A 121,896-nucleotide genomic window follows, 5' to 3' on the forward strand; every position below is an offset into this window, starting at 1 on the left:
TGCCAAAACGTTTGCTTTATGAGGACAGAGAGGCTGGTAAGAGAGCATTTTAATGTGGATAAATTCTTTAAATATGACTTTGTACAATATGATTCAAAAACATAATGCATTTAATGTTGAGTGGTAAATACTCATAAAGTTTATTTCATTTGTTTCAGCGATACAAAATGTCTGCATTAAGGTACTTGGAAACATTGGTTCTGATCCTCTTATTTACACATATCCTTGCAGAGGCAAATTCAATAAGGTAATCAGTCCTTTTTCTTAATTCATAACTTTGAAACTGAAAATGATCTATTTCAGCATACTAACCCAAACACATTCATGTATAGGCAGAAATCACAACTATACTGGAGTAGTTTTGTTTCTGTTTCAGCAGAAAGCGATCCATCAGCGAGGTACAGTTTATGCACAATGTCCAGGAACACAAGCAAGTTGGAGAAAGACAGGACTGGCTTCAAGAAAAGCTGAAGAAAATTATAATTCCTAGCCCTAAACCACAATATGCAAGACCAGGAAATCCTAAAAGTCTTCCACCAGAAAATGTTTTCAGGCCAAACACATGAAAGAGCTTAAGCCTTTTGGTATGTGTTTGAATATTTCACCAACCAAAAGCTTCATGTTTCAAAGCTTCATCTAATTTGTTTGTTTGTTTGTTTATTTATTTAACAAATTTTATTTTTATGCAAACCTCTATTTTTGTATTTTAAATGTACAAACTTTTTAAGCATTTTTAATTAATTTATTTGATTTACTTCACCTACATTTACCAACAATATGAATACAACTATTGAAGTATTTTGTCTGGCCTTATAGGCAAAGGGAGGGGACTGTTTAATATTTCCTTATGCACTCACTCATGACGCACTTCAAAACTAATTTTTGTGTATCTTGTAATATTAAAGGACCAATAGCTTGTTTTGTATATTCTGATTTTTTTATGTTATTCCACATAAAAGGAAATGACTGTAAAGTAACATTTTAAAACATTAGAAAATTTTAATTAGAAATACGTATGCTATAACAGACCTATATCAATTTTTGCTGTTATTGACTTTTTCTCACGTTTTGAATTGGATTAATGTATTTTCTTTTGGATTTTATGACTGAAATTGATTTATATATATTTTTTATAAAAGTGGTGTAGAAATAATTGATATAACTACTGCTACACACAGCTACATCCATTAAAATGTGTTATGCTTATAAAGACAGAATAAGCCCGTACTTAACTTTTGAATTTTCTTATAATTTCACTCTTGCTGATTTGGTGCATCTCTATTACTTTGAAATTTCATCAACACTTTTTTAAAATTAATTATGTGTAATTTGTTTGTCATTTGAATCAGATTTTATGACATATTATACTTACAAACAGGGAAATGGGCTGTATGACCTATATAAAGTGAAGCCTGTTGAACTTTGTTCTCCTGACTTTTTACTGGATATCTGGTTGAGCTTCTAATTACTGTGATTGTGTTGTTTACGATATGCTTTGTGTAAGTTTCAAATCGAAAACATAGGGCACAGAATGGAAGAAAAGGGTGCAAAAAAATCTTCAAAGCTTGTGGTTTGCTTAGCAGGAGCTCAGGATTAGAGTACAATAACTGGTATACAATAATAAGAACAAGAGGAAAATAATATAATTAAACAATGTTATTAGTGATCTGACCTACAGTAAAATAGTTGCAACTCAGATAATCTAGTGGGAATTTGCTCCATAGCAGAGATGAGAAAAGGAATAACAAAGAAAAAAGTGAATAACTCTTTCCAGCCATAATGCAAACACTATTTTAGTAAGCAATTGTCTTTTGACTTATTGTTCTAGTGGATTTATCTATTTATTGTTGTGTGTAAAAAAGCACCAAGGAAAGATAATTTATCTTGTGTATGCAAAACATTTTTAAAAACTTGTTACTAACTTGCAACAGTAAAATACCAGCATATTTCAAGAATTAAAACTCACTTTGTGGGCTAAGCTTTATTGCAAATTATACAACATTTTACAATTGCTATTTTTAATCTATACCAGATATTAAGATTTAGAATAAAGCTAAAAATAATTGCAATTGTTGCCTTTTTTTTCTAACATGAAAAACATATCCAACATATCGCGAGATCTGGTAGTTGTTCTTCGTTTTATTTCCTTTTAAGGAGACAATTGAAATTCTTGCAATACTTAAAGAAAACAGTAGCTCAGCTCATTCTAAACTAATTTTAATGGTCAACTGAGGCGTTTAAATTTATATAGTGAACAAATAAAACCAAACCGCACACCAGCTAAGATTCTTGCTTCGTCTACGTCAGCACGTCAAGGCGTCAACCGTTGTCACGTTGTACGTCACCTGAGTGAGTGTTTTGAAAGGGATGGTTTGCTATGAAGCTACTGGGATTATAGCGGAAACCGAAGCAAGATAGGTGTGTATTTCATTAATTGTGTCTTTTCTTTTGATAATATTAACTCACGTATGTGAGTCATTTTGGTGTAAATGTGGTTTCCGTACTATTATCGAAGAAAAACTGATTATAACTTATTATTGAACGGCTAACAAAGCAAGCTAATGTTAGCAAGCTAAGTATGCTAAGTATTTAGCCCAATCGTGGGCTGACTCAGCCTACAGAAGTGTTTCCTACGTTTTATTCTCAGTGGTTCAATTTGTATGTCGTTTAAGCACGCAAGGCCATTAGGTTTGTCTTGCATAAAACATGTAGTCGTTTAAAATTAATTTCGTAAGGTAGTTTAGGGTTTTCCAGAGGCTGACACTGACAGGGGGAGTGAACTGACTTGTTGATTTTTACCCTTTACGGCTGACCAGATAATGAACGGTGAAAGATCCAGACCAGACTCCCCCCTGTTCGGGTGATGGCAGCACGTCTGCAGTCATATGACAGTAACTCTAGTGACACGGAAAACTGGGAACGCGTAACACCGAACCGACCTCGCAAACTCTGCAAGCATTCGAGGTGAGCACAATTTGAAAATCTGCGACATCTTCTAAAACTGTAAAATAAAGAAAGGAAAAAAACGTCTAAGCTATGGATATCAGAGTTCATTCTGAAATTTTACTTTGTCACGCATCTCTCAAATACTTTTAGAAAAAAAAAAGGTTTATATAGAGAATACATTTATTCTCTTTACCTTCTTAATTCCAACTCATCAATAACAATTCTGTTGCATTTAATGTGAAAATAAATGCTTTAGAGTATTCATGTTTAAATAGGAGTATCCATTCTCAGTATTTTAGAGATTGCATAATGTTTACTGAAGTTATTCCTCCATGCAACTTTAGGGAACAAGGATGTTCAGTATTTTAAGTCTTTTACCTAATGTGATTTTGATTATGGAGGCACAGAAAATTATAAACAATGCAACACTTGTTCTCAATGCAGAGATGTATTTTTTTTAACGTTCAAAAGAGATTTAGGAATTCTAACTTCACAAACTAAAATGGTACATAAATTAATTTATTTCTTAAGGGATGAAAATATTAAATCATTGAAAGTAATAAGTTGTCTGTTTTCTTTAGTTGTAGCATTTTTCTTAATTGTTTTTTCATTGCATTGTGCTTAAATGTCATCTTGATTCAATTTTGTAATACATTTTTTAACTCTAGACACATTTCGCTACAAGATAATAAGATATATTGCCCTATTTTGTTTTTGTATTTATTTTGTTTATTTCTCAGACCTGTAGTCTAACCTGGTGACAGTCAGTTTGTTTGAATAACTAAAACTATTATTCAGATGCACTCATGCCACTGTTTTTGTTGGTTTTCGCTAATAATCATTTTGAGTATCTTACATTTAGTTTAAGTTGATTACTTACCTGTGACCAAACAGCTTGATCATGAGTCAGATAAGGAAGTAGATGTGAGGGTAAAAGTACAGGGTGGCCTTTTTAGTTTTTCTTTTTTTGTTTTTGTCCCTTTGTAATTTGAACATTTTAGAATGTGGTCAGTCCAGTTGTACGAATGATTACGGGTGCTCTGCTTAATGCCTCTTATAAAATCCTATTGGTGCAAACATACAATGCAAGTATTAAAAGAGTGATTTACAACCTCTTAAAAGTAGATGTGTTTAAACTCTGATCATTTTCTGCTTTGAGTGACTTTCTGATTGTGTTAGTGTGGAGCTGCCCATTTTGCCCTTTTGCCATGTCAGCTTTTATGTTTTGTCTTGTATCTGACGTTTTTAGCCACTAAATAGAGCCATTTACCATAGGAAGTTTCATATCAACCATTCATCAAGGTGTGCCCACCAGGGAACATTTTGTACATGATGCGATTGACAACCAAGAATTTTAAGTACATTTCTATAATGTGCTTGACGGTAGAAAAATATGTATTTATTTTTTTGTTGTTGTTGCTATGGATAAAAATCTGGCTTAATTTTGAGTAAATGTATCCAGACCAAAATAAATGGAAATTGATGTAATGGGGAAAATATATATATATATTATATACTATTTCATTATATGGGATCTTTAAAAAGTGTCATGACTATCTTGATAATTCATGAAAATACTTAATAAAAAAATAAATAAACTGATACTCAAAGAGTAAGTACATAGAGTCGGAGACGGTGTATTCACTGGGCAAAATGGGACAAAATAGTAATTCGTGGAGCCAAAATAGCAAGCGGTGTATTAAACTAGAGCATTCGCATTGTTACAACTTCAATGGAAATGTTTTGGCCTTGAGGAAAAGAAGGAATGAAAATTACATGTGGTTTTCTCTTGAAAAGCAGCAGTCAGGCCAGAGCTTCTCGAGTGGAGGCAGAACAGAGGAACATGAGCTTGCATGGTGCCAGTGGGGGTTGCGACCGCTCACGTGACCGCCGTCGTTCCAGCGATCGCTCTAGGGACTCCTCACATGAGAGGGAAGGGCAACTAACCCCTTGCATTCGAAACGTCACCTCACCCACCCGCCAACACAACAGTGGTGAGTAGAGAGCCTGCGTATAAGTCATGTAATGGTTCTCCAGCTCCTGTCAGTCAGTATTGAGAGCAGCTAACTGAAACCCAAAGCTCACTTGTGGTTTACACATCATAAATCCAACAAATAATGCTTTTTTTATTACTAAGTAATGCATTTTAACCTGAATGCTTACAGTTTAACTTATGCTCCAAATTAAAATTTAATTGAGAAACTGTTGTTCCTTTTGTGTGAAGATCGAGAGCGAGATGGTCCTTCATCAAGGCCCAGTAGCCCCAGGCCTCAGAGAATCTCACCCAGTGGTTCCAGCAGCAGCGGAGTTGTGAGCAGTCGCAACAGTAGCTTGTCCAGTTCTGACGGCACCTTCAAAAGTTTGGGCGTCGGAGAAATGGTTTTCGTCTATGACAATCCTAAGGAGGGTGGCGCAAATGCCCCCATTGGAAACCGAAACACGAGAACCTCAGAGAGAGTCACTCTGATAGTCGACAACACACGCTTTGTAATAGACCCTTCCATCTTCACTGCACAACCCAACACCATGTTGGGCAGGTACAGCACAATAATACTCACTGTCTGGTGTAGTTTTTAACTAAATTAAACATCAGATGTTCTTCCAGCTGGATTGAGAATATAAACCTGAGCTTCTTTGTTGCAGGATGTTTGGCTCTGGAAGGGAACATAACTTTACAAGGCCCAACGAGAAGGGGGAGTACGAGGTGGCCGAGGGCATCAGCTCAACAGTTTTCCGAGCAATTTTGGTCAGTTTCCTTCTAATGTTGTCTCTATTTATTTAAGAGCTTGTAGACTGAAATGTGTACATAATACAGCTCGTGTGTGCTTTTAATTACTCCTAAGCTAAAACAAATCTCCTTTAAAGTGAACTCATTTTCATTAGAAAGAGAGTAATAACAGGACAGTGTGGTCAAACAGTTTGTGACGATAAAGATGAAAAGACTGGATTATTCTGCTCAGAGCTCCAGCTATCACATCCAATTACTTTACAAAATGTTGTCTCATACTTTATTAATTATTAACTTTGAAATTTTCTTGTGTGTATCTGAATGTTGTCTACAAATAACCTACCTGGTAAAAATGTAATTAACAACATACAGTAAGAGTTTTAACTTGTGAATCTCTGAGGTGTAAAATACACAACCAAAGACAAAGTGTTTCCAGGTTACTTATGTCACCTTAATTAAAGCTTTTGGTTTACGTGTGTATATTTTATGAGTTAATGGCTCCACTGTGTTTGATACGACTGTCTTCTTTGTGATTTTTATCTAATTAACAGGATTACTACAAATCTGGGATAATCCGTTGTCCAGATGGAATCTCCATCCCTGAGTTGCGGGAGGCGTGTGACTATCTATGCATCTCCTTCGACTATAGCACCATCAAATGCAGAGACCTTAGTGAGTTCCCCAATGTTGAGGTTTTTACAGTCGCACATTAAGGCATGCAGCTTCATCATGTTCATAGCACTTTGTCAAAAGAGGGAAGAAAAACACATTTCATCGGTCAGAGGGTGCTGTTCCAGATTTCTGTGGATTGATTTAATTTAGACTCAGACAAACTCAAGAAAAAAACGCTCAGAAAATTTATCGTGACTTTTGTTTTTTGATGCAGTAGCTAGAAGAAGGCGGCTAAATCCTTGGTGCCTTCAGTGTCTGAAAGCTCCTTTTGTTCAGCACTGCTAAACATTGTAGATTAGGACTGTTGACAGCTGCTGCAGAAATGCTGCCAATTGTTTTGACATGTTTTGGACAGGCTTAGTTCTACTATAGTCTATTTAAACACAGTTCACCAGTACAGATTCAACTTTCAGGACAACGGTTGCTCTTATACACTAAAAATAAATTTTGGTCAAAGTGTTTTTAAGTATGCATATTTGGAAAAAAAATGAGCAAAAAAAAAGTATTTTGAGATTTCTAATACTCTAATGTGAAAGCAGGAAATTAAATCATTTTTGGAAGTTTCCATAACACTCTTTTCTCTGTTCAAGTCATTTTAAAAGTAATTTAGGTTTGAAAAAACACATTTGAAGCACATGCATAATTCCACACTTGGACAAATTTGCTGTTATTTTCCATCAATGATGATGTCTATTGGTAGTGTAAGTAAATGTTGTTTTTTTTTGTCACTTTTTTCCTAAACCTTTTCTAAAACAGGGCGGCCAAATGGCCTATTTGAATGATCTGTGCATGTTTACTGCTTCAGTGACCTTACTGAAGCAGTAAACATTTAATTTTGAACTCGTCCCTTTTTCCAGGTGCCCTGATGCATGAGCTGTCCAATGACGGTGCTCGACATCAGTTTGAGTTTTACCTCGAGGAAATGGTTCTGCCCTTAATGGTGGCCAGTGCTCAGAGTGGAGAGAGAGAATGTCACATTGTAGTTCTGACAGATGATGATGTGGTGGACTGGGATGAAGAGTATCCACCACAAATGGGCGAGGAGTATTCGCAGAGTAAGTGCCTGCCTGCTTCTGCAGAAAACAGACACTGATGAGGTTTTACAATTTGTGTACACAGCAGAAATGTGTGGTAAATTTAATTTAATAACATTTTATTTATTCTCATTGCAGTTATTTACAGCACAAAACTGTACAGATTTTTCAAGTATATCGAGAACCGAGATGTTGCCAAATCAGTTTTAAAGGAGAGGGGACTGAAGAAAATAAGGCTGGGTATTGAAGGTATGCTGAACTTTCCAGGAAAAATGTGTTCTGTGTTTTTCCAAGTATAGTGAGACTTTTATGAAATGTTTGCTGACTGTTGTGGAAGAATTTGACTTCATGATTTAAAAAGTGCACTGAATGTTTGACTTGGAGGCTTTTTTTTCTTTTACTGGAAAAATTAGGATTCAGATTTTGGTTGCTTAGTTGTTTTAATGAGTCAAGGTTTAATTGTTATCTTTTATTTTATGGGATTGAATTAGTGTGTTTCACTGATGTCGTACTAATTCACTTAGAGAAGTAATAGTTAGTTTCAGGGTTTAGATAAAAGGTTAGCAGGGATAAACTAAGGTTAAACATTTCTTGTGTTTTCAGACTTTATTCCCTATTCTGTTGTCTTTTCTCATTCTTTCATTCATTCTTTCCTTCCTTATACACTTTCTTTCATACTTTCATCCTTATGTCTTCAACTCTGCATTATTCCCCCCTCTGGTATGTTTTTTTTCCTGATAGACTCCCTTTCTCTCCTTCCTTTCTTTCCTTTTCTTTTTCAGAAATATCTGGAAAAGGAATTTGAAATATGGAATTTTACATAAAAAGTGAAAGAGTTTTAACGTGAAATAAGAACTGCATATATTCTATGTCAACAGGTTACCCCACTTATAAGGAGAAAGTGAAGAAGCGCCCAGGGGGTCGCCCCGAGGTGATCTACAACTATGTGCAGAGGCCCTTCATCCGCATGTCCTGGGAAAAGGAAGAGGGCAAAAGCCGACATGTGGACTTTCAGTGTGTAAAGTCCAAGTCCATCACCAACCTGGCTGCAGCAGCTGCAGATATCCCCCAGGACCAGCTGGTTGTGATGCACCCTGGCCCACAGGTGGATGAACTGGACATCCTACCCAATCACCCACCCAGTGGGAATCACTACAGCAACAACTACAGCAACGAGCCTGATCCTGATGCACCTTCACCTGCTGTCTGAGGGCTCTGCTCCTCTCTCAATGCCTCTGCCCCTCTCTTACTCCTCTAGTCCTTTTCCCAGCATGCTGCAGCATGGAGCTCCTGGGGCACCATAACCATATTGCCTTGACACCTCCTTTGCAGCCTTAGAGCCTCAAAGAACCAGGAAGACTGTAGAAAAAGAAACACGAGGAAACGGAGACTGGTACATGAAAGAGTTCACTGTTGTTTTCATTTATTTTTTACTTGACCAAAGGAATTTATTTTTGTTTGGAAACAAATCTGTAAAAACACTTAGTATTAATATTATTATTATTATTATTATTTACATTGTTCTTGTACATTAATTTGATGGGTTTGGCAGAACACTTGTGGTGTCATTGTGTCTTCTTGATTTTGTTTCACAATTTTTGGAGTGTTCTCCTCAATGTGCTTTGAAGGGAGGACTTGTGAAATCAATCCAACTGGTCATGGGGGATAAAAAAAAAATCAGACATAACCATTTAGTGTCATGATCTCCAGCTGAACTCCTCACAGATGTCTTCAAAATCCTAGCCATGGGAAATGTAGTCATTGGCTGGATTTGATGTGATGTTATGCTCCTGCAGCTAAGATATTCAGCAGAGCACAGGCTGTCGTGGTCAGTTTGTTTGTGCTGAGCTTGAATTTGTTGTTTAAAACTGACATGAAAATAAAGGTGAAATATAAACATTCATTATGTATGAGCCATAATTACACACTTTTGCACACTTAAGTGTTTCATCAGTCCTTCAAAAAGTATAAAAATGTTGACTTTTTGAAGTTGCATTTTTCATTTCTCCATCTCCCTCATAAACTAAAATTAGAAATAAAAGCATTTCCTGTGAAAATGCAGCATGAATACTCTAAACTGAATATTTTTAGTGAACATTGCAGAAGCATTTGAAGTCAACTTTCAGAAGATTTGCAGAAAAATAATAAATTGGCAATAAAGAAAAAGCCTGCAAATAGAAAAACAAGAGGAGTGAAAGCTTTCAGTCAAAGGAAAGATCCCACCCAAAGAGTATTAGAAATTTGTGAAGAACACTTTAGAAAGCTAAACTCTTCAGGTCACAACAGTTGATAAGCTTCAATGAGCTAAATGCTAATTCCCCCATATCTGCACCTGTATGGACTCTCCAGAGATATGGGGAACATCAGGCCACCCTACCTTCAATTAAGCTTTGTTTATAAAAGAAAATGTGTACAAAAGTTAGGGTTACCACCTTTCAGAAAGTAAAATAAGGGACATCCACCACCACAGTCTGTGTCTAAGTAGAACTTCTTTAATGTACGAATATTTATGTATTTACAATTTGTTCTTGAGATAGCCAGTTAGATTATTTTTACTGATATCGGTGTCAGCTGGTGGTGATATTGGAACGGTGGGCTAATTTATTCAGATAGGTCAAAAATAACATAAAAGCTAATGAAACCTTTTGCAAATAGGCTTTCAGTAACTATTTTAATACACTGCGCTTCAAAAGGAGGGTTGTAATGAAGGTTTTAAAGAGGTTTGGAAGGAGTGTTGGAATTAGGGTTTGAAGGAGCATTAGAAGGAGAATTGTATTTAGGGTTTGAAGAAGGATTTAAATTACAGCTGGAAGGAGTCCTGGATTAGGATTGGGAGTGAGTTTTAATTATTATTATCATTATTAAAGTACAAAACACTCCATATAAAAGCAAGATGTTGGAACAAAAAACTCATGAGATATTTCATGAGTCGCTATAACTTATTCTCACCACATGTGGGCAGTAGAGAATAACTTGTTTATAATAAAAGTCCACATAATAGTTTCATTTTATCACAGGTTTAAATGTGTAGTGTTTGTTTCATGATACAGTGAGTTCTGTGGGTTTTAGGGGTCTATTTAAGGATTTTATTCTCAATAGTGTAGACAGAATGTCAATATAAATGGTGTAACATTCAAACAGTCTGCCTTCCCCAGGAGTCAGCAGCTTTTCAATCCTAATAGCAATTTTTTTTTTCTCCAGTTTCTGGTTAAAAACTATCTGGAGCCACAAAAACCTGAAAAAGTACACGACTCCTTGAAAAAAATAACAGCATGTACAGTTGTTGTGGATAAATTAGGAACCACATTTTTTTACGTGTTAGGTTTTGAAGCAAACAAAAACAAAAAATTCACACAAAAAGGAATGCATTCATTTTTCTTAATAGGACTATATTCGGGGAAAACAAGGGGCATGAAATATGTACAACTTAATTATTTTTAAGCACTTTTTTCTTTTATTTTGGAACATGTCTTGGTTCTACATCATTTTCAGCCAAACCTCTGTGAGAGCCACAGGTTGCAGACTTTTGGTTTAACCTCTTAAGCTGAAGCGAATCCACTCAGACTTCAGCCCACAAGAAGCTTAGCAGCAGTCAGAGCTGGAAATAATAAACCTCTATGGGAATTTGTACCCAACACATTTATATACTCTACATTCACTTTTTCACAACTTCTGTTTCAGATTAAAATGTTTCTCTTATTCTTATGTTACAAAATTTTTCACACATTACAGTAACATAGTTCGATTTTTGTGTAATTTGACACGGCGACCTGTGAACCAAACTAAAAGAAAATGGCATTTAGAAGCCCATTTTAATTGTTGAATGCAAGTTTGCTATTTAGAGTTAATGACACTGTTATAGTTTTCAGCTTATAATTACAGAAGCACACATGAGTCAGGTGGTTTGAACCCATTTCCTCTCATATACCACACAAACCTCTTCAGGGAGTTTGTGTGGTATATGTCACAGTCTCACACGGCCAGATTACATTAAGTTAATTTAGCAAATACTGCATTTATTTATTTTATTTATTTATTTTTGCTGCAGCCACTTGTTAATTTAAACAATTAATGTTCAAGCCAAACTTTTTATCTATTAGTGTGGTGAACATTTTTAGTCAGGAGTAACAGCTTAAGCTTTAAAATGGATACAAAGAATTTTCCGAACATCAAATGCAGCCTCTCAGTCTGTCAACAGCTGGCTGAGGACAGACGCTGGTGTCTTCTAATTTAATATAATTCAGCCAAAGAAATGCGAACATGGAACTTAAGACTTTGCTCGTCTCTAACCATCTGCTTTTTTGCAGGATTAGATGTCGATACGGCACATCACAACGTGTGGAATTTAATTTTAGACACTGTGGGTGGTTTTAAAATGCCGTGAAACAAACAATGGGAGTCTCATCTGTGATTTAATCTGCTGTGTCCATGTTTTTTTTTCCATTTCTCAATCTATCATTTTCATCTCTGCCCAAAGAACATGATAATTACAAACCATAAAAGTTTCACACCATTAACTTTGAAACATCATCCATCCGTCCATTGTCCATATACCGGGGAGGTGCCTGTTTCCAGCAGTCATTGGGCGAGAGACGGGCTACACCCTGGACATGTCGCCAGTCCATCGCAGAACCATACAGGACAAACAGCCATGTGTGTACACTTGTGCCAAATGGCAATTCAGAGTAACCAATTAGCCTAATTTACTTGTTTTTGGACTGTGGGAAGAAGCTGTGGCCCCCATAGAGAATAAATGCTTGTTTGAGAAAAATATGCAAAGTCCAGGCAAAAAGATTTGAACTCAGGACTTTCTTGTTGCAATGCTGCAGTGCTAACCACTGTCTCAGCATGCAGCCCATTGAGCAATGCAATATTGTAAATTAAAATATCTAGATTTATTTTCTTTATGGCTAAAACAATCCCATCTGCTAATGCATCCTTTCACACTGTATTGCTGAAAAGTTCATTTCTATCTGAGATTTTCTCAGATATTGAAAGATTTGGATAAAACTGGTAGATGCTGTTGTAAGTTATTTTAGGTTATCGTTTTTGTCTTTTAATGATTAGCATCAAAAGGGATATTATGTATCTTATGTACTTTTTTGTGACTCTTAACCTCTGCGACACGCAATTTGTAATCCTGAGAAGAAGCGGAAAGAGCAAAAGCAAAAAAGCTGTACAATGTGAAACCAGAGAGGGAAATGACACAAAGGGTCAAGAGTCACGCAAACGTAATTTAAGAAGGAAAGTACTAATAGCTTGATTGTAACACAGCAGTCATAAAAAAATCCAAATCATAAATAAGGCTGCAGACGACTTTGGCTCAGGTTTTACGATCTTTGAAGCAAACTGGTACGCTTTTTTTCTCCAGTGGGTTTTGCATTGCACTCTGCATTAACTAATAAAGACTGACTCACTTGGGGGTGATGGGGGCATCAACAAACAAAAGAACTTCTTTAAAATTCTTGTACATTCTTGACTTTGCATGTTTGTGTTTTGCAGTTTCTTCCAGTGATGACCAAACTTAAAGTCACAATGGAAACTATGAAGCTGCTGAACCACAGAGAAGGAAAATATTATTTATCTGATCAGATTCTAGTCATAACAAACCAGAGAACTGAATGTTTTTGTCTTCATAGTGGCTCATAGCCTATTGAATTTTCTTCTCCTGTTTTGGATTTCACACATCTCCCCTATTCCTGCAGAATACTTCATCTGCTCTGTCATCATGCTCTCTACTGGTGTTTAAGATCATGGTTTCCCCAGAGTCTCACTGGAAGAACCAGAGGCAGACCCAGATCATGTTTGAGAGACCATAACTCCAATCTGACCTGAGAATGCCCACACTACAATTAAACTGTATGGACTTATTCCTTCATCACTGCAGCAAAGTACATGCTGTTTATAGTCTTGCTGGCAGTACATGAATCATTTAAAAAGGAACATTTATCCTGTTTTGTGTTCTGCTGATTGTAAGCAACTACAATTACATGTAAGTGGTTATCATACGCACCAAATGAATTGCAATCAATCCCATCTCCCAGGAATGAGTTTTTCTGACTTCCTGCGGCAAGCTGTGCTGCAAATGCTGGTTCGTGGCTCAGCAGTCGACTGCTGCTTGACTCCAAAGCCTTCCTTTAAAAATTGCATAACATCTTATGAAAACAGCTCTCAATCCAATTGACTCTGAACATATACTTTTTTTATTTATTCAATTTAAGACAGTTACCACATAATTCCTTTCTTACTATGTCACCCAAATTTCACTTAATCTCTCATCCCCACCAAATTTCTTGGCTTTCCATCTACATACTAATGAAGATTTAGACATTCTTTAATCAGGCCATCTAAACGTCCAGCTTGTCTTACTCTGGACTTACTATTTTAATTGGACAAAAGATTCTATTCAGAATATGTAAATTGCTTCTTTTTTTTTTTCAAAACTGGTTTTGCCAAACCTTCAAATTACAGAAACTCTTCCTTGGCATAAACTATTTTTTTATATATCTTGTCATAGCTTAAGTGAATTTCTGAAGAATTAAGAAAAAGCAAACGCCAAAAGAAAACATTCAAAGCATATAATTCCTTCCTTATTAAAGTTTAGTCTTTCAAGTACCAGATTCCTTGTAGTATCTGGTTTCCCACACTGCCTGGTCCCAGATGACTGGTTTCCACAACAACACTCCTTAATAAGGCCCCACCTTCAATAGGTCAGACTTCCACTTAAGTGTGATGAGTGCTCTCCTGCTCTCCATGGCGATAATTTCTCACTTGACTACGTGTCTGTCTTCTAATAGGAATCGGTATCTCAACATTTTTGAGCGTTTGGCTAGGCATAACAAAAACGACTCCAAATGAAAAAATAATATTTTTTTACTAAGTTTCAGATTTTCTCAGGCAATCCTTACTACATTTGACTTGCACACTTTGTTCAGATAAAAACTTGGGCATATTACAAGGAATTACATTAGGAAAATTTGGATATATATTCTGTTTTTTCCATCCTTACAAGGTTTAGTTTATTTTTTCTAAAATCTAGAAGTAGCCTTATCTTTGATTAGCAACATGCTTGCATTTTCCAACTAGTTGGCTCTTTGAGTGCAGCTCTGGGGATTTCTCCTTCTTTAACAGACTTCCAGTGTCATAATGGGAATATAGGAGTATGGAGGGGAGAAGTTAGTTTTATAAAAATGACTATTGGGTTGTGTAGAGTACATATAAGCAGCCATAATGTCAACAGCAGTTCCTCTTGTAAATATTCTTTCTCGCTGTAGAATGATGGACTAAAGGTGACTTGGAATTGGTCTTTTAACCCTGCCCAGCTTGATGAACGGGTTTGATTTTGAACCTAATTTTCATTTAAACATTTACCAATTTAAATGCCGCACTCTTAAAAGTACCTATCTGGATGCTGGTTCACCGTTCCTCTGAATCACATACTATCACGGAACAATCTACTGGTGGGTGTCAAAATCTTTTGCTACCTTTTGATTTCAGTGTTTTGAAATGGATTTGGGAAACCATCTCTTAAGAGAACCAACCAGCAGATGGACTCAAAATAAATAAAATATATTTTACCCTGCAGCGATCAAAGTGAATACGTTGACAAATTGTTTGACCCAAAAAGTTCTGCAACAGAATCTGTGTCTGTTAAACATGACACCAAACGTTTCAATTTGATAACAAGAAAGAAGGAGAATGCCAACGAGGGTTGCAGTGTTTGTTCTGCTGAAAGGATATGGGGATTTTTGCCTACAGCTGCCTCCATTTACTTTTTATAGAGAGGAAGACAGTCAATGAACATGAGATACACCCAGACCTCTCCAAGTTTTTTTGTTTTTTTTCTGTAACCGATATTCAAGTCACACCCATGAACTCATGTGCAATCGACAATTAAAGAGTGTGGAAAAGGTAAAACAAGACTATATGCCTGATAGTCGGAAGTAACCTCCATTGTGTTTGCAGAGGATGGAAAAGCAAAGACTAGCAAAATATTTTCCTACCCTTTTGACTCTGCGCTACCTGTAAATTAAGAAGTTATTGGAAAGTAACGAGGACGCTGCTGGCCGAGTTGCTTCAACAGGAGGCGACAGGCATTGAGTGGCTCGGAAAGAGACTGTACAGTACCCCACAGGCGAGGTCACCACACAGCCTTACAGGATTAACACACCTGCCACCTGCACAATGGGGTCTAATGAGAGCACACTGGTGGCCTCGGTCTGCTAGCAGCAGGGCGACTGCTCTCCAAATGGCTTTCACCTCAGCGCCGGTATTGAGGTCCTGACTCTCAAGTCGAAACCTTCATTAGTGGCTTCATGCCGGATCTCTTGGTGAGTCTGAACAAAGGCCGACAGGAACACAAAGTGACACATTCCAGGGATTAGGGAACACTGACAACTTGGTGCCATTAAGAGATGGTCACTTCTTTTCCTGAATGCTAGGAATTTGCTTTGAAAGCAGAAAAAAATAAGATATTTCAGCTTAATCAATTTGACAAGGTGATTTCATTTTCTGCTTAATATTTCTGATGAAGTTTGAAACAGTGTTCAAGTGAATTTTACAATAGGTGAGTTTCAGTAAATGTGACATTTGAAGACGATGTGGAAGTCCAATATCAAACAGTAGAAATATGTTTTTAAATTATACGTATTTTCTGGAAGTATTGATTAGATTTCATCAACTTTTTTTTTATCATTTTACATGTATTTAATTGATTTTGGTTTCATTAATTTAACTTAAGAATAAAAGTCCCACCTTGAGATGCTACTTCATTTCCACAAAATGTTTTCTTCCCTATGATACCATCGATTTTGTGAAATCCACAAGTCCCTCCTGTAAAACATGTTGCTGCAGCCCCTGTTCATCACACTATGAATTATTTTTTTCAGACTAACAAACTTCCTCCATTTTTCTACAAATGTAACCAAATGATTAAACTTTATTTTGACCAGACCATGTGACATGTCTACAAAAACTAAGACATTTGTCTGGAAATTAAACCCCAGGAGGAACCAGACTTGTGGGAGTTCTCAATTCTTTTGGATGATTTTTCTCATGACTTTTCTCAATTGAACAGGATGTTTGAGGTATTATTCACAGGTGGACCTTCCATCCAGTTAGACATTGTGAATTGACCTCAGAAGCGTACTAAGTCATGGCAATGTTTTCTGGTATTGCCCAAATTGTGTCATAAAAAACAGCAATGTTATCAACTACAGATTTGAAAGAAAATGACGGTTTATCAGAAAGAGCTGAAAAAAAACCCCATTAAACTTTAGTGGCTTTGCAGATGTTTGCTTAACCTTCAGCCTAAATGTCCTGGTTTTGTAGCTCTAAGGTATTAAAACAAAACTTTAGAATCAAAATGTGCACAAAATATTGACATATTGGGCTGTTAGTCCTCCAGATCTAATTCCCCAAAATACATACACTTTTTGTGCTGTACCAAATGCATCATCTGTATGACTGGGTGATGATATAAAAAACAAATCTTATCACTATTTAGAAACAACTAAATATGTCCTCCCAGCTTTTTGCCTATGTTGTCTGGCAAAGGGTTTAAAAAAGAACATTTCAGATTCCTGTTGTTTTTTCTATTTCAACTTCAGACCTTTAGGGAAACTCCACATTATCAAAAATTTCCCCATGGATTTGGCCCCTGAAAAAAAGGCAAGTGATATGCAATTGTTTTCTCTCAGAACACGGCATGCACTGTCACATCCCTGCTTGTGAGATAACAGGTTTCTTCTATCAGGTCAGATCAATTTAAGTCCCTCAGTGCAACATAGTGGGAAGTGAAAAGAGAGTTGAGCACAGAGGAGACGTCTGTTTGTCAAGCGACAAGAAAGCCGTCCCTCCCATTACATGTAATATGGCACCGGCCCCTTTTTGGCACTGATGTTGTCCTAAATTCGAAGAACAAAGACTCTTAAGACAAGCTGTGTGTATGTACTGTAAGTGCAAGTTTGTCCACCTTTATATCTCTATTGTGAGGGTTTTAAATTGCACTAAAATGATGGAAAATCAGGGTTTTGTTTCTCTTTAATTTCTGGAAGCAGAATATTTCTGCGATGTCTTGAATATGATTAAATCTATAAGCAAAAGTAATAAGTAACTGTTTATTTTCTCCAGTCACTGAAAACTCATCCAGGACGATACGACCTGATGAGAGACCGTACCTATTTTAAAGACAATATCACAGCTGCACATATTTGCTGTGACTTTATTAAGACGTTGCCTTTTGCTTTTAGAAACTTGAAGCCTGCTGCTGCATAACCCAACCTAACAATAGATAGTTTTAGCTAAAACATTATTCAAGAATGAAGACTAAGGTTGCTCTCAGTTATGGTTGTTAACATGTGATATGTTCAAGACTAAAACTTAAAGCTGATTTGGTCCAATCATGATGAAGGGTAGACTACAGAAAACGTATAGATTGCGATGGATGATCTCTAAAAGCGTTTCGACGTACTAAACTTCATTGCAGAGAAAGGATAGTCTGTTTATATAATCATTTCAGAAAGATGTTTCAATCAGACAATAAAGAACAAACTCCTGCCTCAATATTTAAAACAAGAGCAGATGGGGTTCTGACTTTGTTTAAATTTCTATATATCAAAAGAAGAGTGTTTTTCTTGATTAAATTAAAGGAATGGTGGATAACGCCATGAAAAAGCTGTGCAAAAACTTCTCTTTGTAAGTCCTCGCTCTGATTGTTAATCTTTGTAAAGACTTAGAGATTTCAGTAAACAACCCAAAGCCGTCCATCCTGAAGGAGATGTTCTATCTTAAGGACTGAACAGAAATCTCAGTGGCTGGATGTGCCAAGCTTTTAAGACATCACCAAAGAGACTTCCTGTTCCAGATGTTACAAAACGTTTTGAGGCAAACATCGATATGAATGACGTCCTTCATCAATTCTCATAAAAATAAAAAAAATCTTCCAAATAAAGATAACTGACCGACTCCCATCATTGCCCGTCGTGACATGTACTCACTCAGCTTAGTTTCATTTTACACACTTAACCAGTGAAAATCCCATTATATGTTGAGTGGTTTTCTTTAAGAAATCACCTTGTTATATAATTGTTGACTTCTTGTTGCCATAATCAAACTATCAAATAAACATCACTGGAACGGATATTTCGTTCCACTAGTTCTAAATTTAACAGCTTCTTCATTTGTTTTTCCTCCGTGAATCAGTCACTGTATCTGCTGAGAAAACACTATGATCATCTTTAATTCCCCCTGCGGCTCAGTGTGTTTCAATACGCCTATTAACTACCATAAGTATACAACTCCAGGGATGGAGGAAGTATTGTATACTTTGGTGTTTTTTTGTCTCATTGTGTATTCGGTCACAAAGAGGCACATGGGTGGGTTCATCAAGAGCAGAAACTTAATACATGTCTCTTGCTCTTTATTCTCTGAACATATGAGGATATTTATATGTTTAATGCTATAAGTTACACTTGGCAGGGGGAATTTGATCTTGGTGAAATATCCTCAAACGGTTTGTCATGAGATTCATCAACAAATATGAGCAGTGTGGATTTATTTTTATTTAGCATGTTAAATTACAAAAATAAACATTTGAAGGTTTAATTAGTGATTTCCTTATACATCAGAGGATAAATGATCATATCTAACCCATTTTCCACACACTAACATCATTTCATAGCAAAGTAAGATGGGTAGACTTTTGCTTGTTTGTTGACCGAGAACATTTTAACAAGCAATTCTATGCATTTTCTGTCATTTTAATTAAAATGACAACCATTATAATTTAGCTGAACTTCACAAGGCACATGAAAACACTCCACTTTGATATCCAGTGAGCAAAAAGTATCCATGAGTCAAAGTAAATTACAAAACATGCAGAATGTATGTTTTTATTACATTCCAACAGTCTGCTTTAACTTCAATGTCTCAGTCCTCAGTTCTGCCTATTACTGTAGACAGTAGCAGTGGTCTGCCTTCAGTCATTTTTGATTTGATCATTTGACGTTATAATTTAAAAATGCTAATAAAAAGCTCAGAAACTTTGATTCTTGTTGCTTTATTTGTTATGACAGCTGTGTCAAAAAAAAACAAAAAAACATTGTCACCAAAACGGTTTGAAACAGAAAAATCTCCTTATTTAGACACAGTATATGTACAGTCATAAGCTTCCCTCCAATTATTGGAGGAATGCTCCAATAATTATTGGAGCATTCCTCCAAATTGTAACCCTAACAACGTCATCACTATCTTTACTTTGAATTCACATATTAGTCTTCATGCTAATGAAGAAATTGCAGTTTATCTTCTAAAGTCCCCATAAAGACACCAGTCCTCAGATGATTGATACCCTTCTATGTCCCACAGGAAGCAAACAAAACTTACTGTCTTACTACTGTTCCCTCTTGAACGCAATGATCTTTAACTGGAAGTCCAGATGGCCTCTTTTTGAACAGGTGATGTCTTTATTTTGGTTTCTAAAATAAAGCAAAAAACCTTAGCTTCTTTGAATGTTAATTGGTAAAATGTGACGTTTTTCTGTTCCTGTACCAATATTTTAGTTGGATGTGTTCGGCTTTGATGGAGCTGTAAGTTCAGAAGTTGCAGCACATCTGAAAGTTAAATGTCTGTGCTTCATTGTTATCTGTCCGGATGTGGAACTGACCTTCTGCTAGAGCTCTGCAGTTCTGTTTTGACTTTAGATGATATTATGGCTTCAGGATTCACATGCAAAAGAAATTTCAGTGTGAGAGGTCATGAAAAAAACAAAACAAAAACAAAAAACTAAGTCATTGTTTGACATCTGCAAACAAATCCAAAACACTGCTGTCATATTTGTCTGTGTTAGCATGCTGTTCCTGAATTGTGTATCCTGGCAGACCTTTTGAAAATATGTTTTAGCTGCACATTCATCGTGTCATATTTAATTAAATTCCTTCGCCCAAACTAACTCATGTTGGAAAGGAAATAAACTCCAATATTTTCGAGCTTTAAAACAATTTTTATTATCAAAACAATTTCTTTTTCAGTTCCAACCACAACTAAATCTGAACAAGCCAGTTTAATAATCCAGTGGATCTATGATAACTGTTGTGAATCCACATATACTCTATATCTCAGTTATATAAAAATAGACTACAGTGATGTTTTTACCTGAGACTGTGAACACAACGTCTCTTTTCTTGTAAAATCTCAAACCAGTGATTCCCACACTGGGAGGCCGTCTGAGTCCTGACTGTGCAAAGAGCTTAAGCCTGTGTCCGAGTCGTCGTCGTTCTCATTTTCTGTTTTAGACAGACCTCTCGCTTGCTCCACCCACTCACTTTCCCCTTCCAAAGTGTCAGTCATGGTCTCCTTGTCATCTGTCCCGTGGCGCGTCTTTTCATCGCCGTCCTCCTCCTCCATGTCCATACTGTTCACTTTGTCCAGCAAATCCCTCATTTCCTTCTCCCTGGCAGCGCCAATCTGCTGGGACAGCTCTAAATCGCCCCTAATAGCCTCTAAATCCGCGTTGAGTCGCAGGCCGATGTATAAACTTGCATCTAGCTGCGTTTTGATCCTCTCTTCCTCCATAAATTGCGCGCTTTGCGGCGCTGAGTCTGCCTGGGAGGAGGAGAGAGATGAGGACCGTTTGATGCGCAACTCCTCCTTCCTGCGCTGCATCCAGCGGAGGTTCAGCTCCTCCTGAATGTGAGTTGTGATCGTATCCATCAGGGCCTCCTGTTCAGAAAGCTCCTCTTGTAGCTTCAGCACCTCCTCGCACTGCCGAGCATACTCTTTAAGTTTGGCAAAAGTCTCTTTTGAGTAAAATCCCTTTCCTTCCTGCGCTGGGACATAAACTGCGCCCACCAGATACGTGTTCTGCACGTAATTGACCCCGTGCGTTTTAATTCTCTCCAGATGCACCTTTGCCTCACACCTTTCGATCTCTGAGTCCAGTTCTGTGATCCTCTGAACCTGCTGGCGGATTGTGTGGTCCTGAGACACAACAAGATGAACCAAAGTCTCCATCTTCTCTGCGCTGGATGCGTCTCTGTGCGCCGCGCGCGTCCTCTTCCTGTTGATCTTCTCCAGCTTTCTGAAAGCTTTCCTAACAATCCGACGCTGTTTCTCCGGCGAGATGCAGGCCATGTTAGACCTCGGAGACCCTTTGGTGACGCAAGGGCTCTGCTTGCTCGGCACCACGCGCGCCTCTGCGCTCCGGGCCCTGCGGTTCTCCAAAGAGGCGTCTGTTTTCACCAGCAGAAACTTGACGTTTTTCCGCTCGTCTCCCCACGCGAGCCACAGCTTTAAAAGTTTGGTTTTGTTCGGTAAAATTCTCTCGAAGCCCCTCCATTTCTCCACGACGCAGTAAGACTCCGCCGTGGAAAGGCCGGTTTGCGCGCACTGCTCCTCCAGGAGCACTTTCACGACATCAGCGCAGGTGTTGCGCTTCGACAAGCCGAGGACCAGCTTCTCCTCTCGGCAGACCCACACAGATATCTTTCTCTCCTCTGGAGCTGAGGGAGACCCCATAGTCGAATATGCTAATCTCTTTTCTGAAAGAAAAAGGAAGGAAGGAAAAGCGTTACTGACATCGGTCAAAGAAAAATGCGCATCAGGGTCCGTTCGTGGAGCGCCTCCAGACGGATCGGAGAAGTTTGAAGTTTGGAGTTGGAGGATGGGAGCCTCATGTGTTCTGTGTGTGTTCCTTTGGTCCACTAAGGGGAAAACTTTTGTGCATGTTTAAGAGTGCTGGCTACTTCGGCTGAGATCACGTGACCGCTTGTCAGCCAAACGGCTTCATATTGAGCTTAACTGTGTTATTTGCCGCTGATTTAAAAGGAGGAGCCAAAACAGGTCATAGGATAAATCTTCATTTCCATTTTAAACACATTTAAGAGTTTTATTTTGCTACTTCAAGCTCAGAGTAGTTTCATTACATGGATCTTTTCTCGTTGGAAACTCTAACAACTAACCTTTATTTTTGCGCAATACACCCTGAACACACGATTCTATGCAATTTCTTGGTATTATGAGCCAATTGTTCCACTGACTGCAAAGCAACCCAAAACTTAAACCCTCTTGTTTGGAATCTGTGTTTTAACAAACAACAACAAAAAAGCCTTTTTCAGTCCACAGAACATTTCCCCCAAAATGGCCAAAAAACATCCAGGTGGGATATGAGAATTCTTAGAGATTCAGAGAAGTGACCTTCTGCGCTTCTCTTTGACAATAAGAGTTTTTACTACATTGTAACACACGTAAGAATGTATTTCTGGAGTTATTATGAATCCTTCCAGTGGGTCCTTATTATTCCCCTTTCTTTATAGTGTTCTGTCTTAAATGATCTCTGATCTTTCCGACTTTTCTTTTAGTTTGCATATTGTGCAGAAATTATAGAGAACATCTGGCCTGTAGTGTTTTGGGAAGTGAAAGCTGTAATGTGTATATTGTGAATTTAGAGATATTTCTGTGACTTCTTAATTTTCTCTTGCAGTCATGTGTTGTGTGCAACTTTTCAATATGGACCGAGTCAAGTTATGTAGGAGGATCCAGACAGGTATAGTAAGAAATGTAAGTCATAGTGTGACCTCAACCAAAATACAAGCCACAGAAGTTATCTGAGCTGTAGATGAATGAAGACTTAAAAAAAAGGTCAATCTATGGAAACCAAGTTATGTTTACATGTTGCACTTATGTGCAAGTTAATCCAAAAGTTTTATTCTTAACACATTGATAACACATGACAAAAGTTTGTCCATGCTTTGCTTATTTAATAAAATGTAATATTTCAGATCTTAGTTGTCTGATAATCCAAAATTATAGAAAAAGCTACAAAGCCAAATATTGACATCCTCTCTGTTAATTGTTTTCAAAGATTTGGCTTTACAATGTTAATTAATGTAGAACGAGCTAAAAGCAAAACAAGCGCTCAGTGTTATTCTTGTTCACAAAAAAATAGATATTTTGAAGTTGATCGCTAAAGTGTGATGAATATCTACAGGAAACATTATTTAAGAGAACCAATGTAAAACAAAATTTCCTCTTTATATGTGGCGGTCATCTTGAAGTAAGCTCTGTTCATGAACTATCCTGTCTCATATTTCACACAAGGATAAGGAGGATTCATACTTATGATTCTTTCCAGCAGTGGGTATAAAAAAATGCATTTTTTTTTTATTCTGAAGGAACTCGTTTGAGAATATTCCAACTATTATTGTTCACTTCTATCAGGTCTTGGACTTACCATGACTACTTTAACTACATTCATTATTTTAGTGCACATTGTTCGCTTTCAAACCCATTGCATCTCCCTCTGGTGGCGATTTCTCTTACCTTGGTGATAAACGTTTCACATCTCCCGGGGGAGATAAAGCAACACCGCCCTCTGCTGTTGATATGAGGATAGTTCAGTTAAAATGTAAAATTTCCAAGACAATTTCATCCTTTGAGTTAAAATTTCAAAGCAATAATTCGTTCTTTTGAGTCAGTATTCATGTATAAATATGAATGTCTACTATGAATTTTATACAATTACAGTGCTCACACTTTAAACACAGAACCTACAAAAAGCCACATAATGACATGCTGGATAAACGGATGGTATGGATTGGTGGAAGGACAGATTGACAGAAGGATAAATACAATCTGTGTGCGTCAATCCTTTATTTAAAAAGTAGCATTAAAACAATGGTTAACACGTGTTTTAGAAATGTTGTTTCAATACATTTATAATAAAAGAGAAAAAGCATAAGTTTTTTATACACACTTTTCTTTTTCAATAAATATCCACGACTGGAAAATACATAAATAACATCCCAGACTTTCTAAGATTGTGTAGGACTGATGAGGAGGTGATCCATAGTAGTGGTTCATGATTCAAACATGACATTTCATCTTGATAGACAAACTAAAAAGTTATATTTATTTCAGTAATTTAATGCAAAAATGTGATTTAATATACACTAATAATTACAATCTAATTGTAGATTGTATAATTGTAATTATACAATCTATAATTACACATAGAGTGGTATATTTCAAGCTTTTATTTCTGTTCATTTTGGTGATGATGATGATGGCTTACGGCTGAGAAAAATCCAGAATTCTGTTTCACAGAAAACTACTAAATTAAATTATATTAATAAAAAGCTGCTGACTCAATACTTTGGGTTAATTTTGCATTAGGGCTCTAATCAGTGCAACATGTTGGGAGGCAATCGGCCAATGAAGCCCAGGTTCACTCAACACCATCAAGCTCCTTTACATTGGTGGGGCTGGTGTCTCATCTTCATCCCGACAATCTCCATAATTCTCCTTCAGGTTTGAGTCAGACATGTTTGCTGGTTAACTGAGCACAGTGACCCTACAATCATCAAACCAGATTCAGGTAATGATGGCAGTTATTGGAAAACTAACAGCATCTCCAGAAAGTTTAGGAGAAGAAGAAAGAACAAGGTACTCTCAGATCTCTTGTTGAACAATTGTGCTGCTTTGGGACTTGATGGATCACAGTGGACCAACACCAACAAAGTTGTATCTCCCCCAAACTATTGCTTTGACTTTACTTTTTTTTTTAGAGGAAACCTTTGTGGCTCACACCATATGACTCACAACAAAATATGTCAGCCATCTTCTTCATGGTTGTGTAGACATCACAAAGACACCTACATGTTAAAAAACCTGATATTTCTGAAGCAAACAACAAAAAAACCCATTTTTGTCTGATGTATTATTCATTTTTATTAAAGGATGTGTGTGTGTGTACGTGTGTGAGGAGGAATAACTGCAAGATGTGATCATTAAAAAAAAAAATCCAGTTAAAAATACCATTCTGTGTGTAATGAATCTATCTATTCACCTTTTACAAAAAACAGTTACAAAAAACCCCAAAACATTTTGCTAGTATTCAAATGTACCAGTATTACGATGTGCCTGCATCCAAGTGAAAAAGCAGAAGCCATTGTTTCTTTTAGATTTATTAAACTTTGATGTTGCATACATAGAAAGTATCTAGAAAGCTACAAAATATTTAGTGTTGTCAAGAAGGCATCATAATGTCACGGAGCAAAGACAAGACCATGAGAAGAACACGGGAAACGGCACAGCTTCTTTTCTCTCCATTGCTCCGACACTTTACGCTCATGAGTAGGAAAACATATCACACATCTGTACCAAGAAAAGGCTAAGATATACTTTTATACAAAACACCTTTATACAAAAGAACAACAAAGATCTGCACACATAAACCAAAGTGAGTGAACGTGAGCCATTTCAAAAGTCACTTTAAAGCCATCATCGTCAGGGATGATCACACAACAGAAAGGTACCAGTACCCCGTCTGAAAATCAAAATTACAAATAAGAGCTAAACTGCTGATATGTTTGTAGCATGATTGAACGCAGCTCTTTATGCGCGTCTGTCTATTTTCCCTTAAAAACAGTCCAGCAGACGTTAGTCCCATCAGAGCCATCAGTCCTGCGGTTTTAGTGTTTATATGTCAGCAGTGCAGCAGTGACATTACCATCAGAATGAGCCTCAGCATACAGACGATGTCATCACAGGACAAAGCATACAGGCACAAGAAGAAAAGAACACTTCACTACATAGTGTGATCAATAAATGTGAAAAGATACACAGGGTAAACGTACAAACAGAGGCTGTTACAGCTCCATGCTGTCCACAAAATACTGAACTAAATAACTGCATCCTCCAGAGATATTGTCTGTAATTATTTAATAATTCTTGTATTAAAGTTCTTAAAACTGAATAAAATCTCTGTAAGAAACTGTAAAATGTTTAAGTAATAAGACTCTTATAGTCTAAGTATTAGCTTTGATGATCCACTCACACTGCTGCAGCAGCAGCTGTAAAAAAAAAAAAAAGTTTGGACACAAATCCCAGTTTAACTAGAAAACAGTCCTGTATGTGATTTTAGATTTCATGCTGTTAAATAAACTTTTATCTAAGAGCCACACAATTGTGTCTGCATCACAAGGAAAACCCAACTGTGTTCACCCCCCCGCCCCCCAAAAATATTCCCCGTGTCGCAAAGAGCGGTCACTGTAACAAGACAACCGCAGTTTTTCTAACAATCTGCTTGCAAACACTTGAACCTGCAAGTGTGCACTAAGCATACCGCTTCTGTGTTTTTGCGTTCTGCTTGTAGTCGGCGGGGTCTAAAAATGAAAGTCTAAAGCGAGGAAATCAATTTTCTTCTAACATTAAAAAAAAAAAAAAACCCGATTAATATCCTAATTAAGAATTGTTTATCCATGATCTATATTTTCCTGCTGTCAATCAGTCCTCAGTCCTTTAAAAAAGGCAATGTGGTGATTGGTGTCACTTGTGTCCTGTATTTGGTTTAGCAACATTGATTTTTTTTTTTTATGTTTAATCTTTTTGAAGCTGGAAATTTGAAACCAAAGGCACTTCCTCGCTACCAAACAGAACACTACAAGAGATTCTCCCGATTCTTTTTGGTCTTTTGCAACAGGAAAGGCAGCTGTTATGTGTTTGTATTACACTCATACAAAATCATTAGAAACTCTTCTCCTGGCTTACAAATCTATCTGAACTTAAGTTGTACTGCGTCTTAAAAACAAGGATTTCTAGGAGTGCACTGATTTGATGAAGTGTAATTTAAGACATTGTAGCACTAGCATATTGTTGTTTTTGCCCGTTTCACTCACAAAACCAACGTTAGACCTAAGCAGAAGTAATGCGTACATTCTAAGGCACTGTACACTTACACTTTGGCTGATTGTACAGAATAAACACTGCAAACAAAACAAGTCTAGTGTATGACAGTTCACAGTTTTTATGGCATCTTTTGGAGTCCACAAACAGCTTTATTAAGGTTTAAGGCTTAAGATGGGAGCAGGCAACAGAAACGTGTGAACTCAACGGGAATGTCTTGCACCCCGATTCCAGGGTGTGCCAACTCAGTGATCTGTAGTGTCAGGATACTTTAACCTGTGTTTTTTTTTTTTTTTTTTAAGTTGCAGCATCACTAAGGCGAGTCATGTTATGTGTACTTTAACTTGTCTAGAACATCGAGAGTTATCCTGTCAGTTGTCACACAGGAAATGTTTGTTTTCAAAAGTATGGTTCTTAGTGGGCAAATGGATCATACAGTGCCTGGGAAAGTATTTATAACCCGTAAACTTTCTCTCATTTTCTTACATTTCATCAAAATGTATTCAGCTCCTTCTATTACGATTCATTTGAATGAAAACAGTGAAATTAATTTCCTTCAGAATACACCTCATTTAATTTAATTTGAGTAAAAGAGAGCACAGTTTAACAGTAAACCTGCAAAGACGTGGCTGTCCACCTGAACAGTCAGGCATTTAAAGGAAAGCATTGCTCAGATAAGCTGAAATTCACAGCAAAGGTAAAATAATCAGAAAATCTGCAAATTTTCCTTTTATGGAAAAATGTCAAGAAGAACAGCAATGCTGAAAGCCTCTTGTAAGAAGTCTTGTCTAAAGGTCACAACAAGGTTTTAGGGGACATGGCATCCATGTGCAAGAAGGGACTCTGATACGACGAGACCAGAATTAAACCTTTTTGGCTAAATAGCAAAATGACAAGCCACATCCTGCTGTCATCATGCTGGTGGCAGCATCATGATGTGGAGATGATTTCTTCAGCAGGAAAAGGGAAGCTGGTTAAAGCTGATGGGAGGATGGATGGGGCTAAACGGGGGACAACAAGTGAACAAAACCTGCTGAAGGCAGGATGTCCAGCAGGATAACAGCACTAAACCTACAGCCAGAGTTACAATTGTATAAAGCAAACAAATGTCCAAATAAATGACACACTTTTCAGACTGTAAAACCAAGTATTCTTTTCCTTAAACTACACAGCCATGCACTAACTTATGTTGTTGAAGTCTGTAGTTCTATTTGTAACAAAGTGTAAAAAAGTTCAAGAGAGATAAATACTTTTGTAAGACACTGTACGCACGCTAGATATATTTTTGCAATTTCACAGTGTATTTTCTTGTTGGTGTTTGAGATCTGGAGTGCTTTAACAAGAATATATACACATCTTTTTACAACCATATGTTTTCAGCCACTGTGTTGATATATTTGGAGTGTTAGTTGTGTTTCTTTGGGAAGTCTATTTTGCTGTGAAAACATGTTTTTCTACATTATGTACTCTTGACAAATTATGAAGCACAGATTTACAAAACATCCTCAATATGAACTGTACAGACCATCGTAGGCTGCAAGTTCTGTTTCCCCCTTAGTCTACATAACAGAGCAGAAAAAGACAACACATATATTTCCATTTAACAAATAAATCTTCTCGATTATTTTTGGAACAACCAACTAAACGTATTTAAAAATGAAAATTCCCATAAAACTCCCATTAAAACATAAAACAACTGTACCATATTTCACAGCTGCGGTCAACAACAAATACAACAAACTTATGACAAACCGACTTCACCTCTTCCCTCAAACAAAGAGCATTGAAAGGCTGACTTCCATGCAGAGGCACTGCCACTTGTTTTGAGGTTGATACGTCTATGAAGAAAGAAATGTATAAAACGGAGAGAGTTTTCACTCCTTTACCAGTCTGTAGATATGATGCTGGGCGCCGTGCTCGCTGTTTGATACTTCAAACACGCAAGCCATACATAGCAACGTCTCCTGGGTGTCCCTATTTGACACCACCTGCAACAGAAAACGTACAGCCTTCTCTAGTGGAGCAGCACTAAGGACTTTTCTTCAAAAGAAACAGACAAATCATCATGAGAACCAAGAGCTGAGATATTTGTGAGTGTGGTTGTTCTGTGGGAGCTTCTGCTCCCTTCCCAAATCCAAAAGCATGCATGTCGCATCACACTTTCTGAATATTATCTAAAGGGCAGAACAGAAACTACATTTAAATTATTCTTTATCAGGCTAAGAAAATTGTTGTATTATCCAATTTCTTCTAAAACATTTCAGATATTCAATTGGAAGTTTTGCTTTGCAGTTTTAAAATTGTTTGAATCGGGGATTTTCTGATTCTATTACAGGTACCATGTCCAGATCAAGTCATTTTTTTATATTGAAATTAAAGTCCTCATTCCCAAGAAAGCTATTTGGTCACCTTTTGTGCAGCCAGTTTTTAAAAGTCACATTTTGTGGTTAACAATTAAACTCTGCACATTATTAGGTCAATCTAAGAAACAGTTTTCCCCATGAGGAACACTTTATTGGCTGTTGCATCTTCTTGTTTTTAATCAAACCTCTTTTGAAAGCTGTGTATGAAGGTGAATGTTTTGTATGTTTTTTTAATTAATCAGAACTTCACTAAAATATGCTCCTAAGTGCATTGTGCTGAACATATTTAAAATGAGGCTGTAATTGAATCAAGTCTCTTGAACCTGAGTTTGAAGCTCAACAATCAACAAGTTTTGACTTTGAATTATATTCAAAGACAAAAAGCCTTTGGGTTAATAATAGGAGTTAATAATGACAGTGAAAATTTCTTCTTAAAATTGACAGGACAGCAAGATTTATGTTTGCATTTATCCACCATCCATTTTCTTACACCCTTGACCCTTAGTGGGGTCGGGAGGGTTGCTGGTGCCCATCTCCAGCTAACATTCTGGCCGAGATGTTTGCATTTATGTGCAGACCTTTTTGAGGAAATGGTCTATAACCATTAATCTGATTAGCCAATGAACAGTCTGTTTAAGTTAGAATATAGTTTTCATTAAATTGCACATACTATTTATTTTATTTCTCACTCTGGGGTTACATATTTTGCTATTTGAAATCTAATTACACCCTGCTTAAAATTGTGCAACATTGAATAATAATAATAACGGTGCAAAATCTGAATGCATGCAGTTTCTTGCCCGATTGCAAGAGTTTGATCAGAAAATCTCCAACAAGGATGGAACAATTCAGCCTGTTAGGTTCTGATAACTCAGACTGAGCCATATCTCTACTGATATGGAGTTTTACTTCAAGACCTCTGTAAATTTGATATGTCTATCTCACTGTGGCAGAGGGAACACCTGCATATAAACGCAAAATAAGAAAATTCATTGAGCTCTCAGAAACTGAGTGCTTGTGTAAACAAATTTAAGAGGGTAAAAGAGTTAAAAAATAATCCAATAGAGTTAAAAACATAATGTACACAATTGAAGAGAGCACCAGGGAGGGGTTAAAAAAATTGTTAATTCATAACTTAAAGACCCAAGAAGAATACTTGTTTCCTGTTGAGAAGTCCTACAGCAGAATTTTCTTTTACATGGAAAAAAATACTGCGTTTTGCCCTTAGATGGCACTGTGCTGTTTCACTACGTTATCAGCACACCATAAAAATGAGTTAGCATGTATTATCAACTCATTGATGAGATTATTGGAATGAGCAGTAAAATATCCGCTTAAAGACTCCCTCTCTTTTATCTGCTTACCAGTATCTCATAACTTGCTGCTTTTTTGCCAATTTAATTTTTAATTCTTTTTAATATATTTTGTATTTTATACAGCTTCCTTTATCGTTTTGTTTTACACTGCATCAAATAGTTTCAATATAAACCTGTTAGTTGTTTTAGGCTGTCACTTTGGCCAAGGTTCACAAGAAGAACCATAAACCAGGACTCTCGTCCTCATGGCTAATGAGACAAAAAAAAAATGGATTTGGTTTATGGGTCAACACTAAGTTTTTTTGTAGGTCATTTGATCAATTTGCTAAAATCTGTATTTGTCACTGATTCTTAGGGACCAAAGTGCTCTCATGAAAATACGTTGGGGTGGAACGATGCCATGTTTTCTTGGCAAAAGTAATATCTTTAAAATTAACTTAAAACTAAAAAGTTACTGAGCCTGAGGAGCGACAGGAAGTTTTTGAATAACAAAGTCAATTCAATTTGTTGAAGCTAGAAGCTGTTAAACACTTTCAGAGTCAGTAATCTTTGGCCATGGTGGCAACCTGGCGTTTAGAAAAAAGTAAAATATATCCTCTCTTGCATTTATTGTCTAGGTGGGAGGCAGGTTAATTATTATTTTACCACTGCTTCTAATACCCCATGGGGTCCTGCTTTTAGCGAAAATCATAAAATGCTTCATAAAAAGAGACCCTGGTTATTGTTTTGCATACGCACACACACAAATATCGATCTGCGCCTGTCTTTTAATTATTTTTTTTTTTGCCTTAATTATTTCTTTGTGGTTAATGACACTTAAGACCCCTGATAGCAGGAGTTCCTGCCCTCTCTTATCCTCCCTTTCCCTTTCAGATAATGAGACTCCTGGGACGGAGTTTCATCCTCCGTGGAATGAGAGGAATGTCAGAGCGCCAAAATTGACAGCTGGAACCACCGACAGCACATCCTGACAGAGAAAAGAGGAAGAATGAGTCCGGCGGAGGGTCAGGGAGGTGCTTACCAATAAGATGGTGAAGTTTTCCAGGACACTGTTCATCATGTATTTCTCTGGGAGATGTTTTAGCTTGTGGATGAAGTTGATCATGTATTCACACATCGGAGACCTGCTTATCCGGTAAACAAAGCGTCCATTCTCAAACCGCGCATATTCAGTCTGTGGAAAGAAAAAGAGTATTCAAATCTGGAACATATAGTAACTAAATATAATGAAAAACAAAAAAAATCCACTGCAACAATAATTCAATTTGAGCCATTTTTGATCTAAGTGACAGAAAAAGAAAAAAAAGTTCATACCTCTACTTTCTCAACAACCTGCTTTCCAAAGGAGCAAACCTTTGTCGAACATGTTATGGTCATGTTCTCTGAACTTTCATACTGGCTGGTCACCCCATAAAATGATCCAGTATCATCTTGAATGTTACAGTTTAGATCGGCCTGGAGGAAAAAAAAGACAAAATGATCACCTTTTTTAAGGTTCAAACAGGTGAATAGGTCTTGTCTTTACAGCCAACAAATGACCAGTGGAAAACCTAAACTTGCCCATATGTAGTTAGAACAACAAGATTTGTTTCAATGTGAGACTAAAATATTAACTTTTACACATTTTTAACAGGAGCGTCAATAAATGTGGAGGGTTGTGTATTTGTTACATGTCTGCAGGGGTTTGTTTTTCTATCAGCGTCTCTCACATTGTATGTAACATTGTGTACATTAAATATTATTTACATATTCTTTGGCTATGACATAAAACATCACTATGTTAATTTATGGAAAAACTGGCAAAAATGCTATCTATAAACATATGCACATAGCAGATATTGATCGCAGATCTCTTGGGATAATATGCATTGAATTAAAGTTTTCAGCATGTAAGTGCATCCGACCCGAGGAAGGCATCACCTAACAAGAACTAAATGAAGTTGCATTAGGGGACTGATTTCTGAGGACGAATGGGACGGCTCCTGGAGGGCAGCCTTTCTGTGCCCCAAATATCCTGTTCATTATGGGCACAAAAAGAGGAGACATTCTCCCAACAACATTCTCCTCCTTCATTAAGCAAAGCAGCTACACGTTCATTATTTCGCAGATTCTGTCGTTCATTTGAAATTCAGATTTGCCGGTCACTTCAAAAGGAATTCGAGGGGACTTAGTCCAAGTGCATACGGGGTCTACTTTGTTGGCCGCCGCTTGTTAGCATTTTGCATCAGGGAGGAAATACATACAATGTTTAAACAGCCATTAGGAGTGCAACCAGGTCACTCCATTGTTAGGAGATATTACGCTGAATTAGCGAGAGCTTTGATCAAAAGGCTCTCCTGCTATGCAAGTCCAAATATAGCACAGTGCATTCTGCAAACATTAAGGGAGCAATCTTCTCTGTGCAGCCTGATTACTCCAAATCACCAAATACAAACTTGAACAAAGTGATACAGAGCAGGATCTTATGTTTTATTTTTTTACATTAGCAATAATTTCATGTATGATTCTAAATTGCAATTAATAACTTTAAAAATGTGGATTGTATTTTCACACTTACCCAAAATTTGATGAGGAAAAAGGAGTTCTGAGGACCTTTTCCATACAGCTCCTTCAGTCCTCCTTTCTTTTCAGGAAATTTATCGTAAATCTGACGAATGTCCACCGACTCAAGCAAAGCGTCACTGTAGGAATAATTTGTCTGTCCAATGTGTACGAACAGGTGCTTGTTGTACTAAAAGAGCAAAGGAGTCGTATTTTATTCATAAAAAATGTGCAATTGAAGGCATTAAAAATATATTATTATATTAGTTAAATGTATCAGATCAGCCAAAGACAACCTAAATAAATACAAAATAAAGTTACCAAATGGGGAAAAAAAGCTTCAAAACCAGCCTTGCCCTTAAGTGAAAAGTAATTTCTCTACAAACCTAGTAAATGTTTGAGGCATTCTTGGCAACATTAGGTGATGTTGAGCATTCACAATAACTTGCAACCAAATTTTTAAATGGCTGTGGAGAAATTGTGGTCCCTCTTTGCTGAATGTTTTTCAGCATAAACATTATTTAATATTATTTCACGCTTTGTCCCCCAAGTTTAAAACTTCTTATCTGTCTAGAGGACACTGTGTCCTTAAGGACCCACTGACAAACGTTTTGAGGGTGATAGTGAAAGGGTTAGATCAATGTCTACGACATGCAGCTTTCATGAGAAATGAAACGTTTTAGATCCTTCAGCTTTATGCAAAATAAATGACTATAAGCAAACATGAGAACATGAGACACAAGCCAGGTAACGATTGGTGAATCCAAGTTCTACATAAATTTGATCTGGCTTTAAAGAAGATGCTTTAACAAAGCGGACTGATCTAAAATCATTATGTGCTGCTGCAAAGCAGACTTTACCCCGCTCAGCCTGTTCTGGCCTCCGCACAGCTGAATGCTTGTCTGGGAAAATATTTTCTCTTCATTCACAGAGAGAAGCTAGTTGCTGCCTGACACAAGGTGGTAATGAAAACTAGAAGTCAAGTCTTTAGGTACACAACTCTCCTCACCGAGTCTTGGTCTCTCTGTTGCTCTAAGAAGGCGGAGAACTCCACTAGTCGGAGTTTGGATGTGCCAATGGAGCGGCCCTGCCACGCTGGAGCTGTGGGAGCTGGAGCAGTGGCAGATTCATAACCTGAAAAATACAGAAGGATGGCCAGAGTTTCATCTCCTCTCTGGAGTGTTTCACAGTAAACACTAAACACATTCATGATTACAGAATCGCTGTCCTCTTTCAGTGAAAAGGCAAATTAATTTATGAGTTACAGCTTACAAGTGTAAGTTTGAAAACAAATGGTTCTTTGTGTTATCTCATGTCTGTACCAAAGGAAGGCTTGGAGTAAGTGTCCTAAACACTCTGATTAATCTAAAACAGGAAGCTATACATTCATCTAAATTAGAAGGTTTTATTTGTGCAAATATAAAGTAATGAAATTATGCTACTGTGACCAAATAAGTATGGATTTTTTGGGGGCTTTTCACACATATTTACAGAGGAGTAAAATATGTGTGAAGGACACTTCACTCCTGAAGTCACAGACATATTTATTAAACTTCAGTGTGGATAAAAAAGACGGACCACTTTATTCAGTTGAGTGAAGCTGAAACCTGCAGTGTACAGATGGTTTCGTTGCTTGCACAAGATATTAAAACATTTCTGTATTAAAAGCAATAAGCAGTTTATATTTCATTTAAACATAAAAAAATGATTCAGGAAGTAGCTGTGCCCATCAGAACTAAATAGTCTTATGGACTGAAAATACAACATTAAAAAAAACTTAACACAACATAATTTACTAAATTAGGTTCGAGTAAATTTAAGTTAATCTTTATTCTATATGTTCACAGTTTAAAAATGACAGATATGACCATTATTTATAAAGTTGATTCTTACTTGAAATGGCTGTTGTGACCGCTGGCTGGATTGGATATGGTTGCTGGGTAAAAGGCTTAATACTGAAAAAGGAAAGCACAGGTTTCAGTGAAAAGAGCTCTATGGAGGCATGAAACGTATAACAACAGATTAAATGTTTTTGACACTTATTGATGAGACTTACTCTTGTGAGGATCCTGGCTGCCCAGCTGATATCATACCCTGCCATAACTGGAGAATGAAGAAACATAAATCATCAAAGTAAGCCCAACTGTGGGCATCTGATACATGCAACATCAAAAAGGCTCCTAATCTTTACTGATTACAGCTATCTTGACTAGCACTCCTTCTCATCATGTGTTTATCAGATTGGAACAGTGGTGTATAATGTGATTTGGCCAGAGTGTTGATGGAGCTGGCCCCGCTCCTGCCCTGGGTGAAGTGGGACAGGATGGATCAATAACAGGGTGCCGGTGAAGTTCTTACCCCTGCTCCTGGAAAGGCGGGCCGAGGGATGCCTGGCAGGCCAAGCTTGTTGTGAATCGCCGTGGCGGAGACGATCTGAGCCGAGGACATGGAGGCCATGCTCTGGAGGGCTTTGTCCTTCACGGCTTGGTCCTTTAAGGGCAGTCACAAAAGGCTTAGCACTCGCACAGGAGAGAGTTGGGGAGCTTTGGGGCACATGTTGGTGAGGTAGCAAGAAACAGAGTCTAAACTGCACATTGAAAGCACCAGCGACCTTGTTCACAGCAGTACACAGAAAGCACATTGAAAGAAGCATCATGAGCATTGCCATGCTAAGGAAAGACTTGAGTTTTTTTTTTTTTTAAAGGTATGCGCTAAACAATAGCTTAGAAATTCCAAGATATGACAGCAGGGAGTGGTATGCAGTGGAATTAAACTTTACTTGATGACTAATCTTCAATGAAAATATTTTTAAAATGCTCATTCAGAAGCACTCATCTCAAGGTTGCATTTGTCTGCATGTCAAAACTCATCACATAAAAACATCTGAAAGAATTTCTGAAGTAAACTTGAAGGTCGTCAACTCCACTTCAGTAAGATTAACAAAGACCGGGGCGCTGGGCAGCTCAGGTGTTAGAGCACAGCACCTTGTGCCGAGGCTACAGTCCTCAACATGGTCAGGACTTTTTTGCTGCATGTCTTCCCCTTCTCTCTTCATCCTATTTCTTGTCAATTTATCATTAAAATATATATATTTTTAAAAATGCACGGTAAATAAACAGCACAATTCTTTTCTTACACTGACCTACCAAACTGTAAATGTGCAGCGCCGCCGTTGTGTTTGACTGTGGAACTGCATCATTTAAACAAACAGCGCCGCCCTTCAGTTTGGCCAAAGAATTGCACCTTTAAATTTCCGCTGCTCTGCTGTTGAACGGACAGAAGAAAAAAAAACATTTATTTGGATTCTTGGACATAAATTAGACTTATTTTTAGTTTTTCTGGTTATCCTGAGTTTTTGATGTGACATTTTGTTTGTTGTTTTTAAAAGAATAATAATTATAATTGAGGTTCGTTTATATTAATTTCTGGATAAATTGTTGCCACTTCTTTCTTAGATTTTTTTTAAATATTGTTTATTTCCTTTTAACTCTTCTTTCAGTTTCTTTTTAAAGTCTGTTTGGCTGTGAACACAACGGTTTGACCTCAGTCACAAGAAATAAGTCTAGATTTTGCTAGAAAGAAATCTATAGGAAAAAAGAGATTATTAAACAGTAATCACGTTTGGAAGTAATTAAGGTAGGTTAAATGCTTAATTAATGTAAACATTATACCAAGTTAATATTCCATTAAACTGTACAATATTTGTAGATATGAATGCTGCAGCACCATGTGCATGTTGGAACAGTGGAAAGCCCATGCAGATGTATTGGTGGCAGAAGCTTCATGTAGGCATGCTGGCAGTGGATGTCAGTGTAGTGGAGTGATGACACAAAGAGGCACCAATAAACACAAAAAACAGTGCAGAAACTATTGTGTCACTATGACTGCAGCACAAATGCAAAATTAGCAGCAACACACAAAGCAGCATTTAAATAAAGCAGAAACTGCAACCCAGAAATGAAAATAAATACTCACCATGCTCGTAACCTAAATGCAAAGAGCAAGGGTTCATTGTAAGCTTATCAAAAATAATGCAGATAATTAAAATTTCAGATACACATAAAAAAATAACATTTTACTTAAAATGTAATTAATAATTCAATGAAATGTGAAACCTTAACTACAGAACAAGTGTGCAAGTATGCACGCAAGTGTCAGGAACACTCAGGAACAAAAGGGTAATGAAATTTGTATTTACAAATTAGCCTTAGCCTTTGTGGTTAAAGTCTTGCTCTATAATTTCCTGATCAGTAGTCATCACTCAAGACAAAACAGAGCAGTAACATAATGACTGTAATTTTACTGAAATGCAACAGAAAAGAGCAGTGGCAGCAGGTTTTGATGCTGCCTAAATGAAGGGTACACTTGGATTTCTCTTTGCTGCTGAACACTAATTTGCTTTAAATGAAAAAAGACAGGGATTCATACAAAAGCTGTCTGTTTTTCTTCATACAGCCGCCTGTGCCCCTGAAAGGGCAGTCACTGATGTGGCTAGCGGCTCCTTCTCCACACTCACACACGCACGCACACGCACACACACCCACACCCACACCCACACACACGCATGCACACCCCCCACACACACACACACACACGCATTCACACACAGAGATTAATGAGGGGTCATTAATTCGTGCTGAATACAAGGAGAGGAGCAAAGTGTGAAAGTCAAAATGTATAGTCCCAGGAAAAAGGTGGAAATGGCACACGGGTAAAGTGCCCTTTGATATAAAAAATACTTTAAATACCCGTTGGTATTATTCAAGATTACTTATTTCACAATGTGCTTCTCCCACTTTATTCTGCCTTTCTGAAAAGCCTTTCTTCGTGACTTTAACAGATTTCACCATTTCTGAAATAACTGAAGCGAACACTCTGAAATGACGACATCTGAACTGAGAGGAAGGAAAGCGGCTGACAGCCATGGCATTGTGAGAACCTGGAGTTATCAACAGATTGGGGACAAAAAGGACAAGAACAAATAAAAAGGGCATTTCAGAAAGAGGCAGCTTCACAGCCATTTTCTGTTCTAAATGTGCGCCAATGAAACTCCTGGCAGCCAAGAAAAGTTGGGTTACTCTTTTGAAGGAAGAGGAGGGATAAGGTCTTCTTCATTTTATTACTAAACACATACACTTCCTCCCGTTCTGAGCCCCAGGTTTTTTTAATGACGTCCTCTTGGGAAGAAATGCACACAGGCAGTTTTCTGCACAGAGTCAGCGCTCAGCCACTCACCAACAGCCAATGCCAGCATGCTTCACAACATGTTCACTAAACACAGATATTAAAAATTAGAGCCCTGGACTGTTCCACAATTATATTAAAACCCAAACCAATTAAGAAACTTGAACATATCCTTATCTTTTTTAACCATTAGCAATTTCACTTAAGTGAAAAAAAAACTGTCTCACTCCAAGAGACATTGGTGATCAGTAGGACGCATTTAATTTTTTAATATGAAGCTCAAATTTATTCAGGGTTTTGCTTTTTCATAAAGCACCAATAAATAAATAAATCATTCTGTGGTGCTTTGTGTCAAATTTTGTAGTTTTAAACTGAGAAGTGGGAGTTTATTTTTATTTTTTTACTTCAGTCGGCTCGATGTTGATTCTTGCTTTCAGTTAAATAAGCTTAATAATTTAATATGTCGATATACCTAAATCATCAAAAGAAAACTCTTAAGTTTAACATTACCACAAAAAATATATATATATATATATATATATATATATATATATATATATATATATATATATATATATATATATATATTCTTGGGAACTTTTTGCATTGCATTAAATATTATATTTGAAAATACTTGATAATTAATGCTGCAGAAAATATTTTAGGAGAAAATTTGGTAGTCAGTAAGAAACTACAACTAATCTATTTTACTGCCAAAATAGTAAATGTAGACATTAATTAAACCATGTTGTTGAGATGGAAATATGTGTATTTTCTTTCCTTTAGCTAGATTGTTTATCAGGCTTCACTATTAGCAAGAACCCAGAAAAGAATGAAAGTAATACTGTTTATTCAAGTATTTGTTTACTTATCACAGGTCATATTGTTATCTTAAAATTCACTTAGCACATATGTCTTTTCCAACTGGTGTGCAGCCAAAATCAGTAATTAAATGGTAGTCATTTGAAGTTGATTTAACCTTGTAAATTCTCAGTGTTATTTGCTTTGGTAGCTAACCTCCTTAAATTTAGCTTAAATGGAGTGATGGGTTTCACTCTTCTAAAAACAAATCTCGACTGCCTGTAGTTTCCAAAAACAAAGCGACTGTAATAGCTGCCCTTTTTTAATAAAAAAAATATTTGGAACCCCCAAATATTCATTCATTTGGATAATATATATACAAATAATAATAATAATTTCATTATTGCTTGATAGATTTTAAATTGATGTGCAGTTGCTGTTGAAGCAATGGCCCATAAAGAGAAACAAACTGAAAAAAACCCACAGGGTGGACAGTGAAAGCATGACCAGGTGAGAAGATGAGCAAGAAACGGAAGGGACGTTAGAAAAGGCTGAACAGGTAACAGTCAGCAGAGGGTCAGGGATTACAGGGAACCAGAGGACCATGCATTCACTCCGTCACCACAGGAACAAGAAGTTTAAGATGCACAGCAACCAACAAGCCCAAAAGCAGAAAAGCGCATACCTTTAGCTTGGAATGAAACTCACGAGATTTTCTTCTGGCAAGAACCTGAATGTGACTAGACACCTGCGGGGTAGGGGAGGGGAGGAAAACAAAGGAAGAGCCTGTAACCATGGCAATGAAAAGCCCCCTGCAACTGGGCAAAGCCAGACGTACCTTAATGGCAGCTTGGATTTCTCGAACTTTCTTTCTTGCTAAGACCTGTATGTGACTAGACACCTCCATTGGAAAACAAGAGAAAAAGTACAATAAAAAAACAAGAAAGACCCCAAAAAAGGTTCAGAGTGGATCACAGATTCTTTCTTTGTTTAAAAACACTTGAAGGAGCATAAGTGAAGCCTTCTGAAAGCACACACCAAGCTAACAACCAATAAAGGTGATGTACAGTGTGTTGTCGTGACTTAAGTGAGCTGATTAGGGAAGATGCAGGCTCCTTTTGCACACATTAAGAGCTCGCAGATGTGATCCACTGTGTGCTGAATGAAAATTGGCTGGTCTAGTATCTTGCTGGTGCCGAGGAAGGCCTTTTCTGCAGCTAAGTTTACCTTAGCCGCTCGCACCATTCAAAATGATCCTGTACTTAGAAATGAGGTAGTGTAGAAGCACTTTAATTAAAAGTAATGTGCATTAATAGGAGGTTTGAGTGGTGGGCTGCGTAGACTCCAATCACACAAATCACACTTAAGTTGAATAGTGTAACAGAAGTAAAGGGATTGAATGGAAAAGCATCAGCAGTTGCTGCCTTTTCAATCTAGTAGTCCAAAAAATATGCATGCAATTTACACAAATATCAAGACTGACCTACCTTAGTTTGGCATCTGAACAATGGCTACAGCAATTATCTGATTATTAAGCATCAAAAATCATGCATGTTTTGGTTTGAGCTTCTTTACAGAACAAAATTAAATGAGGTTCAATAATCAGATAGTTGTTGCAGCTTCAGCTTGTTTTCCCACATATATTCCCATTAAAGTCATGGATAAAATTAAAGACAAAAACTACATAAAATTTACATGTACATCTCATTTATTTATTGCACTGTGCTATGAATGCGTAAATAAACCATTATGCATGTGATGGGACTGTTTACAATATCAATTTGCACAACCAACAGGAAAAGAAGCGTTTCTTGTTGTAGCTGTGTGTAAACAACAACCCCCGAGCCTAATTCTGTGTCCCAGAGCAGCAAACCATGCAGCCTTTCCGGTCCAGACTGATCAATACACACTCAGGGATTGAGTGTCACTGCAGACACCACCTTGTTTATCATAGTCATTCACTAAGGTGGTCCTTGAGGGATTTCTATTTCTAAAAGGAAATATCATTGAGATTTGATAATTTCCTGAAATATCATTAAGGAAATCCCATGATGTCTCACTTTGATCCAAAAATCATATCCATAAGCAATATCCTTATAGGACAAGAAAACAAGACAATTCATTGATGTGAAATGTTATTTTGTCTTTAAAGATTAGAGATATTTTGGAAAACCACAGTTCAATTGAAGCCCCGAGTCAAAATGTCCCACACCGTCGTGTGGAAAAGTCTTAAACACTAAGCTTGCACAAATATTTTTTTTTATTTTTTATTTTTTACGATCAATACTTCTCTGTTTGTCAAACAATAAGACGTGTGTCTGCTGAGTATCTAGTGCTGTTTCATGTGATAAAATGCATCCCACTTGAAAATAAAAGAGAGAGCGAAGTGGTAGTAATTTGCTTGTATGAGTGCAGATGTATGTGGATCCAGTAAATAAAACTAAATGCTTCAATAGTTGTGGGAACAGAATGTGTCACAGATACAAAAAATAAGCAGAAACAATTCAGTTGAACTGTTTTCTTCTGCAATAGAAACGTATTTTGTAATATCTAGGCCAGTTGTTATCAAAGTTGTTTTTTCACTAAGAGGATCTGAATCCTGACCCAAGGTTATTTTGGAGATACTTTCTGAGTACTAGAAGTACCCAGCCCAAAATTCTTCTACACCTCGGCAAATTTTGGCTTAAGGTAGCATTTAAATTTCACCAACAAGTTTTCTAACTGAATATTAATGTTTTGCCTACTCAAGGTCCCCACTTAAGATAGATACATACAAAGAGGAAGGTTTAAAAAAAATGGAAAAATCAGAATAGAAGAATTGTATGTTATTAAGTAAATGTTGCCTCTTTGATTGAGGTAAACATAATTACTAAAAGAATAAAAATAGCAGTGCAGAGGGAAATCCCTTCATTTTGTCTGTCTGTGCTGCAATTAGCTTTTATTTAGAATTGGTGTATTTTCTAATGATTTTTTTTTACTCTAACAGCCCTGTTAGAGTAAAAAAGAGAAAAAAATCATCTGATATGTAATTGTTATCTGCGAGTTCTAATAATAGGTTCTAAACATCCTGATCAATGCACTCCAATGAAGCCCATGAATCGACTGACTAAACCTTGTTGTTTAGCTTTCTTGTTGGCTTCAAGAAAAGCAAACAATACCTCTTCGAGAGGAGCATCTTGTCACTTGTCTTACCTGCTTGCGAGTTCTTGTCTTTCCAGTCCGAAGCTTGATGTATCTGGCTATCAGCTCGTTTCGACCTGAAACAACAGGAGCGTGATAAACAGATTCGAATAACTAAGAGAAAAAAGATAGAAATGCAAAGTTTGGAATGGGCAAATTTTCCTATCACACTGATCAGAGATTGGTAAATCAGGTGACTGATCTTAACACTTTGCTTCTATAAATGCATCTCGAGACTATACTGTGATGCATTTTTTGTTAAATCTAAAGTTAAATATAAATTTGAGGTATATGCTTTTTATGCATAAATGGGCATAATGCATGAATTCTTAATTTTTTATTGGATTTATGATTCCTCTATCAAGAACTCCAAAGCATGATTCTCCTTCTATGTTGAAAAAAGGTAACCAACACTTTTACATCTGTCAGCTCAAAAATGATTCAATAGTGAAAGAAAATTAACATCAAACAAAAGATACTTGATGGTTGTATATGCATAACATATATCCCTGCCCCAAAAAAGCTTGGTTGGAATATGTTTGAATATGGGACAAAAAAAATCCAAATGAGTTGTTATAAAAATATAAATTTAAGAGAATTAAAGTGTGTTACTCCTAATGGAGCTAACCTTTGGAATAAGATACGACTGTGTTTTCTGCAGTGTTTAATACTGTTTGTTGTTTGTGTTCAAATTTTGGTTTCTCAGCGATGACAGAAATAACAACAGATATTTTATATGACTCTACATTCTGCTTTTTTTTTTTTGGGATGAAAAGTATGGAAAAATTAAGGCCCAAAAATACCTTTTTGTATTTGGTACTATATCCAAATCTTTCTCTTGTACATTCCAGCTGACTTAAAGTAGCTGTTGAAAATAAAACTATTTCTTTTACCAAGGAAGGTGTACTAAAATAATTCACAAAGTTATATAATAATCTCATATACAGCAGATGATGCATATCTATATACTTCCAAAGCATAAGGTATGTACATTTTAACAAATCTGATCCAGTTTTGCTGTGACAACACTGTGCTCCATTAGCATGGGAAGAAAAAAAAGCTCAGTGGCAGCAGAGCCTTTAAAATTAATCTAATTCCACCTCAGGCTCTTCAAAGCCCAACGTTTTGAAAGGAAACAGACCTAGCTTTTCATGCTATTACAGAAAATAATGGCAACTGAATATATTGGGTTTAAAACAGTGCAGCCCTGACTCAATTATAATTAAAGCATAGCTTTGTAGAAATTTCCAATTAACAACCACCCAAAACATTCTTCTGCCCTCAGCTCCGCTCTAATTGCTGTAGCAATGCACTGACCCTGCTTAGCCCTTTCATATGGTAATAACACACTGCCAACCAAAACTATTACACAAATTATCGATAGGGAGGCACTCTAATTATGTGTCCAGCTGTAGCCAGCCAGTGCCATGGCACTGCAGTACTCCTCCATTAAATTTGCCAAACCCAGTCAGGATGAAGCTTTTTTTTTTTTCTCCAGCTATACTTCATTATCAATTAAAAGGTCTTGCTGTTGCTCCGACAAGTGAATCACAAAGTAGCACGTGTATTAATAAAGCATATCTTGGGGAATCCAAGGGAAAATATTTTTTCATCAAAGGCAACACATTACAAAAGAAAAGAGAACATGAGAGGAAATTTCACAATTGCATGTAGGAGGGAGAGAAGACATCTGATATTCTCTGGAGGACATCTTTGTTCACATCATGGAAATGCACAATGAGGTTGAGACCTTCTCTTGAGAAGAAGTCACTTAAGAGCTCTAATTTGAAAGAGTCGTTTCTTCCATGCATTCTGTGACATGCAGTCTTAGGACTCCAGAAGCATCTTAGGATGTAATCTAAGCTAATCATTTGATTGCCTGAAGAATAAAGTGTCAGAAAACCTAAACACAAAAATGTTTAGGGCCACAGCATTATTTAAAGTTTCAGGACCTCCCTCGCTTTGGGTGCGAGAGGTCCTCGATGAATCTTCAATTTGTCCTCACCTGGTATACTTTTATTTACCTACACCTAAAGATAACAGATAAATTGATTTATTTATTAATTTTTTTATCTCATGGTTCTCACTTCTGGCATGAGAGTTTATGATATGGCTAAGTCAATAAAATAGGCTTATGGATTAATGAATTATCAGTGAAGCTTTGGTTTGTGTGGGGCTAAAAACGTAAAACAAAAAAAAGAATGCCAACAGGAACCAGGTTCATGGACGCTCTCATCTTTTCAAGATCTTAGGACAGGTAGCCTGAATCATAACGACTACCAGTATCTGCAAAGCAGTAGAGATGGCAGCAAACAAAACAAAAAGGTCCGTCACAACGTCTACTAAGTTTCAAGTCCCAAAAATTAATAAAACGATCTTCATTAGAGCTGACACGTGCGCATTTGTTAAGGTTTTGCATTAAAAGAATCAACTTGTGTGTATGGCTGACACCTAAGATGTGTATAGAAGAGCAATGTCAAAAGTCACGAGTCAAAAGTTGAAACTTTAACTTTATTTCTCACTATCTTCAGAGTATTAAATAAAAAAGGTCCAGGCAGTTTCCATCTACTCTCCTATTTAAACAGTAGAAGGTTGGGATTCAACTTCTAGCTGTAGTTGGTTGGTCGACCCTGACATTATTTTCAGGCTGCATTTACCCAAGGCCAGTCCGGACCTCGTCACATGACCTCACACATTAAAAACACAACATCTGGGGATTTGCACTTTCTGCAAAGTTTACTTGATGAAGCAGACATCAGCATCATTTTCAGTAATTCATACACAGAAGACACACAACATGACAATACAGGCATTCATGCAAAGTCCTGATTCCAACATCAAAGCACATAAATGGGCAGCTGAAAGCTTGCCTACTGCTGAATAATTCATTCTTTTCACCAGGCTGGAGAAAAAAGCCCAGTGGGTCCTAGCAAGCCTGAATGTTTTCCCCTCTTCAGTGCAAAACAATAGCAGTTGGGGGGGGGGAAATGGAAGTATACACATTAAACATACAAAAAATACATTTCCCCCCACATCTGATAGTTACAAAATATACACCTACTAAGAGATGACAAATGAAAACCTGTTAAGTATTTGGGTATATATATAATATTATTTTAAATAAATCAGTGGAGCAAACTTAAAAATAAAAATAAGCTTTAAACTCAAGTCTTCTGCTGTTAACATAAAATATATTGACTCAAAGGCCACTGAAAGTAATTGTATAACAGACAATAGTCTGCAAGAACCTATTTATCAAGTTACGGAAAGTTATTCATAGGCTGTAAGGTTTTTGAATGAAAAATGCAATACTGATGATTCTGGGAAAAAATACATTGTGACAGATGTATAGATGTTTTCCAGTTAACCCCGATCAAAAGTGTAGCTGTACCATACAAATACTCATAAATAAGAACAAAGTGTAAAAAAAATAGTCAAGAATATAATCTTAATTGAGTGTTTTCTGGTTTTGCAACTGTATAATACATAAAGTTGTTTAAAACAAAATGAATAGCGTCCTGTGATCACATGTGGACATTTAGAGATTTTATATGTTTTAACAATAAAAACTGAAAGAAAAAAAACCACACCTTTAAAAATGGTCAAGTGCATTAAAAATGCAAATTCCAGTATGGAAACTCGCATGTATGTCCACTTAACATGGTCAAAATTAAACATCGTTCACATCGGGTGCATTTGATCAGAACATCATTACTCAGCATTCAGGTATTTCATCTTGTGTGCACTGACTGCTGGAGTGAGTAAACACCATGACACGAACTGAGGCCTCAGAAGGAAGATTGTGGCATCTTATGAGTGTGCAGAGGGATTCTCAACCCCAAAGAATTTTAAATCAGCCATTCCACGGCCTACTAAAAATAGTCCACAGGTGGAGGACATATCACAGAATCCATCATTAATTCTATCATGTTTCAGAGGATGTTTGAGAAAAATACAGGACTGTGTAAAAACTAAAAATAACTGAAGCACAACTGAACGCTGCAACAAAACAATTACACTAAACATACCAGTTAGTCCACCAAAGAAGAAACCAAAGAGTCCTGGGAAAAGCCAAAACCAAGATCTCAATCTGGTTGAGATGTGGTAAGGTGAGTTGAAGATGGGCTGTACCTGAATGAATACTCAGTATCTATTTAAACAATAGGGGGTAACACTGGCAATCACGGGGTAGGGAATGAAGGTCCAAGTCGAGTTCTCCAGAGCTACTATACATCATGCAACTTTTACATCCCTGAACCTACACACCTGGATCAAATGGCTGAATATCAGCATGTCAGAGTCCTGGTAACAAGCCACTCACTGGATTCGGGTGTGTTGGAGAAATGATTCATCTAAAAGTTGCAGGACATTAGTTCTTTAGGACAGGTCACAGGCAACCCTGTGTAGGATGTGATGTGTTTTTCATCTTTTCTTTTCGAAACATAATTATGGTTAGTTACTTTTTTTTTTCTAAAAGGTGAATTGTAATCACAAACATTATATCAAAAACTGAATATTTAATTTTTTTTTTACAACTCTGCATAATTGATTGAAAATATCTATTTTTAAATACTTCAATATATAAACTATATAAAAGTGTGGTTCTTCTTTTGTGGAATTTTAAACAAAGTCATCTCTTTGTTTAAAATGCTTTTTGTTACAATTTAAGTCCACAGCAAAGTCCAGCAACCAAAAGTTGTTCAGAACAGAAAACATTTACTGTTTGTAGGATTTTCCTGTCAGTCAAAGCAGTGGAAAAAAAGATTAAACATTTATTGTGGTTCTCCTGGAAAGATCTGTTCTGTGGAGCAGGAATCCTCCACCATGGTCTGAGTGAACTTCCTCCATGAATCTTAATTACTCTGGAGGATCCATCACATATGAATGGCGCTCCTGCAGTAACTCCACAAAGGGATGGTAGCTCAACTTTCTCAAAGAGTCCCCTAGAAAATTATTTTTTATTTTTTTCTCACCCAGGCATTCAATGTATTCCTTAACATGAAAAAGGCTCCATCTCTTGGGAATACCAAGCCAACCAATTACCTTACAATGGCTTTGTAAAATACAATATTTACTCATCAGGTATTTTCTCATAGTTATAATTACATAGCTAATAAAAGAAGACTTTTCATGCAATTTGTTTGTGTAAATTGTGTAAATAAAAATCACATGAAACAAACCCCCAAACCAAAGATTTCCCACACAGAGACTCTCTCTTAGTCTGAACACACTTGAAGAAGTATTGTCTATATTGAACTTACAATGGTGAGAAATAATGTGCCATGTTGCAACTAAATAAAATAATACAGTTTTTCAGTGCATCTTTTAAATCTTTGTTGGGTTGGGTCACATAAATCATCATTTTTCCGTCTCAAATAAATAACACTATAGTGAAATCAGAAACAGAAAGACAAGCATTGCATTGGTAATCAAAGAAATGTAAAAATGGCAAAACAGTCTCCAGTGTTTCATTGCCAACTGCTGTAAAAAAAAAAAAAAAAAGTTAAAGAAAAAAAATACTATTATCTTCTGTCTCTAAAGACGTGTTGTTGTGTGAAGTGTACACAAAATGCATTTTGTAGCCATAGTGTGAGTGTTTTCAAGCACAAGTTAGTTAAAATGTTAAGAGCCACTGCTGTCTCTACAGAACAGTTTGTTTTTATGACTCGCTCCATGAGCTTATTGAGGTTCAGAGCTGCATGTACAACAGAGCCATTCAAGAAATTGTGATTTTTCTCTTAAACAGTCACAAGGTTTTAAAGTGAAAAAACCTTGGCTTTCTGAGCTTCCCAACAGAGCCAAAGCTCTTGAAAATCTATAGAGCATTAGCCTTTTACTCCCTTCACCTCTTCACACAATGCAACACCAGCAAATATTTTTCAGGTAAATAGACCCTTTAAATTGGGGCTTTTAAATGAGAATTAACATTTTTCTATGTTTCCACACTTGTTTTTTGAAATGATTAAATTAAATTATTTTCTGTTATAGCACATTTATTTTTCATAACAAAATTTATTTATTTATTTATTTTTATTACTATTATGTTTAAATACTTTTTAAATAATCCTTTAATTAGTCTGGATTATTTAGAAATCCAGACTAAATAATCCAGATTATTTAGAAATCTGTATTATTTCTAAATAATACAGATTTATTTAGAAATAAATAAATCTGGATTATTTATTTCCAGATTAATTAGTCTGGATTATTTAGAAATCCAGACTAATTAAATTACAATTTCTGAAATTTCATCAAACAACATTGTACGCATCTTGTTGCTTTTAGAAATGAGTGTAAATCAGTTGAAAGACAAAGTAAAACTTAGTAGTTCATTCTTATTTCAAAATAAAATATTCTGTATATTAATACAAAGAGGATTAATATTCATTATTAATATTCATTATTTGAATATTATTTATTTATTAATATTCATTATTTGCATCAACTTCAAATAATGTCCCAGCATTAAAACTTTGTATTTTTTCAACTTAAATTTTATTTCCTATTTGAATTTTTATTGAAGCTTACTAAACAAGGTTAGCTTTGCTAAATCTCTTTTTTTCATTTTTTTACCATAATGGCCTGCATATTTATTCAGCCTAAAAGCCATTAAAAATCCTGCACAACCTAAATACCCAATCAAATTTAAATGAAATATATCGAGTCAAAAACTGACTTAGTTTAGTCTTTTGAACAGGTTAATGCTCTGGTCCCTTTTTCCCCCTTTTCCTCCTTTTAAAAGCATCCATTTCCTGTAACAGCCTTTTATTTCCCTCTAATGCAGGCACAACCACAGTCACATCTGGCCCAGCTCTCTGCCATGAGACAGAACCGGGCCTGGCCCAGAATCATCCGGCAGATCGCCTGCATACATGTGGCTTCAAATTGACTCAGTGTATTTGGAGTCTGATCGAACAGAGCAGAGAGGGACAGCGCAAGCACATATAAAGATTTTATTAAGCTGTAATTGACTTAGAAAGGCATTCCAAAACCATATTTGTTTTTCATGTTAATTAGAGGTTTTAGTAGTTCTAAGTTTTAAAGTCAAATAAAAGTAACAAAATTATCAACTGCTGGATGAAGCCATTTTTTTTCCCAAATCGATTACCTGATCTTTTTTTTTTCTTTGTCTGTCGGAAACACTCAGCAACATAAAAGTGGTACGTCAGCTTATGAATGCTTTGCAACTCACTCTATTTCACTTAAACCTAAACACTGAAAAATTAATGAACAAACATTAAAAGGTTCACGAGAAAGCTAAAAACAATTAATAGCTCTCCCACAGTAACAAAACATGTTAATATGTGCTGTGCATAAAGGAAAACAGCTTTTGAAAGCAACCTAGTAGATTAATAAAGGCTTCTTTGTGAAATAACTTTTTTTTGCCAAAGTACAAAAGACATTGTGTTCTGAGTGTTGGTGAGCGGTCCAAGTTTGGAAGTCAGACACCGCAAACAGACTTTCTCCAAACCCCTCCAATAAAGACAAGTAATTTTAAGAACGAGAAGGAGGACAAATAATTTATTTTCCCAACAAACAAAAACTGTGAGTGGGTAGAGAGGATAATGAATTTTTTTTTTTTTTTTTGTTGAAAACTGGGAAACAAATGACATCTTGTAAATCCTTTTAATTTACAAGCTTTCACAGTAAAAATATACCGAGGGCTTAAAAAGTTGCAGATTTTAATCAGGCTAAATTTTCACAGTACACTATTCCTTCGGGTTGAAATTGTTTTAATTAAAAAGTATTTCAGTGATCAAAACATCACCTGGCTGGATGGTGAACACACTTCTCCACTCCTCCATCTGTTGCTGTGCACTACCAGTCAGCCTCCTGGGAGAAGACTGCTACTTTCCATAAAAAAGACCAATCCAGCTACTTGGAAAAAACCTTTTGGTTGTACAAAACACAGAAGGTAATGTTGTGTAAACTCAAAAATTTCTGTCATTAAGTTAACGCCATTTTAAAACTGCAGTTGTTTAGCTGCAGCTGGTCTGCCCGTTAAGCAGCGGGATGCAGCCTGACAAATTACTCTGTTTACATCAGCTGGTATCTGTATTATTTGTAAACACTAATTTTAGTTGGGTTTTTTTTTTTTAGTTATTTTAAAGAGCGCTATAGTGTAATTAGTTTGCTTAATTCTGTCTATCAAAAATAATATTGACTGAATTTTAAAATTATTATTATAATCAATGTTATTTTAGCAGCAATAGAAAAAAATCTTCTTTTCATATGAGGTTAGTTTATAAGAATTTGATACTAGCCCATTCTCTGCTTTTAGTTCTCTCAATTTGTTTTATGAATTACAAGATTTTTGTTTCTTTTAAGATAATGATTGTAGATAAAAATACATTGTGTGTGATGTTGATTTAGGTTTTTATACAAATACATATATAGCATAACTTGACTTGTTCCAAACACAGAGAAGCAGATCAGAGTGCTTTTTCCTACCGACTGAAGTTCAGCAAAGCAAATATCAGTGATAGCTGACAGCTGACTGTTACCTTTGTGTATAAGAACGTCAACATCCGGCTCTAGTCTTTAGTGAGAAACAATACCACTGACATTTACCTTATTTTCAGATTAATCAATCAACCATAGCTATACTGTTAAACAGCTGTTGCTTGGCAGTAATGATGGGAATATTACAACTCAGGGGACGTGTACATTTTGAGCTCAGAGCTTTCAGAGTCAATACAGCTGCCTTTTTCTATTCAGAAGGGTCCTGAATGAAGTTGAAACCCAGCCTTTTCTGTCCCTGAAGTATGCTGTGCAGTGTCAGAGATCAATAATTGGACTCTAGGTGACGGCACACTAGGAAAACCACAATGTGGACTTGCAAAAGACGGGGTTTATCTGATTTACAAAAACAAACATGGATGATTTTAACGTAAAATGTGTATCCAATTGAGGGTTCATTTTAATGCCTTTCTCTATATGTGTGTGTAGGTGTGAAAGCAGTTGACTGTCTCAGTGCCCCAGCTCTCCTGTCATCCATGATAGATGACTCGGTGGTCTCAGACAAACATTAGCATCATAAAAGACCAAGCCAACAATACGAAGGCATTCGCTCCAGGTTTTGGGAACAGGAAAAGGGGGAAGCAAGCCATTTACTTGAAATATCACTAGGAAGCCAAAGCTGGCCAGGCACAGAAGAACCACTCACTTCAGGCTTCAAAAGAAAACCTGACAGTCCCCTTTATAAGGGAAAATCCACATGCTATCCATTCACAGCATTATGTTAGACATGTCTTGAAGGTCAAAGGCAAAATTGTTAGCTTATTGATGACTATTCACACAAAAACAAATCGCATGCATCTCGTTTTTCCCCCCACTCTAAAGTCAAATATTTTAGATCTCTGCTCATCATAAGATCCACCAGTGACCTCAAAAGAGTGCTTTAACATCCTGCATTGTTGAGCTCTCATGCTCCAAGTGTTAGCACATGAGAAAGACTTCAAGGCCGATTGGTGCATGTGTGACGCCACGATGACAACAAAGGCCGGCTTTATTCTCTGCCACACAACATAAATCCCTCCCTGTACAACACTCTCAAACTAGTGAAAACCATCTCAATGAATGCGGGGAAAGCACAAAGCTTTAAGCTTCATCCTCTCCTAATGTGGCGTGTGTGTTTTTGGTTCAGTCTTTACTTATACACACATAATAACTGAGAAGGAGACAAAACACAACAATGTTTGTATAGTACTTTGGCTTTAGATTGTAACAATTTTACACTGGGAGGTGATTATTATAGCGGTCCTATAGCATGCTGTAATTTGTAAGCAGCAGTTTTCAAACTCTGAGGGACTCTTGTTTTCTGGTTTCGCACACATGTGGCAGCTCCTGCTCTTTTGTTGAAAATTGATCCATTTGGGGCAGAAAGCAGAAACAAGAAGCCACAGACTTAAGACTGTTTCATTTACTTCAAAGAAATGATTTCTAAACTGAAAACAGACCGAGGCAAAACTGTTTTCTCCCTTAGTGCAAATTTATTCTGTATTCTTCAGAATATTTCTCATTCACCAAAGCAATCCTGAGAATCCCTGTTGTTTAAGTTGATGGTTTGATTTACACAATCAGCTAATGCCTCTTGGTTCAATGAATAAAAAATTATAAAGTATAACATATTTTCCAATATTATTTTGAGTGTAGCCATCTATATTGGTTTCTACACTGCTCAAAAAAATAAAGGAAACACTAACATTTAAGTGAACACTGAAGTGTTCCCTTTATTTTTTTGAGCAGTATATTTTTTTACTCCCAGAAAGTTGTCAAAGTTTAAGGATTATGGCTTTCTGATTAACCTCTAGGGTGGATAATAGCCAACCATAGAAGAGGATCAATTTAATTTGGATGGTTTTAGGTGATCCCAGAGGTGGTCAGAACTAATGTAGATCATGAGATGAAAGCTTTATCTAAATGTGGCAAGAGTTGTTGCAGAGAAAAGGGTAAAAACTGGCCAATATAAAATATGAAGTTAAGTCAAACTGATTAAATGAATACAAAACTGGGGTGACACCATGATAGGAAAATGTGACGCAGTAATATTTTTGCACAATATTGTGATGATGCTCTTGGTTTCTGCTTATTTTCACAAACAAAATTATCTCCCCAGTTTTAGGAAACTTTTCCTTTCAAGTAATTAAATTATATTTCAAGTGTCAACATCAAGGATTCATCTGCATATTAGTGGCATTGAGAACTTAAATGCATGATCTTTAATGATGATACATTACCAAATAATGCATAGAAGGATCCTTCTCTTGTGGTGATTTTGCATCGAAAGTGTTGACTTATTGTTCACTTGCATGTAAAATCAGAATTCAAAGGCACTGTTTTGTTGAATTGGTTTTATAAGGTTAAATTCTCGTCATTCTGAGCCACGATCTATCTCTTCATGAGGAATTTAGCTCCCGCCATTTATATAAAATTCTCATTAATGCAAAGTCAGTTTTGTCGCATTTTGCTAACACTGACACTCGTTTTTCACTGACCTAAACAGAAAACATTTTTTGTTACATTTTCCAAATTCATGCTCCTAATTTTTGCTTTCTGGGTATGTATGCATCATTCAGTTTGAGCATTCAGCTTCATTCGCACACAAATGTTTCATTTGACATACGCCTGAGTATCAGCCAGGATTACAAAATACAGTCACAGAAATTAAGTTCTCGATATAACGCAGTGAGCAAGTGTAATTAACAGCTCTTTAAAAATCCATTTTTCTCTGAAGAGCAAAAGAAATCAATACTTAACTTCAAATGACCTTATTGAGCTAGATAAAAGGCTTTATTGCAGAGGCTGGGTCAGGAGCAGTTGAGCTAATGTGTTAGCTGAGCAGTGGGTGATTAAAGGTGAGGCGTTCTCTGAAAATCTTACAAGACATCACAAAGCAGCAGGTCACTAACCTGAGCCTTCCTGGAGACACTGAGGGGATTACAGCAGCCAACCTCTGCTGAACTGTGCCTGTACACAGACGTAAAGACAGCCTCTTTATCACTCAGCGGGTCCAAGCCCATTCTATTTCCGCTCTCCTGGCTCTGTGCCTCTCAAACAAGGCAGGAGCTGAAACCTGCTACGGCCCCAACTCTATGCAATATACTCACAGGGGACCAATTTGCACAGCAAGGCCTTGTCTGAATCACTCTATCAATTAGGAGCCGCCGCGTTTATCATCACATACATTACTGTAGAGGCTGCCATGGTCACTGTGTGGAGGTCTGCCTCTCAGGAGAGGCAAAAGAGGATGAAATATATGGCCACAGTTGGGCTGGCCGCTGGACTAATCTGAAAGGACTGCTGTAATTATGAGTCTCCCGAGGAACTGGCAGTGTGGCAGGTCCAACGTGTGAACACGGTGCTAACAGTCAGGAAGGTGCCCTGGCCTTCTTCTCCACAACAAAGTAAGACACTGAGTCGAATCAATATTTTCAATCTCTCAGGATCAATTCAGCATCTGAGCACAGAGAAAGACATGCTGGCTGCGACCAATATGTATAAATGAAAAGTCAAACTTTGTGGTCATGACGGGTTCTCATGTCCTGCACGTTGTTTTGTAATTATGAACACAAATGGAGGGGGGATGGAAGGGGGGCTTGCGTTTAAGGTATAATTCAGTTAAAGTTTATTTATTGGCCTCTTCAAAGATACATAAGCAAATTAGAGGGCCGAAATAAAATGAAAGATACATTACAATTTTATTCTTTTAATTCTTCTGGTCGAATTTACAGCAAGATGAAATGTAAAATACATACCCCCTAAAATTATAATTAAAATTTTCTGTGCGAAATAATCATTTTCCTTCTATTGCTTTCTTCTCTTTCAGAATGATGCTGAATTTGTTATGCATCGCAAAAGCTTTAGTCTATATTCAGTAGTTTTAATCTTTTTGTGTTTTTTAAAGTCATTTTGTTTAGTTTTTTTTCTGTGGTGTGCTCTTTGCTGTATGAGCTGAAAGATAAGTCTCATTTTGACTTTGACTTGATTTAGAAAAGGATACGGTTTCAGCATTAGATCATAAAACAGCACTGTAATGATCATCTTACAGTGACTGCTACAGACCTTCTTTGTTTCCAGGGGTGCAGTTCAGTATTTAAAGACCTTTCTCCACACCAGCACAGAAAGAGATGACAGCCCGTGTCAGCGCCTCAGTGTTGTCCCCATGTTCTTGTGAGAGCAAAGCAGTAACATTAAAATTCCATTCATATTTTGATTGCACAAAATTGTGCCATCAATTTTACACCGTCTCATCAGAATATAAGTATTTTATTTTTGGGATGTTGTGCAATCAAGTAAAAAAAAAAAACTGCAAAGTTTTTGTAAATAGAGCACCAAAAGTGACACTGCATCTTTAAGAAACTGGAGTCTGACTGTGTTTTTGTCAAACAAAAGCAGCCAATTGGGAACATGCAATCTGAAACCAGAAGCCTGGCTCAGAGGGCCTCACACAGACCTCAGAGAGCAGGGACACACCCCGAGTACTCCTGATTCATACAGGCACGGAGCCACAGCCTGCTATCTAACCATTCACTGCAAGCCCATTTACAAAGGGAGGTAGCCAGTCTTCAATGGAGCCCAAAGGATCCGTTTGTTGAGACTTCTAAATGCATACTTTGAAAAAATAACAGTAAAACCAGAAACCTACAGGGAGACACAATTATATGTTAAAATAGAAATTGCATCCATAAAGATTTGTGTGGAGACACAGCCGTGTAGATGGAAGGTACAATGCCATTTCTTTGTATAAACAACTGGAAGGAATAGATACAGACCATGTGCTATTATTCTGCTTTAACTATCCTAAAACCAGTGACATATCAAGAATATAAATACAGTGATATAAGCTGGTGAGGAACAATGAACATATTCTACATCTGACCACATGCACCAGGTTCTGACACCTGTGCCAAGATGTTATACCGTTATTCTTAAATGACAGAAGAATTATTTTTCAAAACATCAATTTCACATTATTTAAAGTATATTGTTCATATTACATTTACTTGCAAGACTGTTTTTAAAAAAATGTCAAAACCAGACTTCTGGAATCATTTAGGTCCAATTTGTTAAATTGTAGTTCATCCATTTTCCCTTTTGTTAATCAGTTTTGATGTTTAGAGAGTCTACTAGGACATTTATGCTTATGTTGTTTAGGGTAGTTTTACTACAACAATAAAACAATGGTGATTATTAGAATACATTTCATTCAAATTTATATTTCTGTTATCACATGACTATTCATTGCAAAGAAGTGAGACCCGAGTTTGAGGTGACATAAAATTATTCGTCCATGACTCCATACTGACACAAGCAGACTGAATAAATAACTTACCATAGCTGTATTAATACCATTTACACGTTCAAAAGTTACTTCTTTGAAGAAACAACTCATAAAATAATTGGTACTTTTTCACCATCGTGGTGTGTGAAAACACGGTAGTTCCTTACTGACAATAGCAGGCGAGCAAACGAGGGATTATTCTAGAGGTGTGTGATGCCTTTCCTGCAATGAAGTTCCTCACACTCTATTCCGAGTGAATGCAGGTGACTCGGGGAGCCTGAGCTGATCCCAGAATTCCTCATTATCTGCCCAGCAGGGGGGATCAGGTCCGCTCGCTCCGTCTCGGAGCATGCTTGGCCCGATGAGACGAGCCCCAGAGGAGCACAGCACTGGGCCATCAGGGGCAAGCCAGGTCTGCTCATTATATCTAACTCATCCTTGGCATCTCTGCAAACCAAGTGCCACTTAGTTCCCACAGGAGGGGTCTGAGCTGGACCTCTGATGAGATGGCAGAGCAAACAGCAGAATGATGATAGGAACAGCTTTACATCAAAAGACATGTGGATGGAGGCATAAGATCCAATCGCCAAACTACGTAACATTTTGATTTGGGTCCTTAATGTATTGAGTCAATTTTAAAGGGAGACTTGAACTGAATGGTTTGATTACTGGTCCTGCAACTTTTTATTAGAAAACATTAGATGTAATATAATGACTATTACAAACTATTGATCTTTCCTAACGTCCCTACCAGAAAGGCACTAACAAATAGGACTAATGTTAATAAATATGCTGAAGTATTAGCATATTTGTCTACAGATGGCATAAAATCTGGTTTGCTTCTGCTCGACAGTAACTGGTAGATATTTGACAATGATATTTAGCTTGCTGGGAAGAGCAAATACATAACCCAATGAATAAACATAGAATTTGAGTGAAGCGTGTTGTGTCACTTATCATCTCTATTTCTAGGATAAATGAATGCAGCCGCGCACAGCAGGTAAATTATGCAAGTGTCGCATCTTGGGCCTTTGGCTAGGCAGCGGTGTCGTCCATTTTGAATTACTTTTTTTTTTTTTTAAAGCATATTCTCCTAAGTAAACTGCGGCACTAGTGAAGCAGTAAATGCAGATGTAGTGTCTTCCAGTGCTGCCACAATTAGCCCCAGACAAAAGGCGCAGTGCCAGCCAACACTGGTCTCGGCACATTCGAAGCCCTTCAGGTAAACACCACAATAGGCTAAGAAGCAGAAATTAGAAATTGTTTTGTACTGCAACACGGTTGCTATAGTGACTGTTGCTAATTAACTGCACTCTACCCCAGGATAACAAAGGGCTTAAGGGCACTCAGGGCAGCTCTTGTGATGAGCTCTGTGTATGGAACACTATGCCATCCCCAGAGTCTCTAAACTACAAAATACCTGTCTTCTTTTTGCCACCATTTACTTCAGATGCCATGAGAGGTTTTCTTTGGCACTGGGTGTGTTTTAAGGGCTGCAACCGCAGCTTGCATCACGATTGGAAAAATTCTTTGTCGTTTTATGTTAAAGACAGACAAACATATCAGAATGAAGGTTACATTCACTGGAGTCTTCAATGGCATCAAAATCACAATCAAATTAGTCAAAATATCTCCACGTATCACCATCTTTTGGCAAACGGGCATAATTACAAACTGTTGAATTTGTCTTTCCAAAAACAATGAAAAAGGTATTAGCTACTGTAGGCTACCTTATTTCAGTCAGGTAGCCTACAGTATGCAGCAACAGGTGATAAAAGTTTACCTTAAAACAACTCTGCATATGTTTTATTTATTTCTATAAATGCAGCCCAAAGTTCAACTTCATCTCTGTGGGCACAACATGAAATCAGGGCCATTTTTAGAAAGTGTTACCAAAGGTCTGCTAAATCAAACAAGGTAAAAAAAAAAAGTCAAGCCAAAACAGTCACTCTCAGTGATGTAAGAGAACAAGAATGTGGAACAAAATGTCCAAACTCATAACAACTCTAATTTCACTGACATTTTAAAAAAAGGTAATTTAGTGGAGCACTCTGATTCAGAACTGTCAGCAGCAGCGCCGTCATGTTTTACTAGCTCCTTTACACAATCTAAAGAGCTCAATGACAAATTGTCTTCAATTTTGAGCACATACTGGATTCTTTTAACAACGCTCCTCACACAAAACAGATTGTTTTTGTTATAACAGTAGACGGATATCTACTTGATGGAGGTTGGGAATAGGTTATATTTTCTGTTATAAGACTGCTACAAAAACGCAGCGATCGTTGCAAAGCTGAAATGACAAGCACTCAGTAGTTTGCAACACATTACAACCAAATTTTGATTTACAGAGACAGAGTACAACGGCATCATCAATAACAAAATAAGTGCTCAAAAACATCCCCATTTTTTTTTTTTAATATAGGTATTATTTTTACCATTTTCATTTTGCGCTTCTTTCTCCTCACCCATCAATGTCTAAAAAACCCCCCAAAAAAAACCCACTATACTGGTGTACTGGTGCCTCTTATAGTCCTCATGCTGTAAGAAAGGGACACAGCCTGAGGCCACTGCTACTGGCGGGACATCTGTAACTAGATCCAGAGCACATCTGGTAGGACAAACCTCCGAACAACGATGCAGATGTCTCCTCAGCATAGACCACAAATAAAAAAAATGTCTTTCAGCTCATTTCAAAACACAAATGTTTTCTGAAACAAAAAGAGACACATCTGGCAGGGTATAATTATGTATGCGATTTAAATTGGATTATTTAAGTTGACGAGTTGCAATTATGTCAGAAAGGGCATGTGAATATTGTTAAAATTACACTAGTATTAAGCAGAAACATGCCCTCCTTTTAGGATTGTTTATTTGAAACTAGAATAAAATTAACCTGCTTTTATCCACAGCAGAAAGCCGGATTTATGGACAGCTACACTCTGTTTGGGTTGGAGAAGCTGGAGGAAAGGACAGTGGGGAGGGAGGTGTTGTCTGAGCTTACATCTTTGTAGTGGCCACTGAGAGGTCTCAATGCAACTCGTGAAATTTACATTTTGTTTGGCCGGAGGGGTCGCATGACAGCTGCAAGCTAATGCTCAGCGGGATTTTCTGCTTTCACTTCACACTGACAGGCTGAGAGACAGTCCAACACCACAAAAAGAAATATTCCCTCTTTCCATGACATCACCCAGCCAGAAACGGGGAAGGGGGAGTGGAGGGCGAAGCAAAGAGAGGGGGGTACAGCTGGTGGCAGCCGTGGTACCATCTGCTTCTGGCTAATAGTTCATGTTGCTTTACTCATAAACTTGCACTCATGTGAACCATGTAGTTTGGCTGTATGGTCACCACTGAACCCTATTTTACTGAAAAGCACAGCTAAGGATCTAAGAACAATATTTGGAAAATACCAATGCTCCCCTTTTGGACATACATACAGACACTAGGTCTTAAGAGGAACACAAATGTGGTTGAATGTATAGTGTGAGTGTATAACCTTTCCTATGATCTAGAAACAACCTGACAAACAAACAAAAACAAAAAAATCAGGACATTTTTAAATTAATTTCTAGGACAAAAATGAGATAAAACCTTTCATAGCGGTAACCAGCAGATTTCATGCACATCTGATGGAGCCGATTCACTCTTAATGGTAAGCTTATGATGTTTTTGCCTCTAGCTTCAGACGAAGAGAAGATTGTCATGTTGATATTCTCAACCAGATTCCCAAAAAGGAAAGAAAAAACAGTCCAAAACACAAAGCCCATTTTTCTTAGATTAGAGAAAAACAGATGCTCTGAAGCTTAGTCTTAAAGTCACACACATCTGTACTTACCATACATCTTTCCCTCATCTGACAGGATGATCTTCCTGCGACCACATGGAGGATAGATGGCCAGGGCTTCCTGGAAGCTCTGCTCTATGTCAGGACTCCAGACCCCTTCGGCATCGTTGTCCACAGGCTTGTCCGCCGAGTCGCTCATCCGTTCCATGTCCTCGGCAGGGCTCTCGCTGCCGCTCCAGCTGCTCGGATCAATCTTGGCGGTTGGGCTCTCCAAGCTGAAGCCTGGAGCAGACTAGGGAGAGACCTGGAATTCCCAAACCAACACAGAAACCCAGTCATCATTAAACAAAGTACAGCAGAAGAGCTCTGTTAAAAACAGTGCACAGTACTAGTTAGTGTTAGTTTCTGGAAAAATAACAGAAAATCGAGTACAGACAGACAATCACAGTCATTCGACTAGAAGATGATTTCGATTTTTGGGAGATTTTAACTTGTACTTGCAATAACTATAGAGTAATCATAGCTTTAGAGTGTGATGATGGGCAGAAATCAAGTAGGCCAGCATGCAGCTTTCATTGTATACCAAAGAACTACTTAAAACAGTAAAAGATAAGGTTTTAATGTTATTAATTATGTAAACCGGTAGATCCTCAAAGTAATCCCATTTTGTGATAAATTAGATTTTCCTCATTTAATATAAATATCAAAAATCTACATTTTGTACATTCCTGGACTTTCTTTGACCTTTGGTGAATGAGTCTGAAGTTCAACTAAAAGTGTGGTATAAGAACTGTATAAGCAGCAGAGAGATGTATATCTCATGAGTTATACAATACATAATGAAAAAGTGTGATTTATTCTAAGTGTTTTTTTTATCATTCCAAATTTATTAGAAACTACAATATTTTAACTTCAAACAGTTTAAGGTTTTAAAGAACACCTTTATGCTTTATTTCTCGATCCCCCCCTTTTTTCTATTTTTTTATTTAACCTTAGCGCTATGATCCTAAACAACAGTGGCAGAGAATACTATTGATTAATGTACATGTGCAACTGGGTAAAAAATGCCGTGTGATAGCTGTCATTTAATTCATGTGGATTTGACATAGAACTCAAAGTAGGATTTAATGTATCAATACTCATGGATGAAAAATCCATACTTTGAGGGAAAAAAATATTGATAAATATCATAGAATCAATAAAATTACACAGCCCTACTCTCCTTTCACCCACAGCTTTCCCGACACACCTCAAATGTTTTATGTCCACCTCAACCATAGGTTCTTCTGCTTCTACATTTTGTCTTCAATCCAATCAGGAGATGCTGCTGCTCTCTTTCCCTCCCTCTTCCACTTGTCTGTCAGGTGAAGAGGCAGCTGGAAAGACTAAACTGAAACAAGACTGCAGGGCCAGATGGTGTCAATGCCAGACAGAGTCTTGACAGCCTGTGCAGAGCAGCTCTGTGGGATTCTGCAGCACCTCTTCAACCTCAGTTTGACCCAGGAGAAGGCTCCAGTTTTGTGGAAGACATCCTGCCTTGCTCCGGACCACAGAAAGCTCACTCATTTATCCACAATGACTACAGACATGTTGCCCTGACATCCCATATTATGATGATCCTGCAGAGACTCCTGTTGGCCCACTTGAGTAAGCAAACAGGCACATATCAGGAGCCTCTGCAGTTTTATTGCCATGGAGTTAGAATTAAAGATGCAATCACACACACCTGCTTCAATAAATCCAATGAAATTTTGACAAAGCAGGGAGCACAGTGAGGATCACGTTGTTTGATTTCTCCAGTGTATTTAACACAATTCAACCTGATTTGCATTTTCAAAACCTCCACAGGTGGAAGTCACAGGTGGAGGCCTCAACCTGGCACACATACCACACTAAAGGGTCTAAAGGGTCATGAGTCTGACCAAGTGGTCAGCAGAACAGGAGCACCACAGGAAACTGTACTCTCACCTCAGATATCCAGCACAAGACGCAGTCCTGACATCTGCAGAAATACTCAGACTCTAGAATCTTAGTAAGTCATTGACTTTTGTCAACTGACATTACAAACTGAATTTGACCGTATTGTCATATAATTAGGATCAAACTGGGATGTATGCAGAGCAGCCGCCCCGTATACAGAGGCCGTTAGTCCTCTGTGTATGGTTTAACTGGCCACTTACCCATTTCCTGTCTGATCTGCTGCAATTAAAGGCCACTGTTAAAGAAAAACATTTGAAAAATTTGAAATGTATGTAGTAAACGCAAATCTGCCTATATATGGTAATTGAAATATCTTAAACTGATTTGATTACATATTTATCAAAGGGGCTTGTTTGTGCTGAGATGAAATTTGCTCTGAATTGTCATAATTTAAATAAACCAGATTCAATCCACCATCATCGTTTTAAAAGCATATAGGAGCCATGCTATGTGGATTTCATAAACCAGAGTGGGTCCAGACTTTCACTCCAGAAACCATTGCTTTACACCAGATTGGATTATGTGTGAATAAATAATTGGTACAAACTTTTCAAAAATACAGGTCTTCGACATAAATAAAGAAAAATGTCATTCCCTTGAAGGCAAGTTTTCTAAACCTACTCCAGGTAACAAGTTCTTAGGTATTAATGAATTAATTTACTTCTAATTGACCAGTCACTCTCAAGGGATTACTGGCTGCATCATCCACACTTGTTAACCCTGCAATTTCCAAATCAATGTAGCCGTCTTTACTATATTTGTTTCCACTTCATATGGACTGTGCAAACTGAAATGTTATTTAGCCTTCTCATCTATTTTTTCAGCTAAACATACAACATAGAAGATTGCATATTGGGCTGTGAGCTCAGTTAAACATCTGGAGTGCAGAGACTGATTGATTTAGCTATTAACATCTAGGAAAATCTCACAATGTTATTACAATGTGTTCTGATTTTATCACCACAAATTGTATAATGCATAAGAAATACTTCATTAAAAATATTACTGCTCTGGCTGTCAACCAGTTACTGCCCGTTAAAAAAAAATACTTCGATTTAGTCCATTTGATATCAATGCACTGATATCAGTTTCAGTTCTTAATCTTCCCTGTTTTCCAGACAACTGCTTCCTCCCAAAGCAAGATCCTACTGAAGCAGTGCAAACTGTCAGGAAGCAGGAATAGTAGCATATGTTTCTTCCAACATGTCAGTGGATGAGGGGGAAGGGGGGATGGGAGCAAGCTGTTGAGGGGGAAAAAAACCTCCCAGAGAGCAGAGGGAGCTTTTACTGAATTCCGTTTTTGTGTGGTGTCTGCTGACGCTGCAGAACTAACAAACTGATGAGGGAGGGGAAACATTCCCATTTCAACCACTAAAAGCCAGGGACTTTTTCTAGATCTCTGCCTTTCATCCAAAAAAACAAAATCATGAACTGAGCTTCTAATCAAATCCAGCTTCCATTTTAGAGCAACGTCTGAATTAAAAAAGGACATTTGTATGCACTATAGCCCAAAATAAAAATATCACTTAAGTGCTTAAAGAAACTTTTTGGAAAAAGATTTTCCACCTTAAGTAAGGATAAACTAAGTTTCATATCCTATGTCATTGGTAAGATTAATGTATTGGACTGTTATTCTCACATGGAATAGCTTTTCTTTCTATAAATGAAAAAAACAGGTAGGGAGAGTCACTTCAGGCTGCCAGTTCACTGAAGAGGTGCAGGAGACATACAGCTAAACTCTCATGTTCACCTCGGATTTTTAAATGTTTAAACAGTCTTTGCATATTTGAATTTGAAATACTTGAATACTCCACTTCAATATCTTGAAAAATAGCAATTAGCCTTGTATAGGTGGAAACACTGGAACGCATTCCTGAAAACGTGAATGGCTTTCTGGGAGCATGTGAATTGTATGAGAGGTTTTGGGAGGATTAAAAATTAATACAAATGTTTTAACAAAACAAATATTTCTGAAAGAGGTGCAAGGTAAAGGAAAATGGCCAAACCACCGCACTGAACATGTAGTTTTTGCTTCTCTTTGCGGTACGTTTACTTTTATTAGTGCAATAAGATCTGTCCTTATTAGCAATACAACTTTAAAATCCCAACTTACTGAAAAATAGTTTTAAACGAATATAATCGATTCCAATGTCTCAAATTTACTGTTGATTTTTTTTTTTTTAAAGAAACCATTTTAAAATTTTGTTGCCATTGATGTGTGGCTTTTGCCCTTGGATCAATGGAAATGTAACAAGTCAAGTGGTTATTTGAAGAAGATGGCTTCTGTTTTAGCCACATTTTTTTTAGTATTGAAACTTAAACAGCGGGATATAAGCTACAGGTTCACTTTGCAGTTGCCGTTTTTCTCCCATTTCTAGGTCAGTAGTTTGCTTTTACATTGCTTAACACTATAACAGTTCAATGCAGTATCAACAGATAACCACAATCGCAACATGACTCTCAGCGTGGTCTTAATGGTTTCAGAAGAGTTAACCAACATTTTTTATTGTTTTCAATTAATGAAACATCTATTAATGGTACGGTAATGTATAAAACACATTTCTTACAATAAACTAAGAGCAAAAAAAAACTGCATTTACGTGATCAACAACATGTTGGTTGGGGTTTGCTGACACTGCGGCTGCTTTGTTTACCTGCAAGGTAGTGCTTGTTGATTTGTTGTCCAAACTTAGACACAATATAGGCAAAAATTGCCCAAAACATATATTTTTTCTTCTCCATTAACTAAATTTGAAGCATCTGCATCAACAAGATGCTTCTGCTGTGTTAAACACGTGAATAACCTAGCAATTTTCAATAGGAACGGTCTCTTAGAGCTGCAGAATCTGCAGGCTAATTACGTCTGTCAAAGGAAGGTATGAATGTCACCCATAGAAACACTTGCAGCTTAAAAAATAATTGCATACTTCTGTCTTTGCAGGCTGCACACCATAGAAATGGCCTTATTTGTAAGATGCGGTGGCAAAAGACGGCACGCAATGTGAGAACTGAATGCGGTAGCTAAGCAGAGTAGTAGGTGTGACATGGAATTATAGGAAATTACACTTACTGTGAGATTACATAAACCACTCACCAAGCTGGAATCCAGCTCCTTAAATTAAGAGAAGCCATTTCACCCATCAGACAGATCAGGGTAATGAAATAGCAGATGAGAGGTCTCAAATGTAATTTTCCATGTGGAGTTCTTTTGTGCCGTTATCTCAGAGGGTGCAATAATGATTCTGTGAATGACTTTTGTGCACCCCATAATGGCCCACACAAGCTAAGGCCACAATGTGCAAAACTGTAATTACCGTGTGATTTCAAAACTCGACATTTTTAACATGTTGTAAAGCCATATCCTGGCCTCTGCATAATTATGACAGCAATGTCAGATTTATTCCCCTTTCATGAAAGTAACTAACTATGAACATTAACAGTGACAAAGTGTTAAAATTCCACTTTTTATCACTGAAAAAGAAAAAAAAACAAAAAAGAACAAATGAATTACCTTGAGAATCGCATGTTTATGGAATGCAACCTTTTTCAGTAGATCTTTGAGGACCTTCAGATGTGGTTCAATGGACAAATAAAGTAAAGAGCAAAATACTCTAAATTCTTACAAAATGAAAGTTGAGGCATCCAACAGCTGTCGAATACCGATTCAAATCACATACAGAAAATATAAAGCAAAAAACATTTTTCAAAGAAGTTTTTGAAAGAAAAAATTATTGCGTGATCACAGACAATCCCAAAAACGACTTTGCACTAACACCTTCCTCTGTACTAGAGATTCCTTAAAATTGTTTTGCAAATAATGCCCAAAAGTCCAGCAGATGCTAGAAAGCTGACCTATGCCGCCTTTGTTATTGACAACAGCCTGGTGCTTATTTCATGCCTCTTTGAACTGGCAGGCGTAAGTGCCAGGAGTCTGTCTGATATCATCTTTCTCAAACATGAGGCCTGTATCCAACTACCCAGCAACCATCAGGCCACCGCAGGATCAATCTTTGTTTTAGATTGATTAACAGGTTCTGTCAAAGCAGCCCCTCTACCTGTCTCAGTCTCAGGAACGATAACAACAAGATGTAGACAACAGAGAGACACTAGCAGTCCAGCAAACAGGTGCAAGTAAGTCTTTAACGCTGAACAACAGCAGAAAGATTGACTATAAATCTGCAATGACAAAATCTTCCCCTTTGAAGACACAACCCCGCTCTGCCAGTAATATTAGACTATAAAAAAAATAGGGGGACAATTTACCATTCAAACATAAATGGAATCTAGCTCAGGGGGCATTTGCCTATCAAAAATGTGCAGTGCATTCCAGGCGGCGTGAGTCCATGTCACAGCGGCGTGGAGTGTGAGCGGAACACATAAAGCTCAGGAAATTAAAGCTGTAAATAAAGGTCTCTGTCAGATAAAGGATCTCCTGACAGTTATGAGAGCAAAGCAGGCCGAGGGCTGGCTGCTGGCTCGTTCAGGCCGCGTGCGGACAAGCACGACAAAAACAAATCATAGTGATGAGCGTGAAGGCCACCATTTGCATTTGTTGCTGCCTTTCTTCTCTTTCTTTCTTTCTGCTTCCACAACCACCACAACCATCATTTATCCCCTCTTATCTTTCTTTTGTTGTTATTTTCCATAAGCCAAGTTGTTGTTTTTATTCCGCCGTACTACAAACTCTTCTGCTGTAGTTGGGTCATTAAGATTTTGATTAGTATTTTGAATTTTACTAAATCCTGTTAATGTATAAACTAATTGTTTATTCTATGGCTGAGACAGGGACACCAGTAGGTGTAATAAAATTTAATGTTCCTCAAGTTTTTTCCGAAGGTCATCAGTAGTAATTGAGTAATGAATATAGATGCAGCAATTGATTGGCTAAAGATCAGAATCTGAGAATTTCCTCTTAAAGATTTTAGTTTATTTTTTTATTTTTTTCTAAATTCAGTGAATGTATTAAAACTAAAGTCTCACATTATTTTTATGGTTAAACTAACAACAAGAGCTTTGAGGCACATTCACTATGTTTAACCTAAAAACTGGTGTTAACCAGGAAAAAGCCGATTGGTGTTGCTCTAAGGCATCTCATTTCATAATGACAGAATAAATAATAAGACTTTAGAGATTTGTTCTGTTTAAGGCTACTACATTTTTACCTTTAATAAAACTTACTAAACTTAAGTATGTATTTGTTACTGTCCCATTCCCTTAGTATGAGTTGATTTTGCAACATGATCAAACATGTTGGAAAACCTCAGGTTATGTTTGTGTTTATTCCTGTTTGCAAGATTACACATCATTAGGATCCTAATATTTGACTAATCAAATGAGAGAGTTCCTGAAAGTTAATAAAAAGACCACTTTTTATTTAACAATATGCCAATAATAAACCAGTGACTGGTTTAGAAAAAGGATGGCAGCAATTAGATATTTGAAATTAATTTTCCCAGAAGAAAGTAGTATGCTTAAAATGTGGAAAATTAGTACTTTTAAGACTATATATTTGCCCTAGATGCCATACAAAAATTATGATGCTGACAATATAAATCTAAGACCCTTGTTGAAATGTTTAAAAATATTAGCCAATTTGCCAAACCAAACAGCAAAAAAAGAAGATTTGGATGTTGGATGGCAGCTCCCAGCTGCAGAGTGCTGGAACAGACCACAAACTAATAAACCAGACAAAGTCATCATAATCTTTTTTAGAAGCCTTCATTCAGCTCTGTCAGTGCCTTTCACTGGACCTAGGACAACTTCGGGGCACAAAAGAACCTCTCTGATCCGTGTTAGCCATGATAACAGAACAGCTGTCACTGATAAAATCTCGCGCAAAAATTTGACCCAAGCAGTGACTGGGAGTATAGCTGTTGTGCGACAAAGATTATTCATAGACAAAAAGCTGCAAAAAATAAAATAAAATACACAGTTTCCATAAATGAAGCAACTGGATGCCTTTTTTTTCCCTTTCACTCACAAGAAGCTGCGCATCGCTGCCGCCTCTCTGGTCAGCACTTAGAAAGGAAGTTGTTGAAGCCCAGATTTCCTGCTTTCATTGCGGCTAAAAGCTAGAAGTGTTTGTAGTGGTTTCAGAAACTGACTCATAAAATTATTCATGGAGTACATATTGTTTTTTGTGTGTGTGATGAGGAGGAAGCTCAGTTATTTGTCTTTTTAAAAAACTGTAATAACAGAAGGGGAAGCACATATCTATCATTTAAAAGGTTTTGAAACACTAGAGACCATATGAGGGATCATGGAACCAAAATTCTCTTGCACACAGCAAATGATTAAGGCCACCACATTGTAAACAGTGTAGAGTGGGTTACATTGGGTTGACTTCAAACAATAAGGGTGGATCAGTCATTTGATGATTTATTTAAAGCAACACAAGAAAGTTGGTAAATTTGAGACGCCCATGAACAGTGGAACTAAAAACACCAACAATCGCCTACTTATATAAGGCTTTCTATTAGCGGTGCACCAATCGAGGTTTGGTGGGCCAAGAACGATTTCCAATCTTCTTTGAGGTTTGAACTGCCATTTCTAATTTTGGCCAATTTCACTGAAATTAAATTTTTTTAAAAAGGGGACACATACAAACTCATAAACACCCTTCTTTCTTTTATTTTAATTCAACAATTAAAGAAAAAAAAAAACTAGCTGCAGGTTCCTGTATATATTTGCTTTAAAAATTATTCCCACTGTGAATTTATCTAACTATGAATGGCAAAATGTTGTTTTGTTTATAACTGTGAGGGAAATTACAGCAATAATAATTATGATTATTTGTGAAAACAGCCAAATCTAATCTGCAGAGGAGGATAGTTTGGAATGTGATTTCTGATGTGTGAATCAGTTTTTAACAATCGGTTCATTAGAGCGTAAATTATCATCATCTGAACCTAAGACTGAATGCTATTATTGTGTGCTGTTCATCTGCCGAATTTACCTGGTGTAATGAATTGGTCTATCTTATAATACTTATATAAAATTATAGTTAGTTTATGATGTTTTATATGTTTGTATTATTTGTGTGAATGTAGCTCTGACTGTATGCAGAGACAAAAGTGTGTGAATTTTTTATTTCTCTTTATTTAGCTTTAATCATTACCACAGTGCAAAAAGGCAAGTTATCTAGAATGAATCCATTCTACATAATGCACTCATTCTAAATGACACATGTCTGGTTCCTTTTCACGTCAAGAAAATTGAAAACATCTCTCGTCAAAACAGAAAAATAAATCCTGGCCTTGTCTAGAAAAGCACACAAAGGGCCTAAATGAGAGTTTAGTACATTTGTTACCTTTTGCAGCTAAAGTTTTAATTGTACCAAGCAGAAGCTGTAAATCTTAAAGGCGTTTTGTGTTTATTAGCCTCCATGTCAAGACAGAACAAAAACAAACAAAACCACATAATTATTTGAACATTGCTTACCAGGTAAACAGCTACAAGATTGGCTACCATTTTGATGACCTCGTCTTTCTTTTGCTGTTACTAATTAACATTTTTTCCCAAATTTTTTCCTTCGACTTTCTTCTTTTTTCCCCTCCTTTTTTTGATATGGTTAACTTGCGGAACGCAGCTTCACTAAATCTGTTATGGTGTGTGTTGAGAATGTCTTTTTTTTTTTTTTTTTTTTTTCAGACAGCATTAAGTTTTTCAAATAGATTATTATGTTCTTCGCCTAAAGTTGCTTTAAAAATTTCTTTCAGGATTGTCAAGATAAACAATAGTGATCTGGTTGTTGGAAACTTCTTTAACACAAGAAAGACTTAACTTGTTTAATTTAAACAACTATTTCCATCTTAGTATACCTAAATATGACGTTCTACACAGTAAAGCACAATGAGCAAAATGGGTGAGTAGTATTCCAACTGAGGTAGTTGACAGGGTCAAAGTGCATGTAGTAGCTGGCATTCATTTTATGGCAGCATTACTTAGATGACGTCAGTGGCTCTGAGCCAGTTTTTCCTTTTAAGGACCACTCTCCATGGGCCTCAGCAGTCCCTGCTGAAACTATTGAGCAGCAGCGCGTACTCTGAAATTCCCTTTCTAGATCAGGTTTACCTCAGGGCACACACATTCTGGACGCCTGCAGAAGAGCAGCTCTTCTACCATGACAGGGGGAAACTGATGCATTGATGTGATTCAGCCACCGGCACCCCATCCGATCACACATTTAATAACTGTATCGTTATTCACACTAACACAGACGAGCTCTTTCATGAGAATCATAATATTGAGCATTATTTCAGTTCCAATTTAGACACAGTTTTACATCATAATTATATAAGGACTAAGTCTGAAGTTACAAATCAAGTTTATAACGGGCAGAGACTCTCAAATCCTCCACACAAAAACAAACTATGCTAAAGCTGCAAAAAGGTACCATTAGTGTACGACGTTATGTGCCAAGCAATGACAGTGTTCTGAACACTGTTTTTCAGGACATCACCTGCAAAACACACAAAATAAAAACTTGAAGTGATTCTGCACCTACCTTTTCCACTGTAGTTTTATTTAAGAAATATAACAAAGTGGAAACTATGCACACAGATCAGCTGCATCCTCACTGCCAGACCACAACACCATTCATTCACATTGATCCATCAGGGAGGTAAGAAGTGAAGAAATTAGCAAAAGCACACGGGCACATAGCTGCAGCCTCTATTCCATCAGAGAGGAGCTTCGAAAGGACGGACTTTTATTCACAGCCAGGCTTCATGCCAGCCACGCAGAAAGATATTCTATGATTATCAGTTTTGTGAGTATTGTAATCTCCAATATATGGTTTAGTCATGAAGGTAGTGTCAATCATTTTTTAATTAATAAAAGTGCATCAAATGATCATATGTATGTATATGTTTTAATTTAATAATCGTCTTCTGTCAATATTCAATGCAAAGACAACGAGATTTGCAGTCAAGGAAGAAAAAAAAACAGAAATAAAACAAAATTGCCAGAGTAAATTACATCTTTGAAAAAAAAAAGTGCTACAAAATAGTTATCTGATACAACTTCTGACCAAAATGCTGTTCTTAACAAGAGAAAGAAAGAGGTCTCACTTGGCTCCAAGAAGTAACACAATCCACTTTGTGCTTCACAAAAGCGCATTATTCTGTCCACACTTCATCACAGATAGACTACACTGTGCAGCTCTGCCCTCTGACCCGGACAACGCAGCGAGAAGAAAGCCAACCTGAACAATGAGGATGTATGTCCCTCAGCTCGAACCCTTCTCATTCAGAAATGTATCTGGATCTGCCTCCATGGACAATTATCCAACACGAAATTCAAAATATACATTTTAAGTATACTTTTATTCATGCATATTTGCCTAAATATTCTATTCTATGCTACGTTCTCCTAGTCATGCTTTAAGTGCATTAAAGTAGACCAAAAAATAAGTTTCAGAGTTTTTTGCTGCTCTTTTTTTTTTTTTTTTTTTTGGTCTAAGTTTCTGAGTTGAAGTCCACAGCCAATGCAGGCACAATAAGCTATTCTTGTACAAATGTTATGCAGGCTTCCCTCTAACAGGTCCACCGGTTGTATAATATAAAATAAAACAAAGCCATTGTTTTTTTTCCCCCTTCTTCTTAGTAAGCTGATTTACTGTGACATGTCTATGGTTACACCTGACAGCAGTCAAACTGATTTCCAAACACTAATTGCAAGAATTTAGTGTTCTTTATCAGATTTTTTTTTTAAAGTTGCAAAAGTCTGACAGGTTCAGAGCATACCATTTAGTCTTTTGCAACTGTTCCTAATTTTCATGTAAACATGTTTGCAACCTAAATTAAGTATTTAAAAACAGAGCTGACAAGTGACCAAATAGATTTGCGTGATTTGATGCATCATTCTCACCTGAACTAATAATCTATAAAAACAACTTGACTGAATCACATCAGGTTATCAGAGCTGTGTCGGCAACAAAGGCAGAACAGATAAAGTGTGAAATCCAAAAATATGTAAGAACTCAAAAACTACCTGCCCATATTGAAAATCTTATCTAGTTTTTATGTCTGTATACATCTGCATGATTTATCCACTGATGTGTTACATCTCTTAGGCTGTTGCAGAAAATGTACAGAATCAATTTTTTTTAAAATGCATGTTCTTTAGTTTGCTTAGAGTTAGAGTCTTCTCAATAAAGTTAAGGGCAAAGGGCATGTGCTAAAAATTGTATGTAAAGCCTGGAAAAGTATTATTCGTAACATCACTACCATACGCTTATGTATTTTGTACAACAAACCAATACACAGTAGCGCATATAACTGTTCCCCTTCCAGCTGGACAGCAATCCTAAATATATAAATCAAAATCACAATGAAATAGCTTACATCAAAGCCTATTTGTGTCAGAATGGCCCAGTCAAAGTCCAGACCTAAATACAATTGCTAATCTGACAGCTGTTCCCAGATGCTCCCCATCCGATCTAAATGACGTTGAACTGAGGTAAAGAAAGATAGGCAAAATATTAATTCCTAGATTTTCAAAGCTGGTGGAGACGTACTGCAAAATACATGCAGCTGTAATGACAGTGAGACGTTGTACACATTATCTATTCAGAAGAGCTTTTTTTTTAGTTGCAAAAAAAAAAATATTGAAAAACATATTGTTTCCCTTCTACTTCACAGTTTAGTACAACGTTAAGTTGGCCTATCACACAAAACATATTCCGGTTTGTGGCTGTCACCTGGCATAATGTGAAAAAGCTCAAGGAGTAAAATAGCTTTGCAAGGCACAATTTTGTATGCATGTATTTGTGTTATAATTTGATAACGCGCAACGTTTTGCTTTCCTCCAAGATTGTTTTAATATTAAGCATTTCCCAAAAGTCAGAGAAAATAATGAGGTACAAAAACTGAAAAATTATAATTGCACCACTGTAATAATACAAAAAGAGTAGCTAATAAAAGCTGAGCTCCATTAAAAAAGTATTTCTTTACTAAGGAGAAAAGTTTTCCCCGGAGTCCAATGTAAGTGGATGAAATCAGTGTAACGGAGCTGGATTGCAGCTGGACAGGGAGGGGGGCACTCTAGTTTTAGCTGAGCAGGCATTTCCCAAAGCAGAGAAAGGAAAAGGACAACAGTGAAGGAAACCCCAGATTAAAGCGCTATAAACTCCATATAGTCTGGTCTCAGTTCAAATAAGTCGGCACAGGGCGTTTTATAGCTTCAATAAAAGGAATAGTCGGTTGTAAAAAGGAGGGAGTTGCTGATAAATTTAGTTAAATTTTCTCCCATTAACAATAAACAGGAAAAATCTCGAGAGATCCCATTTTACTACGGTTTCAGAATATTAAAAAAGGGTCACAGAATGTGCAAAGCTGTTAAACTCAGTTGCCCTGTTCAGACAAGCAGGACAGATTTGATATGAAACAATAAGGAGTTTTTCCCCACTGTTCAGTCGGTTTTGTTACTTGCAGTAACAACATGGAGAGCAACACACGGGCGGTTGAGAGATAAATCACAAGCAAGCGTTCAAAAAAAAACACACACACACACGCAAACAAAACAAACAAAAAAAAAGCGATACTTACACGGGTAAAACTTCGATGGCGATTTTAAAACAGCGCCGTCAGCCGAGCTGAAGCAACAAGTCTCCCCGCCGTGTTTCTTTCTTTCTCCGAGGTGGTCCGAAAATGCTCCCACAACTCCCGGCCGAGCCAACTACGGAGAGGAAAACAGCAACGTTTTCAACCGTCATCTTGTCCCAAAAAAAAAAAAAAGCTTCAATTCTTCTTGTGTATTTATTTTTATTCGCCCTTAATCCAAAAGCGAGTTTTCCCTGCAGCCTGACACGGGTCAAACGCCACCAGAGGCTTTTATATGGGGCGTAGGATCAGGGCTTCTTTTCAAAAAATGTGAAAAATGTCAAAGATTTTCGCTGCCGTGTCAAAGCCGTGGGCTACAGCAGAGTGTTTAAAGTGAGCACCCTGTTGCAACAGCGGCCATCTATCCCCACCGAGGAAACAAACGACCAAACCTTACTTCACCACATGGGATATTTCCTAAATACCTGCATAGCATAACATTTTTAATACATTGTGCAGTCACTCTAAGACACCTAAACTAACCCTCGGGAGCAGAAGTCTACAACCAGTTTGCATACCTGCAACTACAAATGAAACTTACCTCGTTATTGATATCTCATTTACAAATGTCCCTTTCTTTTGCTAATGTGATGTTAGTGGGTATTTTGAATACTATGTCAAGTTATTCTAGTGTTTCTGGGCCGGCCAGGAAAGGTGTAGGTGAATCGCTTCGCGCACTGACAGAGATGCGAAGAATGTTCGGAATGAGAGCAGGAATGAAATGAACGCAGGGAGCGAGTTTGCGCCGGGGCGGAGCGAGAGGTGGCGTCATCCCGGGTCCAGCGGCCAGCAGCCAGCCCGGGCAGTAGGCAGCAGCAGCAGCGGCGGAGCGGCAGCAGCGCAGCGGGGACTGGGAGGAGGAGGCACTAAACATCCCAGGAGCTGACGCCTTCAGGAAACAACAAAAAAACTCCGAATTCTTAGCTTCGCAGAATGATATCAGCTGCATGCCACGGAGGTAAAGCGAAAAGAAGAACGATACAAACATTGTTTTCTCACTTTTAATCACCACTTTACAGTTGAAAAGCTGCTCATGCACTGCAATCATTAATACGCTCTCATTTGGGGGCATTAAATAAGGTTATAGAGCTTATCTTATTTACAGTCTGAGTTGAAATTTTAATATTTAATACATTTTTTTTTATGAGAGTACATATTTCACCAGGTGCTGCTGAGCCAGGGATATCTACTCTGTTGAATGTTGCATTGGGTAGAAATAAAATTAGTTAAATGCAACACAAAATGTGTCGAAAACACCACAGATACTTCCCCATGTCCGATGAAAAGATGCTGCTTTGAAAGTTAATTAAAAAAAATAAAAAAAAGAACTGACACAATTTTTATAACACTTTCTTAAAACACAACAAACACAAAAAACTATCCAAATCCACCTTTCTCTAAGAGAAAATATAAGAGCAAATTTTTTTTAAATTATGAACTAACTGCAACTGAATCCTTTTTTTTTTTTTTTTTGCTTTGCTTTGCTGGTGTCATGTAGCACAAACTCAGTTTCAGGACTATTTTAATTCTAATAACAATGAGCTTGATTCCATTAACGAGAATGACTTCAAACACAGTGTGACAGGAAACAGTGAAAACACACAGCTCCAGTCCTGCCTGAACAAGTTGTTCATCAGAAGCCAGGATTTTGACACCGATCCCCAAGAAGAAATGCCTGTATGAAGATGGACTGCTCCTGTGAGGACATCCATCAACACCATTTAACGTCTGTCTCTGCATGTTCAGGTTTAAAAGACCAGTGCTTTTCCATCCAGCTATCTGCATAGTGACGTAGTTCAAAATATAAAAGCAACTAATATCATGTCACCCAAAAAAATATTGAACAGTGTATTTGGTAAGACACTAAAGAAGAATGTAAAAGTGCAGCTGGAGCCAAAACTGGCCATTTGTCAGCTAGTGTTGCTTAGAAGCAGTGCTGTGTTCTTAGACCTCAAGGTTCTTGTGAAGTTGTGTTGGTTCACGGTGGAACACTTTGTGATTTTTATATATTAAAAGGTGCTGCATAAATTACATTTTATTTACTTAATATATTCACATGTGTCCAGTGTCAGAAGAGGGGACATGTAAAATAATCTGAGTCATTTTCAGTGCCATCACATCCTGGAGGGACAGAATTTGCTCGGTTGTTTCACCAAATGATAACTGCTGAAACTATTGAAAGAAATGAAATCTTCCTGTTTGCAGTGGCTGTATTAAATCTGATCATTCTCACAAATAGTAGAGAAGAATAGTGACTTTTTGTTTAGTCAGAAAGCGGTAGTGTGGTGTACAGTATGCTCTTGTGTAAGTTGCATTAACTAATTTATGAGACAAGAGACCAATGAGTAAAAGTGAAAAAGCTGTTGAGGATGTCTACTGCTGATGTCTAAATATGTTTGTAAAGTTTTTAGTGCTCATAAAACCCAGAGTTGTTCTTATTGTTACAACAACGTATCAAGTCCAACTATGCAGAGGTATTTTTTAGCCTGTTTCAGACAGTTTTGATATGCTTTACAAAAAAAATCTGTGAATTAGTGAGTTAATAATTTGGAGGCATGTTTCACAGAAAAACCTGCATGTAGATGAATCTGAACTGAAGCACAGGCAATCAAACACGGCAATGACAGAAGTTCATTTAATGACTGCATGTTAGCGTACGAACAATTCTGTTCAAACCAAATCACTTCCCCCATCAGTTATTTTTACTGAATCTCATACACCATTAGCAATTAGTAAATTATAAAGAATCACCTAGCTGAGCAAAAACAGACCCAGATGTATTTTTATTATATAAACTAACCATTTACTGTCAAACACATACTTACACCTACTTTACAATATGTCATATTACCATAATTAACTTTTGCTTTAATCCTGTTCCATTTCCAAACAATGAGTTATCATAGTAATAAAAAAGATAACTCTTCATTGCCTTTCATATCTGTGTGTAGAACCCTACAAAATGCCTCAATTTTTACTGTGACTCTCAATATTCACTCAATTTCACACTGAGAAAAATATGTCAGAGAAATCTAATTTGAAAGCCAATTTGGGGCATCATAGATAACTACACCTGGATTATTAAATACACGCTTCACAGAACTTTACTCATCTGTTCTGAACCAGGAAAGCAGTAGTGTGTCTATTGTCCCTCCCGACCCCCCATTCCTGTTACTGGGCTTGAAAAGGCTGGTCTGTGCTGTGGCATTGCTTTGATTTGACCCTGCTCCGTCAAAAAAGGAGAAGGTAATGGTGCAATAGAATTAGTCTGATCTTGTTCACTTCACTCACATATGCCCTGCTGCTGCCACATTCTGGCCTGGTCTGGTTCAGCCTGGCCTGCAACCTCCTCTAATCAGATCGCCGTGTAAGGCCAGGTGCTCTCCTGGCTCTCCGCTTAGACTGCTCAGCCAGCCACACTGATTCACTTTATTCAGAGATAAGAGAGAGACTAGTGAGGGCCACTTACAGGTTAAACGAAAAGGAATGGGCCAGCCCACCGCTCAGCCGATGCAGCTTCTCTTCTTTCTATACATTTATGTTGCACTCATGTTGTTTTATGTGTTTATGTGCCAAAGCTCATAAAGAAAATGTGCTTTATGACACAAAACTACATTCACTTTTTATTTACTGATCTTATCTGGCTAATACATTGTCACATTCCTAATTACAATTTTTTATTTTTTTTATTTTTTATTTTATGCAAGTCATTTAAACAGAATAGAATATTCTAACCCCAGTAATGTTTTAAAAATGAAATCATGTACTGGAGAAAGCCTCGAGTTTGATGTGGGAGAGTGAACCGTAACTGATCAGCGTTTTCAGAAGTGAGCCAACTGTTGAAAATGGGCAAGCTTTGCAGGGTTTTCTTGTGAATCTGCATGGTTTCAAAAATGAAAATGAAAGCAGTCAAAGGCAGTAAACATGATTGGGCATATGCAGTAAAATACAGTGGGGATAAGAGTTTCCATGGTGACACAATAACCCAGTTTTTGTGTCCACTTTTTTCATATCAGGGTCTCTTTCCATCACCCCTTAAAGTGGCAGAATGATCTTAAAGCACTGGTTGCAGACTAAATAAGGTGTGAGGAGAGCATCGTCTTATAAGCAAATATCAATCAAAACATGCTTGTTTTGATTGATATGGGGGGGGAATAAAGTCGATAGTAAAAACAAGATGCGCTGGCAGTAAGACTTGATCCTCTCTCAGGATGATGATGCCAAAAATTGAAAACAACAATCTGAACACTGTTACAGCTAAAAGTATCTGAACTGCTGCGCAGATAATTACTGGGTCAAAATCCAAAAGCCTCACTTTTAAACCATCTTTACTTATAGACCAGTAGTTACTCAGAACTCTGCTGAATTTAATTATCTTCCTTTTTGGATCAAAAGACCTCAGCTGCTGAATCATTCCCTAGTTTGATGGCCACAGTGCTCTGGTTTCCATGGTTATCTGCTGTGGTCAAAGGGAACACAGCCTCTGAAAGTTAAAATACTGCTATATCACTAATTGAGCTTTCTTTTAAAAGCATAGCTATACCTATTCCATTGATGCTTCTTGACTTTGGTCACTTTAACTCATTATTTTCCTATATTACTCTGCCAAATGCATATATGACTCAAATCAAACATCTCAACAGATTGCGAAAGAACAAATATATTATTTTACTCATAAAGCTATAAATATTGAAATGTTTAAAACATGCAACTTAAATAATTCCCAATCAGTATTTACCTTTCTTTGTTTTTTCAAAACAGACATTAGTTTTTTAAAACCCTGAGAAGAAACAAAGGGTTTTTGTAACCATGTAACATGTTATCTGGATCCTCAATGTCTAGCAGGGCGTTGTTCTAAACCAGACACTGACTACAAAAAAGTGATTTTATAAACTTGTGACTTGTTGCTTTTAAGTAATTTCTTAAATTTTTTGTAGACTGGCATAAAATGGTATTTATGCACCATCAAACCATTGTTTTCTTTGTCATGTTTTGCGAATTTAGCCAAAAGAAATGGGAATAGTTTGTGTCCTTGCAAGGAAGCATGCCTATATATATAATTTACAACTAGTTCTTTGTTGATGTGTCTGTTTGGCTTTTTTGCCAGAAGTTTTTTTCCTTTCGAAAACAATAATGAGAAAATCTGTAGAAATGAAGGCGAGACTGAAAATTCATCCGATAGATAGTAATTGGTTGCAATTGTACAGGACTAATGTCTTGCTTTTTTATTCAATAAATGACAAAACCAGATATCCACTTAGCATTATTTATAAATGACTAGTATATGGTTTTTCACACAGAAACATGCAATATTATCTGCTCGGTTTGGCAGAACTTCCAATTCTGCATTGCAGATTTGCTAAGTTATTTAAATTTTTTTAGAAAAAGGTGCTTGTACTTATCAAAGCAGACCCAGAGACAAAATGTTGAGGAATGCAAGACCAAACAAAATTTATTAAAGCTTTTAATTTCAAGTTTAATTCCAATGTGAGAGAAAATATTTGTCTTCATTTGAAAAAATACTCCGAAGGTGAACTATTTTGTTGAACTGATTCTCATTTGTACCAACTACAGCCATCAACGATGCTCCAACCGTTCAACATTGTGTTATTTTGATCACCTAAAGAAAAAGCCTGTCATCCCTATGAATAAGAGAAAAATAAGAGAAGAACAAAAGCTCATCCTGTTCTACTGAGCAGCTGAAATCAGGAAGAAGTAGGAAAGCATTTCTCTTTCAGATCAACAGCAATCGGTTCTTCAGCTCACACAACAAAAACTGTTTCTAGTCTCACGTTTCTAAATATAACCTCACCCAACATTTCAACATCTGATTTATAGTTGTGAGTTTTTATCAAATGACAAAGAGACTTAAAATAAAAACATCAAATTGCATCAGATATTACATACCACGTGTACTAGCACACAGGAGTATGCCGTCGCAAAACGGATAGTGGAGGAGTGATTGAAAAATGTGTCACTCGATGGAATTATGTTAAATCCTAATAAACACTGCACCCCCTGTTTTTTATCACAGTTAAACAGTTTGCATACATGGTTGATACCTACAAATCTCTTTATCTCATTTCAATGATGCTGCCAATGGGCTGCAGACATTAAAGGCAGATTGTTGCATAACCAATGTTTGAAATGTGATTATGACCAGATGTGCACTCCGATTGTATCTCAGGCAGAGGATTTTTTGATATCACACAGATGCATGTTTCCTTTTTTTTTTTTTTTCTTTCTCTTCTTTTTTTATGTTGTGCTTCACAAAACAACTAACACTATTGTCAAATTTCTCCCATCTGGCACAAAAAAAGCTTTTGGGCCCCAAAATTATGACACACAAAAAAAGTGTTCCCTACAGAAATCGTTTTTTTATTCTGGTGTGTGTATATATTTTTAAAAAGGGGTGCTGATTTTCTCTGGAGATTTTCGAAATCCACAAACCTGCACTTACACGTCCACACAGAGACATGATAACAGCGGAAAACATGGATCATTTTTGTGAAATATTCCTGTTCTGTTGCCTTAGCACGAATCAATAACAAGCACATGCGAGCTCCAAACCTTTAATAGACACTCATCCCCAGTTTCGGCTCTGCCAAGTATACACTTTTTCAGGGTGTTTTTCTTAACTGCTCCCTGAACCGCTGTTGTCCTATAAAAAGGCCAGCGAGAGACTGTGGTCTTAGTAGGTGCAGAGAGGCTTATTAGATATGAATACAGTGGTATATAAAGGCAGATACAGGGCTGTAATTACACCTAATGGCTGGAAATGCTCCTGTTCAAGACATCTTGGTGTATGATGTCTGATTATGGGTGATCATTTTCTGCTTTTTGGTGAAAAAAGCGCAGCATCCAGGTACTGGGCGCCACAGATGATAGAGGTTCAGAACAATAGGCTATTGAAATGCATTGTCACAATCCAAGCTTAAATGTCAGAGGAGGAGGCTGGCAAGACAACCTGGACTTAGTTCGCATGCGAACGCCTACAATCGAAATTAGGGGCAGCTACCGAACTGGGAGTGATTCTGACATAAACTGTACAACTTTAAAATTATACGACTTTGTATTTTACATAAACGATTATGTAAAAAAAACGGCGTACTTTTTATTTTAGCTTAAAATCAGACATAATGCCAATTTATTAATTCACTTTAAATTAAACTTCTTCAGAAAAAAATCTAAAAAAAAAAGGGTTTCTTTCTCCTAGAATCATTGCATATTTTGTGTTGAAGATCTATTCTAGTCAGTTGAAAATATGTATGAATACTTTAATAAAACAAGACAGAAAGCATTCTCCAGCTGCCAGTAATCAGATTTATCCCCAGCTGCCATCCTTTTTTTTTTTTCCCAACAATGAAGACCTGGAAAGAGGGCGCGAAACATCAATCACACAGGAATAAAAACATCTTAAATCCTTTTCAGTGATACAATAAGAAAAACTAACTCAAGAGGGAGGAAGAGAACGAGAGACGTGTGAAAAGTGTTAAATATTAGGATAAGAAAGTTGTCAAGGTTGAACAATGGAAAAAAAAACAAACAAGACTTAATTTTCTAAGGAAAGTGGAAACATAACACACTATAACTGCTCAAGGCTCTTAGAATTGATTTGAAATATCACTGAAATGATAATAGTCAAACCAAATAAAAGGATTTAATGACTTTCCTTCAATTCCTGAGTCATTTTGAATGAAAAACCCTATAGATATTTTTCTGCATAGGTGTGCAGTGTATCAGATAGTCAGATAGTATGACATCAAAGTCGGCAAGTCTAATAAATCTAACTACCAACAATACTAACACAGTGGTTAAGGAGTATTTGTGCCACGTTTGGTGCTTGTGTCACCAGTTTAATGGTTGTTTCAGTTACCTGATCCACTGATAAAGGTGTCCAGAAGTAAAAGCATTAGGTGAGAAAAGTGGAAAAAAATATAAAGCTTCCATGTCAGTGTAATTTTGATTTCCAAAGTTTGCTGTTTGGCATCAGAGGAGCTGAAAGCCTCCAGAGATAAAAGACGTAAGACATGTAACAAAGGTCAGGAACTGAAACTCTGTACATTGTACATGGGCATTTAACCACTCCACCACTTTCATTTTTTTTTTTTACATTCTTGAACTCGGCTGATATGTTTTGTTCAAAGATTTTCAAAGCAGGAAATGTTTTCTTGCAAAAATTACCGAATGATTAACAGTTATAGACTCTACCCTAAGTGGCTGCCAAGATCTACAACATTTTATCTGAGAAGCTGAAAAATTTAAGAAGAAAAAGAACCATTTTTTTTTTTTTAGATAACAAGATAAAATATATTTTATTTCCATTGGTACATTTTGAGAGAGCATGTCAGTTGAAGTGGTCACTTTCTTCCAGTAACATTTCTCAATTGCAATATTAGGTTTTGATTGATCACCTTTTGGTTTGTGTTTCTTTTAATGCCACATTTTACCTCCAGTTGGATTTAATTAAATTATTTAATAAAAAAAAGAGTTTTACTTCTTAATACACAATAAACATTTTAATTTAGGTTTCATGCAAGCAAACCTAAATATGCATCCCATCAGGACCACAATATGTTGACAGCATGTCTAACAGTTTTGAGTAACTCTAGAATACTCTATCTCCAAAGGGAGACCTCTTTACAAAGGCTCTGCAAAGATTATTCACCTTCTGAGTTTTTTTTAATGAATATTATTGACAGCAGAATTTCTACCTGAACTAATCCTGAGAGTGAGACATTTCTTTAACCACTAAACCATGATGAGCAGCTAGGAAGTCATTATGCAAAATGCAAATCAGGTTGGGATGTCAGTAGAAATTACCTCATTTAACCCTCATTGGATTATGATATACTTGGGTAAAAAAAAAGGGAAAAATTACATTTAATCACAGTGTTCTTCTGCTATTGAAAAAAAAGTACTAATTCAGCCTTTTACAGACTTATATTGTGTGCCCTGTTGTTTCACTCTTTGAAATGTCATTATGAGCTGCATTAACACTGAGCTCTTTATCAAACCACATAAATAAAACACACATAAGAAAAACATCTTGTGTAATCGTATCAAAAGATTTGGAATAGGTCTCCTAAAATATTCTTTTTGGCCCATCACTGTAATATCTATTCTCCTTATTCATCCACTTGAATTAATAATCTTGAAAAATAATTTAATGGAAGGAAGGGTAGCAGTGCCACCCTCTCATCTATTGTTTTCATCTACGAGTCCCATTTTTCCGACTGCTGCATCCGTCCTTGTGGAAAGCCTCTTTTGCTGATGTAAATCAGAGCACATCAGCAGGCTGAGAAAGGAACCCTGACTTCTTTCAGCTGATTCCAACATCGGGCTGCATCTGCGGCTACACACGTTCACATACATGTTGAATTTTATAAGCAAACCCCCACAGGAGACGTTAAAAAGATCTTTGAACAGAAAATGAGAAAAGGCGGTGATGTTTACATGACTCTAATCTGATTTTCCTCAGGAAAAAAAAAATGCAAGTAATTAAAAATCACATTGCGTAGAGAAAGTTCACCTCTTTCTGATTTACAGATGACTTACATAGCATTATTCTATGCACGGTTTAATTATTAAAATCCTTTAGAAAAACACTATGCAAAACAATTAAAATATGTTTCAATTAGTCGATGCAGTGGAAAATATTCCCAGAATTTAGTATCATTTATCAGCTTTTTTTTATAATTTAGTTCAGAAATATAATTGCTTTATTAAGGAAAGCTATATTTCATTCCTCTTTGAAAACTGGTAAATGACAAGTATGTGGAATGCAATTAAAGTAATAATCCGTGACATTTTTATCTAAATTGATTTTCACGTCCTCATTTCGAGTCCATTTACCAGAAATACGGTTTCTTTTAATAGCTTTTCTATACAACTATGTACAGTACATAATGCGCAGCAATTATTTGTCTTTCTGCCTACCTATATGGAGAAAATGATCAAAATTGAAACGATAAAATCCCAGCACTAAAGCAACAATGCACAAGACTGAACAGCATTTTTTCTACCTTACTCTGCGTGCTGCAGAGGCATGATTTGAGCAGGTTGATGGAATTTTTTTTTTTTTTGCTTCAGGCGCACAGGAGAAATCTGAAGGACTTTGGTTGTGTTGAAGGCTGTCATGTTTGTCCTTCTTGATTAGATTTTAAAAATGCAATTACAGCTATGTGTGTGAGGTTCCCAGCACCAGCTGAATCCAGGAGACATGTCCAAAAACATTTTATTTAATTTTTTTTAACTTCTTCAAGGATCCTGAGCTGCATTTTTCCACTTAATAAATTCACATTCACAGGCATCCAGTGCTGAGTTATGGAATTGCAGAACAATTTGTGGAACCACAGATGCAAAAAGCCTCCTGAGTAAAGGAAGAAACATAAATCTTGGGGGCATGGAACCATAAAGTATCTAATCAATTGAGAAAAACAAGAAACAGATGTTCTTTTAAGTTCAAATTAGTATTTTTAATTTCTTTTGTTTTGCCAAAATTGCCATTGAAATAAAAAAAGATCTGTCATCTTAATAAGGAAGAGTAAACAGGAAATAGACACAACATTGTATAGCAATTCTGCAATTTATTGGAGCTTAAAATAGATTTCATAGTTTTATATAACAGGCTTCTAAGTAAACAAACATAATCATTAGTAATATGTTGCCTTTTCATTCAAATACCTGAAATACCTGAAATAATTCTGATTTTCTTTGTACTCTTTTCCTTTTTGTTGCCAATTTGGCACCAAAAGAAAAAAAGACAAATAAGGAAATTAGTTTCTCTTTCAGTTCTTGTTGCAAATTTACTTAGTTGAACATGAGCATGAGTTAACAACTGGGTCTGGCAAAACTGTACAAAAAACTGTAAAGAAATAAAATAAGGAAAACAGAATCTCATGAGAAGGCATTCAAAACAATACAATATTTTCAAGAAATCTCCCCGCTCCTCTTGTTAGGATGACATATAAATATGTTAATAAATTTGACATAAAGTCATAAAAAGGAGGGAAATAGGAGAAAGAAATTAAATAATCTGACAATAATTTTTATTGCAGTCACAGAAGTACAACCAACCAAACCATTCCTTTGGGTAAAAAAAAGAAAAAAAAAAGGAAAATAATTAAAACATAAAAGATCATCTTTTGCACTATGCCCTCTGTAGTTTGTGATTTCTTCAATACAAAGACCATATTGTTGTCAAGATGGTCGTTTAAATGTTAAAAATTCCTAGACTAAGATAGATGTAGATGAGAAGAACCAAAAAATCTCAGTTTTAATTTTCCTTTCTAGCAAGTAGCTTTAGCATTTGCCCTATTTGTGCAGCTGTTTCTGCCGTCGAACCAGCAGAAGCTGCAGCTACACTCTTAAAGACAGCCAGCACAGCTCCACTTATATGTCAGCAGGTTAAATGCAGCAGGCGGAACGGAGGCGCTGGATGACACCACTCTTGATGTTCCTGTGTGGCAACATGAGAGCGAGAGGTTCTGTGCTGCTTCTTTTGTTCAGTTTCCTCTAGTTTCTGTTTGTTCATATTCTGCATAGTAAAGCCAGAAGTTTGCACTCACTAAAAAAACAGAATTGTGTAGTGTTCAGAATGGAGGAAAATAGTGAAATGCCAGCTGCTTTTTGACTTTCAGCCCAACATTTACATTGTTTGTTAACTCTGGCAGCGTTTTGTGTCTCCTCTGACTGATGAATTGTTTTTAAATGCAGGGTGATTTGCGTAAAAGTGCAAAAATAATGACATTTTTATTTTTAGATTTATCACTATCCAGTTTTTTCCAGTTTTTTCATCAACTTTCACAGCTTCTGTAATTTCAATGCAATTTTCAGACTGATTGCTCCTTTGCTTGAAGGTTAATCATAGTTACTGTGCGGCCTGTTTTCTCTTCTCCTCTACTCTTTATGCATTTAAAGAAAAAGTCATTTATTGAACAAGAAAAAAAGAAATGGACGAGTTGTGAGAGGTCAGTAAACAGATTAGACTCTGCAGAGGTAAACACAACAAAGCAAACCTATCTCTGCCTCTGCTGGACATTTTGCAAAAATATAAAAACAAATCATTTGTTTCGGTGAAAATTAATCTACTTTTTATTTTATGATTTAACCATCTCAAAAAACTTTTGTTGTTGTTCATCAAACACCTATTAGGCATTTTTGATAACACTTACCAGGCAAATAGTACAAATATTATATTTATAAGAAATATCTAAAGATTAAATAAAACTCATGCTAAGCATGTTCTAAATTACCATCAACATGACAGAATAACAGAATATAATTTTGTAATACTCCTGTTTTTATTGTGTGTGCATGTATGTGTGTGATGTGGTGTGTGTGTGTGTGTACGTGCGTGCGCGTGTGTGCGTGCGTGTATGTATTATTAGTGTTGAAACCCCAAAAACGTTTTAAGGGATGAGTAGTCCAGAAATGTATTTAAATCACTGATCCGTCCCCATGTCTCTGAAAGAATTTATGTGACATTTTTCTTTTGCACATTTTTCTTTAATAAATCTAAAATCTAAATTTATTTATTTGTATAGCACATTTCAGCAGCAAGGCATTTGCTATATAAATAAATATAAATATAGTTTTTGCATTCATCCCCCCCTTCCTTCTGCTACCCATAAATTAAATTCAGGTCGACAATCAGAGACTGTGTTGAGTCTCTGATTTTGCAACAATCCCTGCCCCTTGCGTGTAGCAACACTATGTAAGTTTTTAACTTTATAGCAACCTACCGTACTGAGCACGATGAATGTAGCAACTGTGGAGAGCCAAAAATAACTTTAAAGGAGCTGCTGAGATCCACATGGTCAGGTGGGAGAGTCTAGACACTGGACAACTATTTGTCTTGTACTTTCCAACTCTGGTATTTTTGGAGCAGAGACAAGCATTTAGCTTTTATGGAAAGAAAGTCAATAAGTTAAATCCAAAGTTTGCGACAGCAAACGTGAAGGAAGGAGCTCTGGTGAGATGAAATCTAAGCTAATTATTTTTGGCCTACATACCAAACATAGAGTGTAATAGGGAAACTAAGACTGCACTTTATACAAATGAACACAGTATCCCGAGCCTGAAAGGGGGTGGCAGCATCATGTAGTGGGGATACTTTTCTCCAACAGGCACAAGGAAGCTGATCACTGATTGGCTGGAGGATGAATGAAGTTAACAACAAGAATCCTGAGAGAAAACCTTTTAAAGGCTGCAAGCGATCTGAAACTTCAGAAACATGCAGTCAGAGCTACATAGGGCTGCTTAAAATATGAAAATAGCTTCAGATATGAATCCAAGCAGCAGAACTCCAAAATTGCTGTTCACAGATACTCCCCATTGAATAAAACTGAAAATGGCGAAGAAGGATGGACAATCAACAGATGTAATCCAAAACATCTGCAGCTGTAATGAAAGGTGGTTCTTTAAACCACTGACTCAGGTGGTGGTGAATAAAAATTCAGGTCTTGCTTTTCAGAATTTTCTTTGTAAAAACTATGTTTTATCTTCCTTTCATTTCAGAAATATGTGCTTTTTATGTCAATAAAATTCCCACAAAAATGCACTGAAATTTGAAGTTGTTATGTGACAAAATGTGAAAAATCTCAAGAGGTGTGAATACTCTTGTTCGCTGAACTCTATTTGTACATCTTTATAACAATTGTACTTTTGCACAGATTGCTTTTTTCAATAAATTTTACTTTCACAAAATGGCTCTTTGTGGGCAGGAGAATGTTGTTGCTCAAACAACAAATCAGCATAGCGACAAACTGCCTCTGCACCTGATGCAGGTAGAAAATATGGTGGCGCATGTTGGAAATTAATATGAAAACTCTAATGTAAAAATAAGAAACAATTTAGACACAAAATGTCCTGTTTTGCTCATAATTTAGCAACATAATCGGCATCAGTTCCTGTTCGGTCCAATTTTGTACATAAAAGAAAAGACACATTAACAAACCCACTTTTATTATAGAATCAGATGCCTGAATTATTATTACTTATTTTTTTATTCTTCTGTATTTAAACATAAATTTCTAAGGAAACATTTCTTTCTGGCTGTAAACTGTCTCTTGTGCTCATACTTTTAAAATCAGGGGAAGCGTTTTGCTCCAGACTGACCTCAAGATGTAAAACGAAGGGATTACATTTATTTTTCAAAAATATTTTATTTGTAGTGAAATAAAAAGAGAAACTATTATTTAGAAAAAATAGGCTATCTAAAAATTCTAATAATTATTTTTATGGAATAAAATGATTCAAACAGTTTTGATAAGCTCATTTAAGATTCATTTCCTTCACAGCTATTTTGTTTTTATGATTATTATAACAGATCGTCAATTTTTGAGAAATTGACGATCTGATGTCTGTGTTGTCAAGGTAGCACCGTTTTCATTTTCAATTATGCAGCACAGCGCCCCCTTCTGGTATTGAGTTAAGTAAGATTTCATGGAGACCAGTGAATTATTTCTGATGTTTCATGCTGAAAAAACGCCAGTTCCTCATTGATCTATGTGCTACATAATCAAATAAAAATGAGCAGATGCAAATAAAAAGAAAATAAATCCAATTTTGAAGAATTCCTTTTCCTTGTTGCAAAAAAATTAATTACAAAATGTTCATTCATATAGCAAATCATCTCTTTTCAAAGTCAAGGACCTTTTTTCTATGAACGATACAAAAGTGTTTTTATATGCTGTGTTGAACCAGTGAAGGTTCAACCCTTGGAGTTTTTTGTGCATTTCTGAACAGTGTTCAAAACATAAGTGGATTTTGATTTTAAGTTGGGGTTTTTTATGTTAAAAAGAAGAGGCAAAAACTTAGAATATTATAACTTTTATTATCCAGTTTTTACTTGTCTCACTGGTACAGATTCTCTAACTACACATTGTCCTTATTTTTATGCTCATTATGTTCAGAGTTTTGTGTAAATTTGACAGAACAAGTGACTGCAGGCGAGGAATCCGGAAAGCACGTGATTTTTGACATTGATTTGGGTTTTTTAAATTGATGGATGAAGAATTGTCTTGTTAATTTTGGTCAAGGAAAAAATATATAACAGGCTAAGCTGCTAAATATGTCATCTGATAAAAAGAGCCACCATGTGATGTACAACACTAGGTCAGAGCAGGCCAACAAAATCACCCATACAATGATGATGAAGACATGAACTGATTACTTACAGACAGTTTAACATCTCTGTAAAACCAAATTATCAGCAATGAGAAATAATGATGCTTAAGCTGTAACTTGCTGTCCTGGAAGCCACTTCTCTTCTTCAGCAGCTTCTAAATGTAGGAGGCAAAAAATATGTACACAATTCAACAGAGAATATGCACTGTTAAATGTTTAGTTTTATTTTGTAAACTAAATACATACATAAAGAACTGTTTTTTGTTTGTTTTTTAGAAAGTCTTATTATAAAAAAGTAATTTTATGAACTTTCACTCTTCCTCAGTGAAAATGTGTCAATTACATTGCAGCTTTTAGAATTAAATGGTCAATTATTAATTGAGGTCTTACAAAGATGGATATGTGTCAAGAATGGTTATGAACTGCTTTTTATGACAACCATTAGGTGTAGATCAAGTGATTTCAATAATTGAGGGAAAATTACGTGTCATGAATTTATTGTTCTACCATTTGGTGCTTTTGCCATAAAGCATCAAGTCAGTGCAAAGAACAAAGACTCTTGAGTTGTAATGAGTTGATTAGTCAATCACGGAACATTTCGATTTTAAAAACAAATGCAATATAAAATGTTGTTGTTTCTGTAGTATTCAAGATAGTTAGCAAACAGCAGCCACAAACATAGATAGGGGGGTTTGCCACTGATTTAATGAGAAACAAACCATCAGAACGGCAGAAAAACTAAAGTTTAGGATTAGTGAGGAACACCTCAGTTTCCAAGTTTGAAATTCGGACTTAAGAAGTTCCTTCAGTTGAATTCTCCAGCTTTAAATTTTGGCATCAGTATTGGAGGGTAATTGCAAACAATTAAATTGGTAATCTGCACCAAACAGCCAACATAGGCCTTTTGTTTACATTGTTGCATTGTTAGAAACTTCTCAAAGCGAAGAGAATGGGGGGAAATAATTAAGAACTCCTAGCAGGCGGTGTTACTTGGAACTGGACAGCAATTATAAAAAGATGTGAGAAGCTCTGGTTTAGAACAAGTCACACCTTGTGAGTGTCATAGTCTCAAGTCATGCTAAGTTAGCATAAACAGCTTCCTCAGGCAAATCAAGGACTGATAAAACACTGGAAACACAGAAGCCGCGCATCAGACATGATTTTAGATAAACCAAACTCCACAGTTTGCCACTCAGATTAGACTCTGCGACAGTGAAGTGTTCACAGCACAAACCATGTGTCCATGCAGGGAATCACCTTCAAAACGTAATTTCTCCTAACCATCCGTGTGCTTCAAATGCTTCATAAAAGTCGTCAGCTGAGTGATAAAAGAAGAGAAAGAGGAGCTGAAACACTGACACTAACATAAGGACAACAATAAAACACCTGAATGCACACAAGAATTTAATGTTTATGCAAACATGATATCGACTTTCACAATGAGCCAACAACGTACAGATTCATTTGCGATAAAGATGCATAAATTATATTTTATACGAGTCCATTTTGCACGCTGAAAAAAAAAGTTCTTTGGCATTTTGAAACACTGTCATTTTCCTCTTGAACAGTAAACAAGACATTCAGTTGCAGGTTCAAAATATTATAAAGCTCATAGCGAAACATAAAGTTTTACCACGCTGTAAACACTTTAGATGCATTGCATGTTAGCAATCATTTTCAAATAAATCTCTATATGTGAAACTAAATCTAAAGTGCCCTATGAGCATCATTAGACTGCGTACTTTTATAGGAAGCAGCTGGTTGGTTCCAGTCAGAGAGGTTTGCAGTTTATTCAACAACGTCCTTTGAAAAAATAAAATGGCAAACACATTCAAACACTTTACAGCATGCGTTCAGATTAAAGTAAATCTGACCATATTAAACACATTGGGGGTGTTAAAAATGGTAATCAAAAATAAAATAACATAAAATAGGTGAAAAAACTTGAGGTTGAATGTCTGTTGTCTGGCTGCAATCTTCTGAGGCACCAGTAGATGGCAGCAACATAAAGCAAAACACTCCCCAAAGTTAAGGACAGTGGTAGACTCTGGTGTTATTCATGAAAAACTAAAATGAATGAAAACAAGTCATAAAATCAAATAGAGAATTACCACAGTGTCAGTAAAACGCAACTCTGCCAGCATCTCGAAATAATACGTTTATTAAGAATAAAGCTGCAACAGCTGCGAACACGAGAGAGGACATTTTGTCCAAGGTGACAGTTTATCGCTACGTGGACAAAACAATTCTCCAAAATAAAGTGCATAGAGTTCATGAGTCATAACTCCAATCACAAGACTCATAGGATTTCAGAAACAGCTATTAGCTAGGGCAAATCTACAGTAACGGTGATTAGGCTAAGTCGGTCCAATGACTACAATCTACTGATTCTGATTTAATGCATTCACTCACCTCATAACTGATCCGTTTTCTCCTCTTTGGCTGATGCACAGACGCATCCCATGCTTTTACTATTGAGTAAACGTCAAAATCCTGCTTCCATGCATGTACAATGATAGCATTTCAATCAGTGTGCACCTGGTCCACTAATTTAGTGGTAAGGTGGAGAAATGTTTGAAATCAAAACAGTTTTTTTTGCCCGTTGAGAAACTAGATGAGCCTGTGCCCGATCTGCTCTTGCAGCCAAAGCAGCGTGGGTTGCAAGGCGCTCGGCTCATCGGGAACAGTCTCAGTGTGCATCTGCAGCAGAACCTCTTGCAAAACAAACAACAGGGGCAAGCTCATGCTCAGTAGCTCATACAGTAACGTGTAGTCATGGGCGTTGTCTCTCAGGTGGCCGGCGAGGGCCTGTGCTGCGATGCGAGCGCGGCGAGACAGATACCAGGGGGCGTTACAGACGGCGCGCGTCACACTCAGCGACCAGTTCAGCTTTTTCTTTATGAACGAAGTGCAGGTACCTGCTGAAGGCGGGCTCTCCAGCTCTGCCGAACTGCTGGACTGGGAGCCCTCTCCTTCTGCAGCAATTCGATCCTGAGCTCGATTCCGATTCTGAGTGAGGACGACATGCACAGATGTTGGGTCATTTTACCACGCTAATGTTAGAAAAGTAAAAATAAAAATTGATTAACGTTGTACTCACTGGAGGTAGAGAAAAAGTCCTTCGCAGATTTGTCCCATTGTTGCGCTGATGAAAATGAAGTTTGCAGTAGAGTTTCCCTACAAAAAAATTTAAAAAAAATAAAATAAAAATTAAGGAAGCCTGTTAAAGAAAGTTGGTCATGATCAACATGAAAAAAATGCACAAAGACACGTACCTTCTTCTGAGTTGAACGCATGCGCTCCCTGTGGGAGAGAACAGTTGCAGGTGGAGCACCGGAAACATTCCCGGTGGAAGTAGACCCCCTCGGCACAGACCCTCTCAACCATGTAAACGCGCTTGGAGCAAGAGTAGCACTTGTCAGCCGACTGGGAAAAAGTCCTTCTTATCGAACTTCCCTGGAAAACAGAAGCAAGCCGTTATTTCACATTATTTGAGCCACTAATATACATGTTAAAAAAGAAACGTCGGCCGTCAGAGGATGCTCCATGGCTCTGCAGGGTTCAGATCTTATGCTGACATGAATTTCTGGATTGTAGCTGATGGAGGTGCTTCTCTCCAACATCTGGCTGTTCAGTTAAACAGGGCTGTTTGGGTGGCGCACCAAAACCCACAAAGTGCCACCACACGCTTCTCCTCTGAGGGCTGCTTGAAATTAAAAACATATGGAGCTGGAAGAGCACTTAAAACAAGCTCTCAGAAGAAAAGCAGAATTTTTACATGTAATTTTTATATAAAAATCCTACAATAGCAGTCATGCAGACACACCAATACTTCTATTTAAACATTTATTCAACACTGCTTATCTCGAGATTATACGTTTTTTTGTTGTTGTTGTTGTTTTAGGAGTGTAAACATTGGGAACACACACTGCGTGGAAATATATACGAGTGAATAAAATTAATTCATAAGTGAGAAAGCAAACACATGCATGCAGGCTTCACACGATTTGCAATAATCACCTTGAGAACGTCAGGACTGTCGCCTGAGAGCAGTCCACTAAGGTGAACAGCTTTTTCCTTTATGCTCTTTGTCTGAAACGCCCTAACTTGTTGGGTTTGAGCTTTTTTCTACAAGATAACAAAGGGAAAATCAACAGTCTTCACATTCACCCACAAACAAACTAGACAGAGTACTAACTCCAAACACCTGTGTGGCCCTGAAGAGTGTATATCATCAAGAAGAAAACAATCGTTGTTTTGCATTCAGCAACATATTGATTACTTTAATTTTAGACCTCACACAAAGAGTTGCTGCAGCAGATCACATTTGGTTGAGTTCAAGTCGTAACTCAGAGGAGCAGATCCTCCAAGTTATGTAATGTTCTGTTATAGGAATTGTTACGTTTCCTGTAGTGATTGGATGAAAAAGATATAAATCAGAGAAGTTGAAAACTAATGGATAATCAGATGAACCTTCCATTCAACTGGTTTGGGTTATTTAAAACAGATCTGATTGAAAATATTTATATGATTTCCTTTCATACCAGACTAGATACAAGACATCTAGACGTTCACATATAACTTTTTATCATTTCTGTCTCTCTGTTGTGAGCTAAGAAACTTCTGTTATTATGCTATGGGTGTCCAAAGTGTGGTCCATAATTTTATGTGGCTCACAACCACAATTCAATCAAGCACAGGTAATTGATGTATATTTCTCTCAATTGTTTAAGGTAACATTTTCTGATGCATCTCTTACCAAATATGTTTTAATATTATTTTATTAACTGCTTTCAGGCTCTGTGCTAAGCAAGGCCTGGTTATCACATAGAGCTCTGTCACCAACTTTTGGATCAGGGTGTCAGAGTACTTTTCAAATACAAAGTTTAAATTTATTAAATTATAATGTGTCCTAATCTTAAATGTTGTGTTTTCATTATCTGTAAGCAGAAAATCACCACAATTAACAGAAGTAAAAGCTTGGAAAATCCCTGTGTGCGTATTTAATCCATAAAATGTGTTTCACTTTGTGATGGAGTTACTGCTCATGATCTTTTGAGTAATATTGTAACAGCTGTGCTTTCATAAACCCAATGTGCACTAAAGTTGTTACTAGTTTAATGTTTTAACTAGTTTAAATAGAGAAGATGAGAAAAAGCACTGCATTCAAACAGATAAACGATTAAAAGTTATCTCTTAGCACATCACCAGTGCATTGAATGGAAAAGTCTAAATTCATATTTTAATAGGTGATTTCTTAATGTGTGCAAAAAGTCGTCATTACATTTTAAGGTGAAAAATCGAGCAAATTGTAAAAAAGAAAAAAAACATTGCATATTTTTTAAAAAGGAATGATTTCTTGGCTTTCTTCCTTTAAGAAATGGTTGCATAAATATTTCAATGAAAGCAAATGAAGAAATGCTGGTTCCACTGGTACAAATTGCACTGACAGAGGTAGTGACTCAAAATCTGCCAACATGTGCTTACATGAGAAACATTTGGCTGTTGCAACTGTAACAGTAAAACAAATTCGAGCCAAGTTTGTTGGCCTGCTCGGCGTTTCTGGAAAGCTGGATAATTGGGGGCTGACTTCATCTGACTGCATGTTGCACAAGCCAAAATGTATAATGGGAACTTAATATACAATCATCATTCACTCTGGGGCCTTTTTTGGGAATCGGAGCGTGCAGCAATGTAAGGAGAGCACAGAGCGGAAAACAGACAGGCAGAGCAGGAGAAAGTGTTCACCTCAGATACGTGTTCGTCCACCTCTCTGAGGCGATGCAGAACTCTTGTCATGAAACAGATAGCAGAGCGGCAGGATGGAGGAGGAGACGCGGGGGGCTCGGGACTCTCGCTCTCAGGCTGGGGCGTCGTCTCAGCGAGAGTTTGATCAACATGTCTGAGCTTCACGACTAAAAATGGATGCTGGGGCTGAGGACGAAGCTGGGGTTTTGGCAGAGTCTTTGGAGGAAGGTTGGCTAACTGTTCAGCCGCTTTTCTGATACTTTTTTCAAACTGAAAGGTATAGTACATATAGGAGCTCCTGTAAATCCACATCTAAAATCACTGAGTGTGTTGATTATTAAAACAAAAACAAAAAAACATGCAGGTGGTTCTCTACAGTCACAAAAAAATGCATTGAAATTGAGACATTTTTTATATTTTGTATCTAAAAAAAAAAATCTGATCAAAAATCAATATGAATAGCGAATGTTTTAATTGTTCAAACAAATACTGCTTTCCTTGAGATTGAAAACTTGCTGTCCAAATGTTTGACCTGGCAAAAATCCACAATTGATTAAGACTTTGTTTTCTGTTTGGGATTATTCTCTAATAATAATAAAAAAAAATCTAAATACATAAATTTAAATATTTGATTTCATGTACTGATGAGTGAACATAAACAAAAATGTCAGAGACTTTTTTGGGCCTGCTGTGCCACCTGAAGGTACCTGTGTCATCGAAGACGGCTTAGGTGGGACCGGAGACCTGATCCCAACAGGCCGAAGATCAATCTGACTAAGATTAGGGAGCACCGAGAGCGACTCACAGTCTGACTGCATGGGGGTTTTGAGGGGGATTGGGGAAGTGTTAGTGAAAAAGTACAGGAAAGAGGAAAAAAAGAGGAAAAGGGTCATGCCAGAAGTAAGAGTTTTAACACCTAAACAACAGAGCACAGTTTAAGATTTTGCAATTAAGCAGCTGAGTTCAAAAAGAGAAAATAGCCTTAAATGTGTAAAACACTTGAAGATATATGTCAGATGTTCAGATTCCCTAGAAGGAATTTTAAAAAATGCAGCAGCAAAAACATTGGAGCACACCAGACATGTTGTAGTGTTTTACCTGTGCTTTTTGAAACGTGTAGCTGCTCTTGTTTTCAAACTTGGCCTGTAGCTGCGAAGCCATTGAGCGAACTTTGTTTTCTTTGGGTTCCCGTTCGTGTTGGACTGATGAGCCGTTACTACGCATGTTAGTGGCCTGAAGAAGAGCAGAACAAAACCTCAGGAATACAGTAAAATAACAAAGTGCACGTGCACTTATAGACTAAAGATTGTGCTAACAAACCTCCTCCAGGTAGAAGAACCTTCGCCTCCTTTTGTACATGGAGTCTGTACCGTCCGACTTCTTCTCATCCTGAAAACGGAGCACAACGGAAAAAAATGACACCCTTCTGCAGCAGCGCCTCTGAGCAAACACACCAGATGCTTTTTAATGAGCATGAACACATTTAAGACACAGTAATTATTTACCCCCTCTATTGTTTCACCAAAACAAAACAAATCCGTACAGTACTGAATTGTGATTTGTTGCTGGAGTAAAAAAATATGCAGGCTTTTGACAGCACTTGCATTAAGCTCTGTATGGGAGGCACTTGCTGTTGTAACGTTTCGTAATTATAAGGTTCATAGGCTGAACATAAAACTCCACAACATCATTTTACAATATCTAAAATGTTCCTGACAAGGTGGATTACCTGAATTGTTCCAACCAGCGACATTCACTTATCCCTGTAAACCTTTTTTAACATGCCTGCCTTCTTTTTAACGTACAAAGCCGTTTTCTCTTCTGCGTTGAAATTACAATCAACTGCTTCAAAGTAAATATACAACATTAACTTATTTGAGAATTGGCTGTTATTGCTCTGAAAGTAATTTATAAAAATATACGTCAACGTTTCCCTCAGATGCGTCCACAATGTCTCACTTAAATGTGGGCAGAAAGCAGCTAGTTTGAGATGCAGAACCACCTTCCTGAGGGTTTTCTTCTTTAGCGGAAGAGTGTAAAACAGGCACAGTCTATAAGTTTAAATGCAACTGAACCGCCGAATAAAACAAATCGATATGTAAAAAAAATCAAATAAAATTACAAAAAGTAGAAATTAGGACAACTAAGTTATTTTTAGTACAGCAGATTAAACATCTCTGTTACCTTTGGCACCCGCTTCCTTGTCAGTGCAAGATTGAGATCATTATTATTAGCTTTGACTTCCTCTGAGGGATATTCTTCATTGTTTTCATCCACTCTTCTGGAATCTGCTGTTTAGCAAGAAACACAGTGGAGTAAATTAGACAAGCTTTTCCTTTACAAAGCATGTTGAATGAAGCAGCAGGACTTGTCTCGAGAGCCAGTATTTGTGTAGGGAAACGTTTTACTTTAAAGAGCGCTTCTGTTGAAACGTGCATGCAATCAAGAATCACAGAGTACATGACTGCATAGTTTCACTACACAATGACATTCTTCTCAAGCCGCTACACCTTAAAAGGGCAGAACTGCAAAACATCTATCCGTCCGTAAAATTTATTTTCTTTTTCAAATTAAGAAATTATTGAACAAAGAAAACGGTGAAAAGAATGTAAACTCCAGGGCATCCTAACTAAAACAGAGCCACGTACCCGACGAAGGTAGAGGAGTCCCACGGAAAAGTTCGTAGAACTTCGACAGGTAAGCGATCATCCTGGTTTTGTCCAGCTCCTCACCGGCGCTCAAGTCCAAAGCAGAAGTGAACGGGCAAATCCCGAACTCCCGATCGCTGATGTCGAAAGCTTGCTGGAGGTTCGCGGCGTGGTCTTCCTCATTTAAAGAGTCAAAGTCTCTGATAACAACAAGGAGAAACAATAAATTGAGCTAAAATACTCAATGACACAGAAACTGAACATTTAGATGAGACAGTTGAACTTTTATCATAATGTGGTTTGAGTTTTAGAAATCTTCCTGCTACTCGTGGTTCTCATTTACCCCCCAGTCCCTTCAGTAACCCATTTACCTATGACCTAAATATCCATTTGTCCATCCAGGAATAACCAGACAGGAATGTGGCAGCAAGAAATAGAGACTCTTTGAAGGAATTATTTGCTGGCAAATCCTTCATTTCTGCACGTCAGGTGACTACCGCTGAGTGAGGGTAGGATAACGCGAACATGGGGAGTCAGTGTGAGCACAATGGCTTTGTTTAACACAGAAGCATAGTTTTACTTAAACCTACAGTCTTATAAGAAGTTTAAAGCTGCAAAAAAAATGACCAGTGAGAGAAATAAAACAGCGGCTCTGATGTGTTTTATGCAAATATGGTGTGTAGACGGCAGGAGGAGAAATGTAAAGGAGCCAGCAGTAACCTAGCAGCAACACACACAAACATCAGTCTTTCTCTTTTCAGCATGAACCTGCTCCCCTCCCTCTCTGTGCTGCTGACAGGTCTGCAGATAGGCGAACAAAAACGGGACGAACGCCAGAAGTCCCTGGAAATTTACAGGCCCACCAAAAACTGCAAGTGCATGTGCCAAGGAATGAAGGCGATAATTAAAGAGTCGCCTGGATATATTTAGGTTTTAAATGCACTAATCTACAGTCACACCGGTACGTTTTTTTTTTCTTTTGTTTTTGTTATAAAGGAGCTGGTTTTCCCCTCAGTTCCAGATTTAGACACAGAAAGGGAGTTGTCAAAAAAAAAGTAGCAGAAAGAACTCTTAACATGCAGGTTTTGTTGCTTTGTTCTAAGGTTTTTAAAATACAAAACTAAGCAAAACTTTCATCAGAAAAAAAACATAAACCATCATACTGTACAGGCTAAAAGTTTGAAAGCAAAGTTAAATTAGCAGAAAAAAGATTACGTAATTTGTGAGCTTCGCAACAAATGAAATCTCAAAGATAATCAGGTATTTGTTGTTTGTTTTCGTTTTTTTTGTCTTACTTAAGCTTTGCGACCTCCTCTGGCAACAACAAACTGTGATTAACATTCAAATATTAGAAGCAATAAATCCTAATTTTCTCCCTTTGGTTTCAAACCTTTCCTCATAATACTTTCAATGAAGTTTAACATGTTTACCTTTATCATCTGTGTAAATAAAAGACGTAGTTAAATTATTGCCTGCCTGCTTTTCAAACTGTGCAATACGAGTTTGAATAAGTGGCTTGAAGTCTAAAACTTCAGCCAAAGCCAGTGCTACATACATCAGCTGGGGTTTAAATCTGTGAATGAGGGCACACAGGGCGATGCCGCTTCTCCAAGACGACGTCAGGTCTGTGATGGAGACATTCCTGTAGCCCTCGGTCTGTTTCTGGCACCAGGAAAGGAGCCGCGACGGCCGGATCTCAGACTCTGTAGAAGAAACATCAAAAAAGAAAAAAATAAATAAATAAAAAATGTTAGAGAGACACGGATCAGAAAATTATGTAATACCGGGGTAAAAGGGACAGAGTGCTTTTAAATAAGGAAGTGAATCCTGAGGTGAGTGTGTGTGTCGGGAGCTGATTGTTCATAAAGTCTGAAGAACGTGTTGTTGATCATCAGATACATATTGTAACACGTGTTTGTCTGCCGTTTGTAAATGATTACTGCTTAGACTAAAGTTTATGCATATTATGTATTATTATGTAATTATGTTTAAATAGGAGCAAAACAAAGAGAGAGAAATTATAGCAGCATTCCTAAAAGAATCCCTCTAAAAGAGAGCAAGTCCTATCAGTAAAATCAGCGCCCTGAATAACAGCGAGGTGAGTCAGCAGCTGCCGGTTTGATGACTCCTCTGACACTTACCTCGTCTGTAGAGATTGACAGGCCGTCGTATGGTAGCAGCACGCTCCAGGGAGCAGGAATTTAGCTCTCCAGTGACGTACAGATGACGCACCTAAAATAAAAAGACGCATCACAGTAAATATATCTCCATGTTTGGAGAGTTCAGGTTAGAGAAAATGAGCTTACTTGGTGAGGCCTAACGCAAGAGGAGTTGAGGTTGGGGTATCGAGTTGAAGGGTCTATGGTGTACTGGTCAAAGTTTTTGGCAATGTTTTCTGGAGTAGTTTGTGGCAGAAGTCGATAAATACTCTCCCTAAATTATACATAGAAAGTAATGTGTTCATAAAGCAAAGGTGAACTTGGGAAGAGTCGAAAGCACCATGAGAAAGTTCAGGACAGAATGTGCATGTACCTTTCTGCCAGAACTTCCAGAACCGTCCGACCTTCAGCCCAGCTCTTTACCATCCAGGCCGTGTCGAACGCAGCCAGGAAACCTCTGGCACAACCAGTCCCCATTGGCCAGAAGGGCTGCAACAAAGCAAATGCATCAAATACTATATGAAGGCAGGAACAAAACAACTTTTCAACTTAAACTTGTTCATTCAGTGACATTTTGACATTTCCATGAAGTAGAAGGGAGTAGGGCTTAATTTAGTGTACCGAAATATGCAAAACAAAAATGCTCTAGACGCATGACTGGGTGTCACTTGTTAATGATGTTTGAAGAGGGTAAATCATATTTGATGACCTCACAAAAATTATGGATTATGATGCAACTGACATGGTGAAAAAAGGACAAGAGTGCAATGTTTTTATTTTTAACTTTTCAAGGTTGCCTGAATTTTAAAAACATGCGTTTACTCCTCCAGTAGTTGCTATGTTTTGCTTTGCCGTGTCACATACCACAGATCTGACTTCACACAGTAGATATCTCAGATATTTTTTAATAACCATTGAGTGTGAAAGCAGACAGAGGTCCTGCACATGTTCCTGCAGGCAACTGTAACATCTAAAAAGCGGCACAAAAAACTCTATGTATCTGCCGACAAGAACAGGATTAATTGAGGTGAAAGAAATTAGATAAACCACTCACAGGCTGGCATATAAAAAATCCCCACCCTCTATTTTTTTAGAGACATCACCCCAGTTTATCTGGCGCAGATCATTTCAGACTCCGGTACTTATCATTTAATGTATTTCTCAAGCTCTCAGCATCTGAAGTCAGTCTAATTTACTGCGTCTGGTCTGCCTTGGCCTCCCTTACCTCCAACAGACTGTCGCCAACTAGCGCCACCAGCAGCTGGTGTCCGTATCTCTCCCTGACCAGAGCGGCGTTCTCGGACGCATGCATGCTTGTGAAGTCAAACATGGCCACATCTGGCTGCCCGCAGTGATTCATGGCGTAATCGAGGGTGGGAAGTTGGTAGTTGGTGCCAAAGTCAGCAGCTTCTCGGGCGTAGCTCAGAAGGGCTTCCTGGTTGACATTTTCACTGCTCAGCAGCATCTGAGTGTCCATGTAATCCTGTTTAAATGGAAACGAGCAAGAGAAGAATCCAGAAAGTGAAGTCTTAGCTTTGTGTCAGACACAAGGTTTCCACATTCAAGGCGTACCACGGTTTCAAAACCACTAACATGTTGTATTGCACCTTTTGGGTAAGTTGGATGCTTTTCACAGGCATGCCAAAGTCAGTGCAGTTGTTCCCCATGTGGAGCACAGGTTATAACAATCCTCCTCTCCCTGTGTTTACTGTGAGCCATCAGTCAGCTGTGTAGGAGGAGGAAACCACCCAGACTTTTGTCTTGTTAAAGAAAAGAGGTTTGCTCTTTGCAAATTCAGAAACACGCCACCGAAGAAGCTCCACAAAAACAACTTTTCTGATTCTGTTTCTATGATGCTTGAAAACAAAAACAACCCCATCAAAATTAATACAGATAAGAAAACACGGTTTACTTACATTGATGACAACTTTTTTGTCCAGCAGACTTTGTTTCTTTGCCGTCATGACGAAGTAATGTGTGCTGTCCTTGTAATAGACGATGTTCTCCAGATCAATGCCTGCAGAGAAATAGCAGCGTCTTAACACTCTTACACTTCACAAAAAATTACCTTTGAAGGCTACTTGTTATGATATGATTGGATAGACTCATCAGTCAAAGTTGTTCATTCATAAATCTCTAATCTCCATTTTATTTTTGTTGTACTTTTTTTATTTTTCATTTACAGAATCCCATACATTTCTAAAAAAAAAAAAAACACAAAACTAGCTAAAAATAAACCTACACTACTGATCAACCAAGTTTGGACCAGGTGTTTAATTTGTACTAAGCCGTATTTAATCAATCAAGTTTATTTGTATCGCACATTCAGAAACAAGCAGTTCAGAGTGCTTTGCATTGTAAAACACAATAAGAAGTCATAAAAACAACCTAGAGTCAACAACTGAAAAACCAGAGACAAACGTTACATTTTGACAACGGCTGCCATCATCAAGATCAAGTCATGATGTCAGTTTAATCTGTAAATTTCATACAGGTCAAAACTACCTGTCTCTTCTTTGAGGTCAAGAAAGAACTTCTGGTTGAAAATGAAGGCCACTCCGCTGATCTCCTCTACTTTTGCCTCCGCAGTTGTGTTCCTGTTGATAAAGTTGGCGGTGATGGCGATTGCCAGTTTACCTCTGAACTCTTTCCTTTTGAAACCTGGTAAAAACACACACACACACACACGCGCGCACACACACACACACACACACACACACACACACACACACACACACACACACACACACACACACACACACACACACACACACACACACACACACACACACAGAGGCAGAGAGAGTTAACTGGGAATGCTTGTTGTCCCAGAAAGAGGGCTATTAACTCATCTGTTTAAACCAAAAGCAATCCAACCCCAAACCATAATGACAGGGCATTTATTTTTGGAGAAGGACTTTAGTAAAGGAACAGAGGTCATATTCTGTACGAAGCACATGGAATTAAGTTAAATTAACTTCCTTGTAAATAATATTGTTGCCCAAAGTAAACAAAAGTATTTAAATAAGACTTGTTTTTTTACATATATTGTTTTACAACAACTTAAAAGATTTACTGTTTGCAACAGAAATATGCTTTACGGGACACTAACCGAAGTTAGAGACTTATGCAAGTCTGTGCTGCATTGTCCCCAAAATGTCATTTGACTGCTTTCCCAAAGGCAGCAGCACTGAACTAGCCTGATTGCATTTAACTGTGTTACCATAAGCAGGCCACAAAAGCAGCACACAAGCAAGCGGGCTGCAGTAAAAAAGAAAGTAATTTTCCCTCTGGGTTCTTCATGATTACAAAATGAGCTAAACATTTCATTCTGGTTCAAAAAGTCCTTTTAAGGAATAAGCATTTGATCCGAATTAGTTGTTCGATGACAGCATTTTTAGAGAAAAACTGAAAACAGCAGAGAGTTGGAGCTGCTCCACCGTGAATGGATCGGCTTTGGTTCTATTTATATTTAGCGATCCCCAGCGGGAGAGATAGATGACTTCATCCAGGCGCAAACGAGAGCAAGAGTTTAATCTTAGGCAAGAAAAAATACACAATAGCATGTTAAGGTCTTGAATCATCCCTCGTTGTTTTCTGTTTTTCCTCCAAGGAGCCGGATTCTCTCGTAATCTTTTTTGAAGAGCTCTAACTCAATATCGATAAATGATGTTTGAAACTCTTACTGAGGCTTTTATTTGACTTTTTCCACTCATTTTATGTCCAGATCTGTGGAGGAATGTTTGTTTTTATTGTAAGTTAAACCACTTTGCTCTTTCCCCCTCCCACCTTTTTTCTGAAAATATGACATTAAGATGTTTGATTACTGTAGACATTTCTACGTTGTCTTCCAATTGAAAGCTTTATTTATTTATTCAAGCATAAACATGGACCATGTTCAGGAACGAGAATTGGAAAGAGTTCAAATGTTAGACAGAAAAATGTAATAAGAAAAGTCTATAAACGTCTGTATAATACACAGAATGTATATTTATAGAGTTTAGATTATGTGCAAAGAAGTGCATTCTGCATATTTACTAGTTACATTATGACTTAAAACTCCTAAAGGAGAAGATTTAATGCTGATTTGCAGAGCTGTAATTAACTTTTTTTTCTTCTTTTTGCATGCTTCTGTGTTTCAGATCATTAAAAAATTATAATATCAGACAAAAGGTAACCTGAGTAAATACAAATGCTGATTTCTTAGTTCATGTCACAAACATAAACTAAACCATCTGGCTATATTCTAAAATGTAATTTATTCACAGAGTCACAAAGCCTAAGCCACAGTGAGAACCATCATATCAAAATTACTCCAAAAGAGCATGAATCACCTGGGACAGTAGTCACTGCAGGCCAGAACCAAAGTCCAACTTCTATAAACATATTTACTTTTAAGAATCTCTCCTGATGTAAATTGGATGATTCCTGCTTTGAAATCGTTTTTACCCCTTTGTCAGTTATTTCAATGCTGGAGGATCTGGGAGCGGCACCAGATCCCAGTCATGCGTCAACGAGCTCTTGTCATGTTTAAAAAGTGCAGAAAGCAACCACAGCTTCCTAAACTGTCCAGGCCTTTTGTTTCCCTGCGTCTCACCTTCCAGCGTGTTTCTCCGCCCATCGGCCCCCACCACCACATCAAACTCAAAGTCAGCCACCGGGTGATCCGCAGGTCGGATTGCGGCCCTCCACCCAATCGCTGAAAAGAGAAAAGGCAACTGGGAGTGTTGGGTAAATCCACGCACATGCATGCAGGTTTCAAATCAATTTAATCCCCCCTTTGTGATGCGAAGAACATGAGGAGCATCACATTATTTGGACTGTTCTTGTTGGACAGCCCTGTTCCTTTAAAGCTATATTAAATTTGTCAAATCTGGCATGACGAGGGGGAAAAAAATTGTAATAACTGTACAATTAAAGGCTTAAATGTGGATATGCTTCTCCATTTAAAAAAAAAAAACAGCAAAATGTTGCAGCAGATGTGTTAGATGAGAGTAGGTGTTGCTTGCCAGTTTGTTGTGAAATAGTTTGTGTGTGGAAAATACCGTCCACAGAGTCAAGGGCACAGCTAAGTCAGTCACAGTGGAGCAGGAGGGATAAGTCCAGCTCTAAATTTAGCCAAAGCTGGTGTTGTTATCGCCACGACGATATGAAAACTGAACTGACACCTCCTGACTTATCGTGCGCTAAGCTGAAGGCCGGAGCGGGATGAGGGGGGTCAAGTATCCACTGAGCTTTGGTCAAATGTTATGAAACCTGAAATGAGGCTGTACATATTCTGTCTTAAAATAAAATAAAATAGGCCACTGGTTAGTGTATTGCAGAGTGGTAGTATAAATAGCAGAAAAAGATCAGTTACAGGGAGATGATGCAAATTACATGATCTTTGCTATTTTTACCTGCAAATGATAAAAACAAAACCCGTGCCAACGTTTGAGTCGTGTTTATTAGTGAGTGTCAAGGAAATAAAATATTCTCAGACGAGATGTTCCCCTTCCCCTTAAATGTGCAGCAGAAGCAGCAAAGCAGGAATGTAAACAAGGATCCTGCAGGAAGCTAAACTCCACCTGTCTAAAAAAAAAAGATAGATTTCTCAAAATGATCCTCCTAAAAGTTAGACATATTCCAGGTGCTTAAATTCCCCTCATTTCTCCACTGTCTAAACCTCCTGTTTGAATACCACAGCCAAAGCGGAGGTGAGAATGAGTACCTTCGTTTTGCTGATCTTCTGGAGGCTCCAGCAGCTTAATAAACTCCACGTTGATGTGAAACTCCACAGCGACGATCAGAGCCACCTTCAGGAGGATGAGCTGCAACTGCTGAATGCCTGGCGGAGACAGACACAAGTCCATGTTTTCGTGTTTGCTTTTCATCTTACCGTTGAGAGCAAACTCTGCCTGCAGGCGATACGTCTGCAACGCTGAGCGGCGCCTCCAAATAGGCGGAAAAAAGGAGAGCATGCTTCTCTCAAGAAGGCCAGTGAACTCATCCTTTTGTGGGGTTTAAGCAACAAAAAGGATGGCTTTCCTTTTCAAATGTTTACCAAGCAGTTGAATTGGAGGACATGGCAACCTTGAGGTTTTTCAAGTATTTCTTTATGAAATTTTTCCAACATCTAAAGAAAGAAAGTAACATTTTCACAGCCGTTTACGGTTACAGGAAGGACGCTAGTAGTGCATTGGCTCCAAATTTCAGGTTTTAGGGATTTGCAGTAAAAGGGGTGGGGGGTACAGAAGGTGAAGATGGCCTCATATTAAAACAAATTATCTCGTTATTGTTGTATTACTATTTCTTTCAACACCTGTCTAGAGGTAAGTAAACTCCATGCATCATATTGTACAGTTTATCATGCAAGAAAACAGTTGAATCGCTGGAGCGGTATGATTTAAAAGGCCGGCTTTTGTTCCTGTGAAGTCTGATACTCACTGATGTGGTCGATGGCTCCGGCGCAGAACTTTCCGTAGAACTTTTTGGCCCCGAGGCCCCGCAGGTCATGGATGGTGTAGGGCCAAAGATGGAGCACGTTGTGCCTCGAAAAAGAATCCCTCTTCTCAATCACCACCACCTTGGCACCCATCAAGGCAAGCTCTATGGCGGTCCGCAAGCCACACGGACCTCCTCCGATGATGAGGCACTGAATGGAACGACAAGGCATGCTGGTTATTACAAACAAAGAGCACAGTTAAATGACCTACATCAGGGTGACATCTTTGTCACAGAATCAGCAGAAAGCTTGTTGAAACGGAGAAGGACATTACAATTGTTTATAATGAGCTCTGGAGCGTTCTGCAGCTCCATACATCACGAGAAGGAGTTGTACTTTACTGCTCCGCCGCTGAGACGCTTTAAAGTGTCTCATTCAGGAACACTTAAGTAAGATAAACTCTTATAATCAGTCCAGTCTGCACAAGATTGCTGATGTATGTGTGATTGTATTATTGGCAAAGCTACAATGTACAAAAAGAAAATAGTTTGCACATGCTTGGAGTGATGTATTTATTAGTAAGCGGCCCGGAGACACATAGTTCAGGTGTTATTCACAAAACAGCCTCACCGAAGAAAATGCATGAAGTCAGTTTGAGGTTTAAGTGTCTGTCTGAGCATGTGCGGTTGAAACATTACATCATCGTCCATAATGATAGATGAAAGAGGTGACGCATGTGTGTTGGCACAGTCCTCCTTTTTCTTTCCGTTTGAAGACATTACGAGACTTTATGAAGAAAACTGTTCAGAGATGGGGCGCATGATTATTTTGACATTTAAACCAGAAGAAAGTTTTCCTGCAGTGCTCAGCAGTTTCCTGTCTCAAAGACTTCAGCAAATTAGGACGGAATACATTTACTTTTCATTTGCCTTTCCTACAAATGCTCAGCTATCCGACACATAGATGCAGTAGATAGAAATTTTGACTCCTGGCATCAGATGTAGTTACAAAATATGACAAGGAGGTTTGCATCGGTTCCATGACATCGGTTCAATAACAAAACATGCTGAACCGTGAGACACCGGCAAAACAGCCATGAAAACAACATAAACATGACAACCCCCCTCCAACCCCCCCCCAAAAAAAACAAGTTTGTCCCATTGACAACTTCATAGCCCAACTTGATACGTTGGTCATTTTGTCCCATCCACCACCGCTTAAACACTTTAGAAAAACTGTCATGCATTGTTATTTTCTGGAGATAAATAATTATAAAGATGTTTGTATTATTTAACTTTAACATGTTTTTCAAGATTTTCAACAACCTTTTCAGACAGTTTTGGCTCAGAAGCCTTTTTGGGATTGTCTGACTCTTATAAAATATGACAGATAATGAGACCTGACCAAACCAAAATGACTCAGAATTACCTGTTTTATCAGAGTAACATAACAGTACTTCTCCAAAGTAGACTTCAGGAAGGTTAGAAAAAATTCATTTTGATCATTGAAATTCAATCATTGAATTGAAATTCATCTCAATTCCTTTCATTTCATTTCAATGCTGCTATGAACAATACTAAGTTCTATACATATAAAACTAAAACCATTGGGAATGTCATAAAAATGAATGCCATTTTGGAAAAAGCAACATTTTGTATCTTCTCTAGGGATTTTAAGACCTGCCTTGACAACTAATGTATAAAATATTTATTTTCAAATATTCTATTCATGTGCTATTCTAAGGAATATTTACTAAATGTGACTCTAGTATAAAATATCTCCATCAAGAGGTCGCTCAGAGTTAATACAGAGGTGAAACATCAAATCTTTAGAATATGACATATTTGACATATATGAATATGAATATTTTAATAAAATTAAAACAAAGTTCAGCATCTCATAGTTATTTATCACCATAGTTTCTCATAAAACTTACAGAAGTAATAAACCGATACACTGTGGCATCCTTACAGAAGTATGTTTTCTTTTTTTGCTGTGTTTTTGTGTTTTAATTCGTGTTGTTGCCTCATATTAAAATCTGCTCTACATTGCATACTACTCCTGCACCGACAACCAAAAGCCTTTTGTGTATCTATGACCTGCTTCTCTCGTTCTTCGTAATAAGCTGCCTGAGGCTGTCAGGGTGATGCATTGTCAGACGAGAATTCACAGACGCAGGTGGTGTGCACACTGCCCTGACAAGTTTAAACTTACGGTTATTCTCCTGTGCAAAGCAATGCTTAGTGCACCGACGCGCAACAGATGAGGAACAACATCATTTATAGACGCACGATAGAGAAACTTTGTCAAATCCACTTTCAAGAGCAGCCATTGTTCTCTAAACTCGTGTCACTGTTTTGATTTCTCTATCAGCCATGAGCAGAAGTGTTTGTTTTTACGTTTTCCACTCACTGATCAGGGATTTTGTTTTATTTTTTTCTTTTCCCCTGAACTCTGGTGCCACATCTGCTGAGTCAGGACACTGGTTTCCTCTCAGCTCTCTCCACCTGTGTGACCCCCGCTCTCCACCCACCACGACCTCACCCCGACATTCATCAGACCCAGGCAGACAGCCTGTGAACAAACTGTCAGGTTGATCTGAGTACATTGGGAAATGGACAAATCATGCATTGTCATCAGGCATAAGAGAGGGGTTTTGTTGGTAAATTATACTAACAGCTGATAACAGCTGTGTGACACCTCTGACGAAGATGGAAGCGCGTCAAAACATGTCAGGTATGTCTGAAGAGACATAGAATAGCTGAGTGTCTATAAAAGATCTTTAAGATTGTATCACGTCTAGACACAATGCGTTTCACTGAACGCAAGCTGCCTCCCTTAGATCTGATGAAGTGCGCCGAGGCTGACGTGCAGCACGATTTATGTGAAAAGACAGATTTTGTCGTACACAATAAAACTTAACAAGACGGACGCTCTGCCTCTGCTACCATCTGCGTTAGGCTGTAAAAATCGTGGCATCACATCCTGTTAAAAAGACTCAGCAATATGAAGAAAAATCCCTGAGTGAAATCGCATATGCCACTGATGGGGAACAGAACTGACAGAAAAATTGAAGGATTTGTTCACCCAGTAATTGAAGAAGATGCAAAAGGAGATAGCCAGCCTTTGTGAGCAGTAAAAACACAACATACATGTAGGCAGTTCCTTAAAACCAAAAACGTTTTTGCTTTGCTTTCAGAAAAAAACTCTTTGTCGAGTCAAAAATACAAAATAAGAAACTCTAATGCACTTGCCTTTTTTAAGTTGTTGCCTAAGATATTCTCAGCCTTAGACAATAACTAAGCAGAATGTAACACATTTTAATAATAACCACATCCCTGCTCCAAACGCTAAGGAAAAACGAAAAGGTAGCCAAACAGAGTCTAACTGGGGCCAAATAATCAGAGTTGCTGAGTGATGCTGTCTCTTCCCCTGTGCAATAAAAAACTTGCTGAATCTGAGCACAGCTGACAGGTGAACACTTCTCCAGGTTTCGACTTTCTCTCATCACCTTTTTTGTGCCTCCTCCCCTTACACCACGACCACCACAACAACAAAAAGAGAACAGACTTTTAATCTATCATCTTGTGAGTGTAAGATAGAAGGAAGCAAGGGAAGAGAAGGGTTGTAGGACGTAAGGAACAAAGATAAAGGACAGAATGAAGCAAGTGAAGTAGAAAGGGAGCGTGAGAAAAAATACAAAACAGGAAATGATAAAAATGAAAGAAGGAAAGTAAGGAAGGATATAAAGTGGATAAGAGGAGACAAAACAAAAGATTCAAGGAACAAAAGTCATAAGGAAAGGTCCAGTGTAGGACACAATGAAGGAAGCACAGAGGTAAGGAAATAAGAATGGGCACTACAAAGAAGGAAGAGGAAGGTACAAGAAAATAACAAAGGACAGAGTGAAGGAAAAAGAGAATGACATGGAAAAAAGGACAGAACACTTAGATGATTTTCTACATTACAACACTTGGAAAATCCTTAAATCAAACCCCAAACTTTTCCAGAAGTATAGGAGCCATGAATAAGATATAAATCTACTGGGTTGCATAAAGATTAAACAACTGAGCCTGGGTTAGCTGTTCCACACTAAACTTTAACAGGATGTCAGAGTCACACTTATGTCCAATAAAAACAAATCATGTGAGATTAAACAACAAAAACTACTTCCTAAATCCTAAAACTTTAATGTTGTATGAAACAAACGTTTAAGCTGGACCTTTCACCAGTGTGGTTTCAGGCCTGTCAGCAACACAGTTAACCTGATGGGTGTGTTTTAATATTTTGGAAAGACTCTCCTGCTCCAGTTGCTAATCTCAACTCTTCTAGGCTGTGGATAAATTAATAACTCTGCATCCACTTCCTTAAAACAATGATCACATTAAAAAGGAATGTGCAAGCATAATAAATAATTGACATTTATGACAGAAATAATAGCAAACTTAACCACGACACATTGTTGAACTGATTGACTTTCATACCAACGTCAAAAATGCTGACAAGAAAATTAAATATCCTGATAAAAAAATATTTCCGTCTGCATTTTTATCTTTATTGCACAGGTGTACAGAACCACACGGGAAATGTGAAGCAGCAGATGAATAAAATGCAACAGTCCAGTCTGCCGGCAGTGAAGACAGGAAAGCATTTTTCTGCTGAAAACATGTAGCTCTGGGCTTGCAGCAGTAAATCAACTGGATATTCTGGACAGCAGCCAAACAAAAGATACAGCTTCTAAAATGTCACCAGGCACAATATAAATAGAGAAAACGTAATTAACCTAGCTTTATAATAAAATTACATTTGTTTTTAAACTTATTACCTTGTTTCATGATATTTGTTCTGAGCCAAATACAAAAGCTTTCCTGCTGTTTTCTAGGAAAAGATCTCAGATGTGAAAAAAGGTTAATTTACCATCCTTTAAACATCTTATACAACATTTCTACATAACATTAATATTTGCTTAGCTAAGCTAACTGTATGAGCTGTAGGTGTCAGCTAATCATTCTAATCATCAGCTGATTAGAATCAGCTAATGATTTGTTTTGTTGCACCTGTGAGTCACAGCAGATCAACAACAAGTTATATTCAGCCTCTTGATTTGCAGCTATGTACAGCAATGTCATTCGGTTTTGCAGAAGAGGCGTTGTTAAATTCAGAAAACAATGACAAAAAAAGCTCACACATCAAAAGGTGGAATGATGTGAAAACACATGTTATACGTTTGGCTAAAACTTAAGTGAAAATGATTTCCAGTTGTGGATAATTTGCTACTTACTGGTTATTGATCACAGTAGATCTTAGCTTAAATGTCCGATGTGACTATTGCAGGCAAGACACAGACTACTAATAACTGCTCCACAAAAGCTGATACAGATGAAAAGACAAGGGAAAACATGTCTCTAAATGCATGTATTTATCTTCTGTCATTATTACCCAGTTCTACACCTCCATCATATTTAACATTACTTTTTTTCTTAAAGATGGAAGGAAATAGTTAAACTCACCTTTGTCCCCACACAAGCTTGACCTTTCTTGTACTCCTTGTGGGATATCCTTTTGTCCAACTTGCTCCAAAGTGCTTTGGCCTTCCAAGAGGTGACCTTCGCCTTCAGGCTACTGTAGAAAGTGTTGTGGTTCGCCGGATCAAGGTCCAAACGTCTGCAGAGGACGTTGAAGGCCTGCAGAGTCCCTTTACAGGTGGAGGCCTGGATGAAGTTCTCAAACAGCTTCCCGACGTTGTCGCTCTCCTCCTCCATCTTTCCCATCTTCCCCTCTGCAGCAGATGTCTCGGTGTGCCGAGGTTCCTGCTCAGCGTCGCTCAGCTCGCTCTGCCAGATGTGGCTACACCCTCGGCTTGGCCCGCACCATCATGCCCATTCTGAGGAGGCAAGACACATAGCAGTGATGTCATTCCACGGCAAAGAGTCCAACAGATGGCTTTGAGTAACTTTGTGTTTTTCCATTTTCTACTTTTAGCCAAAAGGTCTTTTTACATAACTTTAAATGGATAATAGATTTGAGTAACGAAGCAGTTTGACTGCTTTTTGTTAGGAAAGCATTCCTTTACCCATTATCTAAGGCGGGAGGCATTCTGAGACGTGGTAAGCTTACACCCACATGAACAAGATAACATTTCGAGTACAGACAAGGTTGAAAAAATATATGCAGTTTCCAGTATGCAGCAAAGCAGAGCAACCTTGTGATTGAACTTCGGGCAGCTGCTGACAATATTTCTAACTCTTGCTTTACAGACACAACTACAGGATCCTAATCTAACCTTACTAGTTCACAAAATGTGATGGTTTCACAACCTCGAGACTCAAGGAATGTCCATATCATATTACTTTTTTCCCCTGGGTTTCCTAAAGATAAGTAATTTGACTTGACAACATCTTTTAACATATTCTTTTAATGGTGATACCAGTAGTCCTATAACTTGAGTAAATTCAAATCCTATGTGTATGTCTTCCAAAAAATTTGTCTATATGCAAAACTTTGCATGTGATCCTAATCAGTAGCTCACTTAACTTTTCAAAGGTATTGTTCTACAATTTTCTTTGGACTTTGGCTGCTTTTTGCTTTCAATATGTGTCCATGGCAGCATTTTATTCAGAGTGTCCTTAAACAGAAGAAAAGTGGATTGTTTTGGGAGACGATTCCGCTGTTTCTAGCTCATTCTCACAAACAGAAACCAATACTTGCTTGACAACAACTTTGTTTATGTACCTAGGGCAGTCTGAATTTACATTGGACGACCATATTTGGCTATGCTGGCTTTACTACAGACTGTTAATGGGATCAAATATCAAAATCAAGAGCTCATGAGCTTTAAGGAAGCGTTTTTTGTCTAAGCTTTGTTGAAAGGATTCTCTACTGTCTTTACTAAGTTTACTGTCAGAAAACACATTTACATATCTTTTTTGTCTTTATTAAAAAATTTGCATTTCCCTTGATTATAAATATAAATGTGCTCAATACATATTTATCATTTATTTTATTCTCTCTTAATGTATGGCTATTGTTTCATAATAAGGATATTTAGTTTCCAGGCCTGGTTAGTGGTTCTAGCCAGATCTCTGTGCAACTACTTTTAATGGAAACGCATGCAAGCAAAAACAGATTATTTACACAGGCCTAATACTATAGCGTGCACTGAAGCAAGCGTGCTTACATGTGTGCCTGAATGTGAAAAATGTTGCTTCTAAAAACACGCGCTCACATCAGACTGAAGCCGAACTGATACAATTAAAGCCCCGTTCCTCCAATCAACCATCAAGCACTTAAAACTCTGTGCCAGAAACTGGTGCCAGAGGCTGACATCAAAGCAAAATGTTGAAAGTTTCAGCACAAGGCCCGAGTGTGCCGACGTGGGTGGAGACCACAGCTTCCGTGAGTTTTGGGGGGAAGCCTGGCTTTGAAATTTTAATGTCCTGCAGAGTGGGACGGGTGTGGTTAGACAAGAAGCCGTAGGGGCGGTGCAGGGTCTAAACACCCACCCACCCACCCACTGTATTCCACTGATACTGTCACACCACAATCCCAGGCAGCGATGTGACGCAAAGTTGTTTATGTAGATGGTAAAAAAACAAAAAAAACAGGTGACCATTCAGTAACGACTCACATATTTCTAATTATGTCCTCATGCCACGAGGGTTTGAACTTCGTTCCAACAGCAACAAAATTTCTCTCCAGGCTAAAGTTGGCATGTTAATTTGCACAGAATCCTGTTTGGCCACGTGTCTGCGTTGTGTTTCTGACCCTCTTGCTTTACAGAAATACTTAAAGTGAGACAGGAGATCCACGTAACCCACAGAAATGCTCCATATGCATTTTGGACCGCTACAATATCCTGTCAGCATATTCTATGGAGGCCCTTTTTCGACAATCACCCAGCCTTTAGTGGGCTGGCATTCCTTTGCCACGTGGCTGCAGGAGCTCTGAAGTCGTCCATCATCATCCTTTCAGAACAAACTCTTGGTCCTCTCATCGGCTCCACTAGGCAGCCGGGTGCAGGATGCAACCATGGTTTCTTGGAAATGTTCAGGTTTGTCATCAAACAAGAAGATACGACAAAGATTCAAAGGGCATAATGCATAACTGGAGGTGTAATCTTTGACAAGGATCAAACAGCTCTTGCATTTCTGGAGCATTTCCACTTCTTGAAGACTTCACAATAAGGAACTTTGTTTTTCTTTTCATGCTTTTTTTTTCGCTTTTATTTTTGCTTGAGCTTTCTAAGAATTTTTTTTTTTTGTGATCTAATTGTATTTCACATTTGGCCACAGTAAAATGTGAACATCTTAAGCGAAACGTCACGTTTTAAAACAAAACGGTAAAACGCCACAACAACTAAAAACACCTGTTGCGTGATTCTGGCGGCACTAACGAAACAAACGCTTAAAATGCCGTTGGATAAGTTGACGCTCAGCACCGAGACTATACCCTTCCTCTGACACATGGACTTCACCAACTCGGTCTGACAGAATGGAAAAGTGACTTGTGGGCAGACAGAAAGAGGAAAACCCTCAGAGCGGCTGTAAAAATACAACCGAGCGAAACGGAAAGATTAGCCTCAGCAGAGACAGATAATGGTTGAGAGGATCACAGAGTTTATTACTACGTTGGTTTACATTTCCTTTCTGTCCAGTAAATGATGGGATTAAGTGAAACCAGCTGTGGCTAAGAGAGAAAAGTAATGGGGAGTGATTCAGTTCCCAACAACAGGGATGGATTCATTCATGCCATTTATCAAACAAACTACTGCTCACCACTAACACCCTGTGATTTTAATCATGAAGGCACCTTTACTGCATTTGCGCACACTCCCTAATATAATGAGCGTTTTTACATTGTTCAGAACAGAATCAAGAGAGAGGCATGCAGTAACACGGTATCTGTTCGTAGTTTGATAAAGAAGGAATGGTATGAATGTAAAATATGTAACTGCTACAGTTCACGTTAAGAGAAAACTAAGCAGGGGCGGTTTCATACTCACTATTTGTTTTTACTGGAAAACATCCAGCAGTTGCATTTTTTTTATATTTATTAACTCAGAATTTTTCAACAAGACGTCCAATAACAAGCATGACATACCATTTGTCCCAATAAAGACACACGAAAAAAATACAGCACCCGGCACAATTGTTGTATTGTAAATTTAGAGAGGAGAGGAAGGCAAAGTTTAAGCTTTATTAGGATCTGGCTAGTAAAGCAAAATTGTATTGGGTAGATTCTTTTACTGTTTGCTTTTTTACAGGGTTCATTGACCATAGTTAAGAGTTACCTTTTTATTTAGAGATTTAACCGATTTGAGCATCATTAGCATCATTAAGTGACTCATCAGGGATGCGATCCTGACAAACCCTCTGTCGGGATGGACTCAAGTTTTTCTGCTCGAAACCTAAAGTTGTGTCGCCGTCAGACAGCGGAGTTACTAATCTGAAATATTTTCAGCCACAAAAACAAACTCTGAAAAGAAGGGGTGATTTTAAAGAGAGCACTGAGCTCATGAGGAATGGGGCAAAGAAAGACAAATTTTTAACACCACAGGAGCAAATAAAATGCCTGAAGTTCTAGGGGATACATCATTCACTTCAAATAACCACAGTGCTCCCTCGGTGTTGGTCATCCTGCATTTTATTCATTTCATGCTGTAGCACAGACAGTCTAAATGGATGAGTTCTTGATTTAAAGAACATCAGGTGTGTTAGAGCAGGAGCTAAAACAAACAGGATACTGAGCTCATTTGGGTCATAGTGGGGAAACACTGAGAGGCTGTCTTGACCTCAAACTTGAGATAACTAAAATAGAAACAGCCCAAAATGACAATTTTCCATTGATAAGCTCAGACTGATGATTTGCAGGACAAATACTGAAAAATTCGTCTTTTTTTTCAATAAAACCCCTATCAGTGATTCACAAGGTTATAATTTATTGCCATGATGTCCTACAACTGAAACTTTGTCTTCTATATTTTGCAACATCGAGTCATCAGAGGGTTGATTCGATTCTGCAAAATATTAAGACACATTTTTAAGTGCGGGGAGAGTTTAGCTTTGTTTCCACAGAGTACACTGCTGCAGACAGAGCAAAAAAATAAAAAAATAACTACACAGCAAGAAACGGAAAACACTGCTGGGAAATTCACATGTACAGTAAGAGCAAGCAGCCAGCAACAGTAATTAGAGACTGAACTGAAGAAAACCAGGAAGGAACCTTCCGCAGGCCTGATAAGCCAGCAAAAACATTGTGCTCATGTACCGTTCAGCCTGTAGGGCAGAACTCTGCACCAGGCCTCCAAAGCTCCTCTTTATTATCTCAGCTCACTAAAATCTGGCTGCGTGTCCAGGCAGCTGTGCCAAAACAAAAGAAGACGTGTCCTGATAACAGTAGCTCGCCGAGAGATAAAAGTAAATGTCAGTCAACTTCAAAGGTAAAAAAAAACAGACACAAAATGTTCATTTTAACTAAAACAGGCGCAAGAATGTGGAGCTTTCTGTCCGCAGGCTCACCTGACCTACAAGGTGTGTTCAGCACATGGCTCTTTGCACAATAACTCACTGAGATTAGTTATACCTGACTGCCTTTGATCCACATCACAGAAAGGCGCAAAGGAGGTTTAATAGTATTATTTCTCAGCAGGAAAATCGGCCCGGCAATGCTCAGAATAGACAAGTTTCAAGTTGCAGGAAAAAAATTTTTTAAAAGTCGCATGACTTGGAAAATAAAACAAGAACAAGCAACTCTTTGTTTCACAGACAAATATTCAACATCCACCTGCTCTGGAGTCACTAGAAACAGCTTGACTGAGACTTTTCTCCTCGACAAGACCAAATGTTCGAAATAATTTTACCACAACATCGGAGCCGAGCGCGAAACCGGAGTTGTTCTGGTAGGAAAATTTAATCATGGTGATGCAACACTGCAGGGTTGTGAGCTCCCTCATATTCGGACACTTCATTCCCCGGCTTTTCCTGGAAAGACTTTCTGGCTTCCTGTAAAGATCAAAGTTCAAAGGAAGGCTTCCTCTGCTAAGTTTCACCTCTGAGATTTTAACCCCACATTTGACAAAGTTCACAGATGTCCTTTCTTCTGACAGAAGGAACTTATTAACAGTTTCCTGGGATAACTTTACTACATTAATGCTGATGATTTATTCTCACCACTCTGTTTAGATGCTGAGCAGTCCAATAGGGCAGCACGGATCTTCATAGAAAGGCAGTTATGCCGCAAAGCATAACACCATGTTTTAATCTTACTTGGTAAAGAAAAATAAAAGAGTCAAAAAAAAATCTACTTGTCTTCAACAGTCAGTATTTGTAACCATCATGAAGGTTTTATGTTTTTGAATATAAAAAAAAAAAGTTACAGGCTCCTTCTAAGAGAAAATACAGGCTGAGAAGAACAATCTAATGATATATATCTATGTTTGATTATTTAATTATCCAAAATTGTACTTGGGTTGAAAATATTTACAGATAAACTTTGGGTTTTTACCAAAATTAGCAAAATGCCACTTGCTATATGTGCTTACTTAAAGGATTGTGACAAAAGTGTGATCTTTGAAAAAATCACAGTGTTGTCAGTTTGCTGAAGAAGCATAAAAGTTTGTTTTTCTGCATAACTTTGGAACGGTTAATAAAAACCAATTCAGAAAACATTTAAAATATGTTTTTCCAATTTTCACAGCAGTAGATTTTAAACAAGTTCACTCCAAGTTAAGATAGCTCAGGTAAATTGCTAAAATCCCAAATGCTATATTCCACATTCAACATGCCTCAGATAACATGGGTAATGTTAAAGTTCATGGCTATAGATTGAAAAACAGACTGATCAAGTATAACTTGTTTGCAAGGTTTGTCTTGAGGGAGCCTCTTCTTTTTTGAAAAGAACTTAGCAGCACATTGTAAAGTTGAATTGTCTAAACGCACCGCACTACGTATGGCTGAAAAACAAACGGAGCTTATAAATTCAGTAAACTCAAATTATAGAGCACGGATTTGCAATCATTTGGGTTTCTTTTTCAGCTTTGGGATAGTTTTCAATCACAGTGTTGAACTTAAAGTGTTGAGGCTCAGCCCAAACTGGACCATTAAACAATTAAGAAAATGATTCCCAACTGCAGCAGTAAAATAAAGAAAAGAGAAAATAATCTAATATGAAACCGCAATGGCCCAGTCAAAGTCCAGATCTAAACTCATTTGAGGTGTTGCAGATAAAACCGTGCCCACCACCTTTAATGGCCTCTAGCTATGTTCTGACAAAAAGTTGGCAAGAAACCAAACACAGTTTAGAACTGCAAAAAAGTCTAAATCAATCTCTGTGGTAACATGATGATCTTTAATACGACAGCAAAAATAAATTAAAATTACTTTTAAAAGTCTAAGTCAATCTATCTCATAAACCAAGGCAAAAAGTCCTGAGAGTGATGTTCTGTTGATATTTTCATAAAAAGATATTTTCATAAAAAGTCCCTTACATCTTACAAGGCTAAAAAGACCAAAATATTTTACATCATTGTTTTGCAAGAAACTGGTACAAGCCACTCATTTTGCACACATTTCTCCTAGCTATTTATATAACCTGATCCACAAAGCCTTCACGGCTGCATGGCTTTGTAGCTGTTTTTAATTGCTGCGAACATTATAGTAAACCTGGCAGAGTGTCGCTCTATGAGGAACAACAAACCCCACCTATCTGTGTCAGTTCCTATCTCTTTTGTGTAGCCGCCTGGTCGCATGTGACTGTTTTCTATGCCGTGGAACAAGGAAGGAAACGTGCTGCAGAGAGGAAGAAGTACGTTTACGACGCCTCCCTGGTAATAATGAGCTCGGGCTTCCACACATAGCCACTCTATTCGGCACAATGGAACACGCTCAAATAGTTTTTGCTCTCAGCATGACTTTCTAAAATACTGTATGTCTTATGACTTTCATGTTCATTAATCTGATCTCTCTTTGGTTCATTCATAGAGATAATCCTTTATTATCTGGTTTTATTAATTCGATCGCTTGTTTGATGAACTTTAGGACGGGGAAAGATGTTTTCAAATTTGGCACGGGGGTTCATGTTTGCAACACAACGGTTTCAGTGTTTAATTCTATCACTGTGTTTGCAATATACTGTATTGACTAATATTATTACAGTAAGAGAGAATAAAAGGCTGCAGCAGCCGCTGCAGTTCTGGCATCCTACAGGTGAGTCAACTTTCAGGTGTTGCTAAAACAAACATCAGATTTACAGCAGGAAGAGCATGAGTGCATCTGTCATCTTTGATCAAAAGAATCAAAGAGTTGAGGGAATTAGCACCGTTTTCGGATTCCTCATAAGGATCATCACAGGCCGGGCCTTCATTTGGCTGCGTGCTTGGGGCTTTCTGTACTGTTTGTTTCTCACCACGCATGTTTTTAAGCTAAACTGCAGTATAGCTGGTAATTATACACTAAAAATGAAAGGCTGGCCGTGTAAATTTGCACTTGTAACTCACTGAAGGAGTACTGAAACCTGCAGTTTAGAGTGTCTGCAGACCCGTTGGGTTTTAAAAAAAGTGGATGCTGATGCACAAAGGTCACCTGACTTTATCTGTGCTGTTGCATTAGTTTCTAAGTGTGTGACAATAAAGTTTTAAAAAAAGGAATAAGAGTTAACTATTTTGAATGAGCTTGTTCACTACAAAAAAAACCTGGAGCAAAAACCCAAAAACAAGCAAAAAAAATGAGTTTGATAAAGCATTTGGTTAAAAATGAATAACATTAGAGTAGACAGTTTATTCTAATGTAGTTTATAAGTGTCTATAAACAAATATGTCATATTTATAGCTCTCAAAAGATTAACAAAGTGTACATTTGTTTTAATGACTTTTCTGTCATTTAGAAAACAAATGTGCATATGCTTATTTAATAGAATGAACTAGTACTTAAATAAATTTCTTTCCTTGTGTCATTTCTTTTTAAATGTCACAAATATTCTCACATAAGATTACTAATACTTTATAAGGTTAGCTTCTGAAGGCAAATGGCATTCACAAGTATCACAGTAAAGATCATGAATGCAAATGCATGCCACACTTCTCAGAAACCTACTCTTCAACAGGAAATATGCACCTTCTTCATATGGAACTAGGCTTTTTCATGTATGTATAACATACCCAAAAATAACAGCGTATTCGTCAGAAGAAAATTAAAATGCTGAATTCAGAAACTCTGTGAGGGTGTGGACACCAGACGATAGATTTATTAGCAAGTTAGCCACGCTGTCCGACGCCAATAAGACCAACCTGTGTGATAAAATGTAATTAAAGGTGCTATAAAGTATTAGTCTAAAGGTGTGCGCACAGATGGGATATCTTTCCAGTAGGAAGGAAGTAATGTGGCAGAAGGTCGACGTGTGAAGACAGCACATTGGTGTCTGGACCGCAGTGGACTGTAAATAAACGCTGCTTAGATTAGAACAGTCACAAAGGTTAATTCCTGCAGTCTGATGGCGGAGTGGGATGGGGGGGAAACTTTATCTCCACCACAGGAAATTATTGCTCATAGAACATGAGGAAGGAAAGCAACTGGTGTTTGGGTGACTTCTCAGACCCATACCAGAAAAAATGTGCTGTGGGATCATGCATCATTTTGTAATGTTCTGAGTCACAGCCTGACTGTGTGTTGCATGAAGTATGTTGAAACACAGAGTACAGAAAAAAAAAACCAGAGCTGTTCTAAAAGCAGGTTTTTGTCCTCCCTGTTCTGTTCTTCTTTGATCGGGAGCTTGATCAGGAGGCTGCTGTTCATGTAAGAGCCAGCTGTGTGTATTTGATCAACACATGTGTGTTAACCTTCGTCACTGGGAAACATTAACAGAAAGTTCCTGTGGCTCAGGGATCTCTGGCACTACACACCACACCTTCTCTTTATTATTCAGCTGATGTCACTTTTCAACCCAGAAGTCCATTTTGGAAACTGCTGAGCCAGTGGAAAAGGGAAAAAAACACTTAAACAAAACAAACTTAACTTATACAAAAATAAAGACGACGGACAACTATACCCGTTTATACCCTCCTTTGTCTGTCTGTGAACTCGCGTGTTGAGAAAGCTGCCATTCCAGTTGAGATTGGAGCTGATTTGAGATATAACAAGCAACTACACATGTGCTTGCAACTGATTTATGGCAGAAACCATGAGCATGGCAATAACAAAAAAAAAAAAGGGAAATTGTACAAGAGGAGATAACCTTTGTGTTATCAGAAAGTGGAGACAGGACCAGCTGCCTGACTCCTCTCAAAAAGAAGAGTTTAATCTGGACTTTATAATAGCTGAATCCTGACTGCTCGAGGGAAATCTCCAGAAAAGAATTAAACTTTAAAGATATCACTGTGAGATTATCAAATCATCATATTCTGTCAACCTCCAAACTTCTGCAATAATCTCCAAGGCCAGATTTAGACTGACTTTAATATGAGCTGCTTAATTAGAGCATTTTGTTTCAGTCGCAGGACCATGAGTTGCATTACAGTCAAGTCTAATCGTGTCAAACAGGCAGCCTGAAACACATGCTTTCAGAAACCTGTGAAGGACCCAGTCAGGTGCCTCAGAGCTCCCATCGGCCACTGTGACGAGGACAGACAAACACAGCAAACAGCAAAGTGTAAAAATCAGAAAGAGCTTACCTCATATCTAAACCTGAACTCTCCCGCCTTCCAGAGTCGTCGCTGAAATTAGGAGCTGTGAGAAAAGCGACTTTCTCAGTACCGTCTGACAGATTCTCTGAGCCTGCTGTCTGAGGGCGGCGCTCAAAGCTGGGACACATCCCAGAACTGCTACTGTAGCTACTAAAGCTGCTGAGGAGACTGGGGCTAATCCCCCAGTCTCCTCAGCTTTGGATGCTTTGTACTATCTACTCAAAACGATCTTTTAGTCATTTTGATGGGCTGGTTTGCGTGTAAAATATATCACATCTTTAGACTACCAAACAAAACCGTAAGACAGAACTTCACTCTATTGCAAAGTTTATTCTTTCCCCCTGAGACTGCCAGGCGCCACACGTCCCTGACCCAGTCCTGACAAAAACACTGCGGCCCACGTTTCACCCTGTGTCAGCACAAACTGTAATCTGGCTGCACATTGACAAAACCCCCCTGAATAAACTCTGTAAAGACGCGTGGAATCCTTAGCCCGGACATATCCACGGTGAGAGTA

General features: G+C 37.5%; 4 protein-coding genes across 17 annotated transcripts; 1 reads left to right on the plus strand and 3 right to left on the minus strand.

The window, feature by feature from the left end:
• The first annotated feature begins 2,270 nt into the window (after nucleotides 1-2,270).
• On the plus strand, nucleotides 2,271-9,283 carry btbd10b (BTB (POZ) domain containing 10b). 3 transcript variants are annotated; one of them, XM_008405292.3, is made up of 9 exons: nucleotides 2,271-2,418; nucleotides 2,817-2,964; nucleotides 4,744-4,940; nucleotides 5,171-5,483; nucleotides 5,590-5,692; nucleotides 6,226-6,346; nucleotides 7,204-7,401; nucleotides 7,519-7,629; nucleotides 8,259-9,283. In XM_008405292.3, the coding sequence occupies exons 2-9, from the start codon at nucleotides 2,864-2,866 to the stop codon at nucleotides 8,588-8,590; spliced, it is 1,476 nt and encodes a 491-aa protein (XP_008403514.2). In that variant the 5' UTR covers nucleotides 2,271-2,418; nucleotides 2,817-2,863; the 3' UTR covers nucleotides 8,591-9,283. The 3 variants fall into 3 exon arrangements, with proteins under 3 accessions (XP_008403514.2, XP_017159293.2, XP_008403515.2); XM_017303804.2 differs by having other exon boundaries at nucleotides 4,747-4,940; XM_008405293.3 differs by lacking the exon at nucleotides 2,817-2,964 and having other exon boundaries at nucleotides 2,300-2,418; nucleotides 4,747-4,940.
• A 9,638-nt stretch (nucleotides 9,284-18,921) lies between these two features.
• On the minus strand, nucleotides 18,922-25,182 carry rassf10b (Ras association domain family member 10b). The gene is made up of 2 exons (XM_081605176.1): nucleotides 20,533-25,182; nucleotides 18,922-20,093 (listed from the first exon to the last, which is right to left on the minus strand). Exon 1 carries the CDS (start codon nucleotides 21,892-21,894, stop codon nucleotides 20,572-20,574), a length of 1,323 nt encoding a protein of 440 aa, XP_081461302.1. The 5' UTR covers nucleotides 21,895-25,182; the 3' UTR covers nucleotides 18,922-20,093; nucleotides 20,533-20,571.
• Nucleotides 25,183-25,322: 140 nt separating this feature from the next.
• On the minus strand, nucleotides 25,323-74,965 carry tead1b (TEA domain family member 1b). Of its 7 annotated transcripts, XM_008405295.3 has the most exons (15): nucleotides 74,137-74,959; nucleotides 73,542-73,671; nucleotides 60,064-60,316; nucleotides 42,458-42,522; nucleotides 40,104-40,166; nucleotides 39,951-40,013; nucleotides 37,256-37,267; nucleotides 35,639-35,770; nucleotides 35,337-35,383; nucleotides 35,174-35,235; nucleotides 34,290-34,414; nucleotides 33,297-33,470; nucleotides 32,054-32,194; nucleotides 31,761-31,913; nucleotides 25,323-29,048 (listed from the first exon to the last, which is right to left on the minus strand). In XM_008405295.3, exons 3-15 carry the CDS (start codon nucleotides 60,218-60,220, stop codon nucleotides 28,935-28,937), a joined length of 1,308 nt encoding a protein of 435 aa, XP_008403517.1. In that variant the 5' UTR covers nucleotides 60,221-60,316; nucleotides 73,542-73,671; nucleotides 74,137-74,959; the 3' UTR covers nucleotides 25,323-28,934. The 7 variants fall into 7 exon arrangements, with proteins under 7 accessions (XP_008403517.1, XP_017159640.1, XP_008403518.1 ...); XM_017304151.2 differs by having other exon boundaries at nucleotides 39,951-40,166; nucleotides 74,137-74,965; XM_008405296.3 differs by lacking the exon at nucleotides 37,256-37,267 and having other exon boundaries at nucleotides 74,137-74,958.
• A 13,449-nt stretch (nucleotides 74,966-88,414) lies between these two features.
• Nucleotides 88,415-121,547, minus strand: mical2a (microtubule associated monooxygenase, calponin and LIM domain containing 2a). Of its 6 annotated transcripts, XM_008405305.3 has the most exons (24): nucleotides 121,368-121,543; nucleotides 111,217-111,590; nucleotides 105,709-105,916; nucleotides 104,993-105,109; nucleotides 103,880-103,981; nucleotides 101,788-101,943; nucleotides 101,199-101,299; nucleotides 100,508-100,765; nucleotides 99,656-99,771; nucleotides 99,430-99,556; nucleotides 99,265-99,355; nucleotides 98,679-98,826; nucleotides 97,124-97,323; nucleotides 96,660-96,766; nucleotides 95,796-95,864; nucleotides 95,574-95,708; nucleotides 95,183-95,287; nucleotides 94,476-94,745; nucleotides 92,748-92,855; nucleotides 92,003-92,183; nucleotides 91,828-91,904; nucleotides 91,646-91,736; nucleotides 89,985-90,045; nucleotides 88,415-88,882 (listed from the first exon to the last, which is right to left on the minus strand). In XM_008405305.3, the coding sequence occupies exons 2-23, from the start codon at nucleotides 111,475-111,477 to the stop codon at nucleotides 89,987-89,989; spliced, it is 3,087 nt and encodes a 1,028-aa protein (XP_008403527.2). In that variant the 5' UTR covers nucleotides 111,478-111,590; nucleotides 121,368-121,543; the 3' UTR covers nucleotides 88,415-88,882; nucleotides 89,985-89,986. The 6 variants fall into 6 exon arrangements, with proteins under 6 accessions (XP_008403527.2, XP_008403525.2, XP_017159663.2 ...); XM_008405303.3 differs by lacking the exons at nucleotides 88,415-88,882; nucleotides 89,985-90,045 and having other exon boundaries at nucleotides 90,115-91,736; nucleotides 96,660-96,763; nucleotides 121,368-121,546; XM_017304174.2 differs by lacking the exons at nucleotides 88,415-88,882; nucleotides 89,985-90,045 and having other exon boundaries at nucleotides 90,115-91,736; nucleotides 121,368-121,544.
• Nucleotides 121,548-121,896: the final 349 nt, after the last annotated feature.

The sequence above is a fragment of the Poecilia reticulata genome, chromosome 3 (genome assembly GCF_904066995.2).
Source record: "Poecilia reticulata chromosome 3, P_reticulata-male-v2, whole genome shotgun sequence".
NCBI classification, from domain to species: domain Eukaryota; kingdom Metazoa; phylum Chordata; class Actinopteri; order Cyprinodontiformes; family Poeciliidae; genus Poecilia; species Poecilia reticulata.

Coding starts and splice junctions, on each gene's coding strand:
- rassf10b (XM_081605176.1), bottom strand. CDS start 21,894: ATGGGGTCTCCCTCAGCTCCAGAGGAGAGAAAGATATCTGTGTGGGTC.
- mical2a (XM_017304174.2), bottom strand. CDS start 111,477: ATGGGAAAGATGGAGGAGGAGAGCGACAACGTCGGGAAGCTGTTTGAG. Junction 95,288..95,573: donor ACACGTTTCAAAAAGCACAG/GTAAAACACTAC, acceptor ACCCCCATGCAG/TCAGACTGTGAGTCGCTCTC. Junction 92,856..94,475: donor TGGACGAACACGTATCTGAG/GTGAACACTTTC, acceptor GTTATCTTGTAG/AAAAAAGCTCAAACCCAACA.
- tead1b (XM_017304151.2), bottom strand. CDS start 60,220: ATGGAACGGATGAGCGACTCGGCGGACAAGCCTGTGGACAACGATGCC. Junction 42,523..60,063: donor AGATGAGGGAAAGATGTATG/GTAAGTACAGAT, acceptor CTGTTGTTTCAG/GTCGAAACGAGCTGATAGCC. Junction 31,914..32,053: donor AGGTTGTTGAGAAAGTAGAG/GTATGAACTTTT, acceptor TTCTTTCCACAG/ACTGAATATGCGCGGTTTGA.
- btbd10b (XM_008405292.3), top strand. CDS start 2,864: ATGGCAGCACGTCTGCAGTCATATGACAGTAACTCTAGTGACACGGAA. Junction 5,484..5,589: donor CCCAACACCATGTTGGGCAG/GTACAGCACAAT, acceptor TCTTTGTTGCAG/GATGTTTGGCTCTGGAAGGG. Junction 6,347..7,203: donor CATCAAATGCAGAGACCTTA/GTGAGTTCCCCA, acceptor CCCTTTTTCCAG/GTGCCCTGATGCATGAGCTG.